The sequence below is a fragment of the Lacerta agilis genome, chromosome 12 (genome assembly GCF_009819535.1).
Source record: "Lacerta agilis isolate rLacAgi1 chromosome 12, rLacAgi1.pri, whole genome shotgun sequence".
NCBI classification, from domain to species: domain Eukaryota; kingdom Metazoa; phylum Chordata; class Lepidosauria; order Squamata; family Lacertidae; genus Lacerta; species Lacerta agilis.
The window spans coordinates 15,754,978-15,878,589 of NC_046323.1; the positions used below are offsets into that span (position 1 = coordinate 15,754,978).

General features: G+C 41.8%; 2 protein-coding genes across 17 annotated transcripts in view; both read left to right on the forward strand.

The window, feature by feature from the left end:
* The window catches only part of EOMES (eomesodermin), a 6,102-nt gene extending 311 nt beyond the window's left edge, over positions 1 to 5,791 (forward strand). The window contains exons 1-6 of the mRNA XM_033165928.1: positions 1 to 725; positions 2,140 to 2,294; positions 2,792 to 2,913; positions 3,214 to 3,372; positions 4,195 to 4,256; positions 4,836 to 5,791. The exon at positions 1 to 725 is cut by the window's left edge and continues 311 nt beyond it. Of these exons, the coding sequence (XP_033021819.1) occupies positions 1 to 725; positions 2,140 to 2,294; positions 2,792 to 2,913; positions 3,214 to 3,372; positions 4,195 to 4,256; positions 4,836 to 5,571 (1,959 nt within the window). The 3' untranslated portion in view covers positions 5,572 to 5,791. The remainder of the gene's footprint in view (positions 726 to 2,139; positions 2,295 to 2,791; positions 2,914 to 3,213; positions 3,373 to 4,194; positions 4,257 to 4,835) is intronic.
* A 51,467-nt stretch (positions 5,792 to 57,258) lies between these two features.
* On the forward strand, positions 57,259 to 121,629 carry SLC4A7 (solute carrier family 4 member 7). Of its 16 annotated transcripts, none has more exons than XM_033165207.1 (28): positions 57,260 to 57,400; positions 59,853 to 59,891; positions 80,619 to 80,700; positions 84,953 to 85,096; positions 86,610 to 86,748; positions 87,581 to 87,741; positions 89,413 to 89,601; positions 90,856 to 91,212; positions 94,678 to 94,793; positions 95,862 to 95,921; positions 96,454 to 96,611; positions 97,187 to 97,274; positions 98,341 to 98,487; positions 100,219 to 100,319; positions 102,447 to 102,621; positions 106,383 to 106,516; positions 107,074 to 107,319; positions 107,835 to 107,940; positions 108,294 to 108,455; positions 109,994 to 110,107; positions 110,915 to 111,076; positions 111,997 to 112,248; positions 112,632 to 112,700; positions 113,606 to 113,779; positions 113,959 to 114,090; positions 116,845 to 116,945; positions 118,773 to 118,880; positions 120,714 to 121,629. In XM_033165207.1, the coding sequence occupies exons 1-28, from the start codon at positions 57,353 to 57,355 to the stop codon at positions 120,793 to 120,795; spliced, it is 3,846 nt and encodes a 1,281-aa protein (XP_033021098.1). In that variant the 5' UTR covers positions 57,260 to 57,352; the 3' UTR covers positions 120,796 to 121,629. The 16 variants fall into 16 exon arrangements, with proteins under 16 accessions (XP_033021100.1, XP_033021098.1, XP_033021099.1 ...); XM_033165208.1 differs by having other exon boundaries at positions 89,413 to 89,562; XM_033165209.1 differs by lacking the exon at positions 59,853 to 59,891 and having other exon boundaries at positions 57,259 to 57,400.
* Positions 121,630 to 123,612: the final 1,983 nt, after the last annotated feature.

Genomic DNA, 123,612 nt, shown 5'->3' on the forward strand with positions numbered 1-123,612 from the left:
GCGGGCGGCCGCGGCGGCGGCAGCTCCACGCGCCACCTCAGCTCGGGGTCTCCGCCGCGCCTGGACTTGGACAAGGGCGCGAAGAAGTTTGGCGGCGCCTCGGGGCCTCCGGCGACCGGCCTGCTGGGCGAGGCCGAGGCGGCGGCCGACACGCCTCCGTTCGTCGCCGCCGCCGGCCAGGTTCCCGCCAAAGCGGCCTCGGGGGCCGACGGCGGGCGCAAAGGCTCGCCTTGCCCGGCGGAGGAAGAGCCTCTGCCGCCGGCGCCGACGCGCTACACTCTGGACGGCCTGAGCCCCGAGCGCTACTACCTGCAGTCGCCCGGCCCACAGGGCGGCGGCGGGGGCGCCGAGCTGGGCGGCCCTTGCGCCCTGTTCCCTTACGCCGGGGCGGCGGGCGGCGCACAGCCGGGCTCCATGTACCCGGCGTCGGGCGGCGCGCGCTACCCGTACGGCTCGGTCCTGTCTCCGCCGGGGGGCTTTTCGAGCGCGGCCGGCAGGACGCCCTTCGCGGCGGCCGCCGGCGCCTACCAGTACGGCCAGGGGGCGCCGCCGGGCAGCCTCTACAGCCCCTATCCGTCGGCGGCGGGCTCGTGCGGCGGACTGGGCACGCTGGCGATGCCCGGTGGGGCGGGCGCGCTCCGAGCCCAAGTCTTCCTGTGCAACCGGCCGCTCTGGCTCAAGTTCCACCGGCACCAGACCGAGATGATCATCACCAAACAGGGCAGGTATGCCGCTGCTTGTCTTTCATGGGGGGTCGGGACATGGGGCGGGCGGCTCGCTTTGGGGCAGATCGGATTTGCGAGGAAATGGCCCGGAGGGACGTTAATCCATTTGAGAGAGCGCCTCGAGGAGCTTTCGGCATGGGATCTCATCAAATTAAGAAAGCTGGGCAAACTCGGTTTAGTTTTAAGGGATCCGGAGCCGAGTTGGTTTGCATTTGCTCTCGGAAGTTTGCGTGCCTGTCATCAGGTTTGTCCCAGGTTTCCCAGGTTTGTCAACAATTGTTCTCACCCCCGCCTCAAAGTTTTTCCTGTGCACATTTACCCGAGAGTAATCGCCATTGGATACAGGGGGACTTAATTAGGAAGTTAACATGCGCAGGTTTGCGCTCTGAAACTCATTTTTTTTTCAGTTCATGTACTTAAAAGTATACGCTAATGGGGGGGGGGCAGGAATTGCCTTTAAAAGAAATTTTAAAAATGCGATTTTTATAAAAAAAATTAAAGAAGAAACTTCTTAAATCGAGCTGTGTAGTGCCGGTGTTTTTAAGCATCCAGATACCTGGACTTGCTTTTGCTTGGAAATAAAACCCGATCGTAATAAGGTTCTTTTTCGTTAGTTTAGAATAGGGACGTTAAACCGGGGGAGGAAGGCAACGCCCTGGATTTATAGCACTAGCGAGGCCAACCAAATTTCAGGATTTGAGGGATTTGGGGTTCCGGAGTGCAATTGTAACAAATGACTGGTCGATCGAAACCTTCCCCACCGAAATCACCTTTGTGCTTGATTCGAAGTAGGACAGACATACTTGTAGGGTTTCTTTCTATCTCTCTTCTTCCCCACCCCCACCCCCCACACAATTTAAGTATTTCGTTTCTTGTGTTCCCTAAACCGGCACTATCATTCCCTCAATCATAATTGTTGATTGAAATAAAAGAATTGGGGACGGGATTGGGAAACAGAATGTGCCATTAGTTTCTGTCCGAAGAGGCTGGGGATTCTGTGCGTGTGGTATATGAAACCTAAGACAAGCGAGGGTTTGAAACTATTCAAGCCTTCGGATCCGGCGGTGGGTCAGGGTCTGTTTGGGATGGGGGTGGTGGTGTCCCTCTTTCTTCGAGGTGCTGCATTTGAAAGGCTGCCCTTCCCTTTCCGATCTCTCCTCCCGAGGCCGTCGCTCTGGATGTTCGCACAAGAGCGAGACTTGGAGCCAAAGCCTCTCGTGGCGGCTCTCTCTAAATATAAACCCCGCGAGGGGAGCCGCCATCTGCCTCCCGCTCTCGGTCCAGGCGCTAGCCGAGGCCGGAGCGCGCTGCCAAAGAGCATCGGCGGGGGCTCCTGGCTCAGGGATGCATGCGGCCTCGATTCCCTTTTTCTAAATGTGCGCCTTCCCCACTTCCTTTCTCTTTCCAATATCAGGCGGATGTTCCCCTTCCTGAGCTTCAACATCACGGGCCTCAACCCCACCGCCCACTACAACGTCTTCGTGGAAGTGATTTTGGCGGATCCCAACCACTGGCGCTTCCAAGGGGGGAAATGGGTGACGTGTGGCAAAGCCGATAACAACATGCAAGGTAAGAGACCAGACTTCATTGGAGAGGTGGGGGAATGGGCAGGCAAGGAGACTTTTTCTCTCTCTTGCCTTCAACTTCCTTCCATGCCTTCATTGCTTAATCCAGAATCTAGATGCAAAATCTAGGCAAGGAAATTAATTGCCTTGTCTTACAGCCTTTTGAAATGTAACTTCTGAATGTAAAGATGAATCCTCTCCAGAAAGTGACTTTGTGCTCTTTAAAAAGGGGGGTTTGGAAGACTCCTTTACTCCAGCTTGCTATGAAATTAAAGGAAGGCTCAGCATTTTTCCTTCTTTCCCTTTCATGCTCATGGTTTTATTATGGACCCTGCCATGTGCATTATTGTGTGCAAGTGTTGCCTTTGTCGTGGCACACGAGTGTGCATTTCATCTTGGTGTTAGGTCTGATTTGGGGAAATGTCTAATTCACACAAGTACATGTAGGAGAGATGAAATGCACCTTTCCCTGACTCTCGCAGTCTTCTTTTCATCTTACAGGTAACAAGGTTTATGTTCATCCGGAATCTCCCAACACTGGAGCCCACTGGATGCGACAGGAGATCTCCTTTGGAAAACTAAAACTAACTAATAACAAAGGGGCCAATAATAATAATACTCAGGTAAAACAGCACACTTTATTTTGGTTTGCTTAGTTAAATAAGATTTGTGGTTCCTGGAACCTGAAGGAAGATGCAGTGGGTTTTTGAAACAGGTATCCAGTAAATTCTGAATTTGCTGCAGTCATCTCAACAGTACATCTTGTCCATTTTTTAAAAGTTGTAAATTGGCATGTGGACATGGGACATATAAGAGGAACTAGTGCCTCATTAAAGGCTTGCAAAATTTGAAAGTCTCCTTCCTTATGTCAGGTGGATTTTTAAAAAAGCATTGTGCACTAACTCAGTGTTCACCTTTTCCAGATGATAGTACTTCAATCTCTGCATAAATATCAGCCTCGTCTCCACATTGTGGAAGTGACAGAAGATGGCGTTGAGGACATGAATGACTCTTCTAAGACACAGACATTTAACTTCCCTGAAACGCAATTCATTGCTGTGACTGCGTATCAGAACACTGATGTAAGGATAAAATATGCTTGGTATACTAAATAGCTTTTATCTGGGGTGTGCTATGACACCATAAATTAAGAGGTAAAATAGGAACACAAAAAAGAGAGTGATAAACGGAGCTTTAAATACTTCTGTTAACTGGAAGCAAGGGGTGGTATTCAACTGAGTTTTACTCCAAGTAAACCCATTGAAATTAATGGACCTAGCTTAAAAGTAAAGGTAAAGGTACCCCTGACCATTAGGTCTAGTTGCAGACGACTCTGGGGTTGCGGCGCTCATCTCGCTCTATAGGCTGAGGGAGCCGGCGTTTGTCTGCAGACAGCTTCTGGGTCATGTGGCCAGCATGACTAAGCCGCTTCGGGCGAACCAGACGAGCTCATGGAAACGCCGTTTACCTTCCTGACGGAGCAGTACCTATTTATCTACTTATCTACCTGCACTTTGACATGCTTATGAACTGCTAGGTTGGCAGGAGCAGGTACCGAGCAACGGAAGCTCACCCTGTCGTGGGGATTCAAACCGCCAGGTCGGCAAGCCCTAGGCTCTGTGGGTTAGACTACAGCGCCACCCATGTCCCTGGACCTAGCTTAGTTGTGTTCACTTCAATGGGTATACTCAGAGTAAAATATACTTGAATACCACTCAAGCAGTTCTATATCTATCTGCTTTACCACTGCTGTAGATATAGTTGTTAGCTTTTGTGTATTTCTTTAGGAAATCGAGTTTTCAAAATAAGTACCTCTGCTTTTTGCATGTGTAAAGGAAATTATCTCCTTTTTACAAATTTTGAGGTATCTAAGTAGACACCACTATTTTGTCTTTACTTTTCAGATCACACAGCTTAAAATTGACCATAATCCTTTTGCAAAAGGCTTTCGGGACAACTATGATTCGTAAGTAGTATTCTCATCTCTATGTGGTACAAATAATTCTATTCTATAAAAGTACGGATTTTAAAGAGTTTATGAATTTAAGAGCTTTTGTATTAGTAGCTAGCAACAATCTTCAAAGTGTCTTACTTGAGAGTGATGGAACTTTCTTCTAAGCAAAAATAGTCTCCCATCTAAGTGAAAATGAATGTTAGATTGGAAACTATTTCAGCTCTTCACTTACCTAAATTGTAGCAGAAGCAGCTGACTAGGTTTGCAGAAAGTAAAAGTAGCACAAAATTTTATTCTGCAATAAGGTCTAAATTTGCACATACACCACTGCAAATATTCATTTGTGTTTTTTAAAAGTTCCTCACATAGCTAAACTTTTTTATATTGCGTTTCAAAGTGAACTTAACTGGGAGAATTAGCAGAAAATATACATTAAAATGGACTCTAATATTTGTTGACTTTAATCTTGACTATATAATGGCCAGTCCAGCATGATCCCCTTGGGACTGAGCCCTCCCTCCTTGCATGTTAATGCCAACATCCTAAATGGTAAAGAACAATATCTTAGGCGTTTTTCTCTTGTGTTTGTAGCATGTACACAGCTTCAGAAAATGACAGATTAACTCCATCTCCCACGGATTCTCCTAGATCCCACCAGATTGTCCCAGGAGCCCGGTACAGCGTGCAACCCTTCTTCCAGGAACAATTTGTCAACAACCTGCCACCGACTAGATTTTATAACGGGGAAAGAACTGTGCCTCAGACAAATGGCCTCCTCTCGCCTCAGCAGAACGAAGAGGTGGCCAATCCTCCCCAGAGATGGTTTGTCACTCCAGTCCAGCAGTCTGGGGCCAACAAACTGGACATGAACTCTTATGAAACAGACTACTCTCCTAGTACATTACTTCCTTATGGCATCAAGTCCCTCCCCCTGCAGACATCCCATGCCTTGGGCTATTACCCTGACCCTACGTTCTCTTCCATGGCTGGATGGGGGAGCAGAGGCTCTTACCAGAGGAAAATGTCTGCTGGCTTACCTTGGGCCTCCAGGACAAGCCCCCCAGGTTTCTCTGAAGACCTGCTTTCTAAGGAGAAAGTGAAAGAAGAAATGGGGTCGTCCTGGATAGAGACGCCGCCATCCATAAAATCTCTAGATTCAAACGATTCTGGGGTCTACACTGGCGCTTGCAAAAGGCGGCGACTCTCCCCGAGCACGTCCAGCAACGAAAACTCCCCGACGATGAAGTGTGAGGACATTAATGCTGAGGACTATGGCAAAGACACTTCCAAAGGCATGGGCTACTATGCTTTCTATACCAGTTCTTAAGCCCTAGTCTCTGTGTTAGAACTTGACTTGGCTATAATATTTCAGTGGTGGTGCGGAGGTCTTTTGCACAAATGTTGCCAAAGGAACTCTTTACCTTCCCACCTTTTTGAAAAAAATGTTCTTGTGCAATTCCATAGAAGGTGCCAAAGCTTTTTGACTGACTTCTGCAGGTAAAAAAGGGAAGAAACTGGGTAACACTCCAAAATGTCTTGGCCTCTTCCCCCCCCATCGCCTCCTGTTGCCCCCCCCCCCCAGCTAAGGAGACAGCGAGGGAGAGTCTCTAAGCATCATTTTGATTTTAAGTGTGGCTTTTAGAAAGGGCCAGGGAAGGAGGAGGTAATAAAGCAAATGTTGTACAATCAGGCCAGTGCGTAAGTGCTGTGCACTACCAAGCAGTTTGAGGGAAGAGTTAGGTGCTTCTTGAAAAAATTACTACCCTATTGGATCTATTGTTGTAGCTGAATAGTGGAAATATTCAAAGTGGAGGCTTTATCAATAGAATATTTCTTCATGATGTATGCAAAAACCAAACTTGGCTCAATGACGTAAGCCTTGCTTTTTCTGGGGAGATTTTAAATGACTTGGCAGAAAGTTATGGCAGTGAAGGAATCTTACAAAGGTAGCAAAAACCCAGTATTAAATGTACAGCTCTGTGTTGTCTAGATATATTGTGGACTATGACAAAACATTCTGTGTAGTTCTAGTCATGGCAGTGCAGTTGAGTGTCTGAAGCCGGTGCGTGTTGGGAGTTCTTTATTTAAAACAACTTCAAAGTGGATTCTGATGCTGAGAGTACATCAAAATATATATTTATTGGTAGGTGGTGAATGTATTTTTCAGCCGTTCTGAACTGAGTGTTGTAACTCCTTGCTCAATCTATAAATATTATGAGACAATGCCGAGGTGGCAAAAGACTTTAAAACAAAGCATTAGTTTTATTGCGGGGGTGGGGCGGGGGGTGAGTCTGAGACTTTTGTCTGTATATAATGATTTTTAATAAATGTGTTGCAATGATAGGTGCTGAATTCTGCAAAGGAGAATTGAGCATTGGGGTGCCCTCTATCCCTTGTTGGTAATAAATTTGCAGCAGGACCTTAGAAGCAAATATAATAATAATAATAATAATAATAATAATAATAATAATAATTAATAATAATTAAATGTGAAAATGTGGAAGTCTAAAGCGACTTAAAAGGCCTCCTGTGCTCCATCCCAAAGTGGCAAACAGGCAATTGTTCCACTGAGGACCCAAAGCAAAATGCAGGAATCCAGATCTTCAGTGGCTCGGTACATGCATGATGGCCTTCAATAATGCGGAAGGGGCTCTTTCAAAGTCAGCGGGGGGCAAGCTCTTTTATCAGATAAGAGATGCCCACTTTCTCCTGCTCCAGACACCAGTGCTGGGGAGCTTGGCAAGCTTAAACTTTACCTTCCAGTTACCCAGGTCCTGTGCAGATGGGTCTGTTGCCCAGTCCTGCAAGGCGGATATTTGCTGAAGCTGGTTGCCACACCCTAGCATCACTCAAAAAGAAAGACGTCTAGACTGGGATGGGAGCAAGGAAGAGCAGGGTCTAAAACTCCTGTTGCACGTCAGATTAGTAATCTAGTCCTATGCAGGCTAATGCGTCTCTGTGGGCATTTTGTCTTCTGTCGGGTAAGCCCTTTCTTTCTTCACGTGCTCTAAATTCATTATGAATGTTTTACTTGAACTTGGCGCTCCAGGTCGACGCGCCACAAACTGGGAAGCGAGGCGTATTTTTGCCTTGGCCCTCCGGGAACCTGTTGACAAGAAGCTTTCTGCACCTTCTCTTCCCCGAAAATACAGAGAGATCTCCCTCTCCTCCAGCCGCGCAAAGGAGATCACGAACCGGGGCTTGGCGCTCTGCGGTGCCAAAACGAGCCCTTCTGCCGGGGACTTTCCCTGCTAGGAAAGCGAAGCAATCGAGGGAGGAGGGAGCCCCTCCTATCCCTTTTTCTTGAGCTTTTGTTCCCATGTAAATCAAAGCGGCAGCTCTCCACCTTGCCTAGAGAGGGGCTGGTGCAACGGGAGCCCATCCTCGCGCGTTATGTATCCTCTCCTCTTCCCACTTGGAAACCCTGATGGAAACGCGCTGCTCCCGGTTTTTAAAACTGGGCTGTGCTCCTCGCATCTACAGCGGGCAACTGGGCGGGGCCTCCCTTTTAATCTTCCCAATAGCCGGGACGTTTAAATAGCAAAAACTTTTGAAGGAGCCCAGCTTTAAAATGAAACAAATGTAAACGCAACCTGATCCACAGCGCTCTTGCTACGGAGCGCATTGATTACAAGGGGACTTTAGACGGCCCCGGTGAAATGTACATCCTTGGGTCAGAGAACTAGCCGGTGGTCTTGTCCCTATGGACCGGGCACGGGGCGGGAATCCGTAAGGCAAAGCTTCCAAACGTGGTGTGGATCAAGTGCGCTGCGATTTCTAGGTCATCTGATCCTGCCCCGCCAAATGATTTGCAATCGGCGGAACAGAATATGCAGGCAAAGAGCTGATAAAACCTCCAGTCCTATTTGCCTGCCTCCTTCGATAGAAGTAGGCTTGGGAATCATCATAAAGCTGGCGTTGGTGAGGCGAGATTTTACTTGCTTGTGCCACGCGGAGCTTTGAGCGTTACAAACCTTAGCAACCCATCCTTTTTCATGGGTGGCAAACGGGAAAGTGACCATTATGGATTGGGACTCCTTGGCCAAGGCATCGAGAAGCTGCGTCGGGTCGCTGCACCAGCGCTGCTCCGATTATAGGCAGCTTTTTGAGCCAATAGAGTTCTTACCCTTTGCCCATCTCCCTCCTCATAAAGAGTTTTGTGCGTGCCGAAGGCTTGTCACTTTCCACGATCCAACTGATAGTCACCAAGCTACCCAGCACCCCCATCATTTCCCAGATCGTGGTTCTGCCCTTTTGTCAAACCAATTTTTTCCTGCCTCTCTCTCTCCCCCTCTTCTCAAGGTCCCTTTCCCTCGTTTTCCATAGCTCTGTAACTCCCTCCTTCCCTTTCCGCCGCAGTGTTTTCGCGCAGCAGCCTGTATATTTTTGCACTGCACAGTTAACAAAACAAAACAAAGGTGGTGGGTTTTTTTTGGGGGGGGGGGTTAGAGAAGTAGCGGGGGAGAGAGAGAAGGAAAAAAACAACTTGCGAAAAGTCCTCACACTGTTTAATGGAAACATAAGTGCCTGGCTGGCCCCAATTAACACCTTGTGATAAGGCATTCCTAAAATGGGGGTGCCAGACACCAAATTGCGAATAAATGTATCTAATTAATCCGCCAAGGATGACACTGACAAACAAGCCTATATTTAAACCGAGATCGCAGGGCCTGGAGGATCGCGCCTTATTTGTTTACAATAACCGCGGAGGAAAGTTAAAAGAGCCCCGGCGGCTTTCCACGAAGGTGACGCGTGCAGAGGGTTGCAGGAGCCTCGGCGCTATCTTGCAGGCTGCGCCTGGGCAGCGGGGCGCACCGATCGAGCGACAGACGCCTCGAGGGGGCAGACGGGCCTGGGCTCCCGCCGTTTCCAGGCTGCAACCTCCACTGCAGAGCTGCACTCCTTATTGACTTACATTGCACCACCACCGAACTTGGTGCATCAAGCATAGCGTAAGGGGGTTTTCTGGGGCGGGTGGGTGGCAGTACTGTTCCCTGCCCCGAGGGCGCATACATTAAGCTGAACGGTGCAGCGGGAGCCGTGCTCATTGGTTACAGAGAAAGGGAAGACCCACCTCCAGTGCATTATTTTCCTCCTTAGTTATGCTCTAAAGATTTTTGTGTATTTCTTTCGTTTTTGTGGAGACCATGAAATGAGGCAGTATATATTAACAGTGGGTAAATATTCGACGTTATACGCAGCATAGACCCATTGAAAGCAATGGATTTAAGGCAAGGCAGTCCTTTGACGACGATCGACCCGGGGCTGCCACCAAGCAAACCCGCGGGATCGGTATTGTGGGGATGCGCAAAGTACGCGCAAACAACCTCCTCCCTGCCTGTTTACTTAGGTGCAAGCCTCGCTAAAGTCTGCGCGTAAATTCTCCAGGAAGGATGAGGACAAGTGATCAGCCGATGTTTTCAGATGATGTTTTTTTCAACCTATGGACAGCGCAGTCCTAGCCGTGACTCCTCGGAGGATGGAAGTCCTATTGAGCTTAATGGGGCTTCCTCCTCCCAGGTCTGTCGGGTTAGGATTGCAGCCCGAATTAGTTTTTGTTTCTTTTGTTAGTTGCCCGATAACATAGGCTCGCTGAGCGCTGTGCAAATGAAATGCTTGGCTTTTTCGTTGAATTACTGGTTCTAATCTAAACAGTGTACGATCAAAGGCAAGAGAAAAGTGAATGCAATGCTTGACACAGAAAAGGTGCAAGAGCGATTTTGTATGGACTGACTCGCACGCAAAAGCGTCCACACACATACACAGCCTTTCGGGTGATTATTATTTTTATTCTTTGTCCTTTAATCGACCTACAGACGCATCCGGATTTTGGAGAGCGCGGAGCGCGCGAGAGTTGATTCTCAGGCGCGCGTCTCTATCAAGCGAGAGGGAAACTCGACCCCGCCATTGGGGCGTCCAGCAACTGGGCGTCTCCGGGGTCCCCATCGGAAATCGTTCTTTACAGGCTGTATATGCACCATACATTTAAAGCGTTAATTGAGGCCAGCCAAGCACACGAGTCCCCCGTCAAAAAAATAAAATAAAAAAATGCTGGGAAGCGTAGTACTTTAAGCGTGTTGGGAATTGTAGTTCGGTGAGGGAGGGGTAAACTACACTTCCCTGTATTCTTTGAGGTGGGAAGCCGAACGCTTTAAACGCGCCAACCGAAAACAACCGACGAGGACACGGTCGCACCCTCCCTCTCCAAACCGTCCAGGTTTCCAGTTGCTGGGGGGGGGGGGGAGAAAATCACGTGTTGTTTTTTTTAATCGCGTCAAGTCAAAGAGGACTATTTAATCCCCTCTTAAACCCATTTCCAGGAAAACCCTTGACCCGCCTCCCTCCCCGCCTGGTGCCCAGTCCCAGAATTTCCCCCCTGAGGAGCACGTCTAGAGACGTGCGCTTGTCTGCGCCCCTTTCCGCGCACGATCCGCTGCCTTGTACAGGGTGCCGGCCAGGCTTCAGTTCGTGAAGGGAGCAGTGGATCTCGGTTCGTCACCCCCTTGAGCCCTGGGGAAACTTTTTAAAGTTTAATGTTTTATTTTGTTTTTGTATAGGTTAGAAGCCACCCAGAGTGGCTGGAACAACCCCGTCAGAAGGGCAGGGTACAAATAATAAAATTCTTCTTCTTTGGCGATCACTCGTAGACAAGTAAGATTGTCTTCCATAAACACGGTTTTAACAGTGGGTCCTTAAGTGACTGTGGAGGCCAATTCTGGATCCACACTTCTTCCTTCCACAGTGGGAACATAGGTTTTCTGGCCTGGCGGGAGTTGATCATGGTGAGGGTTTGCCAAGCGTGCCATCCTCTTAGCGCGTTTCTCCCTTGCGTCCTGAGTTCCAGTGTCTTCAAAGTCAATGAAACCTTTGGTAAAAGCTGTTCTCCAATTGGAGCGCTGGCAGGCCAGTGTTTCCCAGTTGTTGGTGTTTATACTACTTTTTTTTTTTTTAGATTTGCCTTAAGTTGGGGGAGTCTTTAAACCTCTTTTGTTGACCACTGGCATTACGCTTTCCATTTATTAACTGGATGTGAGCAGGGGAGGCGGTTAAGAGACACCCCCCTTTATCAGGCCAGTTGGCCCTTGGTGACATCAGCCTTGGGAGGCTTCGTTTCAGAGGCCCTCCTCCTCCTCCGATCTCGTTTCAGAGGCCCTCCTCCTCCTCCGATCTCTTTCTCCGGGCCGGAAACGTGCCCTTTGGGACTCCTGCGACTTTGTGCGAAAAGTCACAAGCGCATCGTGGGTCTCCCAGGCCGAGGCGCCCACGCTGCAGCCCGAGGCAGGCCGCCGCTTCCTCTCTCCCTCTCACCTCCTTCGCAAACCGGGCGTGCCCTGGAGCGCCATCGAGCACCTGCTCCCGAGTAGACCGCGCACATAAGCATTTTCCACGGCAGCAGGAATGCCTGCTTGCCTGGAAGGGTAGGGCTACTCCAGGCCGGCGCACCAGGGACTTCTGGCAGACCTAGTTCCAGGTTTGTCTGTCTGTCTGGTTCATCCTCCTGCTCTCTCTGAAAGGTGGCTGGCTAGTTGTTTTTTACCCCTTAAATTTTCAGCTTCTTCCATCTACAGACTGTTCTCCCCAAAACCTTTAAAACAGCCCCACCCCACTGAAACCAGAGGGACTGCCAAAGGGTCCATACCTGAACTGGAGGATCAAGCTGCATTTCTTAAACTTGGGTCTACAACTGTTTTGGAGCTGCAATTCCCATCATTATCCCTAGCTAGCAGGACCAGTGGTCAGGGATGATGGGAGTTGTAGTCCAACAACAGCTGGAGACCCCAAGTTTGCAGGGTTTCTCTCTGAGACCTGCAGGTATATAAATAAAACCAATAAACAAAAAATAAATGGTATATAAAGGTAAAGGGACCCCTGGACATTAGGTCCAGTCACGGACGACTCTGGGGTTGCTGCGCTCATCTTGCTTTACTGGCCGAGGGAGCCGGCGTACAGCTTCTGGGTCATGTGGCCAGCATGACTAAGCCACTTCCGGCAAACCAGAACAGCACAAGGAAATGCCGTTTACCTTCCCGCCAGAGTGGTACCTATTTCTCTACTTGCACTTTGACATGCTTTCAAACTGCTAGGTGGGCAGGAACTGGGCCAGAGCAATAGGAGCTCACAGGGATTCGAACCACCAACCTTCTGATTGACAAGCCCTAGGCTCTGTGGTTTAACCCACAGCGCCACCCACGTCCCTTAAACGGTATATAAATGTGGTTAAATAATAAATCCTTAAATACCCTCCACTGCCCAATATATCTCAGGGTGCCTCAGACCAGGAGTATTAAAATAAAACATCCTACTTTTCCATTTATTCCTCCTTGCCCTCTTTTCATATTTAATTTTTGAGGCACCAGAGCAGAGGTGTTTTTTTTTTTTAATCATCTTTTTAATGCTGTGAGGATGAAACTCACATTCACATCCCATTGAACTCTTGTGGGCCCAAGTAAACCAGCATATGACTGAGCTGCAGGCACTTTTAACAAGCGGTAAAACCCACTGCACTCAAATAAACTGAGGCTGCAGTCCTAGACCCCCAGCCTTTGCCAATCTGGTGCCCTCCAGATGTCACTGGAATGTTAGTTTCATCAGTCCCAGCCAGCAAGGGTAGAGAGTTATAATCCAACATCATCTGGGGGTTCTTGGCTGGCAAAGCCTGCTTATGCACATTATCTAGGACTCAAGGGAACTTTCTTCTAAGTAGATACCAGTACAGGATTGGGCTGTTTCTTTTCAGTAAGTATAAGACAGTTTCCTGTATTTTACTGAAAAGTCAAACCGTTGGTCCATCTAGCCCAGTGTTGTCTACACTGTTTGGCAGCAGCTCTTCAGGGTTCCATGCACGGAATCTCCCCCAGTGCTAAATGGAGATGCCAGGGATTGAACAGGGACATCCTTTGTGCAAAGCAGACGCTCTACCACTGAGCTTGGGCCTATCCCCGTGGCAGATCAGCAGCAATCCTATGCACACTTAGCCGTGTAGACATATACAGTATAGGATTACGCCTGAAGGAGTGCCAGCCAGAGGCTAAAAATGAAGTACAATTACTTGGAGTACTTCCAGACAGGGGCTTAATAACCCAAATGGGTCATTAGCAACAGTTTCCATGTAAATCCAGGTTAAATGGGTGGTGGGGGAGGGGTATGAACTGGTACCCTGATACCCATAACTGCAAAACGAGTCAGAGCAACTTTCAGTAATGAGGAGCATGGATCCTGCAATAAACACCTGTCTGGAAATGAAAAATTTGGGCGAGTGCAATCCTCTATATGTTTCCTTAAATGTAAGACCTGTCGAGTTCTATAGAATTCATTCCCAGGTAAAGAGATACAAAGCATTGCAATTAGTTTTCCCTGAGAGCAAGAAGTTTCTATATTTGCATGGAAACAAATATGCAAATATTTAAGCGAAGAATGGGAATCTCTACTGGGGTGGGGGGGGGGTGCCTGAACATCAGGAGGGGGAGATGTGTTGTAAATCAACCCTCTGGACAGGCACTCAGGGGTAAATCCCTTCGCGTTTATTGGGGCTTCCTCCCGGTAAGTGGGCATAGCCTGTTATTTTACAGTACTTGGAGGAAGGGAGGCGGGTGGCACTGTGGGTTAAACCACAGAGTCTAGGGCTTGCCGATCAGAAGGTCGGCGGTTCGAATCCCCGTGATGGGGTGAGCTCCTGTTGCTCGGTCCCTGCTCCTGCCAACCTAGCAGTTTGAAAGCATGTCAAAGTGCAAGTAGATAAATAGGTACCACTCTGGCGGGAAGGTAAATGGTGTTTCCATGTGCTGCTCTGGTTTGCCAGAAGCGGCTTAGTCATGCTGGCCACATAACCCAGAAGCTGTACGCCGGGTCCTTCGGCTAGTAAAGCAAGATGAGCACTGCAACCCCAGACTTGTTCGTGACTGGACCTAATGGTCAGGGGTCCCTTTACCTTTACCTAACTGTCCAGGGGTCCTTTACCTTTTTACCTTTACTTGGAGGAGGAACAGACTGATTGTGGCCGAAGCTCTCTGGCCACAAATGCCACAATAAATAGCACCACCCAGTGCACATCACCTTGGAAGTAAGTACAGTTGTGTTCATTGGGACTTGCTCCCAGTATTATTTCCTTTCGCAGATTTACAGCCTTAGTGCAATCCTATGCATGTGTACTCGGCCAGATGTAAGTCCGAATCTAGCCCAGTGGAAGAGAATCGCTCACTACCGTGTTTCTCCTAAAATAAGACACCGTCTTATATTTTTTTTTTCGCTCAACAAAACACAGTATGGCTTATTTTCAGGGGATGTCTTATTTTAACCACGTCGCATCGGTACGCTGCATAGCCACGCCTCTCCAGGCTGTTTTAATGGGAGGTGCCGCATCACTATGGCTTATTTTCGGGGCATGGCTTATTTTTGGGGAACGGCTTATATTTCGCAAATGCATAGAAATCCTGCTATGGCTTATTTTATGGCCATGTCTTATTTTAGGAGAAACAGGGTAGTAACTCCTAGTTAGTTTTTGAGGTGAACTTGGTGCCCTCCCATCAGCCTCAGCCAACATTGCCAATGCTCAGAGATGATTGGGCATTGCATTCACACAGGTGTAGCGGCCTGGGGTTGTGGGTGTGTGGGTGTGAAAGATACACTAATATTTCTGCAGCAGGGTCTCTGTCTCCAGCATCCTAGAGGCCTCCAATTGGTACGAAGGAGGAGCCTTTTAGCCACGGTCTTCATATCCTTTCTGCCGATTGGAGCCAATCGGAGTGAGAGGAGGTGAGTCAGCCATTGGCTTCTGGTGGGAACTGTGGATATGGTGTGCAGGAAAGAACCCTGGGGAGTGTGTGCCCCCCCACATGCTCCAGTGCATACAAATGATGTCATGTGGGCACTGAGAAAAACTTGCATGCATGAGAAATGCCGGTCCAAGGATAAGCACCAATTTGGAAGCACCCTGATTCTAATGACCGCAAGGAACTTAGAGTGAGTCTGGGAAGAGCTCTGTGTCCAGAAGGAAGCAATGGTAGAACACAGTCATTTGTTTATTTCATACATTTTATGCATTGCTTGATTGATAAACAAACAAACAAAAAGCCAAAAAGGGCCAAATGGCATTACCAGGATTGGAGCAGATCTTATTTCCTCTGCCTTTTTGTGTGTGAAAGAAAGCAGAAATGCTGCTCTAGAGTTTATCTTTTTAGATACAGTATGAAAGCTCTGGTAACTGGGCATCGGACCTTCCCAGAACCTCCAAGAAAACAAATACGACTCCATCTGGTGCCCAAAAGCACACATAGCAAGCACAGCTTCTGCCAACCCTGATGTCTTATGTTTTACCTCCACTGCTGGAGGGTGTGTGCTTCTGAATGCTAGTCACGGGGAACAACAGGAGGGGAGAGTGTGCTTAAGCTCAGGTCCTGCTTGCAGATTTCCCATAAGCAACTGGTTGGCCACTGTGAGAACAGGATTGACCCACCAGGTTTTCCTTATGCAACCTCACCAACTAAGCTTACCTTACCCCTCCTAACAATATTGTTTCCCAACCCCGGGGTATAATAATTTATAATAATAATTTATTATTTATACCCCGCCCATCTGGCCGGGTCTCCCCAGGTAAGAAGGCTGTGAAAGCAGATGGATTCATAAGTTTGAGCAACTTCACCTTTCCTTATCCATCAAATTAAAAGCACAGAAGTTTATGACGCATTGGTGGGGAAATACGCCAGTGTGGTCTGGTTAGAGTGTCGGACTAGGACCAAGAGACCTGGATTTGACCCCACTCGGCCATGAAGTTACCTGGGTGACCTTATTAGACTATTCCCTGCCTCTCAGCCCAACATACTTCGCAGGGTTCTTATGGGGATTAAATGAAGAGGGAGGGAGAACCACGTATGCTACCGTTGAGCTCATTGGAAGAAAAGGTGAGATGTAAATGAAATAAATAAGTAGCCACACGATAGGTTAGAAGCAATAATAAACTAGTAGTGTAATGTGCACACAACTGAAAGGTAAAAGTGGGTGTATCAAGCAGGACCTTTGCTCAGTGGGTACCATTAACACATTGTTATTTGCTGCGTATTTTCTTCTTGGCTGCGTATAATGGTAAAAAAAAGATAAAGGACCCCTGGACGGTTAAGACCAGTCAAAGGAGACTATGAGGCTGCGGTGCTCATCTCGCTTTCAGGCCGAGGGAGCCGATGTTTGTCCACAGACAGCTTTCCATGTCATGTGGCCAGCATGACTAAACTGCTTCTGGTGCAACGGGACACTGTGACGGAAACCAGAGTGCACAAAAACGCTATTCACCTTCCTGCCATAGCAGTACCTATTTATCTACTTGCGCTGGCATGCTTTCGAGCTGCTAGGTTGGCAGGAGTTGGGACAGAGCAACAGGAGCTCACCCCATCACGGGGATTTGAACCGCCAACCTTCCGATTGGCAAGCCCAAGATGAAGCAATTCTAAAAATACCTAGATGTGAGTAAGCATGCCTCTCTTGTGCCAATTTTGGGCATGTGTGAAAGGCTATGGTGCAATTCTAAATCGAGTTTTATATGGATGGGAGGACATTTTCTGCAAAATTATTTAGTTTTTATCCTGCATTTGTTCCCAATAAGTTCAAAGTGGTGAACACAGTTCTCTCCCCCCTCCCCGTTTTATATCTACAACAACCCTGTGAGGCAGGTCAGGGTGAAAGAGAAAGACTATCCTAAGCTCCCCCAGTGACAATCCACTCACCAGTAAGAATTTATGAACTAAGCATGTCCTCTCTTCCACTAGCTGGTGGGGTATGATGACTTCCTTCCTGTGGCAGAAACATTACAGAGAGAATACAAGTCAGCAGAAACTATAGTTTATGCCAAAGACTGACAGCATTTAATTGAGGAGGGGGTTTGAAGGCAACAAGGATAATATAGGCCAAACTTTCACTGAGGTGTTCAACCAAGAGTGGGGAACCCGTGACCTTCCAGATATTGCTGGACTACAGTTCCCACCGTCCCTGACCATTGGTTAAGTTGACTTGGGCTGATGGGAGTTGGAGTCAAAACAACTTACAGTCGTACCTCGGGTTACGTACGCTCCGGGTTGCGTACTTTTCGGGTTACGAACTCCGCTAAGCCAGAAGCACAACCCGATGTGCACGCGATTTGCGCATGCGCAGAGCGTTTTTTTCGTGGTTTTGGGGGTTTTTTCGGTCTGCATACGCAGAACGAATTATTCGGGTTATGTCCTTTTCGGGTTACGTACTGTAACCCGGAACGGATTAAGTACGTAACCTGGGGTACCACTGTATAGATGGCCACAGGTTCCCATCCTTGTGGTAAACCTTTGTGTGGGGAGCAATACTCCTAGATTTCAGGGGGACAAATTAGATTACCAGATTCCAGGCTGATACGCTAATTTTCTATGCATTGGGATGTATTTATTTCGGTGTGAAGCGTTGCAGCCCAGACACTGGTTTTCCTCCTCTGGGAGAGCCAGGCCATGGATCAGAGAGAACATTCAGTGGATAGCACAATGGCAGAGAGTGGGAAGGACAATATCTCAAGATACGTTGGGCCTACAAGGATTTGTCCATACGCGGTTAATAACTTTCTGATTATCAGAGGATTTATATCTTGCTTTTCTGATTCCAGAAGCAAATCCACAAAGTGGTTTGCATCAGAAGAAGTTAATTAATTACCAAAAATCAATTTAAAAAATACAACAAAGACTATAATAAAAAACAGTGAAACAAATTAGTTGTTGTTGTTGTTCAGTCGTTCAGTCGTGTCCGACTCTTCGTGACCCCATGGACCAGAGCACGCCAGGCACGCCTATCTTTCACTAAAACAAATTAGTAGTGGATCAAAACACAAAAGCCCAGAGAGGAATCACTTCTTAAACCTGTGGGGAACCTCTGGCTCTCCAGGTGTTTGTTGAACTATAATTTCCATAATCTCTGACAATTGACTTTGCCACTTGGGAGCTGGAGTCCAACGTCTGTCAGGCCACAAGTTCTCCATTCTTGGCCTAAGGGAATAGGCATGTTCCTATAGGGTAGTCTTCACCAACCTCCAGATGTTTTGGACTACTAGCAGTGCGCTACTGGCTGGCGCTGGTGGGAGTTGTAGTCCGAAACATCTGGAAGGTACCAGGTTCACAAAAAACAACATGGATGAGACAGCCCTTTAATTATTGTGGGTCCAAGTCATTCAGGTCTTTAAAGATGGTGACCAACATTTTGGATTTCACCCAGAATAGGACAATAGTCATTTGGTTCCAGAGATACTGTAGAATACTAAGTATCTGTAATGATCGGGGAAAGGAGCTGGACAGGGACCATCAACTTGATGTTTTAGGATTTCATGTAACCGGAAGAAGACACATTGATAAAATCCACATTCTGTGTAGTTATTGGTTACTGAGGTAAATCTTTGTTCATGGGCAGAAGTTCATTTTTGACAAGGCGGCCTTGCACATTGCCACGTTTTCAATTCCTTTTTTCCTTTCTTCTTTTGCGCCTGATTCTTCAGAGAGATTTATGATTATGTTGATGATGACCACGCACAGCCTTTTCTTCCCCTTCTTGCCTGGTGGAATATCCCCGTATGCTAATAATATGATGATGTCGGCTAATATAAATATTAATCTCATCCCTTTTGGGAAGGATTTTAGTGCTTGCTGGATTTCATGAAATATAATCCAGGGGAGAAGAACATTATACTGCCAGTGTGGAATGCAAACTACGATTTGAATAAAATGATAGGGATGGTATCAAATAGTTCCTTGAGGGAGTATTATGCTCTGAGCTGTCACAACGGATTGCCTGAATAAACTAGACTGGAGATGTGATCCTAATCATATTGATGAAACATTCATCTGAAAGAATGAGTACAACCAGAAGGGACTCACTAGGAATACAATTAAATCCTAATCTGGGCAGGAGAAATCCTCCGAAGAGATGGTGCCAGAAAAACAATGACAACAAGAAGGGGGAAACTAGGTGAGGCGATGTTCGGCTTTCTGGTATCGTCCGTCGGACCTCCATAAAGAAGGCAGTGGCCCACAAAACCCAGTCCACTATAATGTTTAAAAGTCCACTCCATGTTTTCTACTAGGCCTAGCAGACCAGAGTATGGAGGGATTTTAGGTTTTCCTCAGGGCTCACTTTCTCATCACTCTAGACTTGGTCAGCCAGACTCAGGTAGGCCTCAGCGAACAGATCTGTTTTCACTAAAGCTGCTTAAACGAAGCTGGACTTCTGCTTTAAAGAGCAGTTTCCAGGGTCCACAAAGAAGCTTACCCAGGAATCAGTGGTGTTTTTCTAGAAAAAGAGGTGCCGGAACTCGTCACAAACACCTCCCTCGTTCTCTTGAATGACAATGGCGCCAACCTGAAAGGTGCCGGAACTGAATTCCGGCAAGTTCCGGCAGAAAAAAGCCCTGATCCTAGGTAATCCTGGCATGCACCTGAAGTTCAAGTTCTTCAGGTAGCAGGTGCTGCTGGTTTAATCCTCCGCCTCATCTCTGGTTGACGTTTCCTTCTGATCCTTCTTGGCACCTGGCCTCCTTGTCTTACTAGAATTGTGCCCGTTTACCTGGCTGATCAACCTGGTTAACTTGCCTATTTTTGCTTTCATATGGCTCGGGTGGGTGGGTGGGTGGGGGGAAGCCCTGCCTAGAATACTGTATTGCAATCCATGTGGGGCTTCCCTTGCTGCTGGTTTCAAGGCTGCAGCTGGGGCAGAACCCCACAGCCCAGATGAGGGCTGGTGCTCTTTATCAGGCACATATCCTGCCAGCGCTGAGGGTGCTGCACTGGCTGCCAATCAGACATCAAGCCATTTTTTTTTGGGGGGGGGGGGTTCTGCTACTTATATACAAAGCCCTAAAATCTGCACCAGCTTACTACCACCTTCTGCTCTAAGGGCGCTACAATCAACAAATGGCACCTTTTGAGATCCTCTCTAAAGAACAGCGAGAGAGATCTTTTTTATCTGAGCTCAGTTGGTTAGAGGTAAGGACCCGTGGACGGTTAAGTCCAGTCAAAGGCGACTATGGGGTTGCAGCGCTCAACTTGCTTTCAGGCCAAAGGAGCCGGCGTTTGTCCACAGAGAGCTTTCCGGGTCATGTGGCCTGCATGACTAAACTGCTTAGGGCGCAATGGGTCACTATGACGGAAGCCAAAGTGCACAGAAACTCTGTTTACCTTCCCACCGCAGCAGTACCTATTTATCTACTTTTACTGGTGTGCTTTTGGCCTGCTAGGTTGGCAGGAGCTGGGACAGAGCAATGGGAGCTCACCTCGTTGTGGGGATTCAAACCACCGACCTTCTGATCGGCAAGCAAGAGGCTCAGTGGTTTAGACGACAGCACCACCCATGTGTGTTATCAGCATGGTGCTGATAATGCCAAGGTTGCAGGTTCGATCCCCCATATTCCTGCATTGCGGTGGGTTGGGCTAGATAATCCTCAGGTTCCCTTCCAACTCTGCAATTCTATGATTTTAGAGATTATCTCCAATCTCAGCTCTGTGGTTCTTAGCATTGAGATCTGAGAAGCTTTCCCCACAACACAATGTGGCCCTGTGGTTGAAAAATGTTCCCTGCGCTCCTGCTATGTGCAGTTAACCTGGGACCAACTCCCATGGAACTCAGTAGAGTTTACTTCCGAGTATACCAGTGGTCCTAACCCATAGTGCTAGCCCTCTGTTTTCAGTTTCAACACTCCAGCCACGTATAATGAAATGTGTGTGTGTGGGGGGGGGGAGGTTTCTTTCTGATAAATCCCCACTTCCCTGGAGCCAATCCTCTTTTGTCCAATGTCCTTACCATGCTGTTTGCCTTGGCTGCAGACCAAGAGGTAATGTCCATTTCTTCTAGCAGAAAAAGAGGTTTTATAGGTTACATTAAAGAGTGGCAAGCCCTAAAAGATACAGATCTTTTGCCTGGGGTTAACAACTCCGGAGATTTCTGAAGCCAGTCTAGTACATTAACACCTTAGATTTAGGTACCACACGGTGACAAGCGTGCATCTTTGGAAGATGGAAGCAAATCGGACACTGCCTTTGTATGTCGCAGGGGATTACACCGTTTTAGTGTTTATGCCCTTTGGCTTTACAAATGTACCTGTAAGTGCTCCAGAGGTTAGCGAGGAGGGTGTGGGTTAAAATGGACTTACCGGAGTTGTTTTGCTTTGTGCAGATCATGTGGAAACTTCAGGAGGTTGGGAAAGGCTTGTTGTGATTCAGAAGGATTATGGAGCCTTTGGTTGTTTAATGTTGGGTTTTTATGGTGCTTTTATGCAATGCTTTTCTTCTGCATACCCAGAAAAAAACACACTGCTTTTATGGATTTGTACTGGTCTGGCTTGCTGCTCAATATGTGTGCAAGCTACCTAAACTGGAGAAATTCAGAATCTAGAGACCCATCTCCAGGGTGGCATCCGTCAGTTGAATTGTTTTATGGCTTATCTAATAATGCATGTTTAGAAACTGGAAGGATTCCGGTTTTGGTCATATAAGTGTGACCTGCAACAAAATGGTGCAGTCTGGAGTGCTCTTATTCAGGATGCCAGCCAGCCATGACCTTTTCCGGGATATTCCGTTCCATCCCCCCATAATTTTCAATTCTGCCCTGCAACAGTCAGTCAGCACTGGGCTGTTTAGGGGATTTGTTTCCCTCCTCAAAAATTCATTGTTCATCTGAAAACCTTGGTGTCCCCCTTTGTCTTCTGATATCTTCCTTTTTTGTGTGGGTTGTGCAGCTTTGGCTACTTAAGGACGGACAGTTGGAAAATGAGTGGACTCTTGGTAAACAATACTGTATAAGATTGTGTAACTTCAGAGTACCCAAGAGTACCTAAGGAGCTTACTGGGGACTCACTGTATGAAACTGAACCCTAGGGTCAAGAACACTAGGGATAACATTGACTCTTTTGAGTTACTTGTATTATTATTAATTAGTAGAAGTGTTCATATTATTATTATTATTATTAGTAGTAGTAGTAGTATTGGCAGTATTAATAGTAAAGATAAAAGTAAAGTCCAGTCAAAGGCAACTGGGGTTGCGGCGCTCATCTCGCTTTCAGGCCAAGGGAGCTGGCGTTTGTCCACAGACAGCTTTCCGGGTCATGTGGCCAGCAGGACTAAACTGCTTCTGGCACAACGGACACCGTGAGTGAAAACAGAGCGCATGGAAATGCCATTTACCTTCCCTCTGCAGCGGTACCTATTTATCTACTTGCACTGGTGTGCTTTCGAACTGCTAGGTTGGCAGGAGGTGGGACAGAGCAACGGGAGCTCACCCTGTTGCGGGGATTTGAACCACTCACCTTCTGATCGGCAAGCCCAAGAGGCTCAATGGTTTAGACCACAGCACCATCCGCGTCCCATAGTATTAGTAGTATTCATATTATTAGTAGCATTTCTTACCTGTCCTTCATCAGAAGGTCACAAGGTGTATTACACATATAAAACAACAAACCGTTTAAAAAAAAAACAGTCTATAAAATGCATTATAGGGAGGGCACCCAAATCAGTTACTCCATTTCCCAAGAGATGTGTCTTCAGCGATGGACATAAGCTGTAAAGGAGTGATGCTTAGATGCACCTCTGTGGGGAGGGAGTTCTACCAGTGGCGGACTTGTGCTTTAAATTTTCAGCGCTGCCCCGTGCGATGCCAAAATTTGGTGCCCTGTGCCTCTCGGTTTCCACTGTTTGTCATTATTGCAGCGCTGAGTGCAGGTGAACTAGCCGTGCTCCCCTAAATCCTCTGGCTCTACATTCTTTGAGCCACCGTTGAGAAGGTACTCTCACGAGATGAAAGAAGCTCCATGCGGTTTCCTCTGCTCAGCTTCCTGCTTAGAGAAGCTTATAAGGTTGGTGCTGTTGCTCAGGTAGCCGCAGGAAAGGACCCTCAGCACCCTTTTGCTGCCCACCACTCTAATAAATTACCCACCTCCTGTTTTGTAGCTGTGTGACACAGCTTACATGCTAAGCCCAGGCTCCTGCCTTACTTAGTCACACAACTGGAAGGATCTTCTCCTAAGAGTTTGGATAAATGCTTTCATCGTGTGGCTCAGATATCTTAACACTGCCTGATCATTGCTGTTTTTTTGGTGGGGTGGGTGGGTTGGTTGCTTATATAATGAAAAGCTGAAGACTCATACATTTCATTAGATGTGGTTACATACACAATTACTTTATCCTATCCATTAGAAATCATGCTGGTATAAGCAAAATTCAAAAGACATGTACAAAAATGGAAAGTTGGTAAAAAAGAGATGTATAGAAAGAAAGCTAATAATAATATGAATACTGTAAAGAGAGAGGGGGGGACACCATAGAAGAGGGGGAAAGAATGAGAAATGAAAGGGGAAAGAGGAGAGAGAGAAAAGAGAGAGCAAGAGAAATGTGTATATTTGTATGTGTACAGTATATATAAACTCTACACAATGCATTTTCAAAAGATTTCTGTTAGTATTACTGTAGTTTTACCTCCCTCGCTAGTTCCAATGCTTTGCTGCCATCTAGTGGAAAAAAGAAGTCAGTGAAAATGATTGTTTTGGAATCAATTGCTCTGCGGAATTTATAAATTACCTCACACAGACTACAGGGAAAGACATTTTCTGTTTCTGGATAGGCTCCTTCAGCAAACATACAATTGCTTCATCTTTCACACATCATCTCTGTAGTCTTAAAATGGCACAGTCCCCCCCCCCCTAACACCGCTTGACCTCTCAGGATTCCATTCTTCTTTTCTGTTCCTACTGTATCCTTTCCATTTTTTTTAAAAAAAGAGTTTTCTCCAGACTAGATTTATTTTTACTGGTTGTTTCTTCAAGATGACTTGTGCATGAGCCTTGAGGATCCCAATTGCAATTTGGAGCTAAGATGGGGGATAAATTTGTTTCAGTTCACACTTGAAGGTCAACTTAACAAATCTGCATTTTCTAAAACACAGCCATTCTTCGAAATTTGCACATATCCAAATTCTGCAGCCAAATAACACGTAACCAAAATGCATATGCTAGGGTAAAATGTGAATATGAAGGCATATGTGTGTGAAAGTAACATACAAATGCATTATATTAAGGGAAATTGCATTTGCAAAAACGTGTGCATTGGGCAAAATTGCATATAAAAATGTGTATCCTAGGAGAAATCCATACCAAAAACGATGATGAATTTTCATGAGGCCTTAAAAAAAAATCTGGAGAATTGAACTGAAGACTGTAAAAGTGAAAAACCAAAACTGACATCTTCTCCCATCCCCAAGTACTTCAATGTCTTCCTCATACACAGTTTTCCAACTGGGTGTTAGAATTTAATCAAGCCTCCTGAACCCCTGGGTCCAGCAAGGGTTAAAATTTAAGACAAGCCAGTCTCCGGATGAGGTAATTGCCTGGGAGTTGAACCATTAAGAAAACAAAAGGAAAGTGTTGTTGTTCAGTCGTTCAGTCGTGTCCGACTCTTCGTGACCCCATGGACCAGAGCACGCCAGGCACGCCTATCCTTCACTGCCTCTCGCAGTTTGGCCAAACTCATGTTAGTAGCTTCGAGAACACTGTCCAACCATCTCATCCTCTGTCGTCCCCTTCTCCTTGTGCCCTCCATCTTTCCCAACATCAGGGTCTTTTCTAGGGTCTTTTCTTACTTTTATATTCTCCCTTCATGGATCACTGCCTTGTCGTGGCGAAGGGGCTTGAATTACTCAGGAAGCTATGGACAGGTCAAGATGGACAGGTCATAGTGGAGAGTTTGGACCAAACGTGATCCACCTGGAGTAGGAACTGGCAAGCCACTCCAGGATCCCTGCCAAGAAAACTCCATGGACAAAGACAACAGGCATATAAAAGGAAAGTAATGACCCATTAAGAAAGCTATGGAGAGTGGTTCTGTGCCAAATGGCAAGTGGGTGGGGCCCCTCCTACAGCAAGTTAGCTTTGAAGACAAAGCAGAGTTTGAAGTAGACTTTTAGGGCCAATTGTGATGTGATCCAGCGGGGGGGGGGGGGGAAGGTTGCACTCTGTTAAAGGCAGCAAGCTGGAGAGAGGGTCAGAGCACGATGGCTGGTGTCTGCTTGAATCCTAAGCTGCAGCTATGGGAGAAGCAAGATCCTCTTGGAGTGCTGATGCTGCGAGCCCCTCTGTCATAGGCTCAGGTTGTATATATGTGTAAATAAGCCATATATCAGAAAGACACCACAATCCCTGCTGTGCCTCGTTCCCCAAAGGCCCTGGGCAAGTTCCTGGAACCCATGAAATCTTGTGTCACTTGGAGATTGGAGTGGCATGCAATGATACATAATAGTTGTCATTTTGAGCTGCTGTTCAGTCTCATGTTTCTGTTCCACCAGTGTTGCATGTACAACCACTTAGCTCAGTGTTCCTGAGTATTAAATCAGTACAGCACAAGGAAACTTACAGTTTCACTGGAGATAAACGAGAGCAAAATGTAGATATATGTACTTTAGTTGGCTGCAGCTGAGGTTGAAGATACGTAGCATAATTCCACGAATGTTTACTTAGAAGTAAGTCCTGCTGTATTTAATGGGGCTGTGCAGGATTGAGGTAAGCCCAAAGGATTCATGGAATATCTCCTGATCCGAATGCCTTTGCTGCCCTCTAAGCTGATCTGATAAGTGAGGTTTTAGGTAGAGAAGTGGAATGAATTCTTTCCATCTGCGTTTGCTGTGGAAGACGCAGGGCAGATCCCTGTGCAAGAACTAACTTTCTCAGAAAGGGGAAGCCGAAGAACCGATGCAAACGTTAGTGACAAGAGACAAAAGCTCCAGGCGTTAATTGACAAAGTGGACTGGAAAGTGGTCAATATAATACTAACTTTTAAAAAGGAATGGAAGGGGTGGTGGAAATTGCAGGCCAGCTAGCTTATAATGTCTGTCCTGGGGAAACTGGTGAAAAACATTGATACAATCACTCAGAATATAGTAAAACAAGTCTTCCTGAAGCAGAGCCAGCATGGCTTCTGTAAGGTAGGTCTTGACAAGTCCCTGAGTTGATGTTTTATTGTGTTCTCATATCTGTTGGAAGCCACCCAGAGTGGATGGGGCAACCCAATCAGATGGGCGGGGTGCAAATAATAAAATTGGTCCCTACCAGAGAGGAATTATCCTGTTGATTATGCTGGATTATGCTGAAATGGCAAAACTGACCGGAAAGCTCAGGAACCAAGAAGACAAAAATTTCAAGAAAGAATGGGGAATTTTTAAAATAATTTATTTAGGAGACCGCTGTAAGCAGATGAAAACATCAGCAGGATTTTAACAACACTTGCAATGTAACAAACACTATGGGCAATATGGACAGATTAAAAATACAGATTACGAAATTATATGCAGTTGAAAATGTTGACAATAGGACCCACGGAGGGGGTGGTGGGAAGTCTCGAGATTCAGAGGAATCTCTATATATGGATATGTATTTTGGTATTGTTATAACTCTATACTGTCATACCTTGGAAGTCGAATGGAATCCGTTCCGGAAGTCTGCTTGACTTCCAGAACGTTCGAAAACCAAATTGCGGCTTCCAATTGGCTGCAGGGAGCTCGGTAGCCGCGTCAGACGTTCAGGTTCCAAATAACGTTTTCAAACTAGAACACTCATGTCTGGGTTTGCGGTGTTTGGGAGCCAAAACATCCGAGTCCCAGGGATCCAAGATACGACTGTATTTGTAAAATCAAATAAAAACAATTTTAAAAAAAATCAATTAAAATTGCTGTTATTATAATTTAGCCATTGGCTCTCTGGGCACATTTCCTTTTGCCTTCCCTCAATGGCTGTTTCTGTAATGAATTTATGTCCCGCAAGCTGGCCGTGGGATGTCACCCGGAAGAAAGTTCCCTGTTGGTTCCTGCTGCATCTCCCACACAGAGGCAGCGCTTACCTTTCTAAGTATGATTTCCTTCCGCATCTATGCTGCTTTCCTGGTTCCTTCCACTTCCCCACTTTATATGATGCTGAAGGGAGAAAGTGTGTCTCGCATATCTCTGAGATTCTGTGGAGAATTGGCTGCAGCCCTTGTGGAAAAAGGTTGCAGGATTAAATGATTAAATGAGCCTTTGGTCTGATCTAGCGAGGCTCTTTTTACCTTGTGCCTTTTATATTTTGTTTCAGATTTTCTCGAAGGGATGTGTGTGTGTGTGTGTGTGTATATATATATATATGTATGTATGTATATATATCAAAAGCCATTCATTTGAATCCTCTCTTTTTTAATTTCTCTATTATTTCCAGCAGATGGCATGTCAGTTTCATCCACTTTCCAATGGCTTTGTTTAGTAAGCCTACGTTGTAACACTTGACCACAGAGAAGAGTACAGTGTATCATACTGTTAAAAATGAAAAGTGCTTTAGAGAAAAAGGCTGGATTGTCTCATTCTGCCAAGAAGGAACAGCAGTCTTCCTGGATTTGGAAGTGGTATACACATGGCGTTAGCCGAAACTCACATCTCTCCTGCATCTATCCTATAGTTTCTTAAGAAATCCTGCATTTTGATGTGTTTCTCCACAAACCAGATTCAATCCACAGTCAGAAAATGAACGGCATAGCTTCATTTAAACCAGTAATTTATACACAGCGTTAAATCGTTTCAGTATTACTTACACCACTGCACATTACAGCCACCACTTTGTTATCTCGGAATATTTTGAATTTTGGCCTAGAAAACCTAGCTATAATATATAAACTTTCAAATACATAAAACAATTAAAAAAAACCTAATATCAGAAAAGTTAGGACAGTTGAGAAATTATGAGAGGCAGGAAACAAATATTTTAAATAAATGACAAATAAAAAAAACCATTAGCACTAAATTACTAGAGCATTATTATTATTATTATTATTATTATTATTATTATTATTATTATTATTATTATTATTATTATTATTATTATTTACCCCAAAGCACTTTTAAAAGCATTATCACTATATGATATTTACTAGGGCAGAAGAATGCTTCTTGACCTTTGGGGATTTCCATTACTCCAGTGCAATCTTCCTTTGTAAAGGTCACTCTAAAAAAACGTTAAATCTCTCTCTCCCCCTCTCTTTTTGTACCTTTAAAGAAAGTGAAACTTAATAGCCTAATAAGTGTGGTGGCATTTGCACTATCGGGAATAGTGTGAAAGGTCACAAACCTTTATTCTGCATTGGTTACAATATGATCATTAGATTCTTGCCTGATGGTTACTGGGTGACATTTGCACTCGTGGAGGAAGTCATTGTGAATATCAATAGCTTATAAAATCAAGCCCTCAGGCACAACTGGGCTCTCATAGAATGGAATGAATTGTGTTTGGTGTCCTGTGCCCCCCAGTGTTAGCATCAGAGAGAGCAGGAGTCTGTCCGACTTTTCCATGCTTGTTCATGAAAAGTGAATGCTGCAGTTGGGGAGAGATGGAAATAAATAAATATCCCCCCCCGGGTGTAAAATCAGATGTCATTAAGTGGTTTCGTCATTCGCTTTTAAGAGATCTTTTAGCAACACTTTGCATAGCTGCTGTCAGACCCCAGTGCGTGAATTCTGTACCAAAATCTAGAGCCAGGATCATGTTCTCTGTGAAACTAAAGCCCGGAGTGCAGCTGACAAGTGTCAGTTCTCTGTTGACCAGACAAAGGTGGAAGGTCAGGTTTCTAGTATTATGCTTGGCCAATCCAGAGGCTAAAGGGCTTTAAACCTTTAAAGCCCATGGAAAAGTGTAAAGTTGGAAGGGACCCCAAGGGTCGTCTAGTCCAGCCCCCTGCAATGCAGGAATCTCAGCTAAAGCATCCATGACAGATGGCCATCCAACCTCTGCTTAGAAAACCTCCAAGGAAGGAGAGTCCATCACTTTCCAAGGGAGGCCATTCCAATGCCAAACAGCTCTTATTGTCATAAAGTTTTTCCTGATGGTTAGTCAAAATCTCATTTCTTGTAACTTGAAGCCATTGGTTTGAGTCCTACGCTCCAGAGCCAGAGCAAACGAGCTCGCACCATCTTCCATGTGACAGCCCTTGAGATATTTGAAGATGGTTATCATCTCTTCTCTCAGTCTCCTCTTTTCCAGGCTAAACATACCCAGCTCCTTCAACCATTCCTCATAAGGCTTGGTTTCCAAGCACAGTTTCCCCCCTCAGGTAATTCTGGGCACTGCCGTTTATTATGAGACGCTACATGAAGGCCTTGTGGCAAATTTTAAATGGTGCCCAGCTCACAGAATTCAGAGCAGCCCAAGAACTCTGTTCAAAACACTGCAGGTGTTAAATTTATATTCTCAAGTTCGAGCTGATGATGTGGAAAAAAGCTGGGCCTTTCTTTTGGAACCACATACTGCCTTGGTTCAGCTTTGTTCGTAAGCCAGCCTCCCTCCATACACCTTAAATGATTACAGGAGAAAATCTGGAGCATTACGGCAATAGATAAGCTTCCTAGAAATACACCTTAGTCATCAAAACCTTTTATTGCATTCATGATATGATAGAAGGTCCACAATTCAGAAATTAAAGCAGCAACAGCAGTTGGTGTGCTGAGGGCAAACCTATGTTTGATCAATCAACGGTGCAAAAAGTTACATTGTGTGATTAGCGATAGTGCCTGTTTGCCGTTTGCTGTGGGCAAGATTGAGACTGACCTAGGGCTGGCGAAAGAGAAGGCGTGTTATGGAGGAAAGAGGCACATTCCCTTCCTTCTGTTTGATCAGTCAGTTTTGGTAATCCAGGGACAGTAGAACTCTTACAAGGTGGATGTGTGGATTGGGCCCCTTCTAGAACCAGACCAAATTTGCATACAGTATATGACAAGGAACTCCTTTTAAATGTGCATTCTCCCATCTATCTTTTTGAAAGATAATAGAACCATAATCTTGCACTTGTGGTTTCTGTCCCAAACAAGAGTATTTATTTTGAGGCATAGGAGCCAACTCCAAGGGGCCGAGGGGTCTTCGCACCCCCCCAATAAAATATTTGAGGGTGCCAGGCCCCCCCAAAGTCGATGGGCGTTGCCATTCAAATGGTGTGCGTGCACCCCTTCATATGATCGATTATGTGTGGTGGGGCTTTTGTTGTTGTTCAGTCGTTCAGTCGTGTCCGACTCTTCGTGACCCCATGGACCAGAGCACGCCAGGCACGTCTATCCTTCACTGCCTCTCGCAGTTTGGCCAAACTCATGTTAGTAGCTTCAAGAACACTGTCCAACCATCTCATCCTCTGTCGTCCCCTTCTCCTTGTGCCCTCCATCTTTCCCAGCATCAGAGTCTTTTCTAGGGATTCTTCTCTTCTCATGAGGTGGCCAAAGTACTGGAGCCTCAACTTCAGGATCTGCCCTTCGTCATATCTTTTATATGCCTGTTGTCTTTGTCCATGGAGTTTTCTTGGCAGGGATACTGGAGCGGCTTGCAAATTCAAGTTGCATTAAAAAGAAACAGGAGGCACAGTTTGAAACTGAGAACCGTCCGCACATATCAGTGTGGGGAGTTTGAGTTTTCACTAAGTGCAAAATCTGGTGACATCCTTGTTTGATTGTTATGTGATAAACTTCCAATTCATCTGTCATGAACCATGCCGTTCCTAACCCCTGGCGTGTGTACACACATCCATAAAGTGTATTTGGTGCCTTCTGCAGATGCATTTTGGGGTTAGCGTACACACATTGTCATTTTCATATTGTTGTTATATTGTTCCTTTGGTGTTCTGAAAGTCCCTTTAGATAGAACAGTTAAAGCCACCTTACTGTTTACAAGACACACTGACCATATTTCTTGACCCTGAGACCAATTATATTCCTAAAATGCTCTTGGCGGACCAGTAACGTTACATAGTGTGATACAGACTTTATCGTATACCTAAGACTTGTTGGTGGCAATTGTTGTAACACACTTGACCTTTCTACTCCTGTTGCAGCCATGAATTGGTTACATGCATTTATTCTTACTGTCAAAAAAGGAAAGCACCCAATTCCATGAGAAGCAAAAGAAACCAGTTTTCATCTTCCACAGAAGCCTCCAGACATAGCATGATGAATTGTATCATATGACGCTCAGCAGACATATGGGGGCTTTACTGACAGACCAGAAGCTTTCAGAGTGGAAATGAGCAACTAGCGGGATTTATTTAAACAGCTGAAGAATACGATCAGAGCTGGTATGTGACAGATTTTAGTTACAGCCCCAAGAAGTCTTTTTGATGTGCTTTCATCTTCCAGCAATTACACTGCTAATATCCAATGATAATTTTCAATGTGATGCACAGCATCCTCCAGTTTTAACACAGAGTTATCACATGAGGAGTTCCAGCACCTTTGTAGCTGTATTCCCACACTGCTGTCACTGGGGTATAATGCTATCTGTGGATTGTTTTTTTTTTAATGTATACACAGATATACACAGAAACAAATGGCAGGAGCTTCACCATACAGATGCCGTCCCATTGACAAAGAAGAATTTCCTCACCTGTATCACTGCCCCAAAGTGCCCTAATGCCAAGCATCTTTCTCATGGTATTATTGCAGGGAACATCTAGTGATCTTCATGGCTTAGTAGGGATATGAACCCAGTCCAGGTCAACAAGCTATGTATCTGAAACATTGGTGTACACACGCCATATATTCAAAGCACATTCTCCAGCCCAAAGAATCTTGGAAACTGTAGTTTAAGGGTGCTGGGAATTATAGCTCTGTGAAGGGTAAACTACAGTTCCCCACGCTTTAAAAATATGCTTAAAAAATATAGTGTGTCATGTGCACAGTTATTGGGTACATGCCGAAACAGTCACATCTCTGCTGTGATCCATACGGAATCTCCTCTATAAAAATGTAATTGATTACTTGATTGATTGATTAATAATGATCTGTGCTGACAAAATGACAATGCAGCTATGTCAATTGGTTCTTACTTTCCCCCAAGTGTGCATGTGATTGTGGCCACTTTTGATCAATTATGATTCCAGTGGAAACCATTGAAGTTAATCCGTTCGCAAGGCTAACAGCGTATCCACTGAAATTAATTGGGAAATTAAATCAGGTTTGGATCAGGCCTCTGATAATAGACAATGCCACCTATTATATTGGGAAAGTGTCTTGAAAAGCTGCCAGTCCTGAGGTTCCCGGCAATATTTTTTAATATTTTGTACATGATTTTGAAAAGGATACTAAAAAACTGCGGAATGGTTTTATGTCCAAGGTGGGTTTCCCCCGCCCCCTCCTTCATTCACATACCCCAGAGATGTGATGGAAATGCTGCTGATGAGATGTGGCTCTCTGTGACACAGTGAGAGGCTTCATGAAGAATGTAGCTGCCATCAGGCAAGTTGCCCACAAAGCATTCTCCTGGAGTTGACCCAAGAATGAACAGTGAGCGTACAAGGTTTCAGAAGAAATGACGTCCCATTCCTTTATCAAAGCTGAGAAAGGAGTTCAAGCTAATGCATAGGAACCCTTACACAAAGCAGAAACAAAACCTAGGGAATTGTTTCAAGGCAGCAATTTAAAAGGGGGATAAATTCTGGCAGCGTCATTCCTCCTCTCCCCCCCTCCACCTGCCCTTCTCATATTAGGTCTGAGCGACCTTAAATGGCCTCCCACCAGTTGACTCAAAGCCCAGCGAAACTCATGAAAAGATCTGAATTGCTTTCAGTGGTGCTGCTTAACCACACAAGAACAGTCAGAACAGGCAGGTGTGTGTTCCTGTGCAGGAAGCTAAGCACTGGTGTCTAAACTGGGTAAATACAGCCTTGTTCTCTCCCACTCCTGCGTTGCTGCTTCTAGACACTTTGCCATAACACCTTGGCTCTGTTGTATTATGGTCTAGCTTTGCAGGGGGTCAAAGGCTTGTTACTATTTCTGCAGCATAGTCCCCCTGTCTCCAGCATCTTAAAGCGTGGAAGGGAAGCTTTTGAGCCACCGCAGGCACCAAAGCTAAGCATTTTGGAATGCAGAAAACACAAGGTGTTTCCGTTTCAAGGGAATGGCTTGCAAGTTCTGTTGTGTGCAATAATGGAACTTCATGGAAAACGCCACTTTGGCGACTCCAGTAGAAGATACCGCAGCGCTCCAAATCATTTCTCAAGCACGTGGGCAGAGATTGATGTGTAGAAAACACAGCTTGAAAAAAGAGACAATGCACCTACTTTTGTAAACCAAGAAAATCTTTAATAACATTAAAAAAAAAGGATGTGGGGTTCTACATGGGGATAGCTTTGAAGGTGACCCGGAAACTACAACTAATCCAGAATGTGGCAGCTAGACTGGTGACTGGGAGTGGCTGACGAGACCACATAACACTGGTCCTAAAAGACCTACATTGGCTCCCAGTACGTTTCCGAACACAATTCAAAGTGTTGGTGCTGACCCTTAAAGCCCTAAATGGACTTGGTCCAGTATACCTGAAGGAGCGTCTCCACCCCCATCGTTCAGCCCGGACACTGAGGTACAGGGCCAAGGGCCTTCTGGCTGTTCCCTCCCTGCGAGAAGTGAGGTTACAGGGAACCAGGCAGAGGGCTTTCTCGGTAGTGGCACCCTCAGTTTCTCTGTGGAACGCCCTCCCATCAGATGTCAAGGAAATAAACAACTATCTGACTTTTAGAAGACATCTGAAGGCAGCCCTGTTTAGGGAAGTTTTTAATGTTTGATGTTTTATTGTGTTTTTAATATTATGTTGAGAGCCATCAGAGTAGCTGGGGAAACCCAGACAGATGGGTGGGGTATTATTATTAATAATAATAATAATAATAATAATAATAATAATAATAATAGATCTAGATGAAAGGTAGCACATGGAGAACTGCATTGATTGTTGCAGTTGTTGGCATCCATCTGCTCTGGAGACAGTGGAGGAGCACACCTTTAGGGATGAAGTAAGACACCAGCTGTGACTGCAGAGATTAGTATGGGAGAGACATGTTTTCTTGCAGACTGGGCAGATGAAGGCATCTGGTTGTGCTGCTGCCGGTGCACCATGGCATTTCTTCCCTCTGCACTCCTCCCAATAGTCTCTGGTCACTGCTATAGATACATGACCTGTCTATCTGTCTCCAGGCACTGGGATCTTCTGCAAGGGATTCCTACCCGGCGGGGTTGATGTTGCCAGCCTTTGTTGCCAGCCTTCGTGCCTCGTTTGCAGGCAGGGCCGTCTTAGGGAGATCGGCCGCCGTGGTGCGGCGATCCCTCCGGCGCCCCCGGCGTGCCGCTTCCCCACCGCCTCCCGCGCTTGCCGCCCCTCGGGAGGGGTGGGTGGGCGAGCAGGGGATGAGAGGCGTGGCGCTGGAGCGGCGCGGGGCTCTGCGCGCCCTTCCAGTGCTCCCAGGACAGGAGTTGAGGGCGGCCAGCTCGCAGCCCGCCCGGGAGCGGCATGGGCGGCAGCGGCTGCGCTGCCGGCGCGTGAGCGCCCGCCCGCCAGCCCGCCCGTGGGGGTGGGGTCGGGTTGGGGAGGGGGGCGCCCGGTATGCCGACGGGCTCGCGGGGGCACCCCGGGGGGGCTGGCGCCCTGGCGCGCCGCGCCACTAGCCCCTATGGATGAGACGGCCCTGTTTGCAGGCATCTTTGCAATGCAGAATTGGTCTGCCAATGGACCTGGTGCCTGAAGCCAGCTCCCCCTAGACTACGTCTTTGAAGATCCTGCCATCTTCCATTCTGTGGGCATGGCCGAGTATCATTCTTATTATTCTTACAGTATTATATGATCTTAAAAGGTGTTGTGACTATCACGAAGGGACCTGTCTGTCTCAGTTAAAGAGCACAGGCTAATGGTGATGGGGATTTGATGGGAGTGGTGTGTGTCTTTTAGCCAGAATTTTACTCTATTGATGTCACTCCTTGTGTTACAGAAGCTAGAGTGCTCTGCGTCTGGTTTAGCTCATAAAGCGCTGCTCCAGCTGTGCCTGTTCTGAACTCTCCATGGAAATATGCCCTTATGCGTCAGTGGCAAAATGGAAATAATCAAAGCTGGTCCTACAAACGAATGTAACAAGATCACTAGGCATGTCTTTCCCTCCTGCATGTGATCGCAAAGCTGTGCGTTGATTGCTTCGTGGCTTTTATAGTAGCAGGGACTGATTTTTCTACCATGCTTTTTTCAGGCTGTTCTTGAGCAGTCTCAAGTTGCAGCCTTCATTCCGCCTCTGCTGTGGCTCTGTGGGATTATGCCGGAAGGAGGAAGTTTAAAGATTTTTGCTTTGGACATCAAGCAATAGCCAGGTGGCTGTTTATGGCAGCAGTGTATAGTTACTAACCGAGACGTGCTGTTCTGAATCACTATGTGCATTAAAAAAAAAAAGATCTTAGGTCACTACCTTTCGACTGTGCCATTAAATTGCTTTCTCAATCTTTATATCAGAGCAATTAGCCAATGCAAGGCAGGATATCACAGAGGTCAAAACATTTGAGCCCATTAAAGTTACAGCAAGCTAAGGAAAGCCCGGCAAGATTAGTATCTCATTCCTTTGCTTCCTTAGTATCTGAGAAGTCTCCAAGAGTACTTTGTAACTGGCTAATGGCTCTGTTGATGCTTTGATCCAGTACTGATTTATCGGGAGGGAGCTTTGTTGAATGCAATAAAAGTTACTTTTTAGTAGACATGCAGGAATTATGTAAGGAAATTAATAACGATTCATTTGGTTGAGGTTGCAAGCCTATACATGCTTACTTGGGTGTAAGATCCACTGAACTGTGTGCAGCATACTTCTGGACAAACATGCAAAGGGTTGCAGTACAAGACATTCCCTGTTACCCCCATTAATACTTGAAGATCTCTAGGATCCCACCTGCACTATGTATTTAAAGAAGTACCACACCACTTTAAACAATCATGGCTTTCCCTTCAAGATTCCTGGGAGCTGTAGTTTGTACCGGTAGTAGTAGTAGTAGTAATAATTGCAGGTGGCGCTGTGGTGTAAACCACTGAGCCTTGGGCTTGCCAATCGGAAGGTCGGCAGTTCGAATCCCCATGACGGGGTGAGCTCCTGTTGTTTGGTCCCAGCTCCTGCCAACCTAGCAGTTCGAAAGCACGTCAAAGTGCAAGTAGGTAAATAGGTACCGCTCCAGCGGGAAGGTAAACGGCGTTTCCGTGCACTGCTCTGGTTTCGCCAGAAGCGGCTTAGTCATGCTGGCCACATGACCCAGAAGCTGTCTGTGGACAAACGCCGGCTTCCTCAGCCTATAGAACGAGATGAGTACCGCAACCCTAGAGTCATTCGCAACTGGACTTAATTGTCAGGGGTCCTTTACTACTACTACTACTACTACTACTACTACTACTACTAATTTATACCCCACCCATCTGGCTGGGTTTTCCCCAGCCACTCTGGGCGGCTCCCAACAGAATTAAACCCTTACAGAGTTGCAGTACCCAGCATCCATTAAACAAACTACAGTGCCCGTCATTCTTTGAGGGGAAGAATGTCCTTCAAAGGGTGCGCACAGCCTCACTCGCTTCCAGCCTGGCCTGTAAACAACAAGAGGAAGGTGAAGACTACTCTCTGTATCTAGGCTGCAGGCACCCAAGCGTTGTTAGACTCTGAGGGTAATAGCAGATCTCTGGTGCATCGACTTTCCTACGTGGAAAAAGTCCACTGAACCATGTAACCAGTTCCATATGGTCCTCCTTTCCATCGCCGGCAGAGTGCTTTTGCTTTGAAAAGGCCAGAGGGCTTTCAGGCTTCTCTATACTAGAGCTTGTGGTTTACTTGGGCAGTTGTGGTTTGTTATCATCAAATGACTTGTTTTCCTTGGCTGCCTGAGTGCCCGTGGTTCCCTTGACAACATTTTCGGTAGCAATCTCTCCCTGCCACTTTCCACAGGACAGATAATTTTAATTGCTCTGCCCCTATGAACACAGAGGTGAGATAGGCCTGCTTTTTCCCAGGGACAACTTCTATATTAATGCATTGCCCCTGCCCAAGACCAACCGCAGAAGGCACATAAAAGGGAGCAGCAAAAGTGAAAAGAAATGTGGAGTTTTTTTGTGAGCCCAGAAAGGACTGGGGTTCAGCTGGTGGACTTGTGTGATCCAGTCATTTGACTACAACTCCCATCGTCCCCGACCACTGAAAGATGGTGCTAGCTATGTTGGCTGCCAATTTGTTTCTGGGATCGATTCAAAGTGTAGGTCATGGCCTTTAAAAGTCTAAGTGTCTTGGGCCCAGGGTACTTGAAAGATTGCCCTACCTCCATATGAGCTCCATTAGATCCTGCAGGATAGCTCAGTCATTACAGCATGAGGCTCTTAATCTCAGGGTCGTGGGTTCGAGCCCCACATTGGACAAAGAGATTCCTGCATTGCAGGGGGTTGGACTAGATGACCCCTCAGGACCCCTTCCAGCTCTGCAGTTCTATAATTGCCATCAAGACCTTCTTCAGGGGCCCTGCTTACAGTTACCCGACCTGTGGTGAGTTGGTCATTTTGAGAGCCTGTGGTCAGTCACATCTACACCATAAATCTAAAGCACTCTTTAATTTACCACTTTAATTCCCCCAAGGAGTCCCAGGCACTGTAGTGTTACGTATTTTTTGTGGCGGGGGCAGTGGCTAGATCCCCCAAAATGTGTTATGATGTAGTGAAACAAAATTAAAAAAAAAATTCCTCCCAGTAGCATCTTAGAGACCAACTAAGTTTGTTCTTGGTATGAGCTTTTGTGTGCATGCAAAGCTCATACCAAGAACAAACTTAGTTGGTCTCTAAGGTGCTACTGGAAGGATTCCCCCCCCCCCAACTACGGCAAACCACACAGCTACTTACCAGTAACTAGATGTAGTGAAAGTTAGAATTAGTCAAGGTTTGCCGATCATGGAAGCTCCTTGGATTTAGTTAAGCCAGCTGGGCAAAGCTAGCTGGATGGCCGGGTCATTAGCAGGAAACCATAAGAGGACAAGATGGCCGGGCAAGGGAGAACCCTCCTCCTTCTTTGCTGGGTGATCATGGGCAGAGGCAAAGGCCAGGTTTTGGGTTTCAGGTTTTGACTTTGAATGAGGGCAAGCTGGGGGGGATGACCTTGCAACAAAGAGACACAGAAAATGGAATTTCACACCTCATGAGATCAGGATTTCCCCCAAGGAGTCCTAGGCACTGTCGATCTTTAAGGGTGCTGGGAATTGTAGCTCTTTGACAAACTACAGTTCCCAGAATTTGCTAGTATGTGATTGAAGTAGTGTCAGTATGGAAACACCTTTTATTGTTTGGTTTTTTTAAAAGTAGGTGGGATTTTGTATTAGCTACATCATGTTTTAATTAATATGATTTATAACTTTCATAATACTGCTACCTTTCCTGAGTGGTGACAAAACACAAGTCTAAATCTGTTGCATAAAGGAGAATTCAGGAGGCTGTCACATAACAAGAGTAGGAGCCTCATAGGGAGTGGCAGTTATTATGTGGATATGCTGCAGTTTCCCCCTTCACTTTGCATTGGGCACGAAAGGTTAATACAGCACAAAAGGTTAAGTATCATTATTTTGCTAATGTAGATTGATTGATACCTGTATCACACAGTCAACTTTGAACTGAGCTTGCTGGCCCTTATCTCTGCAGCTCAACCCATGCTTTAATTAGCAGCCTTTCAGGGATGGAACCGTTTGGTCACTGTATTCATGTTTGCAAATGTGGTGTTGATGATCAGTTTCGGACTAAGTCTTCTTCTTCTTTGGCGATCACTTGTAGCCAAGTAAGATCGTCTTCCATAAACAGGGTTTCAAAAGTGAGTCTGTAAGTGCCTGGGGAGGCCAATTCTGGATCCACGCATCCTTCCACTGTGGGGACATAGGTTTCCAGGTGTGAGTTGATCATGGTTTGCCAAGCGTACCTTCCTCTTAGGAGGTTTCTCCCTTTCGTCCTGAGTTTGAGCATTTTCAAAGCCCATGACACCTTTGGTAAAGGCTGTTCTCCAACTGGAGCGCTCACAGGCCAGTGTTTCCCAGTTGTTGGTTGTTTATACTACATTTTTAAAGATTTGCCTTGAGAGAGTCTTTAAACTTCTTTTGTTGATCACCAGCATTACACTTTCCATTTTAAAATTTGGAATAGAGTAGTTGCTTTGGAAGAAGGGACACGGGTGGCGCTGTTTTTTGCAGCTTTGATAGTTGGTTTTTTTGCAGCTTTGATAGCTTTGTTCAGCGTCCTACAGTCTCTATAATTAATTTCCCTCTGAGGAAACAGACTACATCCAGTGAAACGAGAAAAGGGCCGGCATCTCATTAGGGTTTTCGTTCTGAGGGTTTTCATTTTAGTTGGATATATTTTTGTTTAATTCCATATATAGCTGTTTAGGGGCCCTCACCCCGATTTTTTGAATTTGAGTTTAGTTTGGTTTGGTTTATATCTTCACAACATCTCCATCTCGTTTCAGGGATTGTCACGGCTGAGTCTTTGCACTTTTGTTCTTTGGTTACTATATCCCGTGACTGTCTTTTTGTCTTTTCACCAACTTTAAAATGGCTTTAAAGTATCCTCAAAATGTTCAGAACATAGTTTAGAGTTACCAGGTTAAGGCCATTTTAAACTCCTGAGCTTTTTGAGGATATTTAAGCTGCTTTTATCATGTGTTTTCTGCTGATATGCATTCATACTCAAATAATGCATGCATTCATACATATCCACACAAAACACACACGCCTTTTCTCACACCTAACACATGAATGCATGCATTTGTTCATTCTCTGTCTCACATGTACACCCTACCTATTCATTCAATCTCTCGTACTTAATTCACCACCCCTACTGGTAGCTAGACTTAGGGGATGTGGGAAAAATCATTTTAGCTTCTTAAAAGCCTAATTGCTAGAGGGGCAATGTAATATTAATGGAGACTACAACTGAGGATGGCTAACCCTCCCCTCCCCAACTGCAGTTTCCATGAGGATTGCTCCTCACACAACAATTTGGATTGAAAAGAGCCTCCCGTTGGAGGCAATGGGAGCATTTCCAGCAATCCAAGCAGGGTGGATTGATGGTGGTCACACTGCATAGGGCTGGGGTCACATTGCTGCGCACACACCCCAACCGTGCAAATGGCCTCCTCCATTGGGCTGGAAAAGAGCCTTACACTGGCTCTGATGGGAGGCTGGTTTCAAAACTAATTGCAGCTCTGTTGGTAGAACACAAGACTCTTAACCTCAGGGTTGTGGGTTCGAGCCCCGTGTTGCGCAAAAGATTCCCGCATTGCAGGGGGTTAGACTAGGTGAACCAAGTGGTCCCTTCCAACTCTAGGATTCTGTCTGCCTGAAAGGGGCAAGCAGGAGAGGCTGCAACCTGAATGGGCCTATCCCTGTTTAATATTTATATTTCTGTTGTTAACCACAGGGCACACAAACACCATGGAGCCAGGAACTGGTAGCTAAAACCAGTAAGGCCCAAAGAATTTGCCTTGCCAGAGAGGCACATTGGCCAGGCCCCCAAAAAGCGTTTCACCCCCACCCCTCCCTACCCATTGTTCCACCCCCCCATTCCACCCGTTTTAGTGATGTTTTCAGGTCCCTTCTGAGTTTGGTCCTGTGCAATCGCTTGTCCCATCAGACGCGCATAAAATTGGTTGTTCCCTGCACAGCGCTTTAAGTTGGGAATTGCTTTATTAATTAAACAGGATCGCATAGAGCGGTTTCTATCAGCTTCCAGAAATGCAATGGAGGCCCTAACTGGGTGACTGGGGTTGGTGATGGACTGGAGGTTGGCTAAGAAAAATCTGGGGAATGTGTAGACACTCCTGTTGACTCTTCAACCAGTGCACTGTCCCATCACATGCACACATAATGATGGTTGCACTCCATCGCTATTCTGTCGTTTATTAGGAAATGCTGTGTTTTGATGCATCCCTGCCCCTGCAACCAGCTTTGGTCTGAATTGAGGAAAAAACTGCTTTTTAAGCCAGTAATGTGCACATAGCCTAATTAATCTGTTGACTCCTTCTACGGCTCATTGTAAAAAGAAGTATCTGTGCCGAGGCCTTTCTAAGCCTGTTTGGAGATTTGGACAATGACTTTGAACGCATAGCTGAGTAGAGCGAAGCAACTCTGTCCTAGCCAGCGAGTTATTTCTGTTATGTAGGCTGAAGAACCTGATGGCGGAGGGAAATGTTTTCTGCCATCTCCAAATTCCAAAGTGGAATTTAAAGCTTTGGACTGCTTTGTTTCTTGTGAAAACAAAGGCTCCCCCCCCCCCGCCGCAATGTAGTTTGGCACTGGTGTTTCTACAATTAAAGCTTGAGGGGAAAGCGTGATTAGACTGAGTTCAAAAGTGCCTGATAAGGATAAATGGAGCCCATGGGTCTAATTTTCAGAAGGCAGAATGTTCAGACTCTGTTTTGAAGTCAATGCCGAGGATAAGCGTAGCGATTAAATGTGCAGATGTCTCTCTCCTACGTTGTAGAGTTTGAGATTTGGACAGAAAGTAATCAAACAGACCAAATTTCCATAAACACAGCAGTGAAATGGAATTTTTTTCTATTAGATCACTTTATTCAAAATAAGTTTAGTAGTAGCTGTGCTCCTAGTGCCAGGGGTGCCAACTTGAATAAAATTTTGGGGTGTGTGTGTCAAGTAAGCCCTGTCCTGCATTATCAATCATAATGGTGCACCCCACACCATTTGAATGGCAATATGCCCATCAACTTGGGGCAGTCCCCTCAAATATTTTATTGGGGTTTGTGAAGGGACCTTGGCCCCTAGGAGTTGGCTCCTATGCCTAGTGCAGTGGTTCTCAAACTTTTTTCTCTGGACCACACTGAATAAAAACTTGCTCGTGCCACACCAAAATTTTAATTGATAAGAAATACAATTGAAAACTTGGGACATGGGTGGCGCTGTGGGTTAAACCACAGAACCTAGGGCTTGCTGATCAGAAGGTTGGCAGTTCGAATCCCCATGACGGGGTGAGCTCCCGTTGCTCGGTCCCTGCTCCTGCCAACCTAGCAGTTCGAAAGCACGACAAAGTGCAAGTAGGTAAATAGGGACCGCTCCAGCGGGAAGGTAAATGGCGTTTCCGTGCGCTGCTCTGGTTTGCCAGAAGCGGCTTAGTCATGGTGGCCACATGACCTGGAAGCTGTCTGCGAACAAACGCTGGCTCCCTCGGCCAATAATGCGAGATGAGCACCGCAACCCCAGAGTCGTCTGCGACTGGACCTAATGGTCAGGGGTCTTTTTACTTTTACCTTTACATTGGAAAACAAAAAAGAAGCAACTCCTAGCAGTGCTTGATTTATAACATAGAACACAACTACTTTATAATATGATTGCGGAACATCCAGAAAGTACAAAACAACGCAGCTACATAAGAACGCAAGTCACTCCCAAAATATAATTATAAACGAGCCTTTTGCAAATATATGTACCTTAAGTAGGTATGCAAACTCAGTGAGAGATGCAAGCTTGTTTTTGCTGGGGTAATCTCATTTATATTAGGTTTAATCAGAGACAAATAAACTATCATCTCCTCACCAACACAAAGAAGCTTCGCTCTTGCTCTCGTTTTGAAAAGATATATATCCATATTCTGCAAATAAAAAAATTGTTTTGATAATATATTATACTATGCTACACTGAAACGTTTAAATGTTTCTTGGATTATCCTTGAATCTTCCTAGCACACTTTCCAGTCTCTCCTGGTGCGCCACACCCTTTGAGTACAACCGTCCTAGTGGCATGAAGTTCAGAAAGCTGCTCCTTAGAATCTCCAGAAGTGTAGCTATTAATTGAGGGCTTGTCTACATTTGATGTTTATTTAGCTCTCAACCCACATTTCCCCCATTCAGATTAGACCGGGGTAGAGTCCACACAACTGTATGTATTTGAATCTGTATATGAGGAGCAACTCTGGTCTTTCCCATTCATACCTGTGGTCATTGCCTTTTAAGACTCAGGGGTTCAAATCCCCACTTGGCCATGAAGGTCACCTTGAGCCGGTCAGTGTCTCCCAGCCTTATCTACTACTTCACAGGGTTGTCGTGAGGATTAAAATGAGCAGAGGGAGAGCCGTGTGGCCCTCTTGAGCTCCTTGGAGAAAAAGGTGGGACATAAATGATGATGATGATGATGATGATCGTAACAATAACAATAATAATGCCTTCTCAATATGAGTTTCCCTTTTTAAAAACCTTGCTATGTTTCTGTTTTTTGTTACATTTGACATTCAATAAATAAATAAAAATTATCCATGCTAAAAACATTATCTCAAGGCACAGCTAGGATGAACATGAATCCAATTTAATTAACTGCATGATTTGTTCATTCATTTTTTGTGTACTGATCTTTATAGTTATTTCATAGTTTCTGAATGTTGCTAAGTTCAGAGTGTCACCAGTGTCTGTGGTGGCAAATCCAGTAGCATAGAAATCTCTGCGGTGTGTATTTGTGCATCCCTTTGTCAGATTGATGATTGTGTTTACAAGATGATCTCACCAAATTTCTGGATCCATCTTCCACGCACCATTTGTTCCACTCCTTGCATTACAAGCCCTCCGTTCATTTCCTCTTACAGTATCAGTCTCATCAGCCTCCCTTCGCATGGAGAGTGTGTTCTGATGGAGTTACACGTTACATCCCTGCCATTGAGTGTTCACTCTCTGTAGATACCTAAATAAATAAATCCATGCGAGGATTTAATGGTGATGCTGGTGCTCTGTAATAAAAGCTGAAGAAGTGTGCATGCACACGAAAGCTCATACCAGGAACAAACTCAGTTGGTCTCTAAGGTGCTACTAGAAAGAATTTTCGATTTTGTTTTGACTATGGCAGACCAACACGGCTACCCACCTGTAACTGTAATAAAAGCTGTGAACGAAATTAGATGTCCTGTATATCTGATGCACAAAAGGTTTCCAGCATGAGGATGCAGAATATCTAGCTGAGTAGCAGGATATCCCAACCTGTCTATGTAGGTATAAAATGCCATTTTTAAGGCGAGATCAGATACCTTGTTCTGCTTAAGCATTTGTGGGTTGGAATCATACAGAAAATTCTGATGGCATTGAATGGTATTTCCCATTTCTCATTATGACCATACTACCTAACCCTTATGAGTGAACAGCTTTATTTTCTTTCCATTAGTCGCTTAGAATGTAACAATTACCACCACACCTTTCCACTTTTACAAATAAGACTGCTTTCTTTGTGCGTGATTAAATGCTCATGTGCCTCTTTAACCAGTATCTTTTTTTCTGTTTTCTGCTTCCTTAAAAAAAAGAAAAAAGAATTCCTTCCTTCCTTTCCCCTTTCTTTTTCGTTATCCATGTGAAACTGGAACTTGAAACTATTTCCTCCAATTCAAGAGAAATATTTTAAGAGGGCTCCCATTAGCTTGGGCATGGTGGTGAATGGGTTATTGTGGGGTAGGGTAGCTACATAAAACAACACATGAAATAATCTCTGTGCTGACTTGACATCCGTAACCAAGGTTGGGAACTGTCAGGATTGTTTTTCAAATGTAATAGAAATATAAAGCTGGTATGGATCACCAGGGTGTGTGGAGTGTTAAGGGAGGGGTACTACCTCTGGTGGGGGAATATGTCATGCCCCTTCTGGGGGTAGGTTGTCCCCCTTTGGTCCCCACCATGCACTCAGCTCTTACCTGTGGCTCTTAGAAGCTGTCAGCATGTGGCAGTGGCCACACCCTGGGAGTAGCTGGCTAAACCAGGTGAGGTTATATTTAAATGTTTCTTTGATGGTCCTTGAATCTTCCTGCCACGCTTGCCATCCTCCCCTGCCACACCAGTGTGGCACACCACGCCCTTTGAGAACCACTGCCTTAGTGGGTACCCTGGTGCTGTATGTCACCTTGGGTTCAGTGGCCTTTCCTCCCAGATGAGTGAGTGTCAGGAAGCTTGCAGGTGAAATCTGCAAAACTATCCACATCTCTTCAATGAACTCATGGAGAGTTACATCCAAGCGAACATAACACATGATTTGATTATATAGTTGCGTTTCGATGAGACAATGAAAAACCCATTTGAGTGCTGCAGAACTGATATCCTCTTCATTATCTGGGCTACCAAATGTTCCGTATGCAGGTAAAGGTAAAGGTGGCGCTGTGCTCTAAACCACTGAGCCTCTTGGGCTTGCCGATCAGAAGGTCGGCGGTTTGAATCCCCGCGGCGGAGTGAGCTCCCGTTGCTCTGTCCCAGCTCCTGTCAGCCTAGCAGTTCGAAAGCACCCCAGTGCAAGTAGATAAATAGGTACCACTGTGGCGGGAAGGTTAACAGTGTTTCTGTGTGCTCTGGTTTCAGTCACAGTGCCCCGTTGCACCAGAAGCAGTTTAGTGATGCTGGCCACATGACCTGGAAAGCTGTCAGTGGACAAAAGCCAGCTCCCTCTGCCCGGAAGCGAGATGAGTGCCGTAACCCCATAGTCACCTTTCACTGGACTTAACCGTCCAGGGGTCCTTTACCTTTACCTTACCTTATTATACAATGTAAATATTCAGCTTGAAGCCTCTTTTATATTTTGTGTTCAATGAAATGTGACCTCACTTGAGTGCTGAGCGCTAGTCAGTGGCGGACCTTGGGTCTCAAATTTCAGCAGCGCCCTGTGTGATGGCAAAATCCCCCCCCCCGTCTGTCACCTTCCATTCTGCACCATCGTTGCAGCATCTCCTGTGGCACTCCCAAGACTCCACACCCAGTGCAACCAAACATTACAAGTTTTGCCCTGCATTCAAAGTAGTGACACCCAGCATGTGAGACCTGGGGTGTTCTGCTAGGCTAAGGTTCCTTCAGCAGCCCCCCAGCAGCATGTTTCTCTTATATTTGAATTTTTGCATGCACAGTACATCAGTTTCTTGGAATAGCAAGGTTAAACTTTATAGACAAGTCTGAAATCTTTATATTTGGCTTTTCTATATCCTTCATTCATAATTCATTTGTTTCTGATATATCAAATAATAGCCCAGTTGCTAACCTAGAGGCTCTTGTTTGAGAAATAGGTTTGATATGTTATCCTTCCCAGAATGCAGTAACGATGTGGCCTGGTGCATTTCTAATTTTGGATTCTGCATATAGAAAAGAAAGCACACGGTTATTTGCTGGTGTACTGCTAATTGGAGGGGTATTGCAAGAACCGAGTTCAAGCCAAATTAAGCTGGTCACACTTAATTCCCCTGAAAATCAATGGAACAGATTTGAAATTGTCTACTTATCTCAGTGATTTCAGAGACAATGTGTCTAATATTTATCTATTTCTTATTACATTTATAGCCCACCTTTCCCTCCACAGAGCTCAAGGTGGCATACACAGCTATCCCCCTCTCCATTTTATACTCGCAACAACCCTGTGAGGTAGGCTAGGCTGTGAGACAGTGACAGTCACCCAGTGGGCTCCATGGCTGAGTGGGGATTGGGACCCTGCTCTCCCAGGTCCTTTTTCAGCACTCTAACCACCACTCCACACTGTCTGCAGTGTGGATCCAGCCCACTGCCTTCCCAAAGGACAGAGATCTTCCCATCGTGGCTGCATATTATGTAATAGTCACTATTTTTCTCATGCTTGAAATGTTGACGAAGCAATATTGACATATTTGTATCTGTATTAGCACATGCTCTGTTTTACATTCTGAACTGCTTGTGGTGTGCGGGTTTTTAAAAGCATGTGTGCGCCCTCCCACCTTCTTTCTCATTAAACTCTTTCGCACTTGAGTTTCCGTGAGCTGTAGCTTGGTGGTAGCACATATGCTGCTTCAGACCCTGGTTTCTCCTACTATGGTTGGAAAAGACTCTTTGTTAGCCTCTTTTTAATACAGTCATACCTTGGTTGTCAAATGCCTTGGTACCCGGATGTTTTGGCTCCCAAACGCCGCAAACCCGGAAATGAGTGTTGCGGTTTGCAAATGTTTTTCGGAAGCCGAACGTCCGACGCGGCTTCTGCAGCTTCCGATCGAATGCTGGAAGCTGCTGCAGCCAATCGGAAGCTGTGCCTTGGTTTTCAAACTGTTCTGGGAGCCGAATGGACTCCCGGATAGGGATTAAGTTTGACAACCAATGTACAACTGTAATAATGCTTCCCCATAATCAGTTGGCTCAAGTTTCTATATTGTTTTGTGTCTAATGTCTATATAATACTATAGCAAGTCTTTCCTCTTTTTCCTGTTTAACGTACCCTCTCTCCATCTGTGTCTTAAAAATAAAAATCTAACCCTTTCTGCTGCGTTGGTTGTGTGACTTTTCGGTCTTGTTGCTCATGTATTGCCTGCGTATCATTCTGCAGATACACATTCATATTTTACATATCAGCTCCCAGTATTCTCAGGCAACCAGACTCACTGGCGCCTGCTGTGAATTGACCTATTGGACTTCTCCAAGTTCAGTTTTTACCTAATGACAGGCAGCTGCAAACCGCTCACCAGTTAAAATTCCCCTGCTATGCCCAGGAGTGACACTACGTCAGAGAATTGTGGGAAATATAAAATGATGGGTGGCTCACAGCTGGTTGCTGCAGATTGCGATCCTTCTGCCTGCCACTGCTGCTAATCCCACTAGGGGGAGCACCAATGTTGGGGTCGGGGTGCCAGATGACCCTTTGCCAGGGCACTCTCTAAAATCTGCAGCTACCCTGCATCCAATAACATCCCGAATGATACAGGCTATGGTTTAATGGGTGGACAGAGCTGAATGTGAGTGAAGCAAGACGGCTGTGCATCTGCACAATTCCCTCTGCTGGTCTGTTACACTCTAAGGGATGCGGGTGGTGCTGTGGTCTAAACCACCAAGCCTCTTGGGCTTGCCGATTGGAAGGTCAGCAGTTCGAATCCCCACAACCAGGTGAGCTCCCATTGCTCTGTCCCAGCTCCTCCCAGCCTAACAGTTTGAAAGCACACCAGTGCAAGCAGATAAATAGCTACCGCTGTGCCGGGAAGGCAAACGGCGTTTCCATGTGTTCTGGTTTCCGTCACAGTGTTCTGAAAGCGAGATGAGCGCCGCAACCCCATAGTCGCCTTTGACTGGACTTAACCATCCTTTACCTTTTTACCTAAAGCAGCCAACTTTACAGATAGGAGAGTATCTGTAATACTGTCTGCCCAGAGGCACTCAAGGTGATATACCAGTGATAAAACAGTAAATACAATTCATTTAAATAATAATAATAATAATCCAAAAGGCATAGCCACCTCAAAGTATTGCACTTCGGCTTTGAAATCCGGCTTGCTTTTATGTTTATATTGCAACAATATTGTAGAACAATGTAGCCAAAGTCCCAATGAAAGAAAGGGTTACTCAGTTATGAAATAAAAAAACATGATGAGCTACAAATATCCCATCATTACATGACAGAATAAGCTTACCTAACAATGGCAGGATATAATTGATACAAAAAGTACATGTACAAGCCTGCGGTGACAAAACGTTTATCCTTACTACTAGATTGCTCTCAGGGGTTGACAGCTTGATCCTAAGAGTTGCAGAACCAGCACAGAAAGGAGAAATGGGAATCATAGGGAACTCCCTCCCATGTCTGCTGTGAGAATGAATAAGAATTTTGCAACATTCCAGGCAGTGAGAAAAGCAGAAATAATTAACAATACCTTCTGGCAAAGAAAAGCTTATTGCATTGACATTTATGCTAGCTAGATTGTATGAATCATTGCTTAGCCAGGTCAAACCTTTTAGCGTGTGTAATCTTTCTATTGCATACACTGATTGCCCACTAAAGCTATCTAGTTACAGCTTAATTAAAGTTCTCTATCTTATCCAGTGCTGAGAATGAGTTCAGCTAAAAACTAGCACAAAGGGGATCTCAGAAAACCAGGAAAGCTGACACCGTGTTACCCAAATATCTTCAAAAATTAATTCAAGTCTAGACTGCAAACTACATAGGCAAGGTTTATGGGACTGTTTCTCCACACTTAATTATACTGCACGATCATATTACTTGACATGATTAACTCATTCTCTCATCTATAGAGAAAGAGACTGTATGCCACGTTTCCACTGCTGAACTCAAATATTGCTATATAACATTAGTGCTGTTAACTAATTCTGCTTTTTGCATACCACATCTTAGACGGTGCCTACCAGGGGATTAATGTGAATGTGGAGCAATTTTTCTATATGTGCATTTAGGGCTGGCCCACTCATGAGGCAAACTGAGGCATCCAGTAATGCATCGCCCACTGCCGCAGTTTCAGCCACGGCCTAGGGAGTCAGTTAGACCCTTGGATGACAAATGAGTTGCATGAGTAATAAAGCAGGATGAAGAGATCCCAGAGAAGCTGAATGCATTACTGTATTGGCCCGAATATAAGCTGCACCTGAATATAAGCTACACTGTTAAAATTGGAGGGGCGGAGAAAAAATAAAAAGAAAAAATACCTGAATATTAGCTGCTCTCTTCCTCGCTGCTCCTGACTGCATTTTTTTTTGGGGGGGGCACGTGCTGCGTTGCCGACAGCCTTTCCCCTTCCTCACTCTCTCCCTTCCCAGCCTTGGGGGAAAGGACTGGGAGCTACGCATAGGGCGGGCACCGCTTTGCCGCGCTCCTGGCTGCATACCGTAAGGTCGCAAATATAAACCGCACTTTAACTTTTCGCGGTTGGAATTGGGGAGGGGGAGTGCATCTTATATTCAGGCCAATATGGTATTTGTTTTTTTTATAAGAATTTATTGGCATTTTTCTATAACAACATATACCCACACCCACACCTACAATTAAACAAATGCAAAACAAATATAACAAATACAAACAATGTCAAGTATTCTTATAGCATCTTTCTAGAAAAAAAAATTTCTGTTTCCATATCTTGACCATTGACTTCCCCTGCCTTTTCACCTTCGATTTGATATCCTTAATCTATTTTATAACCATTTCTCCTGAAAAAAGAAAAAAAATTAAATTCAATTATATAATTACATTCGATTATCTCTTCGACATTTTACTAAGAATGCATCGCCATAATAATACCTCGTCATAATTCTTCTTGATTTAATCTTATCTATTTCTTATCTTAATCTATATCTTAATCTTAGTCCTCTTAATCCATAAACTTAATCCACTTAAATTCACTTTACTTATACTCCACATTCACAGATCTTCATAAATCATTCGTTTCAAGTCTGTTTCTTCTATCCTTAAGATTGCTGCTAATAACATAAAAACTCGAAATATCTCCTTTCATGTTCAAATAAAAGTATAACAAAATATTGTTGACAGTGTTCACCCTCCAATTTCAGATTACCATCTCAGGCTGCTTTAAGTTTTATTTAATGCTTCACCCCACACCCCCTCTGTCCATTATTCTTCTCCTAGTGGCATCGGCACTGAACATCCATGTAACTTCTCTCTCCCAACGTCCACAGATCCAGGCACAGTCCAAACCTCTCCTTGCCACGAGTTTAGAGGTGTCCATCTCATCATCTCTCAGCTTCTTCGGTTCTTTGTAGCATTCCTTTTCTTCTTGTAGATACCTTAATTCTCTGTCCCTGGCCTCCGAGCTCACACCTCGGGGACTGGATATAAAAAATCTTAACGTCGCCTTGGGGCTGCCACCCCCAAAAAGCGAATTTCTTCTCCGAAGTAGCTCACTCATTTCTCTCCATCTTTCCATCCACCCTCTCAGCTCATTGGCAAGGCATTCTTCCAAAGTGTCAAAAATTTTAGAAGCCTCCTCTGTGGGCAGTTGGTTCCCTTTCAGACCCCCACACAAGACTTTGACTTTTCTATAGAGCAGTTCCACCTTCAAGGCAGTGAGTCTCTGTTCATCCGTTAGTCCAGAGTTCAATACCAGTTCAAGGACGAAGCCCAGCATACTGGCAGAGGAGGAGGAAGTGGGTGTTATATTTCTACTCCTCTCTTTGTTCGTCGCCATTTTTCTGAGCTGGAGCGCAAATACCGCAACTTTAAATGGAGATATTTTCCTCTAGTTAGCTTCCCAAAAAAAAGTTTTTCAGTCTCATGTGTCAATTTTAAATACTTTGTAACCAGTTCGGTAGCAGTAATCACTCAAATTGGTTACATTCTTCAGCTCGAAGGGAGGGAGGCAGGCTGCCTTTCCCCTTCCCCCCGGATCGTTCCAAAAGCACGATTTCTAATCCAATTCTTTACTCACGACCACCGGGTTCCTTTAGCTCCATTCTTCACAGGTAGAACTTAGACGCTCACCGCGGGCTTTGTCGCCGCATTTGCATCCCGGTTGGGGCATGTCCCCGAAGCCCGGCTCCGGTTGTCCCTTCACCCCCACTCCCCCTTTACAGGGGGAGCGAGGGAAGGGTTCGGAGCCTCCGCGGGCGCTGCCGGGGAGCCCAGGGTGCGGGACGCTCTTCCCGCACCCCAATCGGAGCCGCGCGCTGCGGTAGCGCGGCTCCTAACCCCCGGGATGGACAAGGCGCTTCGGACCCGAAGCAGCCTTCGACCACCCGGCGATGGCGTCGCCGCCGGAAGTCCAGGCCAATATGGTATTTGAATCTGTTTTCACAATGGAGGATATAGGGGCAGATCCCAGTGCCTGAGCTAACCTTTGCAGGAGGTGAGTCTGGGGAATTAAGACAGGTAGTGGTGATAAGAGATGAAGTTCCAGGCCTGATAGACCTGCTGGGTCTGGATGACACCCGCCTGAGAATTTCCAAAGAACTACAGTTCCCAGAGTTCCTTTGGAAGAAGGATTCTGACAGCTATAGTTATGTGAGCAGAATAAGGTGCTCTGGTCCATGGGGTCACGAAGAGTCAGACACGACTAAATGACTAAACAACAACAACAACAACAACCCTCAGCACCCTTAACAAACTACAGTTCCCAGGGTTTGGGGGCGGGGCCAATGACAGTTTAAGGTGGTATGATGATGCTTTAAATGTATAGTGCAGATGAGAGTCTGGCTGGTCAAAGGTGGAGACAGGCAGAATATGGCAAGCAACATATGAAGCCTGGCAGAAACAAGAGCAGACTGAATTTTCAAACCCCAGAACTGGTAATCATGGTTTAACTAGATCATTACAGGGTAGATATTTCAGTTTTCTTTCCAGACTACATTTTGAGATTCATTCCGAGATGTTAGTAACTTCTGAAACATGAGCAGTCCAGGTTTGCTTTAACTTAAACCATAACCCAACGTATAATGCATGAATAAAATTTTGGAATCCTCAGACTAAGCCAGAATGTGAAATTGCCTCAGACTAAGCCAGAATGTGAAGTTGCATTCCCGAGTGTTGGTTCTATAGAAAGGAAAGTCATCTAGAATTTTGATACGTGATGCTAATAAAAACTTTTTTTGGGAGGGGAGAAGTAATGGGACATGTAGCCTCTTGTACATCAGTCATGACCTTCGTTTGCAAACAGGTTTTTCATTCTGCTTTCTGCTCTCACGAATAACATTTCTGATTTCCTCCTTATGAACTGGCCTCAAGCTGAGGAGTAGCCTTTGTTCATTAACTGGCACACTTATTTGACCATTTGTGATTTTCTAAGCTTCATGTTTCCCGTGACAGATTTAACCATGGATGAACTATTTATATTATGTAACCACAAACGACATGTAAACAGAGTGGAATCGGATTCAGAAGATTCGTTATTTGCATCAGCCACTTTGTTGTTGTTCAGTCGTTCAGTCGTGTCCGACTCTTCGTGACCCCATGGACCAGAGCACGCCAGGCACGCCTATCCTTCACTGCCTCCCGCAGTTTGGCCAAACTCATGTTAGTAGCTTCGAGAATACTGTCCAACCATCTCATCCTCTGTCGTCCCCTTCTCCTTGTGCCCTCAATCTTTCCCAACATCAGGGTCTTTTCTAAGGAGTCTTCTCTTCTCATGAGGTGGCCAAAGTACTGGAGCCTCAACTTCAGGATCTGTCCTTCTAGTGAGCACTCAGGGCCGATTTCCTTGAGAATGGATAGGTTTGATCTTCTTGCAGTCCATGGGACTCTCAAGAGTCTCCTCCAGCACCATAATTCAAAGGTTCATGGTTCTTACATTCCAGGTTCCTATGCAATACTTTTCTTTACAGCATTGGACTTTCCTTTCGCTTCCAGGCATATCCGCAACCAAGCGTCCTTTCGGCTTTGGCCCAGCCGCTTCATCAGCTCTGGATCTACTTGTACTTGTCCTCCACTCTTCCCCAGTAGCATGTTGGACGCCTTCCGACCTGAGGGGCTCATCTTCCAGCGTCATAACTTTTATATGCCTGTTGTCTTTGTCCATGGAGTTTTCTTGGCAGGGATACTGGAGTGGGTTGCCAGTTCCTCCTCCAGGTGGATCATGTTTGGTCCAAACTCTCCACTATGACCTGTCCATCTTGGGTGGCCCTGCACGGCATAGCTCATAGCTTCCCTGAGTAATTCAAGCCCCTTCGCCACGACAAGGCAGTGATCCATGAAGGGGATCAGCCACTAGCCATAGCAATAAAATAAAATACAGTGTACTGAAGATAGAGGTAAAAACTTAACTACACAAAATACATTCTGGAGGTTTGCATCAATAATCCAATAATACCCTGTAGATCTTATTCTAATTGCCTCTGCTAAAATTTTTGCTGTCACCTAGTTATCTTGATCTGCTAGAAGAAAGAACACAGTAGCAATTGTTCAGTGACCCGGCATGGACAGTAGTAGAGGGGTAATAACTTCACTCCTCAAAGAGGAGTGGATAATACAGAGTGGATAAAATTGACGATTTAAGACAATCATATATATATATATATATATATATATATATATATATATATATATATATCCCATACATATCAGTTTTATTATGCATTCCGAACAAAATACAGTACAAGCATATTAACTTTTACAGCCATGATTCTTTCTAAATCCATGTCTTCTTCTTCTTTGGCGATCACTCATAGCCAAGTAAGATTGTCTTCAATAAACACGGTTTTAACAATGAGTCCGTAAGTGACTGTGGAGGCCAATTCTGGATCCACACTTCCTTCCACAGTGGGTACATAGGTTTCCAGGCGGGTGTTGATCATGGTGAGGGTTTGCCAAGCGTGCCTTCCTCTTAGAATGTTTTCCCCTTGCGTCCTGAGTTCGAGTGTCTTCAGAGCCCAGGACACCTTTGGTAAAGGCTGTTCTCCAACTGGAGGGCTCGCTGCCCAGTGTTTCCCAGTTGTCAGTGTTTTTACTACTTTTTTTTAAAGATTTGTCTTTAAACCTCTTTTGTTGACCACCAGCATTACGCTTTCCATTTCTAAGTTCGGAATAGAGCAGTTGGTTTGGAAGACGATAATCAGGCATCCGCACAACATGACCAGTTCAACGAAGTTGATGTTGAAGAACCATTGCTTTGACACTGATGATCTTTGCTTCTTCCAGTACACTGACATTAGTTTGCCTGTCTTCCCAAGTGATGTGTTAAATGTATGTCCAACGAATCAACAAACAGCAATTCCATAGTCATATTACATCAGAGAGGAGCCACCACTATGATCGCAGAACAGCTGTTGTGTCCAACGTATGTGTTTTGCCTAAGATGGGAGGAGAAAACACACAAGTATATATATATATATATATATATATATATATATGTGTGTGTGTGTGTGTGTGTGTGTGTGTGTGTTAAAAAAAGCTTTATAATTGACAGGCATGCCCCCAGTGACCATGGCAACACTGCCACATTGCCACCGATGCCCACTAACAATGGATTCATGCCCCCATGAATAATAAAACTGATATGTATGGGATATATATATATATATATATATATATATATATATATTTGTCTTAAATCGTCAATTTTATCCACTCTGTATTATCCACTCCTCTTTGAGGTTGTCCAAACTCATTTGTAAATTGGCTGTGCAGCTGCTGAGAGTGAGGTCACTCCATGAAGCAGTGCAAGGAGTCCATGTGTGGGAAGAACATGTTCTCCCAAAACAGACTCTCGTGGGAAAGAGAATGTTATCTTGTGCAATGCTGTTCCTGTGACACCTTGAACTTGGGAAACAATGCAATACATTTTTAATTTTGATCCGAGTATTGTAATTACCGTAATTAATTATGATAATGCAGTGCTTAGGTACTGCATATATAAACCCAGCAGCACTGATGTGTACTGTTCAGATATTAGGTTTTGACCCAGAAGACTGAGGTTCAAATCTCTGTTCAACCATTTAGTTTACTGTGCTAGTCACTATTGGTTAACATACCCCGTGAAGCCCCTGTCCTCTAAAATACGCCATTAAAATTATTAAATAATACTAAATTGATACATAGTTGTTTCATTACACAGCTTTTTATTCCATCATAAGTCCTGGCTCTCACTCTGCTCCCCCTTCTCATTTCATTCAAGTCATATATTTATTAGAAAGTGCATCTTAAAGTGTGCTATTATGAATCATATTAAACTAATACATAGCTGCTTCATTAAATAGGCATTTCTCTTCCCATGCCCTATCAATCTTCCCACCCCCTTTCTCATATAATTTGTGAATATTTATTAAGAAGTGCATTTTTGGAAATGGGAACCATTGGGTGGAATGGAGAAAAACTTGCTCTACATGGATCTGTACTTAAAGGAACCTCCAATTTTTGCTGAACTACAACTCCCATTACCCCTAATCATTGGCCAGACTGGCTGGGGCTCATGGGAGTTGGAGTCCAAGTTCTAACAGCATTGGAGGGTTGCCCTTAACAAAAGGATCCCAGTTCAGCAGGCCTGGTGAAAACACCTAAAGAGGCACCATGAGATGGAGTAGCAATATTGGGGAAGACAGACAAGTAGACTGAGCCAACAAAGCACTTTCCTATAGTAGCCTACTGGGTTACCATGTTTCAAAAAGTGAAAATCAGGACACAAAAGTTGTTGAGCTTTTTGTTTTGCTTTTTGTTTTTTAAGGAGAATTGGCAAAAACAACACATGCTACAAGACGTAATGGATAGTATTACATCCGGATTTCCCCGGACAACATTATTATTATTTGTACAATTTTCATCCAGATGCTGCTTCCTACCAGTGTTCTGGGTATGTCTGGGATATTCTGGACGTCTGGCAACCGTATATCCAGTGCTCCCCCCCCCCTTAAAAATGTTTAGGGGTGCGCTCATTTCCCCACTAATATTGAAATACTGCCGCTCAATGAGGCCAAACTTAGATTCACAAAATGTTTATGTTTAGGGGTATGTGTACCCCCGCGTCCCCCCAGAAAAAAAACACCACTGCTTATATCTGCACCTTGAAATATGGCTCAGTTGAAAATAACCATATAGGGTTCTTCCTATATGGATGCACTTCACTCATGTGCATCTGATCGCTTCCCTCTGAGGCTAAGCTCTGCTGCCTGAGGCGGTCGCCTCACTTTGCCTCAAGGGTGGGCCGGCCCTGGGCTGAAAACCAAGAGGGCGGAGGACTCCGTGGCAGCTCCTTCCGAATACAAACACATATGTAGGACCACACCGTTAGGCTCCTACTCATCCGAGTTACTTCAGCTTCATTTAACGTTATGGGGGGTGGGGTGGGGGAAAACACACCTAATGATCTCATTTGCCATAGTTGTTTGTTCGCGTGCGTGGATTAGGACCGCAGGTTTTATTTATTTTTTAAATCTCCCCTCAAGGGGTCCGTTTTAAACACTGTGAAAGCAAGAGCCTGAGCGGCTTCCAAGGGCCGCGCACAGCGATTCATTCTTCCTCAGGCCACGAAGGGATGTGGTTAAAAACACCCCACATTGCCTCAAGCACCGTCGACGCCTATTCAGACAACCCCCTGAAGCAATTTATTCCCCCTCGCTCGATTTCTCTCGTGTGTGTGTGTTTGTATTCTGTGTACTCAAGAGGGACTTTTACTTCTAAGCAGCAGCGTGCATGGGGCGGGGACGGAGAGGCAGCGCCGCCCTGCACGAAGGGCTCCCCTTGAGTGAGAAGGAGGAAGGTCGCGCCGTAAATCCTCCCTCAGCCTCCGAAAATCCCCCTCTGCCTCTGAGGATAGAGAGAAAGAGAAGCGACAGAGCCGCCTCGCCTCTCCGCGTCATCCCTCCGGCCCAGAAGGAGGAGGAGGAGGAGCCGCATTCCCGCGCCGATTGGTCGGCGCTGCTGCCAGTCGCGCAGGCGGGCGAGGGGCGCGGCCAAGCGTAGAGCCGGCTAGGCTCCCGGCGAGAGCAAAAAAAGAAAAAAGAAAAAAAGCGCCCGGCCGAGTCAGGAGCCTCGTTGTGCTGCCGACGTCGTCGACGACAGAAGAAGGAACAGTGCCGGCTAGTAGTAGTAGTATTAGTACTAGCACTATTATTCCTTCCAGCGCAGCCACCCTCTCTCCTCCCGAGCCCTGCACCATGGAGGAGGAGCGGTCGGGGGAGCAGATGAGACCGCTACTCACAACGGTAACTGAAGAGCGGCGGGATGGAAGTTGGCGCGCGGCGGCGGCGGCAGTTGCGCGCGGGTGAGAGGGAGGCGTGGGGGGGGGGACGACGACGTGGAGGGAGCCGCTCGCGCCCCTTTATCTCCCGCCTTTCCCCTGGGCTGAGGGCTCGCGGGCGGCCGTTGCGGCTACTGCTGCGCCTCTTTGTGGGGGCGGAGCCCCGCCGGGCGCCTCTCTGGGCTCCCTCGCTCTGTGACGGGGAAGCGGCGCCAGTGGCGGGGGGATTAATGCCCCGAGGAGGCGACACAAAGCCGGGCGCTCTTTTCTTTCCGGTCTTGAGTCTCCCCCCTCTCACACACACACACAAACCGACAAACCGACAGGTGTCAGTCCTCTCTCTCTCTCGCTTCCCCATAGCCCTTCCTTCCACTTCGCGCTTCCTCTCCCCCTGCCCTTCATCTCCGCAGCCAAACACTACGACGAAGAACAACAACAGGAGCAATAATGTTGTGACACGTGGATGGAATTAAGACTTGACGGTGTGTGCGGGGGGCGGCGGCGGCGGCGGTTGTCTTGCTCATGGAAACATTTCTCTTCAGCATCATCATCATCATCATCATCATCTCCGCCGAATCCTCCACTTGGCGCGTGTGAGGGAGGAGAGAGAAATGGAGGGAGGCGCGTTCCTCCTTCCTTTCCACAACCAGCTCCTGCTGGTCTGGGCTCATTGCTTTTGTTCAGGCAAGAGCTCTTGATAGGGTGAGGGATGGGGGGGAACCTGGTTCTTTGTTCGAAGCTTCCCCCCCCCCACCTTCTCCCTCTTGCCCTCCTAACGTGCTCCCTTCATTCTGGATGGGAAGTGTCAAACGGGGTAAAGGAGGATAATCGGCAGGCTGCAGCGGGTCAGGGCTGGCCTCTCCTGTCCTATGGGAACAAATAACAACAATAATAAAAGGACATGTGTCCTGGGCACAGTGCAGCAAGTGAGGTAGGGGCATCTCCCATCTCTGGTGAAATGCCTTGCCTTCGGTCTTCCTGCTCCTCTTGACTCCTTTGTGAGTGCAAACACATGGCTAACCCGAACCAGCTCTTTTGTCCTCAGAGCTCAAGGAAGTGGCAGATAACTCAGCAGTGATTCACTTTACTTCCTTTCATGGCTGGGGGTGAAATGAGGCGCAGTCGTGTCTCTTCCCCACCTGCCCCGCTTTTTAAAGTGGTACTAGGAAAATAAACCATTAGTGGTTCATCACGGATTCCCCCCCTCCCCCAATGCGTTTTAGATGAGTTAGCCAGGATTTTTATGGAGTGTTTCTGTGACTTTGTCCTGCTGCTAATGTTGCGTTCATTCCCAAGGTTCCTTGGGACTGTGCCATGGCAGATAATCTAGTTTTAAATGGCACTAGGAGATGGAGAGCTCTTCTGATAGCAAACGAAGTTAGGCAAGTGAATAACCCAGTGTAAAAGCTTTCCCTCTCCATCATTTGGCTTGTTCACTGAAGAGTGATATGTATTAGTACCATGTGGCAAACAATCTAAGTATTGGATTTAACTTGATTGCTGCACATTAGGATCTACATCTACAGCAAATTGTTCGATATAATCTATTTAGAAACGTAGTGATTTATTTTTTCGTTGGTTCGGTAAAACAGTTGTGGTGTAGTATTAAACTATGTATTAATTAGAGTATGCCTATTTAAATGAAAGTAAATAAATGTCAAATTAATGTGGTTTTTGCACACTGGAGATGGCATAATAAAAACTGCTAACTTGTGCAAAAGACAGTAATAGAAAAAGAGTTATCACTGCTGATCTATGATGAGAGGAACAAAAGTAGGGCTCCTAAGACCTCTTGGACAAAGAGTCAAGAGTCTTTAGCTTCAGGTTTGCCAACAGCCACAAAGGAAAACTAAAAAAAAAGCCACAGGATTTGCTCCTTTCCTGTGGTTAGTAGATGTCCTTAAATCCAAATACAGTAATGTCTGAGCTTCCTTTTGATATTCAGCTGTCACACAGAAGTGACACTTGGAAACCATGCCAGGTTTTTTGCCTGGAGTGTATCTCTAAAAGTTACTTACCCAGTTGTTTGCCAAGGCTTCTGGTGTGGAAAGACTCCACAGTTATAGCAGTTTTCATCAGGCAGGGATTCAGGTTTCTCATCTTAGCACTGCTTTCATTTATATACCACCTCTGCCCTCCACCTTGGCTCATCTGAGTGTTGCTTGCAACTAGGGCTAAGTGTCTGACAGCAGACAAGCAGAATGTTACTCTGGGAAGGGTAGTATCTAAGAAAGGGAGCATGCATTTGATCCGATTTCTGATTCTGCAGTGGTTCCTTTGACCCTGTGGGTTCTTGCGCTGTTTGGCTATCCTCTCATTATGCTGAGTGTGAGTGATCTGTTGCAAATATATTTTGTTTTGTTTTTGGTCAGAATAGTTTTTGAGGGAATAATTTTGCATCTTTTGAATTCTTACAGATTACTGAAGGAGACGGTGGTTCCAGCTTCTTGAAGGAGGTGGGGCCCCATTAATCTTCTGAGTAGAGAAATGCTTGACTACAAAAAATGAATTGCTACATTTACTTTTAAGATATATTTCTACATAGGAGACTATGATATATTCACTGAAAGATGCTAGAGAAGATTGGATTTGGTTTTACAATCATGGACAGGGTTAATGGTCCCTGTTCTCATAAGCTTACATAGATTGTGGTCTGCCTAGTTCTCTTTTCCTGTCTAGGAAGAAAAGAGCACTCATTTATTTTAATATGAAAGTGTTTTTATAATGAAACGGATGTAGACCTGTGCGTATTTCCTTTTTGCAACAATTAGCTCTTCAGCTATGTGTAGATCTAGACTGTTCAATTGCACCTACTTTTTTGCTTTGTGGCAATGATTTTTGATCAGGCCTTTTTACCATTTACAATTTGAAGCACCATGTACTGTATAGGTTTTCTGAACCTATCTGGAGGCTTTCACAGTAGTATTACAAGTACTAATAACATTTCTCAGGTAATATGTACCATTCTTCTCTGGCAACCTTTCTATGGAATATGCCAGCATTAGGATTTAATGTTTTGCTAGAGGTTGGATCTGTGTTGATCTTCTGTTGAAGCGTCTTGCATGCTAACTTTTTGGAGGATTTCCTATCTACTTATATGAAAATTCTTTGAAAGTAAAAGGCAACATCACATTTTAATTCAGCACTTATGATAAATCATTAAGCGTGAATGCCATAGGAAGACAAGCAAATCTTACTGCACCTTATACACATGTAGGATCCTGCATATTATAATCTACACATCTATAGCATCCTGAGTGCTTCTCAGAAATCTGTTCTTGGAAATCTGGAAGAGTATTTTTGGAACAGTTGAAATGAGCCTAGTGCACAGCTTCCTACAGTGTCTGTTGAGGGTCATATAATCAATCTTAAACTAACCAATCCACTAAAATAGCTTTAATTATTTATTACTATTCTCTTCTGCACTGATGATTCATGTAGGTGCATTTGTGTCCATGGTTGCAATTAGCTGTAACAGGTGGCTATTGGATATGAGAGAAAGGGGTGACCTTCACCCCATGGCCTACTGGTAAGCACATCACTCACCTTTTGAGTTACCTGAAGTAGGTGGAACAAGGAAGGATGAACATGCTGGAAAGAGGGTCCCTCTTTTTGCTTGCATGCTAATTATTTTCTGTTCCGTTGTAGATTAAGAAGATGAAAGGAACTAAAAGTTCCTAGCATTTGGAACTCTTCAGATTCTATTGTAGAACATTTCCCTCTGGTTTGATCCAACACAGTTACCATTTAATATTTCAAAACGTCATGGCTGCCTTTATATAGCTGTCTTAAAATGCAGTACTGAAATCTAATAAATGCCAGACTATCCTAAAAGGCAAGGAACTACTGTATATGTATTTGTGCAGTGCTATTTAGCTCTTGTTTATACAACTGAATATAGCTGGAATAGTACCCCCCATATGATGAAAATACATTGGGTGAAATATTTTCTACCTGCTATTGCTCTGACTTCCCTGTGTATGCCTATTGTGCCTCGTGTTTTATTTTGTTAGCTAATAGTGGAACTGTGCATAGGATTTCACAGACGTGTGTGCCAGAAAAAATGTCTTAACTCAAAATAGCTTGTACATATGGCTTCCTGCTATAGAATTACACAAACTTGTCACCTGATGGCATTGTCCTTCATAAATCACATTCAGTCATTACTCCGTTATGAGGTTGGTTCTTCATCATTCTCTTCTAAAGTCTCACAGGAGTTAAGTATTTTGGCTTAAAACATTTGGTTGCAATGTTATCATTTTTTTGTTCTTTTTATTGGCTCTTCCAAAAGCCAGCTAAATTGAGGTTATGTACTTCATTTGCAATAACAAATCTGCTTGATTAGCCAGCTTCTAAACTAGTGAAAATAAGAAAGGGTATTAGCTGAGAACTTAATCAAGACACCTTTTGAACGAAACATTTAACATTTTGCTAAGCTGAATTTCATGGTTCCTGACAATAATTCTAACTTGATTTTGCACCTTGAGTGAGTTTTAGCTAACCTTGTAAGTAGTTGTACACACAATTCTAGATAATATGCAGCTCTATAAAATAGCCTGAAGTGTAAGAATAGGATTACAAATCCACATAGGACACTGTGTGCATTGGTTTTATCCTGCTTAAGAGTTAGCTTGCAGATACCCCACTGAAAATAATGACAAAACTTAATATTGATTTTGATGGCCTAGGTCTAGGACTACACTGAAGAGAATCCTGTGATGGAATATTTTATGGTGCACAGAAGCTCTTATCTTAATAGAAGCAGGATAGATTTAAAAAAATAAATCCTCAAATGAGATGCAGAGAAGAGAGGGGAATTAAGAAGGCTAATGCCAGGGAAGCCCTAAGAGGAGAAGCAGGGGAGAATAATAGCATCATCAATTCATTCAAATTCAGTAGATAGGTCAATGAGTTTTTTTCTAATATAAGAATCTCATATAAGCACCCACCTAGCATCTGAGACTTTCTGATGACGACCTGATCTTTATTACATCTCATGGGGATTCTAGATTAGTCCCTGTTAGGACAAGGCCTAATGCTCTGAAGTTCTCTTGATAGTGGTGTATAGCTGCTTCCTTCTGCCTTTCTGAAAATATTTATAAACTTCCTTTTTGAGAATCTTTGAGAATTATTTATTGCCTACAGAATTATTTGTTGTGTGTCTGTGATTGCCTTAATTTTGTTGATGATGCAGGGCTGGGAGGTGGGGAACTGATGGGACATGCAAAATAACAAAGAATTTTTTAGGTGAAGGACCAGGGCTTGCATAAAATGGTTAGAAACTATTTGACCTGCCTAGTAAGGTTCTGGCAAGAGGTAGCTAGGTACAGTTCAGCTGCTGAAAACATTTGAACAAAATTGCTCATTCATAAGATGTTCTGTTTGACCTCTGTCATTTCTGACTTGGGTAATTTTGAGACGTGTGCTTGTTGTCCTCCCACCCCATCTCATTTTTAAAATGAAGGCTGGGAGTGTTAGCTCAGGACTTCTAACATATTTGAATATGCTGTTTACAAACACTTCCAAATAATATATTATCTCACTTCAAGTTGAAACATAGTTTAGAGGTGCCTCTGCTTCAGTGAGATTTTTTGTTGTTTATGGTTTAGTTTGCTTTTACAAATATACCGTAGGATGTTCTGTTGCAGAGACACTAGAGGGCACTGCTCTCATATCTTGGTTAGAGAAATCCTGTGTTACACATAATACTGTATGTGGAAAGCCAGTGAGGACTTCATTTATAACATTTTAGGCTGTAATCTTATACATAATTACCTGGGAATAAGCCCCATTGAACTCAGTTGGAGGTTTTAGATGAGCTGAGATGTAAGTAGGGAATGTGTAAGAAAACATGAAGAAAGGAGAAATCATGAAGGAAGAGGTAAGACAGGCCAGAGCTCAGAATGAACTCAGGCTTGCAAGAGAGGTTAGAAAAAAAAATGGTTTTTGTGGCTATGTTCAAAGCAGGAGGAAGAACAATCAAGTTGTAGGTCCCTTGCTTGGAGAAGATGGGGAAATGCTCACTAACGGCTTTTCGTTATCTTGGAAAAACTGACAAGTTGGGTGCCTCAGGGTTCTGTCCTAGGCCTGTTGATGTTCAACTTCATTATAAACAACATGGATGAAGGAATTGAGGGGATGCTTATCAAATTTGCAGATGACACCAAACTAGGAGGGGTAGTCAAAGCCGCTGGAGACATTATCTGGATTCAAGATGACCTTAACAGACTGGAGAACTGGGCCAAAATGAATTTCAAGAGGGACAAATGTCAGGTTCTACACTTAGGCAGGAAGAACCAGCTGCAAAAATTTAAAATAGAGGTAGGTCCCTTCCAACTCTATGATTCTGTGACATCTGGTTTGCCAGTAGGACATGTGAAAAGCATCTAGGGATCTTAGTAGATCACAAGTTTAACATGAATCTACAGTATAATGCTGCAACAACAACAACAAAACTAATACTAATGTTATTTTAAGCTGCATCAACAGAAGTATAGTGTCCTCTGACCAAGGGAAATAATAGTCCTTCTCTATTCTGCCTTGGCCAAACAGACCATACCTGGAGTACAGTCTCCAGTTTTGGGCACTACAGTATAAGAAGGATATTAACAAGCTGGAATGTGTGCAGAGGAGGTTGACCAAGATAATCAAGGGTCTGGAAACCAAGCCTTATGAGGAACAGTTGAGGGAGTTGGATCTGTTTAGCTTGGTAAAGAGGAGACTGAGAACATATATGATGGCAACCTTCAAGTATCCAAAGGGCTGTCACATGGAGGATTGAGCAAGCTTGTTTTCTCCTGTTCTGGAGGCTAGGACCCGAAATAATGGATTCAAGTTACAAGAACAGGAACAGGAAGAACTTTCTGTCACTAAGAGCTGTTCGACAGTAGAACAGCCTCCCATGAGAAGTGGTGGACTCTTCATCCTTGGAGGTTTTTAAGCAGAGGCTGCATGGCCATCTGTCATGTATGATCTAGTTGAGATTCCTGCATAGGGGGTTGGACTAGATGACCCTCAAGGATCCCTTCCAGCTCTAGAGTTCTGTGATTCTCTGATTTGACTTCTGAGTACAGTCGTTGCCTCCCTTTGCGTCCAGGATCCGTTCCGGAGCCCCAAACGCTCAACGAAAGAGATGCTCAACAAAGTGCTGCTCTGCGCATGTGCGAAACACGATTTAGCGCTTCTGCACGTGCGGCAAACCCGGAAGTAACCTGTTCCGGTACTTCTGGGCTTGCTGCTGACGTTGGATGAAATGGACCCTAAACAGGGTGGACTCAAAACAAGGTACCACTGTAGATGTGTCAGATTACACTGCACACTTTGCACTCCTGAGGCTAGCATCTTGGTCATGGCAGTAGGCCATATACTCTTCATATATAAAGGCTTCAGCGTGTTGTGGGGTACTTAAAGTGTGTGTGGACAGGATACATGGATCATATACTTCAACTACAAATAAAACTTAACTAGTTTGACATCTATGGAAATTGAAGTGCACTTGTGCTAATAGCAGAAATGGCGCTGCAACAGGTTATGAACCTAGACAGTGATCTAGTTAGCACAGAAAGCCAAACCATGACTTAGCATGAATGAGAATACATGCAGGTTGTTGGAGCAAAGTTTGCAGCCACAGTGCTCCTTCTGAGCCATGATTTGTCTTAGCATTGTGTTCAAACCCAGGCTTGTAGTTTGTGCCTTCAGACAAACTCCAAGTGATAAGGCAAGAACAAACCTTTGTTACAGCTTGTGACTTGCTTGTCTCACTGCCAACATTCAGGCGCAATGCTTTACCAAACCATGGTTTTTCCCTGGGTAGCATGAGAGCAGAACGGCTGAGCGAGGAGCAGTAGAGCTTTGATCTTTGCTTGAGCAACCTGCACATTACTGCCAAACCCCGGTTTAGCTTAGTCTTAAGTGCAAGTGGGGTCATTGTGTTCTTTAAAATATCTGCTTGAGTATAAAATATGTGTTTGTAATGTGACCAGAAGCATATCACAGGCATTCAAATAGCTTTTGTATAATGATTCCAAATTATTGCTTGCTTCTTTGTTTCTGGTACATATGGATGCGTGGTGGTTCCTCTTCAGACTGTAGAGTTGTGTTGACAGCAAAAAAGGTGATTTAAAAATATTGCTTGATACTAATTCTTCATGAGCAATGGGATTCAATAGAATATATAATACAGTGATGAACAGCATATGCAGTATTCTGGATTCAAAATATACTGAAATAAAGTCTCAAGGCTTGCTTCATATGATCTTCTAATGAGAGACCATTTATATGAATGTGAAAGTGTGTGTTTGTAATCAAGAAAAGAGGAATGCCTTGCTTCCATAGGTGGTCAGAATATCAGCAGGGTAAAATATGCTTATTCTTGAGGCTAGTTGCCAGGAGATTGAGAAAAGGAGCAGCTGACATTACCTGACAGTTCTTAAGACAATAATTTATTGTTTGCTCTGGCAATAATCACTTTTGCCTAGTTGGGGGAGATTGTAGAAGCAATTAAGAATTACACTCTTGTTTTCAAATTTTGAATGTCTGGTGTATGCATTTAGTTCATATGACAATTTGTATGACATTTAGATTAGTGTGCAAAAGAACATGCTTGAAATTGAGGTCTAGAGTTGTACTCTGGTTCATAGGAAAGCTTGGGATATACTATCAGCAATACTTCAGAGGAACACAATGTGAGTTGAGTTCTCTTTATTTTTATTGAGTGTAAAGCTAAAGTGGCACAGCCCTATGCTAAACAGAGTCTATTCCAAACTCCTGAAGTAGTAGTAGCTTAGTACAGTATGTTCTGTCACAGTGATGAAAGGAGGACCAAGCTGGAAATGCCAAAAAGTGCTTCTGCTGATTGACCTAGTTCTATAAGAACAAAATCTATTTGTTTCACTCTTTGTTTAGACTTGATGCATTCATTGTATCTGCACTATCTTTCTTCAACTCACACTGCTGCTAGTGTTCACTTAAATTAGTAATCATCTGTAATGGAATCTACTTAAGCAGCGTTTTGGAAACTGCAAGCTGCTTAGTGTAGTGAAAAATAGACTCTTAAAATCAGATTATATGATATGCAATTTCTAATTACTTTTGGCTATTACTCTTGCCTATATTTGAATACCCTAGACAAGGCAGTGGCATGTTTTGAATTGAAGGACAATGGTTCTTCCTCCACTTCCCTCTCCAGTTCAAGAGACACTAAAATCAATTTAGCGGGTATATCAGACCTTTTACAAATCTAATTATATGCTGCTAAACAGCAAGGGCCCCAAAGGCCAAAATGGAAATTTTTACATATTTCACTTGCTAGAGCTTGCGTAGTTAATTATATAGCTGTTCTTGCTCACATACTTGTCAGTCTCTTATTATAGTGACCACCAACCATTTGGAATTAATTTTGTATTATTTGCCTATAGGGATGGGGCTGGTCCTGTGTCATTCTGTCTGTCAGTCTATTTACCTAGTTCCAGCCCACATACCAAAGAATGGGCCTTTGGTTTCTGGTTTCTGATTTCTGAATTTCATATTGTGAAATGTTCTTTATAATGTCCCCAAGGACATCAATAGTATATATTTATTTACACTGTTGGAAATAATTCCTGTGCATGTGCTGTTTGATTAGTACTTCTATTTGACTTCATAACTGGTAGAGTCTACCCACCCAGTATTTAAAAACTTAAATGTGTAAAATCATTTCTTTCATAAAGGAAACGCAAGCACTGGCAGTGTACAGAGATGAATTGTCAATCCCCATTCAGCCATGAAGCTCACTTGGTGACCATGGGCAAGCCACTGCCTCTCAGCCTACCCTACTTCAAAGGGTTCTGGTGGGGATTAAATGAGGTGGGGGAGGACCTTGTTTGCTACCTTGAGGTCCTTAGAGGAAAAGGTGGGACATAAATGCAACAAACAAATAATAATTTTGTTGTTCAACAAATGTACCTGCAAATGTTTAGAACAATACCTTGCAACATGAAGGTATTTCATATATTTCAAAAACTTGAGTAAAGCCAAACAAAACACAGAAATAGTGCATTAGTAGAAACCTATGTTTGAAAATAAGCGGTTCAACACATTTCATTTCATTTATAAACTATATATCACATTTATCACTCTGCTCTTGTACTGTATATAAATATTGGCATATAAAGACTGGACAAAAATGAGCAACATTTCCCAAAAGTCAATTACCCTGTATTAAATTGTGTATGTCATATTCCTTCTGTTATTGTTTTAGCACTTTTTAAATACTTGTTTTCAAGAACCTTCACTCTCTGGTTCAGACGTTCATACTGGGATAATTTTGGTATATAAGTATAAGCAGATAAGAATAAAAGTGTGCAAGACAACTTACTGAGGTTGGCAGTGGCAACAACTCAATTATTCCATTAAATGAGCACAGCAATGTCACATGGACCTAGCTTTCAAAAACAGACTTTTTCCTCAGTTTGAAAATTGTCTGAATGCCTTGTCCCTTCTGTCATTTCCTTTACTCTGTGGCATAACAAATGATCAGTGTGTCAACAGCTATGAGGACTGTACGTGGGTCGGTAGAGGACTTCAGAATCAGGCTTATTGATTCCTCCTATCATGCCTGTATTGTTTTGTGACAGTCTTAAAAGCTTTATTCTCTCTGGTTTTTTTGGAGGAGGAGATGGAGAAGTACCGTAGTTGCTGCAGTACCACATTGGTCTAGGACCGGTAGAAGTAGGAAGCAAGAGATATTTGAAAGCTTTCAACAAAAATAATTCTCACATTTGTAGGAACTTATGAAAGACTGAGCATTCACTTGACAAACACAAACCGAAGTTCAGCACTGCTGCTGAATTTTTTTGACATTGTCCAGAATGTGTGTCACCTGTGAAGGTATATGTGTGTCTCTGTGTGTTCATCCCACCCTGCTCCACTCCTTTGAAAGCTGATGATCTACCATCATTCAATTTATTAGTTGACATTATAGTATCTAATAACTCTTATTTTTAAGGGAATTCACCATTTAAGTTTGACAATAGATACCGGTATTTGCTCACATGCACACACACACACACACACACACATAGATATACTTTTGTATATCATTTTGGGATTTAAATTTTTTGAAGTGGTTTATAAGTATTATAAACAATAATTAAACAGCCCCAACTGTAAAGGTTACCTCATACTTCTCAGCCTTGCATTACTGTATATTTATGCGTGGAATAGCAATTTATGTGCAGATTTGAAATTTGGCTTTGTAAAAACTCGTTAAACAGTTATCCTTTTTCGGTGTAGCCTTTTAAGGCTGTGTTTATAAAATGTTCCATTCTATTTTAGGAATCTAGTTTAAGAACCAGGTATTAATTATATAAGAACCTGGTCCTTGGTTAACATTATGGTTGACATTATGGTTACTACTTGTTTTGCATTTGGTCCTTAAAATAAAAAATGTGGCAGAGCAGCCTTTAAACTAATAGGGTGGGGTCCATTCCATTCCAGGGATGAGGAGTAAAATGTTTATCACTGTTCAAATGGGGGATGGGTACAGTGAGGCATTGAGAAAGCAGGGGCACATGCTAACTATTAGAGAAGCAAAGGCACCATAGGGTAAAACCCACATTCCAAAGACCAAAACACACTAGATATGGGTGTTTATATATGCTACTGCTGGAAGCCTGTGAGCCAAAATGGACATTAGTTAGAATCCTTGGTTTTGAGAGAAGTGCATAGATATAATGGACATAAGGGACTTGGTGGACTGGAAAAAAACACCTGTTAGACTTTGTTATCTCTGTTAAAAAGGATATAGGAAAGACGGGGAAGGTTGTGCTGGAGGTGCTGTAATACCATACCTCAGAGGGCATAAAGTCCAGCAAAATAGAAATCCTCAAAAGGGCAGACTCCACAGAGTTGTTGTGGGTGGAAACACCAGGCCCAAAGAATAATTACTACTATTGTCCAGTGAACAAAACACCCAGGTTTATCTTGAGATGGAGAATGAAATCAAGAAGGCATGAAAAAGAGGATAAGTGACTTCAAATACTCTAACGTAGACTGGCTACATGTGTCCCAGTCATGACAAAGAAATAAAAATTTATTGATACCCTAAATGATTGTGTCCTAGAATAGTTTCTCATGGAACCAGTCAGTGACCCTGGACTTAATCTTAAGTGACACTGAGGGGCTGGTGTGGGATGTAAGTGTTGTTAAACCAATTAGGAACAGTGGCCATAGTGCTATGAAATTCAACACACACACACACACACACACACACACGTTTGTTATATAAATATTTAAAAGGCTTGGTTTTTACAGTAACATGTTTTTAATATTTTGTTGGGAGCTTCCCAAAGTAGTTGGGCCAACCCGGTCAGATGGGCAGCATATAAATAATAAAATTATTTTTTTAAAAAAATTCATTTCATTAATTACATTCATCGCCATGAAGTCCACCAAGCTGGATGCCTTTGAAACTTGATTAGGTCAAAATCATGAAGGGTAAGGCTGTGTCATTGGTTTCTAGCCATTTTGACTATATTCTGCCTTCATTGTCAGAAGCAATATGCCTCTGATTACCAGTTGCTGGGCAGAGTGCTGTTGCGCTGATGTCCTGCTTGTGGGCTTCCTATAGGCACCTGAAATGGCTGCTATAAGAATTGGATGCCAGCCTTTGGCCTCATCCATCAGGGCTCTTATGTTCTTAAACTCTAGGGTAAGAAAGTGTATTGTTAAGAAGACCAAAATTAGTTATAAACCACAATTTTGGTTTCTTACATAACGACAGGGTAGTTTTTAGCAAGGTCCTCTTCCTGTCTATGTGGGAGGAGGAAAGGGGAGGGGGAGAGCACAGAAGCCTGCTCATGTATCTATCACATGGTTTACTGTTATGTGGAAATTAGACATATGTATGTAGGAACTTGTACCTTATATTTCGTTCCTTAGAAGCTATAGTTTTAAAAATGATTCTTGGCATCTGCTCTGTAATGGAAATTGATCTTCCTTCCCCCACCCTCCCACCTGCAGTACTTTTTATAGATCCCTAAGAGAGCTTTTCAGGCTCAATGTAACTAGAAAATTGGCTTTTATGAATATATAAATGTGTACAGTGTTTGAGACCTTTTTTAGTTTGGGGATTTGAGTCAAACATAGTGACGACGAAACCTTGGGCCTTAACAGCAAAACATTCATATTGCAGGCTGTTTTTAGCTACTGCTGTAGCTAAACGTTAAGTCACAAACCACATAGTTTCAATTCCTTTTTTGGTGTTCCCTTGGTGGGAATTGAAGGCATGCCATGTTCCTCAATTCTGTTATTATGTGACCTGTGCTGGATGTAGTTACTGGCCTGGAAGACTAAGTATCTTTACAAGATAACTGGCTGCAACAGAGTGATTTATACTGCTGTACATCTGTGTTGGCTGTGCTGTTATAAAGTAGTTATGTGTGGTCTGGTTTCTTGAGGCTCAGCACTGCAAAATTACACAAGGGCATTCTCCATTTCTTCAGCATCAGCATGGAAGGAACACATATAGACAAGGACCTGGTAAATACTTCTTTCAAATAAATAACATTTTAAAGTGGCTAGAACAGAACACATGATATTCACTCTTGTTTGTCAGGTTGCGTAAATAATTGTCTTGAAAACCTTTGTAATATCAGGGTTTAATATACATACAAATTTAGCTACTGTATATAGTCTTTTTATAAGCTCCTTTAGCTTTAGAACGTGTGTGACTGAAAACTTTGAAACCCAGCCAGATGGGTGGGGTACAAATAATAAATTATTATTAAATTATTATTATTATAATAAATACAATTAATAGTACTACTTATTAACCCATCTCTTTAGAGAGGGCAGATTTTTTCAGGATTAATGTATGTTAGGAAATTGAACTAAAATGTATTAAGTGTCTTCTTGTGAAATTACAGGTCTCTTATCTAAATATACCTTCCACTGAACATTATTTGCACCCTTCTCTCCTTTATGCACCATATTATATCAATTTTTGTTAGGTCTGTAGTAAACCTTTGACTATGTAAGATTCTTGGGCAGGTCATGTGTACATAATCAGGATTAGAAGCTCATCAGCATTCTTTGTGAAACTAGTATCATAGGTCTTTTTCTCAGTATCATGTTCAGTAGAGGATAACTATTTAATTGGAAAACAGTATGGTTTAAAGTTAGTGAGAAAAAACTTCCTGAGTTCAGTATTTGATAGAATTGCAGAACATGCCTAGATAGCTTTACTTAAGTGGCTTATCAATATGGAGGTATCCAACATTTTAAACATGTCTGATCCAGTAGTCTCTTGGACTTCACTTTTCATTCCCCACTTATCATTCTGTTTTGCTATATTCTAGGAATATATCTTGCTGTAGTAAATAATGTGGCTGCTAACTTGGATATTGTTTTAATATGATTTAAGTAAGTCTAACCCTTCGTCATGTTAAAAGATTTTCCACGTGGCTGTGTGTAAAGAAAATATGTTTGAGAATCTTAGAAAGTATCTCAGTAATATTTCATCTTTTATTACATGAACAATTGTAATATAAAATAGGTAAAGTCTGTCCATATTTGTAAGGTGTTTTTTTTAAATGTTTCTGCTTGTGCACACTGGATGATAGAAAGGTGGTTTTTAAGTTTTAGGCTGCTATCCTAACCCCAACCCTGCCTGCCAGTGGAGCCTTGTGTAGTGGTAAAGCCACTGCCACATCCGTTACCCAGCCACTTGCCGGGGGGGGGGGTAGGGCTGGTAGCAGCAGCCACAGCAGCATGATTGGGCTTGATACTTGCCAGCAAAAGCCATGAAAACAGCTTGTAATCCAGTTCATTCCAGGCCACCACAACCCTGCCTCCTCCCTGCCCTTGTTTCGCACCTTTCTGTACATGGACCCGCATGTGCACAGCCAGCACTCATGTTCACTGCTGAGAGGTTTAGGATCTTTTCCTGGAGTTATAACGTATGCTTGTTGTGGATGTGTGTTAACCCTTAATCTTATGCCCACAAGAAGCTCTCACTCAACGAAATGAAGCTTAGTTTATTATATAAAACAGGAGTGACAGAATATATGAAACTGTTGCTTTAGACAGCAAAGTTACAGGCTAAGCAGGTAGCAAATTCCATTATACACACACTTTAATTAAAGCGTTAAAGATTCACTAACTATTCTAAAAGGCCTACAGAAGCTGCCATAAACCTACACTAGAAGGAGTGGGAAAACGAAAGTATATTTGTCCTTAAAGTGAAGCAGCAGTATGTTGAGACCTGGGGAGTGCTGGTTAAGTTCTATCCTGTTGGAGCTATGAGGGCCAACTAGCCTTTGAATCTAATAGGTTTTTTAAAATACCTTTTTGCCAAGGCATACTACTGGAGAGGGAAAGGGTCTGTGAAATGATTGATTCCTACCATTTCCATAATCTCTTCCAGACTTTCCTGCCTAGTTCTCACCTTGCCCATCTTTGGTCATCCTGTTCCTGTTTGCTTAACAAAAGGGTGAAAGACTTTGATACCCATCTCTGTCTGCCATCTGCCTTTAAATCACATTACCATTGTGGGGATGGATCTCACTGAGGAGTTGAGTATCATGTACTTGAAAACAAAATTTGCATGTGTTAATCTTCTGGTCAGATGTGGGTGAAGGCAGGATATGCCCAAAATGTATTTCAGCAGGGGGCTGGAGTCTGGCTTGCTCCATGGCTCATCATGTCATGTTAGAGTCAATCTTATACTTAAGTCAGGATCTGCTGAGATAAACCATATCATAAATTCAGATTAGCACACACCTCCTTACATTTCCACTGGTGAATAACCTTCCAGCATGCATTGTGGCCACCTGTTCAGCAGATTTTCTCCTGAGTCCATAACCCTTACTGCCTGGCATAATGGGATGGGGGTGGATTGCCATGCCTGAAATACAAGTGTGTAAAAGTGTGTACTTGCTGATTTCTGCTGTCATAACATATACCCTGGTGAAATCCCTGTCAAATATAAACATGTACAGGTATCTGATGAATTGGCCTTAAGTGTAATGCTACTTTTTGCCTTTAATATAGGTAGGATAGTGTGCATTTTTCACAAAGCAAAAATCTTATGGCAACTTTAGTTTTACATTACACATCTGTTAGATGAGCATTCTTTCAGCTGACAGCATTCAATTAAAAGTTGTGGTGTTTTTAAAAGAGATGGTAGAACACTTAAAGTTATTTGAGAATGCTAATCAAATTAAGGACATGATTTGATCAGAATAAACTTACAACATTTATTTTAAGGTATCTTACTTTTCTTAGAAGACTCGCTGGTTAATACTAAACAGTGCAAATTGTTGGTGAAAATGCCTACTTCAAAGTGTTTCTGCATTTTATGGATCCTCTTAGTTTCTGTCCCTATCCTGATTTAGTTTTAGTGCCTGCAGAGATTCAGATTCCAGCCTGTTTCATCTCAGTAGGAATTGCAAAGACAATGAGAAACTCCTTCCCTATTTCCCCTTATATTTGCCTCAGTGTTAAAATGTCTTGTGGTAGCCTCAGGTGGGAGCAGTGATGTCAGAAGCTTACAAACATGCAAATTAGGAGAGTCATCTGATATAACTGATGTAAGTAAGTGCAAAGCTGGTTGTAATGGCACAAAAAAATCCATAAGTTTATCTGGACTGGGACAACCAGGAAAACATTCCTGGAATTGTGGAAAAATGCCTGGAACAACAGTTTATTATGTTGAAGCATCTTCTATACAAGGGAAGGCTAATACAATTGGGGCAGTTTTTTGTTTTTTAAAAAGACAACAAATGGGGCAGGTATGCTTGAGATCGAAAACATTTTGAACAGAATGAAGAGAGAGAAAGTTGTTTCCCTTCAACAATACTAAAACTCAGGGTCATGCAATGAAGCTAATTGGCAGCAGGTTGAAGGCTTTTAACATGATTATGAAATTCACTACCAAATGATTTTGTAAGATCCAGTATCTTAAACAGCTTTAAAAAGTACTAGAGAAATTCTTGGTCACTATATATTACCTATCATGCTGCATTTTTTCAGCTCATGGGTCTGTATTTAAGTTGAAATTTTGCCTAATTCTATTGTGTCAGAACATGTAACAGCTTGTAAAGACTGCAAAGCCCCTCTTATTCAGCTTTCTGATGAGTCAATCCTTTTTCTACATGGAATTGGACTACTGGGGAAGCTAAATAGGTTCATATAAACCTCACTACCTTTCAGTTACCGGTACATACTTTTCAGACACAGAAAAGTATAGTAAGAAACGCAGAGCAGAAGGTGACTTTCATGATGTGTCCTAGAAAGCTGCAAATTCAGCAATGTGTTGAGCGAATTTTACATGCACGTTATTAAATATTGGAAACCTATGTGACTAAGTTCTGTTTATAGCAACAGATATAGTATATTGAAGACTTAAGGATTAAAGTTTTAGCAGAAAATTAGTTCCTAACTCAGAGCTTTGTTAATTTCAAGTTGCTTGACAAAAAAATATTAAGAATGGGATTAAGGTTAATATTACTTAATGGGATAATCTCAGTCTCAGTGTATTTGTATTGTAATTTTTAAAAACAGGCATGCCTTTAATGCCTTAGGAAGGTTTACAAGGGCACACATGCCTTTCAGTAATCTAATCTATAGACAGGCTGCTTTCACATGATATAATTTTGAAGGCCACTTCTTTATGAGCGAGCTGGCAAAGAACGCCTGTTTCATATTTGTCAATCAAGACTAAGGACACTAAATTACAATGTTGGTATAAACAGCATTCTAAAACACATCCCCCCCCCCCGTGGCATAGTGTAAGCAGTTTTGTTGCTTTTAATTAAAGAAACATTGCAATAATCAATCATAATGAATTAAAAATTAAATGGTAGTATTAATAACCAAATAAGAGAGGCAAATGTAAATACAAATACAAATGTAAAAAGCTTGTGGAACCATACAACTGATAAATAATTAGTCTTCAGTCCTACCTCCTGAATTAGAAAATTTTTAGTTACAGGTGGGTAGCCGTGTTGGTCTGCCATAGTCAAAACAAAATCGAAAATTCTTTCTAGTAGCACCTTAGAGACCAACTGAGTTTGTTCCTGGTATGAGCTTTCGTGTGCATGCACACTTCTTCAGATACACTGAAACAGAAGTCACCAGATCCTTAGATATAGTGGGGGAGTGGGGAGGGGTATTACTCAGAAGGTATTACTAGAAAATTTTTATGACTCCAACCTGAAATGAAAATTTATGTAGGCTGTTTCTGCCTTCTCTGAGTTAATAAGACAACTTCACCATTTGGTAATGTCTCAACATCGACTCCACTTAGTTGTGGTCATCTTTTTATTTTATTTTTAATTAAAGATTTCTTAGTTCACAAAAAATACATGCATTGTCTCTTTTTTCAAGTTGTGTTTTCTACAGATCAGTTTCATTTGTTGTGAGACTTTAGTATTGCATACAGTGTTAGGTTAGGAAGAAAAGAGAGAGAAAGGGGGGAAATGGTGAGTGGGGTGGGGTGGCAATACTTCTATTATTCTACTTAGTGTATGTGTGGGATTATGTGTCAGCTTCACATGTGGGTTCTCTTACTATTTGCTTGCTGTATTTCCTTGGTGGTGAGAGAGGTTGGGGATGGCCTAGTCCAGGGGTCAGCAACCTTTTTCAGCCGTGGGCCAGTCCACCGTCCCTCAGACCATGTGGTGGGCCGGACACACACACTCTCTCTCTCTCTCTCTCTATATATATATATATGGGGGGGGAATGAACAAATTCCTATGCCCCACAAATAACCCAGAGATGCATTTTAAATAAAAGCACATATTATACTCATGTAAAAACACGCTGATTCCTGGACCGTCCGCTGGCCGGATTTAGAAGGCGATTGGGCCAGATCTGGCCAACGGGCCTTAGGTTGCCTACCCCTGGCCTAGGGTGTGGTTGGTTGTCTTTGGTTGGCTGTAGTTGTGGCCATCTTAAATTTATTTGTGGTGCTTTATGCACCCCTCATCTAACCTTAATACACTTTAGTATTTGTCCAAAGTACAAGATCTTGTTTTTGAACATTGCACTACTTGTTTTTAAAGTTCTTAAATGCATTAGCATTGAATAGTAAGAAGCATAGAATCACAGAATTGTAGAGTTTGAAGGGACACCAAGGGTCATCTAATCCAACCCTTGGTAGTGCAGGAATCCTGTCCACAGGTATCCCTGGGTGGGCTTGAACTACCAACCTTCTGGTTAGCAGCCAGACACACTGACACATGTGCCACAGAACATTAATGATCATTAATGGTATGAGGCAAAAAGTAGTTAATTGTGTGCTGTGTTTTTTAAAGCGTAAAAAGCTGGTAGGAGTTAAAACCATTAAAACAATACTGATAATTATAATAAAAACATCATGGCACCAGCCTTTTCATTAAAAGCAATTTGTTTTCGAAGGCCTGTTAGAACAAGAAAGTCTTCATCTGCTTTTGGAAGGACAACCAGGAGGGAGCCAGTCTATTTTCTCTTAAGGAGTGAGCAGCCACCAAGAATTCTCTTGCAACCCTACCAAGCGTGCAGTCATGATTGTGAATCATGTCATAACTTTATATGTAACCTAAAAATGAACTTTTTCCTGTCATTCTCCTTTTAGGAGTATCTAGCAGTATTTGCAAGATACACTCTTATGACGGTATCTAGAAGAAAAGAATCTTATCTTTTGTAGAGAAGACTGCATTCCACTCTAAGGCAGAAATGCTGGAAATAGAGGTAGTAATTAGGGGAAGAATCAGCATTTAATGATTTTAGTTATACTTAAGGCTATTGTGTGTGTGTGTATGTGTATGTGTATATATATATATATAGAGAGAGAGAGAGAGCGGTAGTAATGAAGGCAAGAATCTCTCACTCTCTCTCTCTCTCTCTCTCTCTCTGTGTGTGTGTGGCCCCCAGCGTTTGCCCACCCTTGGCATAGCCTCTATTTCTAGTGGGGTCTCCCTTATGTTGCATTTTAGACTGTAAGCTCCTGAGAGCAAGGATTTGTTCTCTTAATACAGTGTAGAGAGTCATGCACTCACTAAATAAATGAAATATTCTGAGCATCTTAGCTGTTTCTATTGCTACATTATATGATACAAGCAGGATTTTTGCCTTAGAGTGGAATGCACTCTATATGTATGGCATGACTTGTTTTTGAGAAACCTGTGCTGAGTCTTAGTAATCACAGCATTCTTTTCTAAAAGCTCACAGACCGACTTTCTAATTATCTGTTCTAGGACCTGGTATCTATGTCACTGGTTACCTGGGTCTTCTTTCTCCCCCTTTTTGAAGATGGAAACAACGTTTGTCCACCTCCAATCCACAGGGGCCTGATCTATTATCGAAGAATACTCAAAGATTATAGACAGAGGTTCTGAGATTGCATCTGCAAGCTCTTTTAGTACCCTTGGGTGCAGCTCATCAGGCCCTATTTATCAATATTGACTATTTTTCACTCACACCAAATTTGTGATGATGGGGGTATGTGGCCACCAGGCCCATTAGTAGTATGGGAGGAGGGACAGGGATGACTTGTGCAGCCCTGCAACCTTTCAATGTGTATGGGTTGTCTTGAACCCACTTCATCTCCATAAGGCCCTGATGCAGAGAGGTAGTTATTTGCGTAAATCTGCCCAATGAGTTTTTGGCTAAGCTGTGATTGGAACTGTAGATTTTGTGCCTCTTGGCTTTCAGGTTTGCCAACTAATTCTTAGGTTTTTGGAAGAAATATCTACAGCTTAACTCTTTAAGAAATGTTGGAAGCCAGTAGTTAAATGGAAAACACTTTAATGCAGATTTAAGCTACAAAATCCATAACATGGAAATGCATTTAATGTTTAACTTGGCAGAAGTAAAAAGAGAGAGATATTTTGTGCAACATAATGCCTTTTTAGGGTCATTATAAAAATCCACCACCTTGCTGACAAAAAGACATAAAAAGACATCACCTTGCCGACAAAGGTCCGTCTAGTTAAAGCTATGGTTTTCCCAGTAGTAATGTACAGAAGTGAGAGCTGGACCATAAAGAAGGCTGATCGCTGAATAATTGATGCTTTTGAATTGTGGTGCTGGAGGAGACTCTTGAGAGTCCCATGGACAGCAAGAAGATCAAACCTATCCATTCTTAAAGAAATCAGCCCTGAGTGCTCACTAGAAGGACAGATCCTGAAGTTGAGGCTCCAGTACTTTGGCCACCTCATGAGAAGAGAAGACTCCCTAGAAAAGACCCTGATGTTGGGAAAGATGGAGGGCACAAGGAGAAGGGGGCGACCGAGGATGAGATGGTTGGACAGTGTTCTCGAAACTACTAACATGAGTTTGGCCGAACTGCGAGAGGCAGTGAAGGATAGGCGTGCCTGGCGTGCTCTGGTCCATGGGGTCACGAAGAGTCGGACATGACTGAACGACTGAACAACAACAACAACAATAAAAATGTGTTTGCTAAACGCACAGTTTGAAAAAGAGGATATATTTGTGAAGGTTGTTTTCACCCAAAAGTTCTTAATGTTTCCTTTGAATCACGGTAGTTTCCCTTTCCCTGTTATAGAAGATGCATAGTCTGTTACTCAGTAACTCTTGTTTTCACATGCTAGACAAGCTTACAGAAAACTATTAAGTTGGACTATGGCTGGCAATTGAAAATGGGGGTATAAAACTGGTTTTCATTCCACTCAGGCTTTCTGGGCAACATGATGACTTGCCATAAAACTTATACTAAAATATGCGATTCCAGAAAATAACCCTGTGTTCTCTGTTGTTCCTAACCTTCTGAAGATGGTATGACAAACAATTTTAAATTTTTTGTCATAGTCATTTATAAAATGGAAACATAAACATGTAGATGCGATTGCACAAATATTCAAACTATGTTTCTGCTAGTGATGTGGGTAGTAGTTTGGATGTTTTCAGTATAAATATATATCGGAAATTTATCCTGATTGGCTCTTGGACATATAGTTTTTTGTTTTCTGCAGTATGTGTGTGGCTATCTCTAACCTGCTTTGGCTTTCTGAATAGTTTATTTAAACAATTTCTTCCAGACAACTCTGGAATTTGGTACCTTTTAATCCTTATGCCCTTCTTATGGCATGTTAATATCAGGATTGTGAGTTAACTTCTGCAAGATTTTGCCTTAGAACAGGCTGGAGAATTTTTGAGTCACTTTCTATCCTTTATTGATGCAGATAGATTTTCCATTATTTTTCTGAAATACAGACTTAAATTTAGATTTCTCCCAACTATTTTCTTATTAAGGGGAAAAGGCCCTCACTGTATGTTTTGTGAGTAGCTGTTAGCTTGTAAGAGGGGGAACATGGTTTCTGTTAGTGAGTGAGATGTGAACTTGTAAGCATTCTGCACATATACTGGAAAGAGTATAGAATTCATAGGTTGCAGTACATTACAATTAAAATAATCAGCTTTATTTTCTTTGCCTGTCTTACTATAGGCAAATATAACTCTGAGAACAAGAGGATCTAACTGGACTTTGAGCAGTGGGAATTAAAGCTACTGTACAGTGGTATCTTGGTTTGCAACCGTTTTGGATTACAACCACGTCAAACCCTGAAGTGTGTGTCCCTTTTTTTTGGATTACAACCCTTTTCAAAACAATTTACAACCAAATTTTTTTTTTGAGGCCACATTGGCAAAAGTGCGCCTTGGGTTACAACCTGTTTTGGTTTACAATCGGACCTCCGGAATGGATTATGGTTGTAAACCAAGATAATCACTGTACTGTGGTTTTATGGTTTATATGCACTTTTTGGCTTAAGAGCCCCCAAAGTAGTAAACGTATTAATACAACAAAAGCCAAAAGTTCAATAAAATACAATTATTGGTTATCAACCAAACAATATAAGAAAGCAAAACAACAGCAAATTGAGAAAATTATAAGAAAGCCTTCCTCAGTTAAATTATGGAAGAGTGCTCTTGCTGACCCTATATCCCCCACACTGTTCAGAAACCTGAACAGACAATGAGAGATGCTACAAAAGCTTATTCCAGCTAGACAAATTAAGTATTCTGCTCTCCATGCCTCTAGCTTAAGGTATGCATATGGTAAAAAGAGTTGAATGCATAGTCAGAAGACTTGAGGAATATGTAACTTACATTAAACTGCTCATTTCAGAAAATGATTTCAGAAGTAACTGTCTAGGAGAATCTGTTTATAGTGTTAAATGGGATGTCTGCTCTGTCTTTTTTAGGGTCATGATGAAGAAGCTGTTGTGGATACAGGCAAAATCAGCTCTACTATCAACACAAACTTTGAGAAAGAAGAACTAGAAAGTAAGTATATTTTTTCAGTCTTGTTAGGATTTTTTTCCAAGTTCAAAAGTAAAACATGTTAGAATCCTAGTGCTGCATGTGTGTTATCTGGTTTGGCATGGTTGCATTGATGCTATTTGAAGTAATGCCTGGAATTTCCACCTAAGTGGTTAGTGTGCATTGCATCCAATATGCAAGATGAAGTCAGGTACAATTACCCTTTCTCCTTTCCAGCTCTATGCTTAGCCATCCTTTCTAGTGAAAGAGACAGGATTTGAGGTGCTCTGAGAACCTTGAGAGAGCCAAAAAAAACCCTCTCCTGAAATCATCTCCAGTTTGGAGTAGAATTGGGGCTCAGAGAGTATCCCTGCATTATGCTGTGCTTGGGATGTGCTTGCTGAATTGCTTAAAGCAGGCATAGGCAAACTCGGGACCACCAGATGTTTTGGGACTACAATTCCCATCATCCCTGACCACTGGTCCTGTTAGCTAGGGATCATGGGAGTTGTAGTCCCAAAACATCTGGAGGGCCGAGTTTGCCTATGCCTGGCTTAAAGGGTATTAGGATAGCTACTGATTTAAACTCTATGATTTGCTGAATATGTGGAAAATATTTGCAACTGGTTGTAGAAGAGAAACCAACTTATGCAGGTAACCACGTAAAAGAGAGTATACAATACGTGCAGGAACAAATCTAATGAAGTGACTTGCACTGTGCAACAGTGAAAGCTGTCTACAAACTCAGGCACACACTTTACTAAGAACACTTCACACAAAGAACTTGAAGATGTTAGTTGGACAGAAGACAATGATACCATTTTGTGAAGTGAGCAGTCATCTAGTATTTGCTTATGCTATGAAATTTGGCTCCTGATGCATTCTTAAAAAACGATGGCTTGTGCCATCTGCTTTTTCCATGGCATAAGTCCAAACAAAGCTCATTAAGCAGAGGGGGCTGCACTTGACTTTTACTTAGCTTCACTTAGGTTTTTCTTTGCTAGGTGTAACCGTGTTTACATTCAATAGTTCTATTATCTTGGATATGTGATACTATAAACTTAATAATAGTGGCAGACTTTTCAATCTGGATTTCTGCTCTTTGACAGCAAAATAGTCCTCCGTTTCTATGTGTATGTAGGTTTAACATGTTAGCATAATGAAGAAATCCTTGAACATGTGTAAGAAATTGCCAAAGCAGGACTGCAGTTTTAAGCAAAATCTGTTTCAAGTAGGCTCCACTGAAGCTAGTGCTATGCTTCATAGTTAATGAGTTTACAAAAGAGGTATTATATAGATCTGAATGAATAAAATCAAGAATGAAATTGTAATATTGAGTTGCCAGAGAAGGTAGAGGTTTTTAATGAGTTGATCCTTTGTTAGCATAAGAATTTTCTGGGTGTTTTTTAAAAATATAAGATTATATGTTGTATATTAGTAAGTTACAGGTATAATACAGTAATAATATAAAATTATTGGATAAAAAGCAGTGAATTGCTTTTTTAAAAGTGTATTCTGATGCTGTGCAAAAATCAGCTGATTTGGAATTGCCTTTAATGTATTTTGTTTATTTTCTATGTATCATAAGTTTTCCATGGCCTGAGTATATAGACTAAGTAGTGAGCACCTTTTAAGAAATTTTAAAGTGACACCATTAATGACCTTAACTGGTAAATACCATTTGTGGATTTTGTCAACTAAGCTTGGATAAAGTCATGTCTGATTAAACCAAACAACTGTCTCTGGAGCCATGTATACTAAATTTAGTGTCCTTCATTCTATTAATGCTGTTGAGTATTGGATTAAGCTAATTCAGTAACAAGCTTTGCTTGGGATTAGTATGGCACAGCCATTGTGGAAGTGGGTTTTCTGAAGGTCATTTAACAATTCAGCTGTATCCTTTGGACTATAAGGATTTTTTTTGGTATATGACTTGTGACCATGGAATTTAATGGAATTACTTAATATTTTTACATATGCATGATGTTCCTCTTCCCCTCCATCCCCTTCTTTTCCACATACCCAGAGACTGCATTGGGCAGCATATCTTCTTTGTAGTATGCCTCAGTGAAATGTGGAAGTAGTTTCAAGTTTTTGATGAAGGGGATACTATGATTAATTAGATGCTTCTAATTATTTCATTGTGGCCACTATGAAGGGGAGAAGAGAGAACAGGCTGAGTATACGGGCAAAAGGGTCGTTTATATCTCAGTTCCTTAAACTTGAGTTAGGATTATCTAAATTCATCTGGAAAGGGCCATTCTAGTAGACCTTTCCCCAAGTAGATCTATTTGTGAAGAATTTTTACACCCACCCATACCCACACCCACACCAGTTCCTCTACAGTGTTCCTGTGTAAATTTCTTACTTTTCAATGTCTTATTTTCTTTCTCTTTCAACTGTGGGTGTGATCAAGTTTGCTTCCTGCTTAAATTGCAGTGAAGTTGAACATCCTACGTTTGACTTAGAAGCCAGGTTTGATGTTGAACTGCTGGCAAGTTGCAGCTGGGAACAGGACTCTTTTTCTGACCTAGACTTAGTTTAAAAAAACACACCACAATTCAGTGAAATGAGGCTTACAGCAAGTTCTAATTCACTTGCTTTGAAGTTGAGAAGAATACCAATTTTGACTGTGTTTCTTTAAACCGACACCGGTTTATTAATTGTGATAGACATTGACCATAGCACACATGGTCTTGACAATTTCATTACAGGCCAGTTTAGATGTTAAGTGTTCAGTGCTGCTTTCCACCACCTTCTTTATTATTTATTTATTTATTTATTTATTAAATTTATATGCCGCCCTTCACCCGAGCACCAGAGGGCGGTTTACAACATAAAAACATAAAAACACATAAACATAGTAACAAAAACAATACCCCCCCAAGTTTCAATAGCTAAGAGCCTGTGAGAAGAGGAATGTTTTTGAAGGTGCCAGGCGAGCCTCTCTGGGGAGAGCATTCCACAAGTGGGGAGCCACTGCAGAAAATGCCCATTCCCATGTTGCTACCCTCTGGACCTCTTGTGGAGGAGGCAAACGAAGAAGGGCCTCAGACTGTGATGACAGGGTCTGGATCAGTTTATATGGGGAGAGGTGGTCCTTGATGAATTGTGCCTGAGCCAGCACTTTGAATTGGACCTGGAAACCAATTGAAAGCTAGTGCAGCCGTGCCAGGATCGGTGTAAAATGCTCAAACTATATTGTCCTGGTGAGCAAGCTGGTTGCTGAATTCTGCACCCGCTGAAGTTTCCAAACTGTCTTCAGAGGCAGCCCTACATATAACACATTGCAATAATCTAACCTAGGTGTTACTAGAGCATAGGCAATGATAAGCTATTCCTGTCCAGATAGGGGTGCAGCTGGGCTACTAGCTGAAGCTGATGGAAGGCACTCCATGCCACTAAGGCCACCTGAGCCTCAAACTGACTTGGTTTTTTTCTTTAAAAAAACTGCATGAGTTTTTTCAGATATTCAGAATAGAAGGATGGGGCAAGGAGATCCTGTTTAATATTTCTCCATGTCTTTTTGCAGCTGTGAGGCCACTTTCAGTTCAACAAAAACACTGTGGGGGAAAGGCAAAGGGAACATCTTATTGTATCTAGTTTGGGCCCAGTACTGTATTCAGATTTCAGTACTTGGAAATGTAAAAGCCTGCCTTTTCTGTCTAGAAAATGAAATTGTGGTAGCCTAAGGTAGTAAAGAGATTACCAATTATCACATGATTTTCACAGTATGTGATTTATATAATAGTGTAGTAAATGGAATAAGTAGTGAACATCTACAAAAATTCTAAAATGATACCATTAATGACATTATTACTATGTGTTGTTTGGCAAACTACTATGGATGTTGCAGCAGCAGCTTTCCTTTATCTATTGGTGGTTGGGCAAGGTGATGTTTGAAGTCCTTAACATATCTCATTATTCTGTACCAAATTCATTTTCTGAGCTGGTGCATCCTTTAAGGAGTTCAAACCTTTTCTTGAAAGGGGTCTAGATGTTCAGAAATCAGTTAAGATGTTTTTCTTTCTATCCTGATAATGAAAAAAGGAAAATACATTTGTGCCAAATTGGTACTTCTCTGTTGCCTTCAAATTCTTGTAGATAGAACATTTATTACAACGTTTCTCAAGTAGCAGGATTCGCTCTTTGTCATCTTTGATTCATGGTTACTGTATAGTGCAACAAGTGTCCCAATGCTAATTTCAAGCCAATTATGTGGTCTGTGGTTGTCTGCTTGATATGCCTAATATGTTGCATAATATTTTTGGTTAAGGTCACAGAGCTGTTTATATTGGTGTGCACGTCCCCTTTGGAAAGCAGGCTCGACGACGTCATAGGCACCGGGGACATAAGCATCATAGAAAAAGAAAAGAAAAGGAAACTGACAAAGAAGATGGGCGAGAATCTCCATCCTATGGTAATAAAAAAGATAGTTCTTTCGTTGTACTTTAAGCAGCAATATAGTAAAATCCAGTTTTTTGGTTATTTATTTTTAAGAAGAGTAGAATTGACAGCATGGTTTTATTTTGTGGGGATGTTCCAGAGAAATTACAATGGTTATTTGCCTGTGTTTATACAATGTTCACAGATCTTATTGCCTCATTATTATCCTTTATGAACTTTTTATGTTAAGAACTTGCACTCTGCTCTTGTGCTACATAATCTTAAATTATTACATCTGGTCAGTGGCTAGTCAGATTAGATTCAGAACTTTTAAATTGTTTTCTAATATACAGCCTTGAAAATGGTGGGGTTTCAGAAACGTTTATGATCCTGGAAAGACATGGAGCTAAATGTATGTACTCCCATTTAACATCCAAATGCATTTTGCTCCCTTTCATGCTCCCTTTGCCATTTTTGTTCAGTGGAAGGTTTTGCTAGAAGGTTAGTAGGTAAGAAATGAGTTAATCAAAAATGAAAATGCATCACTACTTGAGTGTTTTGAGCCTTTAAAATGACTCAAATCAGATTTGGAAATCTTGGTATGGAACAAGAGGCTTTATTTCATTCTCAAACCATGATAAGCTCCTTTATCTGTTAAGGATTTTTGTCTGTTTTTCTATGCCGGTTATGATTTCTGTTTGTAAAGAAATCTTTCTGTGGAAAGATTAAGTACCATTTCAAATGTTCCTGTGTTTACAAACATAGCAGTCATTCTTCTCTCTACAAATTCTGTATATTGCTAGTACACAAGCACAGTTTGCTCAAGACCATATACTACCTTCACAGTAGATGTGTAGAATCATAGAATCATAGAATTGTAGAGCTGGAAGGGATCCCAAGGGTCGTCTAGTCCAACCCCTTGCAATGCAAGAATCTCAGTCAAAGCATACAAAGGGAAAAGAGGGCAGTATATGAGGAGAATCATGGTTTAATTTTAGTGTGAGCCAGCTTAAAGAGCCTTGCTTATATATGGCCAAAGGAAATAGGTTATACATGTGCACCAGTGAGTCTTTGCCTCATGTATGTTTGGCAATGGTTCATAAAACCTTTGTAAATCAGGGACTAGCACATGCCTGTGCACAAAAGTAGACCCTGATCATGGGATCCATTTGTGGAAGACCGATTCCAGGAGTGTGTATTGTATGGGCACTCTTTCATAAATGCTGCAGTCCCACTGATCTCAGTGAAACCGAGCCATTGCAGAGGTTCTGCAATCAGTGCTCTGTTTTGTTTCAAATTAGCTGCTTCATGTATGTATTCATGTACATTCATTGCCCTCTAAGAACCACTGGAATATAGTGAGCTAAAATCTAAATAATAGATGGTGTTATTTTTATAGGAAGTTGGTGGTTAAAAAATAACTTCTATTCCACTTCCAGCATCAGTGGTTATCTTTTTTGTTTTTAGCAGTGTGGTGATATGGGTAAGAGTTTGACGATCTAAACCTTATACTAAGATGTGCCCTTCATAATCTTATTTCCACCAAGACACACCATCCCAGAGGGTACAATTTATCCTGGGTACCGAGGATGATGATGAAGAACACATTCCCCATGATCTATTCACTGAAATGGATGAACTTTGCTTTAGAGAAGGAGAAGAATATGAATGGAAAGAAACTGCCAGGTAACCAATTAATATTCCTCTTCAAATTCTCTCCCTGAGGATTACAGCAGAAAGAGACTTGGCCCTCCAGTTTACATTAAGACAAGTGGAAATCTATGAAATCTGTTTGAAGTGCCTGACAAGTATTCCTTTACACCTAAGTGTACTTCTCCTAGCTCAGTGGCTGTTGATACTACTGCTTATTTTTTTAAAAAAAATATTGCTCACTTTTATATAAGGGTGCTGGTGTCCACTGGCGGAGGAAGAGGAGTGCGGGGGGAGCGCCCCGCCCCCAGTAGCGCAATCCCGGGAGGGTGCCATCGCGGCTGCCCCCCTGCCTGCACTGGCCGCCCCACCCCCACAGGTGGCATGTCCCGCCCCCGCCTGCTCTCCACCCCACCCCCGAGTGCCGGAGCATGAAGCTCCGCCACTGCTGGTGTCAAGTGGTAGGGTGGTTGATATATGAGGCTATAATCCTATACTCTTTTACCTGAGAGTTCGTCCTAGTGAGTTTAGTACGGCTTACTTCTGAGTAGGAAAGAATACGATTGTACTGTAAATATTTTTAATAAGCAAACACTTAAATTATAGAATGTATGGAAAGAAGATTTTGAGAAGCAGGGCCAAATGAGACATTTTATGTATTCTTATTTAGTTCTTTTTGTTGTAAATTACCCTATGGCCTGTGCAAAGAGTGGTATATCAATCATCTAAAGAAATACATAGATTGTAAATAGCAGAGTTTTTTATAATTAAAAATAGTTTTTATTAAGGTTTTTTGTGTTTAAATAGCAGTATTTTGAAAAATAACGACTTGTTAGTGTGCATGTAGCTCAGTATATTTTTGTTTCAGATGGCTAAAATTTGAAGAAGATGTTGAAGATGGTGGTGATAGGTGGAGCAAACCTTATGTGGCTACTCTGTCTCTGCACAGTCTCTTTGAACTGAGAAGTTGTATCTTAAATGGGACAGTCATGTTGGATATGAGAGCTAGTACGCTGGATGAAATAGCAGGTTACAGCCAATTTTCATTTTAGATTTTTAAAATTTTGCTTGTGTAGATCTAGTTCTAAAACAAAACAAAACAAAACAAAGCAGTTTTTCAGTTAGTCTGTCTAAGAAAGAAACACAATAAAGGCAAAAAATACCCACCATTATACTTAAAGCTTGAAGTTCAATGTCCTGCTGATTAACTGTGTTTCATTAGCAGATAAGGGCAATGCTAAAAGTTGTACTTGCTTTAATTTTCTGTAGCATAATGTTGTAACTCAAAAAATTCATTTTATTCAGTGTGTTAGCATAAATCTTAACCAGAACCTCTCAGAGGCTGGGGTACTTTCACTGGGGGAGATAACAAGATGGTTCCAGCCTGAGGGTTTATTGCAGGGCTTCGTTGCTTATTCTGTCACTCTGCTACATATTTTGTTGTTAGCAATTTTAAGTTTTGGGATTAAATCAAAGCAAAAATGTGCCTCATTCAAAAGAAATCTGGACATTTCCAAATAAGGAGCACATTGTTATACAGTATGATTGCATCTAGTGCACAATTCACTTGCGTTATTTCAACCTTGTGTGGTTGAAAGCCAGCTGGTTGAAATTGCACAAATTAATTGCATGCATGGCGGAGAGCTTAAAAGCTCTTTTTGTGCTGGGTTTTGCTGGCATGGAAAGAGCTTTTAATGTCTCTGCCTCGTATACTGGGCAAATTCTGCTCAGCGAATGGACTCTGGGATGCTATCACGAGATCTCGCAGGAGCTTTGCATTGTTTAGCAAATGCTTGCTTTATAATCTTTAACCAGAATCACCATTTACCAAAGGAAGGTCTTACGGATTGCTCTTAATGTGGAATTTGACTTAAATCAGGAGGTGACTACCGTATTTTTTGCTCCATAAGACTCACTTTTTTCCTCCTAAAAAGTAAGGGGAAATGCCTGTGCGTCTTATGGAGCGAATGGTGGTCCCTGGAGCTGAATTGCCCAGGGGCCAAAAGAGGATCATGCTTTTTATTTTACAAAGAGAAAAGGGAGTGTTGAAAGGACCCCGCTCAGCAGCTGATCAGCAAGAGATCGGGAGAGAGATAAGAGTCCCGGCTCCCTGTCAGCCCCGCCCTCCTTTGTTGAATGTGCTGCAGAGGGAGGTTGTTTGTTTCCCCAGGACATGTGACTGGCTGATTAGATTATCTGTCTGGAAACTGTAGAAATGGCTCCCTTTCCTTAAGATTTTTCAGAAATGTGAGTTAAACCTCAAAAAAATGGGGCTTTTCCTCTTTGCTTTTCCCCCTTTGCAAATGGAGCTTTGCTTTTCCCCCTTTGCAAAAAAAGCTGCAAAACCTTTAGCTGATCCTCGGGGAAAAAAACCCCCAGGGCTTTTCCCTTTGCAAAAAAAGCTGCAAAACTTTTAGCTGATCCTAAAAAAAGCCTTTTGCCTTTGCAAAAACAGCTGCAAAACTTTTAGCTGATCCTCAAAAAAGCCAGGGCTTTTCCCTTTGCAAAAAAGCTGCAAAACTTTTAGCTGATCCTCAAAAAACAAACAAACACAAAAAAGGGCTTTTAGAGGAGGAAAACCAGAAAAATATTTTTTTCCCTTGTTTCCTCCTCTAAAAATGAGGTGCGCCCTATGGTCCGGTGCGTTCTATGGAGCGAAAAATACGGTATATTTTTGATTTAATCTTTTTCTCTCTATAGATATGGTATTGGATAACATGATAGCTTCTGGTCACCTGGATGAATCTATGAGAGACAATGTCAGAGAAGCTCTTCTGAAGAGGCACCATCATCAGAATGAAAAAAAATTCACTAATCGGATTCCCCTTGTCCGATCCTTTGCAGATATAGGCAAGAAACATTCTGACCCTCTCTTGCTTGAAAGAAATGGTGAGATAAGTCATGGCATTCAGTTTGTTTTAACTTTTAACAAATTTAATGCAGAGATGTGAGAAAAGTCAGCACACTTGAAGAAAACAAGTTCATAATTCATTCCTGATATATAAGGAATTGAGTAAACATTTGTCTGTAGAATTAGTGACTTTGTCTTCATGTCTTTTGATCTGTAAGATTTGAGAACTGTGCTTACACCACTGAATATATGGACAAATGCTTGTGAAACCAAGGCTTATGAATATTGTGTCTTGTTTCATTATATACCTCCTCTATTTTCTGGCTCTTCCTGTTTTATGCCTATGCTACTGAATTTTATAATAAGTCCATTTTTCTTTTAGGAATAATCAATAAGTGATATTTTGGTGAGGAAAACCACACTGCTTTTTATCTAAATGATTGCCTTGGTTTCTCCTGTTTGCTATTCTCTGTATGTGCATGTGTTTATATTTGCTTATAATATAGAATCATTATAGGATATTCTGATAGTGTGCTTTTTATTTACTGAGTGGCTCTCAAATTTGGTGTTTCATTTCTGTTGGTGTGGTTTCTGATGCTAAAAAAAAATAGAGTCACTGCTCAGGTAATTTCAGGTAATCAATGTGTATTTCATTTTATATTGCTATCTATACTTTTAATTAGAATTATCACATATTTGGCTTTTCATGTATATATATTTCAAGTTGCTGATTTTGATAAAAACCTGCCTCTAAAGATATTGAGTTTGATAGCTCCACAGCAAACTGTTACATATTATTAGGAGCCAGTAATCAGTATAGAGTCTTTTTAGGCCCTGATCCTAGTGTTTTTCTTCCAAAGGTTCACATACTGTTGACACCCTAGGTCAGGATAGTGACTGTGTTTTTATTTTGCATGTTGTACTTCAGGTACTGCACTTTCTGTTTTCCCCAGAACTTGTTTTGCAGAAGGTGCTTATATGTCTGCTTAAATATATATAGATTCCTTTATCATAAGCATAGCACTTAGATGTTTTGCTCAATTCTCTTGGGATCTTAAGCAGTCACCAGTAATATATTTCTTCTTCCTTCCTCCCTTACCTTGTAGATAAGTGTACATATAAGCTGACTTTTTTAACATCAAAAATTCTGCTTAGCTCTTATGTTTTGCTTAAGTCTTATCTCACCTATGACTGAGTAATGTTTTGTGTTTTTAGAGTTTTGTTATATAAAATATGAATAACTTGTCTTCCTGCTGAACATTTTTTTTATCACTTTATTTGTTTTACCTCAGGGGAAGGCCTTTCAGCCTCCCGCCACTCTTTACGAGCTGGTCTCTCTGCCTCAAATATTTCCCTGAGAGGAGAGAATCGTTTATCCCTTCTTCTCAATTACCTTCTTCCTGGATCTCCAGCTGCCTCAAGGAGCGCAACCCCTTTACCTACCCCACAAAGCACTCCACCTTCCAGTCCTAGGTGCGGTCACAAGGGAACCACAAATTTACCACCAGCTGAGCATCAGGGTGCTGAACTCCTAGTGTCTCCTTCTAGTGATGATATCCCTAAAGTAGTAATTCATCCACCTGAGGAGGATTTAGAAGCTCAGGAAAGCAAGGAGAAGACGACAGAGGATAATAGTGACATAATACCAGGCAACTATTTGAACTCAAATTGTCCATGTGTGGTGCTTTCTGCAGCTGAATCACATCCACTGCAAAGTTTTTATCACACAGCTTGAGCAATCATGAGTTGTATATCAGTCTGTCACTTGTTTGCATGCTTCATTTCTTCTTGTGTGATATTTTCTTGTGTGATACTTTAGTCAGTATTATGAACTGGAGTTGACACTGAAATATTAACACAAGTATTAACACATTGAAAGCAATGAAATATTTGAGTATTTCTCCATACTTTTTATGTTCATAACCAAAAGGAATTCATTCAGCAAGTGCTTCTGCCTTTAAAAATTAAGAAAGAAACAAGCGAGTTATACATTATAAACTTGAAACTAAGATACCAAATGGTGGCCTTTTACTACTTTTTAAACCTCGTAATTTATAGTAGGTGATGTATACTTCAGCACCAGAAGATGCCAGGTACCTTGAAATCACAGTAACATGCTGTACCCACCTTGAAATTCCTACTTCAGTGTAATAAACCAGTTCGTTCCTGTTTAATTTGAAAAGGGCCACTTTAACTGTAGCCAGCCCCCCTTTAGGAATTGTAACAAGGAGAGGCTTATGCAACAGCTAAGGGGGCATTTAATTTTTTTTTGAATTAAATGGGTAAGAACTGTCAGTTGCTAGTGTACTTTAACTCTAAACTCCATTGGTTGCAGCAACGCTTTATACGTGTAAGATTGATGTGGATGCTTTTGCAGTCCTCAGTGTTCTGGTCTTACTCACTTCCTGCATGAGACCTCTTGCATCAGTCTTCTGTTCTGCACAGTAGCTTTTTGCACAGGGGTTGAGACTAGGAAGGTTGACTACTCTAGCTAGGAGCTTAACATCTGATTATGTGTGCTGCTGTACAACAAATTGTTTTTTCAGGCTATTGTAGCAATCAGTAAGCAGCAATCAGTTGTTTTAAGACCTGTGATGTAAATGTAAAGTACGTATTTATTTAGGGTTAAACACTCTGAAAGTCTTCGAACTGCAAAGTCAAATGTACATTTTTTTACTTTTGACAGAAGTAGGTCCCCTGCAAATATGGACTAAACATCTCTCTCTTTCTCTCTGACTCACGTTTTGTTGCAGTGCTGTGTAAAGTGTGACGCAGCTTGAAGATGATTTGTAAGCCATATCCTGAAATTATTGCTTTTCTCTGAGGTTGTTTTATTCCATTGCTTTCCTTTGTTGCTCTGTTTCTTGGTTACTGTCATCTGGGGGCACTTTGATATACAGTGGTACTTCGGGTTACATATGCTTCAGGTTACATACGCTTCAGGTTACAGACTCCACTAACCCAGAAATAATGCTTCAGGTTAAGAACTTTGCTTCAGGATGAGAACAGAAATTGCGCGGCGGCGGCAGTGGGAGGCCCCATTAGCTAAAGTGGTGCTTCAGGTTAAGAACAGTTTCAGGTTAAGAACGGACCTCCAGAACGAATTAAGTTCTTAACCCGAGGTACCACTTGGAGCTTTCTGTTATCTCATGTGAGAAGATATGACCATGCTAGATTTTCTTGGAATTGTGTCTTTCAGTAAATAGATAATCTGCTCTGCAGATATTGGTACTGTCTTGGGATCAAACAAGAAACTGCATAAAACAGTCCTATGTTTTCTGAACTTGGATTCCACTAGAATAGGATGCAAGGGAAATAATGATAATTTAGTATGAAGTAGTGTAAGTAGTGTCCTAGAGTACATCTGCTTGCCTGCTCTGCTACTGCAGAGAAAGCCTTCTCTTGCATGCCCAACTTACAATGGTAGTGTCTTGCAAACCTCCCTCCACACACACACTTCAATTAAGTGGGAAGCCTTATATTGGAGAAAATGGTACTTTGAGTTTCCTGGTCTAAACTAATTAGGGTTATAAAGAAAATAACCAGCATCTGGAATTGAGCTTGGAAACAGACTTGGAGCCAGTGAAGTTGATACAACAATGCAGTAATGTGATACCATTTACAAGAAATAGATTTGGTTGTTCCCACCATCATGATGCTGCAGTGGTCCTAATCGACAACCTCCAGTGGTGTTTCTGTAGATGTTCAACATGTTGGGGACAAGTTGTAACTCTGTGTGTGGCTCACCGTAAGCTAGTGGCTATGGAATTGAGCAGTACCCCTCAGATACCACCTTCTGAGACTTGCCTGCTAGAAAGGACCAGGAATACTATTAAAGCAGTGTCACCAGCCCCAGGAACATAAAAAAGCTGTTGAGAGGTTAAGCAGAACCAACAGGATCATACTTCTCCTGTCCAGTTTCTGATATACTGGGCAATCCTGTTGAAGGGTGATAAGCACCATCACAGTTCCAAAGCAGGGTTGGAAGCAAGACTAAACCAGTTGTGGCAATGTCTTTTACATTTATTTATTTAATGTTCCTAATGTGGACTGTTTGTTTCTGCACAAAGAGGCGGGTTGTTGTTTTTTTTGCAGTGGCTTATTGCACTCTGTGTTATATACCAGCTCTGTGATTCTTTGATTTCTTGGTAGCTCCATCTGCATCTTGTCATGACTAGGCCAAAGTTCTTAAAAATGCAGTTTTAAATCATGTATTTCATAGAATGTTGCATCAGAGGTAGCATACTGTGTCTGCTGTCCAAAATGGTGAAACAACAGTTCCAAAATAGTGTACAAGACTAGATGGTAGACAAAGCAGTGAAGTAGAAAAGAAAAAAAGTTGGCATATTGTAAGAGTTTTAATTAGTAGTAGTAGTAGTAGTAATTTTAATAATAGTAAAATGTGTATACCGCCCTTCAAAACTAATGCAAATCCATTGATTTTAATAGGTCTGCTCTGAGTGTAATTTTATTGGATACCACTCTGATATTTCTTTGAAGTTTATAACAGTTCTTCTTGCTATTGTTTTTTTTCCTTAAAACTGGTTTGCCACCTTGGGAGCAGATGAAACTGCAGTGTTAACTCCAAATAAAATTGGTTCCTCTTGTTCATGTGTAAAATTAATTCTTAGGATCATGGGTCACATACTATTTAAAATATGTTGTTGTTTTAGTGTTGACTAATGGAAGATAGATGTAATCTTGAGGCCAGTCTTGTAACAAGCTAGGTGTTTTGCTAGGTATTCTAAAGTATGTTTTTGTGGTTTTTCAGACTCATAGAAAGTATGACATCCCTCTGATGCATGATCCACACACAAAGCATTGGTGGTTAGACACACATTCCTTATGTTCTCTTTTAAAAAATAACACATTTTTGTTCTGGTGCATTTTGCAAAAGGCCATCATTTAGGCAACATCTAATTTCAACTTTTTAACAAGTGTTCATTGTTTTTTTTTAGAAGAAAATAACTTGTTTGTGTGGCATTTTTGATACTAATGCACCTTTTGTTTATTAACTTCCACATTCGCTTTTAGAAAACTGCCACTGTCATTGTGTAACTAAGTCTGTTTTCTACTGATGTAATTTTGAATGGCCCTGTATATTCTGCTTGTAGGACTTCTTGCATCGCCACAATCTGCACCCGGTAATTTGGACATTGGAAAAAGTGGAGAACTTAAAAGCAGTGGAACAGGGGGAAGTAGAGAAAACAGCACTGTTGATTTCAGCAAGGTAAACTATGTCATTTAGAGAGTAGAGAGCTTTGTGAATTGTAAAGCTGTTTATTTATTCTGAGTTTAAGATCATTAATTGTATATTGTTAAAAGCAAAAATTCTAAGTTTTTGTTTGTTTGCTTATTTGAAGTTACTTGTGACAGCTTTCCAATAAATCTGTAATGACTCTTAGAAATAAATTTAGAATTATGAACATATTTCCATAATTTTCTGGACTGTAGGATTAGCAGCTGATGTCTGTACATTATTTCCTATAGAAATGACCAAGGAAATCTCCTACAGCCACAAATGATGACCATGGTTTGTTTTAGTCATGGTTTCTAGTATGTCCCCTGTCCCAAGCTGCCTCTTATGCCAATACCCAGTTAATACCTGAACACATTTTGTAGTGCTCCTGGATTGGCATGGCCTCCGCATCACCAGCTCATTTATTATTGGCCAGCTGCAGAAACAGGGTAGAGAACTCTTCCTGGAAATCTCTGGCTACATTTGGTGTGCTCAGAGATAGCAAGAGTCGTGCAGCCTTACGGATGATTTCCCCCCCAACCACTATTCCCTTATGCCTTTTGTAGCAGGGTTGTACCCTACTTGGTCACAGTCCAGTTGCAGCAGTGGAAGCCTGGTATGTGTCAGTGCTGCTAAAATTGACACTTTAGGACTGAGTTCAAGTGTGCAGGATTGAATCCTTTAGTATTGGAATGAATGTTATCCTGCAGTGGAGGTTTTAATGCAGTATATATGTCTTTTTCTGGAAACAATATATAAGCCTACATTTCTGTTGTTGCTTGAACCATTTAAGGCACTATTCCTCCTCCTAGTTTTCTGTATTTAAACCTGCAGAGGGACAAGATTGCATCTGCTTGTTTTATATAATTCAGTTGAGCAATGTAATTACTAATTTAAAAGTTGTCTGTGAATGTGCACCTTGTAAATTAAATGTAAACGAAGTTAACTTACGTTTTAGTTAATCATGGCAGATGCCACTATTCCTGCTCCTCTATCACAGTTTTTGTGTTTTTACTTGGCCTATTCTTCTCTGCACCTGCCTTGTCTCCTGTTGGGCAGGAGTCTGCCTCCTGGCACTGTAGTTGTGGCACACTTGGTGTGGGACTCAAGAGGCCAGCTGTAAGTTTTATTTCCTAGATAGCTGTGTAACTGGTGTCTTAGTTTCAGTGATCTTTGTGTATCTGTCTGTATGTGAACCAATAGTTCATGTGCTGTACAATATGGTGGTATTCTTCTGTAATTATATACACAGTTTGCAGAATTAATTTATAAAGAAACCTTATATATATATATATCAATATATACTTCTCCAAAAACTAGTTTTCCCCCCTCAGGCTGATTTTATAAAATGAAAGAACTTTGTATATAACTGCAGTGACTTTTTAGTGATATTTGTAGATGCCAATAATAAAAACTCTTTTCTTTTAAACTAGTTGTGTTTAAATATTTATACTAAAATATGCAACAATGTGTGCATATATGGTTACATTATAAATGTATTTCTGAAGCTTCTTCTGACACACATTTGTTCCTGTAGCAACACCAGAGTGTTCTGTTCACAACAGTCACATACCATTAATCCTAGTTTTAGAAACACTTTTAGCATTAATAAACTGTAAACTAAGTAGCTCTGTTTAATCCTTGTAAATAGGTAGATATGAATTTTATGAGGAAGATTCCCATAGGTGCAGAGGCATCAAATGTGTTGGTGGGAGAAGTGGATTTTTTGGAGAGACCAATTATTGCTTTTGTGAGGCTGGCCCCTGCTGTACTTCTCTCAGGCCTTACAGAAGTTCCTGTTCCTACCCGGTAAGGAAAATCTTACATATAATAAAGCTGGAATTTTGTATTTGTATAATACGGTTTTGAATCTTAAGCTTTTCAGGCAGAAATTCTTAACTGAGAAATACTTCCTTTGCTGCCACCTCCTTGTTGTTTTTTTTACTTTGTGCATTGGTGTGAAATACTGTAGATCAGTGTTTTTCAACCACTGTTCCGCGGCACACTAGTGTGCCGCGAGATGTTGCCTGGTGTGCCATGGGAAAAATTGAAAAATTACTTTATATATAGTCAATATAGGCACAGAGTTAAATTTTTTAACATTTTCTAATGGTGGTGTGCCTCGTGATTTTTTTCATGAAACAAGTGTGCCTTTGCCCAAAAAAGGTTGAAAAACACTGCTGTAGATAATTTTATTTCATTTTAAATAAATAAATGGAAATTGTAATCTGTTGCCACTAACTGAGCTAGACACTGGGCAGCCTTCCAGTTCTCCAGCTTTCTCACAGCACCTGACATGTCTTCACTGATCACTGATGCTAAAAAATTAAGCTTATCATAGTTCTGATGTCTGATTCCTTGTAGTCTGTTTCATTCTTCCACAGATTCCTTTTTCTTTTGCTGGGTCCAGCAGGCAAAGCGCCCCAATACCATGAGATTGGTCGATCAATAGCAACACTTATGACAGATGACGTGAGTACTAGGCGTCCTGTATCAGTTCAAAGTATTCACTTAAAAATCTGAATGGGATCTTCATTCAAGTAGAACTTGGCATGGCTAATGATTATATGGTGATTGAAGGAAATAACTATGGAACGAGTATGTTTACCATAAGCATGAATTTATGAATGGTGCAGTGAAATGTGTCATGTTGCATTTTTAAAGCTGTGTGTGTGCAAAATAATTACTAAATGAAAGCACCACTTTTGTGAAATCTGGCAGCTATATACATCTCACAGTAATGCTACAGTTGAAGAAAATAGGTTAATGTTCTAAATGGTATGGTCAGTCTAGGTAGCGCTAATGAAATCTGACTAAATACTACAATTAATATCTGTTCTGTTTGGGATATGTCAGGAATTTTCTCTAGTCTACCATAGAATAGGAGGGTAATAATTTTTAGACTAATAATAGACTAGTTCTGGTGTTTGTTTGAAATGACATTAATTGTGTAGTGTTGTATATTTATCTGGAATAAGATGGCCCAGCAAGAATTATTCTGCTATAATTACTAATACAATCCCAAGTATGAGTAATCACCATTTTTCCTCTTATGTTACCAGTGATACAATATAAAGCATTGGTATATTGATGAATCTGGGACTGAAGATAATAATTTGTTTAAAACTGAGTCACTGTTATGGGGAATGAGGGTCACACCCCTTCCGATGTAGTCTTGGTTCATTCTTTTTAAAAAACAACAACACTGCTCTTAGATATTTCACTGACCCTTCCTCCTTGGGTGCATGTTAGCTACAACAGGACATATTTCCATGTAAGTGTGTACAGGATTGCAGTCTTTATGTACTTTCCTTTCCTTGCTACTCTGAAACTTTGACAGATGTTTATGTCTTGAGCATGCATTTGAAAGCTGATCATAGGTATATTTGCATGTAGAACTGAGTATTTTATTTATTTATTTATTTATTTATTTATTTGAGCCTTTTAAAATATAACTGTGATGCCTTTCCAGCCTCTTAGAGAAGAGTTTCACCATGTCAGGAAATCAAATATGTAAGTGTGTATATATTTTATAAAGGTTTTCCATGATGTTGCTTATAAAGCTAAAGACCGAAATGATCTGCTCTCTGGAATCGATGAATTTTTAGATCAAGTAACAGTTCTGCCTCCAGGAGAATGGGATCCATCTATCCGAATTGAGCCACCCAAAAGTGTTCCTTCTCAGGTAAGAACTTTTCTCTAGTGAAGGGCACCTTAAAAGAGTGTAGTGGTGTGACAGGACATAGGTGGGATATGTAAACAGCTAAAAAAATGTCAAAACTGCATGAGATTCACACAGAATGAAAAAGTGCTGGTTGAAACTGAAAACCACTTCACGGAACTGCTAATCCTTTCGAGAGAGGTGGATAAATGTTGCGCTCCTAACTTTGAAGGAAAACATGCCATGTTCAATATCTGAACGCTGCAAAGTGTGTTTCATTACCCTGAGTTCATGATACAGGATGGACTAAACAGTGAATTGAATGTGTCTAGTTGCTTTGATGAAACAAATTCTGCAAATAGTATTTTTTTTTAACTAAATGGATACTGTGTACAGAATTTCTCCCTAGATAATGTCATGCTAATCAGCTGTTCTGATACAAAAATAATCCTTACTTAAAGGTAAAGGTACCCCTGACCGTTAGGTCCAGTTGCGGACGACTCTGGGGTTGCAGCGCTCATCTCGCTATATAGGCCGAGGGAGCCGGCGTTTGTCCACAGACAGCTTCTGAGTCATGTGGTCAGTATGAGTAAGCCGCTTCTGGCGAACCAGAGCAGCACACGGAAACGCCGTTTACCTTCACGCCGGAGCGGTACCTATTTATCCACTTGAACTTGATGTGCTTTTGAACTGCTAGGTGGGCAGGAGCTGGGACTGAGCAACGGGAGCTCACCCCATCGTGGGATTTGAACTGTCGACCTTCTGCAGTGCCACCCACATCTCTTTTAATCCTTATACTTAGAATGAAGCAAAAAGTTTGGTTTTTTCCCTCTTGTGAACTTAACTCCTTGCATAGTTAATGATAGCTAAAGGTTTTTAATAATCAAAAGATGTTTCAGAGCCACATTACCGTATTTTTCGCTCCATAAGATGCACCTTTTTCCTCCTAAAAAGTAAGGGGAACTATCTGCGTCTTATGGAGCGAATGGTGGTTCCTGGAGCTGAATTGCCCAGGGGCCAAAAGCAGATTGTGCTTTTTTTTTTTTTTACAAAGAGAAAAGGGGGTATTGAAAGGAACCGCTCAGCAGCTGATCAGCAAGAGATCGGGAGAGAGATAAAAGTCCCAGCTCCCTTTTGGTCCGCCCCCTTGCCCAGGCCTCCTTTGTTGAATGTGCTGCAGAGGGAGGTTGTTTGTTTCCCCAGCGACATGTGACTGGCTGATTAGATTATCTGTCTGGAAACTGTAGAAATGGCTCCCTTTCCTTAAGATTTTTCAGAAATGTGAGTTGAACCCCATAAAAATGGGGCTTTTCCTCTTTGCTTTTCCCCCTTGGCAAAAGGAGCTTTGCTTTTTCCCCTTTGCAAAAAAAGCTGCAAAACTTTTAGCTGATCCTCAAAAAACCATGGTTTTCCCCTTTGCAAAAAAGCTGAAAAACTTTTAGCTGATCCTCAATTAAACAGGGCTTTTAGAGGAGGAAAACCAGAAATTTTTTTTTCTTCTTTCCTCCTCTAAAAACGAGGTGCGCCCTATGGTCCGGTGCGCCCTATGGAGCAAAAAATACGGTAAGTGTTGCAGAATAATTTCTCAGTGAATAATGCTGCTTTTTGAAAAACACTTTTTGAGTTTGGCAGGAAAATAGCACCACATGCTCAGTGTGTAGGCCGTTCCTTAGATGCGAGGGAGAGAGCTTGAAATTGTGCTTGCTGTTGTGGTTTGACCTTAATGCAATCTTTTCATGCATTTCCTTGATACAGGAAAAAAGGAAGATACCTAAATTTCCAAATGGAGCTGCTTCTCCTGGAGAGTCTCTTGAAGAAGGCCATCATGCTGGACCTGAACTACAGAGGACTGGAAGGTGTGTGGTGTTTGCTTAAATTCTAGCAATATTAAAGAAGTAGAAATCTAAATCCTTACTGCTTTAGAAATTTGCAGAGTATATTTCATAATGTTTAGTTTCCACCTAATACATTGGCCTGTTTTAGGCGCTTAATACTATGGCAGTATTCTTCAGTACGCTTCCAGGAAGAATAGAGAATTGGTTGATGCTTTACCCAAATTTCTTTTCAAACTGAAACAGTGCTCAAAGTCTTATGTTTGCCATAGATATGGTTTAAAACCAAAAGTTGTATATAGTGGGCTAGATAGTCAAAACATTTTGTAAAGAAAAACCATAGTGATTTCCTAGACATGGAAACATTAGTGATGTCCCCTATCATCCCTCTTGGCAGAATTCACAGAAAGGAAAAACTTTCTGAGATAGAAGAAGCCATTTTAAAAGAAAATTCTCTTTGCCAATTTGAAATTTCTCTCCACTAAAAAACTACTGTTGAATATGTATCTTACTACAGATTTACAAATCAGTAAGCTTTTTCAAATACAGTTAATGGGTAGTTATGAAAAATGAAAGATTTAAGGCATTTAGATGACTTTTCACAAAAGTTGTTCATCTTAAACAATTTGAATAACATTTTTGAGGAACATTACTGAAATGCACAAAAATGATAGCATACTTTTATTTTTTAATTTAATTACACTCTGTGAGTGTAAAAATGTACATAGACACATTTGTTTTGTAATACAGTGGTGCCTCGCAAGACGAAATTAATTCGTTCTGCGAGTGCTGTCGCATAGCGAAAATTTCGTCTTGTGAAGCACCAACGGGGGAAGAGCGGTTTGAGGGGGGGGGAATCACGGAAATTTTTCTTCTTGCGAGGCAAGCCCATTGGAAAATTCGTCTTGCGAGTCAGCCTTTCGCTAGCGAATGCCTTTCGTCTAGCGAGTTTTTCGTCTAGCGAGGTACCACTGTAGTTATTTTTATGGAAATTCAAATGGCTTTCTTTCTTAGAATATTTTTCTGCAACCAAGGTTAATTATTCCCAATATATTTTGAATCCTGTGTACCAGTGCTATCAAATGTTTGAAGCTTATTTCCATTTTCCTTAAATATTTTGAGATTTCTCTTGATAGTTTCTGCTGCTTTATAGAACCCCTCCCTTTTAATTAGTTGCCCAAAGCTGTATATATTCCATAATTCAGTGCAACCTGGGTATAAGCACAGAACTTGGTACTGGCTGCAGAATTTGTCACCCTGTGAACATTCAATTTTTCATTAAAAATAAGTTTTATATCTTCAACATTTCAAAGTGGCTGAAAAGTGAATGTGTCATGCATGGTAAAATGTAACAATTCAGAGATGAGACTGAGAGTTATTTCCAACTGATGGTTTTAAAGATGTATTGGGGAAAAAACTGAAGTGCAGAATTTTGAGTTCTTGAGTGCAGTGTATGCACAGTTCTGATATTACTGTCTTCTGTATATTTTTGCATTTCTTAATATTATTGTAAGCTGCCTTGATCATTTTCATAGGACAATTTGTAAAACCTTTAAAGGAATAAATACCAAACACTTTGAACTGAGACTAACACAAATCTGAAATATTTTGTTCTGTTGTATCTACTCCCATCTGTTAACAAGAGTATTAATGACCACTTTTGTGGGAAGTACAGACCATGCACATGGAGTTTTAAAATATCTACAAAGCTGTGGGTTGCATCAAATTATGTAAAAGTATGTTTTGCTAAAAAAAATTAAGAGGGGTGGCTGGTCCATAAGAGTAAATGCAGGGAAACAGAAGTCCTACAGATTTTCAGCAGAAGTTAGATGTAAAATATCTTGATCAATATTACATTCAGGTAGGGATACTGAATATTTTCCAAGCTTTTTTCAGTGTCTAGCCCATTATACACAAATTATCTGGCAGCATTTAAAACAGATTATCAACTAAGTTTACTTTAGGTACTGAAAATGAGTAGATTAAAATGGTACATTTGCAGTTTGTAATTGTCAATAGGTTTGGAGTATATGAAATAAGGCTACTTTGTGCTAAAAAAAATCTGCACTGTCAGTCTTGTGTATCCCATAGTTTTAAGCATTCTGGAGTCCTTTAGTGTACAGTTTGACGAGTTTCATCTCACCTATTTAGGCTTTTTGGTGGTTTGATACTTGACATCAAAAGGAAAGCACCTTTTTTCTTGAGTGACTTCAAGGATGCATTAAGTCTGCAGTGCCTGGCCTCGATTCTTTTCCTATACTGTGCCTGTATGTCTCCTGTAATCACTTTTGGAGGGCTCCTTGGAGAAGCTACAGAAGGCAGAATAGTGAGTACAAAGAATGGTAGTAGCCAGGCGTTTAGATTTTCAGAGGCAAGTGACTGTGTTCATTTGTCTCCTTTATTCCTACCTTTATTTGAAGACCTTTAGCCACAGCATTTGATTAGCCTTGCCCCCTATTAAATGTTCCTCAAATATTAACTGGAAAACATGGATAAAAATGTGTGTATGAACAGGAGAAGACGCACAGTTAAGGTAAAAATTACTCTGTCTTGATGAATAGTTTCATGGATTGGAAAACAGCTTGCATTGTCTTTATTTTAAAGAGGCCTTAAACTTGCTGTGGTAAGGCTATTGGATCACCCGCCTTGATTTTCTGCTCAAGCCTGATGTTTTGGATAGCTTGGTTGTTTTATTGGGTAGTAGACCTATAAAAAGAATGCCTTTTAAAAAAAGGTTTTGGAAAGAGAAATGTAGAACTAAGTACTCTGAGCTATCCTAAATGTCGCACACATGTGTGATAAAATCTAGATGGGCACTTTTGTTAGAGAAAACTGTTTCAGGGAGGAATTGTTTGGAGCAGAAAAGTGGTGAAAAGGTGCTTAACCATATCTCTGTCCATCACTCTTCGCTGCAACTATGCCCAACCAACTTCGCCACTTTCTCCCCCCTGGGTCCAGATGCGTTTCCCTGCCTGGTGGGAGCAGGTGGGGCACTATGGGATTGCAGTGGAAAAGTAATGTAAAGGGAAAGGGTGAAACACCTTTCATCAGCCCTTCTCTACTCCAGTCGTCACTCCTGAAGCTGCTTTCCTCTATAAGAATTTGTTGATGTTTAAATACATATATTTGTGTATGTAAAATGTTTGATGTTTGGTCTTCTTGAAAATAACTGCCCCACTTTATTTGCAGTTGTACAAATTAACTAAATTCTTAATTGTTTTTGACATTGAATTTTTTGTGACCTTAACCATCATGTTTTTACTGATGCTGATTTAGAATGTATAGGCCATTACAACAGCTGATCTAATGGGGGTTAGAATTAATGGAAGACTTAAAAACTGTTTTCACGTAAATATTTCATTGTAAATCTGCCTTCACAGTATAAATGTCTGTAATTTTGAAATTTGTTTTTATATGTATTGAAAATGTCGGCATTGCTTTCCATAACAGGTATTCACATTTTCATACAGAACTAATGCTTCCCCTTTGTTAGACTTGATTTAGGGTTTTTTTTTTTTTTTTACATAACTTGAACATTTATATATATTTCTTCTAGATTACTGTGGCCTTTTCAAAAACAAAACAAAACAAAACAAAAAACTCCCTGTTATATTTGCTTGTGGACAATCCACTTTTAGTAACTTGGAATAATGAGGTGTAGTAACTGTTAGAAAAGGCTTATAGCATTGGCGCTGAAATACTCATTAAGCATGTTCTCAAGCAGCTGGTTTAAAAATATGTACCTCCTGCACTTAAATTGAAAAATGCCTTCTTTCTTTTAGCTGTCTGGAATTGTTTGCTGCCTTCAGTTGCTTGGTGTGCATCAGTGAATATATTAAATTAGCTACTGCACACATGTGTTCAAGCACAGTAACTGACTTGTAAGGTACACACTTGTGTTCACACCACTTCCCCACATCTCCAGAGGCTGTCACTTCCACAGTGCTCCCGCTGTTGCCATCATGCCTAGAGAAACCAAGGTTAATGCATTGATCAACCCAAGACTAGGTTATGGTTAACATCCGAAGGATTAGATTGATCTTGTGCTACATTAAGTGGTAAACAATGAACTTTGCTGGTTGTGGGCCTGCTTTTTAATTTTCTTCTATAACTCATTTATTCAAGATACCATTCCATATATCATTTTCAGATGGTTCAATTTTGAGCTATTTTGGCATATCTCTCCTGTTGAGTTTTAGGTTCCCATAACGTTGATGGCTTTTGGAGCACTCTGTAGCCCCCTTCAGATGTTTAAAGTGAATCTGTTTAGGAGAGATTGGGGTCACACACATTAGCTAACAGTGGCTGATGCAGCAGCGTGGGTGGGCTCCTGTTGCTCTCCCATGTTCCCAACACCATGGGCCACTGTTGCTTACCAGGAGGGGTTGGGGGAACTCTGTGATGCAGCAGATGGCAGTGGAGATAATCTGATACTCCACCACTCATTGCATCATGCTGAGCTCTCTGCACCTTGCCCCTCCCCATCTTGGTAAGTGGCAGTGACTCATGGAGTTGGAAACTCCATGAGAGCAACAGGGTCCACTCCTGTTATAGGTAGGTAGCCGTGTTGGTCTGCCATAGCCAAAACAAAATGAAAAATGAAAAAATTCTTTCCAGTAGCACCTTAGAGACCAACTAAGTTTGTTCTTGGTGTGAGCTTTCGTGTGCATGCACACTTCTTCAGATACACTGAAACAGAAGTGACTAGGCCCTTATATATAGTGAGAGAGTGGGGAGGGGTATTACTCATAAGGGTGGTGGGAATGGGTGATTGGCTGATAGGTGTGGAAAACCTGTTGACGACTGTTAACAACTTGGTCTTACAGGAAAAGGCAAGGGGTGAGATGGCTAAGGATAGCTTTGTCATGTATAATGAAATAAGAATCCAATGTCTTTGTTCCGACCAGGTCTCTCCATGGTTTTAAGTTTGGTAATTAGTTGCTATTCAGCAACTTCTCTTTCCAGTCAGTTTCTGAAATTCCTTTGTAGTAAGACAGCTACTTTGAGATCTTGTATAGACTGTCCTGGGAGACTGAAGTGTTCTCCTACTGTTTTCTCTGTCTTGTGATTCCTGATATCAGATTTATGTCCATTTATCTATTTATCCATTGGCGTAGGGTTTGGCCTGTTTGTCCAATATAGAGAGCTGAAGGGCACTGTTGGCATTTGACACATGTTAGAAGATGAGCATCACCTGCTGCCAGCCAATGTGTGTGGTCTGCGGGGGCACAAAGTGCTCTAAAACAAACAAACAACAACAATTGTTATTATTTTATTATTTCTTCCCTGTCCATCTGACTGGGTTGCCATCACCACTAAGGAAACCCTCCCCATTGGCGGCTACTGCTATTAGCCACAAAAGGCCTAGGGCTAGTGTATTGTGTTTGCCCCATAATTTCCTTAAATGGTTTTGAATACCTTGCAGTTAATTACATAAAGGAAAAATAGTGTTGCCTCCCCATGCATTTTTAGATGGTATTTTAAGGCAAACCTATCTTGTCATTTCCTGCAAATGGGTAACATCACAGAGGGTGCCATATTGAAAAACTTGTTAAGAAAATAGCCAGACAATTACAGTATGTTGTAATTGAGAAAATGCATTACCAGGTGGGATGATGACTTTCTTCTCCATTTATTTTTTGTGCCCATGTTTACCCCATTTATGTTTAATCATCATTGCTGAGTTGCATTCATTCATTGTTGTGTCATGAGAGTTTGAATATAGTACAGCACATCATATTCAATTTGGGTACAGGTTTGTTGCAACATTCTTTATACAGGAGAAGACCCTTTATTTATCCTTTTCCTCCCGAATTTGTGTGCTATATTTGTTGACATATGCCTTTCTTCCTTAGCATGCCAAATGATTAACTTATTCCCCTTGTTTTTGGATAATTTTGCTACTTTTAAGCACCTCAATTTTTGGCCATGATACTGCTAAGTGACATTCTAGTTTAAAACTGTATTACAGCCGATAAGGGTTATAATGCTTTCATTGTTCTTGCTGCTGTTTATAAATTAATGTGCATACAGCTGAAATGTTGAATCTTATGTTCTGGGAATCACATGTTTCTTTCCTCCCCTCAGAGTGCAATAGAATCTTTATTTGGAGCATCATTAACTGGGATTGCCTATTCACTATTTGCTGGGCAACCTCTGACAATATTGGGGAGCACTGGACCTGTCCTAGTATTTGAGAAAATTTTATTTAAATTCTGCAAGTAAGTGAACTTTTATTCACAAGATATAGTTGCATGCCATTGCATTTTTTCTTGAAAGATTCTTTTTTAATGTTTGAAGCTTGAAAGTGAAAGTAGGTACAAGGACACCTAGCAGTGTTTACTTCTGAAATTAGATATTTGAATGGTAGCCAGAAACCATTATGCTTTGTTCAGTGTTGCCGCATCAGAGGATTCTGAAGTTGACACTAAAGGCAGATAGAATGACCTTACTGGAATCAGATGCTAAACCCTTCTCACTAATTACAGTTTTGATTCTTTAGACATGAAGTTATAATGAATGACATTTTTATCACCAAAACCTTAAGGTACAAGAATATATCTTAAAAGAGCACACAAAATTATAATAAAAACATGATGGCACAAATACAGCAAATAGTACTAAAATAGTAAAAATAATAGAGTCTTAAAGACTAACGCATTCATTATGGCATAAGCATTAACAGATGGAGACAGATCAAATCCAGGATATTGTCAAACTTGTGTCTCATGTTGCATTATATTTAGTTTCACTGAATCCATATTTCTTCTTTCAATAGGGACTATGGACTTTCTTATCTCTCTCTACGAACCAGCATTGGTCTGTGGACAGCATTTTTATGCATATTGTTAGTGGCAACTGATGCAAGCAGCCTTGTGTGTTACATCACTCGATTTACCGAGGAGGCTTTTGCTGCTCTTATTTGCATAATATTCATATATGAAGCACTGGAAAAGCTTTTTCAATTGGGAGAAATGTATGAATTCAACAGGCACAATGACCTGAATAAATTGACATTGTATTCGTAAGTTTGGCTTTCTTAATAAAATACACTGTGCTGTACTAGATTAAACTGGTAGTTCATTTGCCTATCTGACACGAGTTATTTCCTGATGTTCTATTGTATACAGCAGAACATGGAAACAATGAAGTTTTCCATGCCCATATTCTCCCTCACTTTCCATCGGTTCTAAGGATCAAAAAGCATTTCATTTCTTAGGATATGAAATAAAATTTCTTGCTATTCTTTAGCATCCAGACCATTTCCCTTTTCGTTCTCTTTGGCTGCCTTTTAATATTTTAACCATTGAAAAGAAAATGATATTTTCAGGATCAATCTTAGGCTACTTTCTTAAACCAATTTGCTATTCTGTATTTCATACTTTTCAAGCATTCACATTATTTCATGATAAATTTTCATTTAATTTTCATTTAATTGTCATTTTTTCTGGTTTAATAATGTCAGACTAGATATTGTAAATGTTTATAGCAGCAAAATGAAACACACTGATTGAAATACCGAAATTTTAAACTTGTCAGATGTGTGTGCGCTGAGCCTCCAGACCCCACCAATGAAACAGTAGTGCAATGGATGACAGCCAACAAATCTGTGGATACTATACCATGGTCTAACCTCACAGTTAAAGTGAGTATCTTGAGAGGTGCTGTAGAACTAGTCTAAATAGTCTGAAATAACTTGGCACACATGAGTCTTAATCCTTCATTCTCTATATTGTTGTACTGACTTGAGATCAGGGCTGCCAATTTAGATTCTAAACTGTCTGGCTTTTGAACAATTAATCAGTTAAACTCTTCCCCCACTTAAGCAGATGTCCCACAAATAATTAATCATTGATAGGTGATGCCTAATTGTCTGTATTCACTCAGAGTTTGGATCTGTTGATTCCTCTGTACATTTAAAGAGGGCAGGTGCAAGTTTAATTGCAGATGCGAACAGTTCTACATTTAATTTGCATTTCTGCATGGCTTGATTTACAGCAATGTACAGATCTTCATGGCGTGTTTGTTGGATCAGCCTGCGGCCACCACGGTCCATATTTCCCAGATGTTCTTTTTTGGTCCGTCATACTGTTCTTTACAACATTTTTCCTTTCCTCTTTCCTCAAGCAGTTCAAGACCAAACGCTATTTCCCCACTAAGGTAATTGTGGTAGCATTTATTCATTTTGAGGGTTTTCTGGTGCATGCAAGTCCAGAGATGACACAGGTTCTGGGTTTAATCAAATATACAACTGAATGGCTCATTCATGCATGTTAGATGAGAAACTAACCCATTTGAGCAAGTATTCCCCAATGAGTATAGAACTGAAAAGTTCAGGATCACCCATGTCAATATGTTACAGTGCTGCCTCGCAAGACGAAATTAATTCGTTCTGCGAGTGCTGTCGTCTAGCGAAAATTTCGTCTTGCGAAGCACCAACAGGGGAAGCACGGTTTACGGGGGGGGGGGGGAAACGAAAATTTTTCGTCTTGCGAGTCGCGCCCATAGGGAAATTCGTCTTGCGAGTCACCCTTTCGTTAGCGAATGCCTTTCGTCTAGCGAGTTTTTCGTCTAGTGACAAGCTTGTCGCAGCTACTCTTGTAAGGACTGATGAGGATGCAATGTTCTTTAATTAATTGTTCCAAAGTTTTGCTTTGGAGAGGAGTTGAATTAACCATACTTATCATTGGTCAAAGCTATTTCAACCTATAGTTAATTGTTCTAGTTGAGTAAAAAACCCTACAGTTTCAACACTATCACCAGCTCTTAGATTCTTAATAGCCAAGCTTTGCATTTGTAATATGCAATACAAATGGGCAATACCATTTAAATTGGTAATTATTAAAAGATTGATCAGTGATACAAACATAAGAGGCAAAGCAACTTTTTGGCTTTGTGGCACAGTCACACACCCAATGCAGTTAGCAGGTAAATTAGATACTAATTGGATTTTTTTTGTTTAATTGTGTTTTGGGTAAGCATAAAAGATACTCAAATGCTAAAATATTCCTGATCAGGGAAAACCACAATCGTGGTGCTATCTTAATCACAGTATCTTAGAATAAACAAGAGCAAAGGCACCCAAAAAATGTAAAAGTCCCACCCTACTTAGTGTTAACTCTTCCTAAATATAGGCATGCATTAACAATAAAGTGGTTCAGTGTTTTATCTTCTGTGCTGATACAAGGAAGTTTTCACGTTATCGTTTTTGCTGCACATGTATGTCCTTTTGAAATTGGAGAGGCTGAGTATGTTTTATTATATATTGCTCATTTCTGTAGAGATCAGATTGAAATTGTTAGATGAAATGAGATTTTAAATGATCTAACTGGATATTTTGTTTCTGTAAATAATAGATATCTGAGGGTTTTTTTATGCAACAACACAGAATTATTTGCAAGGAGACTAAGATTAGGAAAATGTTGATTAAAGGTTTTAAATTTTGGTCTTGGAGCATCATAAATCTGATTGTTCATCCAGAAGAAATCTGTTCTTGAAGATAATGAGATTCCTATTTTAACTTACTTTCAACTTTTAGAGTAAGTTTAAATGCTGCTAGGTTTCAGTAAGTATACACCCCAATAATTTGTATTAAACTACTTCCGAATGATTAATTATTTGACAATCCCTGTCACTGTGGCAAATATCATTACGTAATTGCAATTTTTTTTTAAAAGCAGTATATTCTTCCTTTTTAGGTGCGGTCTACAATAAGTGATTTTGCTGTATTTTTGACAATAGTGATCATGGTTCTCATTGATTATCTTGTTGGAGTTCCTTCTCCTAAACTTCATGTGCCTGAAAAATTTGAAGTAAGTATAATAATAATAATAATTAATAGTGCTACAACTAAACTGGAATTTTTTTAATACTGCTGCCAAAGTGGCTAACTTTTCACTAGTAATCAACTCTATTTATGGTAGTTTTTTAATGAGAGGTCAACCTATTATACTAGCACTATTTAGAAGCTAGATTGAGTGAAACGTATATTGTGACAGAACTGGAATTGACAGATTTGATTTAGGTTTTAGGCTCATGCACTTGAAATTTGTATTTTCTTCCGCTGTGCTTAGATATGCACAATGATTAGTACTATAGTAATCAGTTTTGTGTTTTTGTATTTTTATCTTTAGTTCTCATCTTGTTAATTTGGGGGAACAGGTCTCATTGAATGCAGTAAGGCTCACATCTTGAGTAAATGCTCATAAGCTCACATGCTTTTTTGGTATTCTATATCCTGGTAGTGTGACTTCATGCAAAACAGTCCTACTCCCAATTTGTTACAGCACAATCCTATGCGGTTTTGTGTAGAGTAAAAATGCACAGGATTGAACTGTTACTAAACTTGGATAGTTTATTATCCTGAATACAAGGACATTAGATAGCTTCTGAAGAAAAAAGGTCCTGTCAGTGCAGGATTATGCCACAATTTAATAATTAAAACTCAAATGTTACACAGTACTACTTGTTTTTTAAAAAAATCTAACCTTTAAATTTGGAATTTTTGGGAAATGTTAGCAAATAGTATGCATACCAACTTCGGAATTAACATACTTGTCTAATAAATAAGGAAGAAGTACTTAGTCCTTTTGTTACCTCTGTTTCTCCTCCCCCTCAAGCCCACACGAAGTGATCGGGGATGGCTCATAGATCCACTAGGACCCAATCCTTGGTGGACACTTGTAATAGCTGCAGTTCCTGCTTTACTCTGCACCATTCTTATTTTTATGGACCAGCAAATTACAGCAGTTATCATAAACAGGAAAGAACATAAACTCAAGGTGAAATTTTGATTATATTTCCTCATTGTAAATACAAAAGTTAACCTAGTTTCTGAAATACTAACTTCCTCTGTATACTTTGCAAAGGTATAAAATGTTGAAGATGGAGGCAAAATCTTTTATTCAGATAGTAGGATAAAGCTATTTGTATCAGGCCCATTATATATATATATATATATATACACACACACACACACACACACATACATACATACACATACACACACACACACACACACACACATACACACACACACGCACCATTTATCCTGGGTGAAACTCTTTTAAAATCCGTAAAGTATTGTCAAAACCTGGGCTAGTAAGTAGAAGAAACACTGATGTGATAGGAATATAATGCTAAGATGAATCATGGCTTACTGGTATTGCAAGCACAGCTTCGATCACAATTATATTTTGAGCAGAACCTACTTAGGTGTTTTCACTTTTTCTCCATGATAAGAACCACAAATTTAACATTATTGGCTCCTCCCACAATAAAAACTTAGATTTGATTCTGTTGAGTGCTTTGTTATCAGGTTTCTTACTACAACGTGAGAAACCTAAACTCAGAATACAGCTCAAATATGGATCTATTCATTTCCCTGCCTCCCCTGTGGTCACAATATTTTTTTTTTTTTGTTAATTATTCTGAAGATCTTCAGTCACAGCAGTGTGTTCTGATTTTCATACCTTTTGGGTTATTTTTATACCATAGTGACTTTAAAAAGCATATGCTTTGTTACCACGCATTTTTCTTCTATAGACCACTGGATTCAGTGTGTTTTATATGCTAAACATTATCCATTATGAATATGTAGCAATTGGAATACTCCAGATGTCTGTGTCGAAATTTTTTAAAAATATTGTCGCCAGAATATGTGCATATTTGCTATGAAACATGTTTGTGTTTGACTCCACAGAAAGGTGGTGGATATCATCTTGATCTGCTCATGGTTGGCATGATGTTAGGTATATGCTCTATCATGGGCTTGCCTTGGTTTGTGGCTGCAACTGTTCTTTCTATAAGTCATGTCAACAGTTTAAAAGTAGAATCCGAGTGTTCTGCTCCTGGGGAGCAGCCAAAGTTCCTGGGAATTCGTGAACAGAGAGTGACAGGATTAATGATCTTTGTGTTGATGGGACTGTCCGTATTTATGACATCTGTATTAAAGGTAAGAAAAAAAGTTTGTTCTTTAACATTATGTAGGCTGAACATGCTAGTAAAACAGTGTTAAAAGTCCTAGTGGTATGGCTTCAATGATATGAACATGCCTCTTGCCATACCCAACCAATCTCAGTAGAAAATCATGTGTTAAACATGAAAAGTGTACCTATAGTATGTTTTGTGTATCTTTGAGAATAGAAACCATAGAATGTCCCAACAATTGCAATTTTGTATTTCTTTGGGTTTCTTCTGATTGTAGTAGGTTGACTTATTGCTAGTTGGATGCAGTGTTCGAGCCTGTGACTTTGATAAATAATGACTGTTAGCATAAAGATGGTAGAAAATGCATTCACTGATCTGTTAATGAATTTGCTGATCTTTTCCCCACAGTTTATTCCAATGCCCGTTTTATATGGTGTTTTTCTTTACATGGGAGCATCCTCACTAAAAGGCATCCAGGCAAGTTCTATTTTAATCAATATCTGAGGGGAAAAGGTGAAAAATAGATACTATAGCTTGGCATTTCTCCCCAGCCCCCAAAGTTGCCCCTAAGGGTTGTGGGGGATGCTCATAGCATGGTATTGGAACAAGGAGTTTTGCAGTAGGAGGTGGAAACAGGGTGCAATGGCAACTCTGCTGGCAGACTGAGGATTGCAAGGAAAGAGGACACTATTTTTCTTATGCTTATTTGCCTATTCCCACAAAGTATCAGAAGATGGCTTTATCAGGGTGAGAAAGGTGCATTGGCTTAATGCAGCTTAAAGCTGAAGAGGAAGCGTTCCTTACATCTCTTTCTTTGACCTGGAGTCATGTTTGTACTCCTCTCCTGAACCAGTCTCTTGAGTACTGCTCACAACCACTTAGATTTTAACAATATTAATGACAATTAATTAATTAGTTTAGAACAGGGGTACCTTCTAGATGCTGTTCAACTCCCATCATCCCACCAGCCTGCATGACCAGTAGTCAAGAATAATGTGATACGTAGTCCAGTAACGTATGGAAAGCCACAGGTTAGGCACTCCTTGTTTAGAAATTCTCATAGGATGGGTTCTGGCTAAATCATACTCAGAGCAGATCCATTGACTAAGTTTAGTTCATTGATTTTAATGGGTCTACTCAGAGTGTGACTTGGATGCTACTCAGTTTTTGTTTTTTGGGTGTTTTTTTTGCAGCTTGTGTAACTCTGTTATCGGTCTAATCAAATAATGCTTTAAGTATTTGACCAATAGTTGGACAGTCAAATTCACAACCCTGCCTAATTTTGCAATCCCTTCATTTTATATTTCTGATCATTTTTCTTTCCTAATTTTCCCTTTAGGATGAAAAAAAGTTCAATAACTTTTTCCCCCTTTTCAATTTAGTTTTTTGACCGTATCAAATTGTTTGGAATGCCGGCCAAACATCAGCCTGATTTGATCTATCTGCGTTATGTGCCACTCTGGAAGGTCCATGTATTTACGGTAGTTCAACTCACCTGTCTCGTTCTTTTGTGGGCAATTAAAGCATCTGCTGCTGCTGTTGTTTTTCCTATGATGGTAAGTAAATAATTATAGTGTATTTGAGAATATACATTTGTGTCAGCTCAATATATTAGACAAAGAATTTGCACCATACAATTTTGTCTTGTATAACTCAGTCTACATTAGTTTTATCCTTTCTATTAGTGTTCTGATCTTTGTGTGATAGCTGTTGTTTTTAAATTGTTGTTTTTAAGGTTTTAGCTCTAGTTTTCATTCGCAAACTTTTGGATTTGTGTTTCACCAAACGGGAGCTCAGTTGGCTTGATGACCTTATGCCAGAAAGTAAGAAGAAGAAGGAAGATGACAAAAAGAAAAAAGCAAAGGAAGTAAGTTTGATAGTAATTTATAACAAAAAACACAAAAAAACACAACTGAAAGCAGTGGGTTTTTTTGGGAGGGGGGGGCAAGAGCAAAACATTGTTCCTATAGTTTTTCATGGATACATCACCTGCATGGTTTTAGAATTTGTATAAATACATGAAAAATGAGCTGCAGTTTTACTCCTTGGGTATTGTTCTGAAGAGCCCCCAGACTTGCAGGCTTTTCAGGGATCCGTGACGCTGCCACTGGAAACGAGTAGAAAAGCTCCTGCGCATGAGTGGAGCAGTGTTCATGATGTTATGAATTATTATTATTATTTATTGTATGCCTTGCCTGCCCTTCACCAGTATGTCCCAATGCAGGTTGCGTGGCTATGTCACAACCCCCTGTGATGGAATAAAGACACATGAGACAATATATAAGGTTAATGGGTGGAAAAGGCCACAACTTTATTGGTTACGGATGTTGAGCGGTATTGGCTTAGGCATTGGATCTAACTGACTATATCCCATCCCAGCCCGTGTGCTGGGAGTCCGGGAAGGGTTAACCACCAGTAGGGGGAATCCTGCTGATGCACATCTAGAAACTCCCCCTGGGGTCACCGATCGGGGGCATGCCTTAGGCCCTAACATCCCTAGGCTTCGGACAGGGCCACGCCCCCCAGAATCCTTTAACGGAATACCCTTCAAATTGCGGAGCAGGAGATGGCGCAACCTCCCCTCATCACCTCTACAGAAATATTCCAATGCCTAACCGCCAAAACCAAGAGTTGTGACGAATTGCTACAAGGTAGGCGAAAAACCAAATGGCCGGTGCCAATTTGCCAGATGGAAAAAAAATTCCTAGCAGGCCCCTCAACGGTGACCAACTGAAGTCCATAGCAAGGTCCAGAAAAGAAAACCTTAAAGGGAGGGAGGGTGGGTAAACTGGAGCAGCTGGAAGTAGGAAAAGAGGGCAATCCACTGGCTGGTCCTGCATAAATAGGGCAGGCCACACACCCCGACCAGATTGGCTGGCTGGTGGGTGAGGCAGCCGGGAATCCCCCCAATCGTGCAGGGCTGGGAATCACCCTGCACGCACGTGAGGAGGTTGTGCCTGCCCGCAACTCCACCTCCTGCTCAAGTGGAAGTGGCTTTGCTGTACGTACATAAAAATACAGTCAAAACTGAAACAGTGAAAAAGCAACCCAATACATAACCCCGAAATATAATCGATACAACACAGTGCAAAATGCAAACTGGAAGATGATGTAAATAATACACGGTGCAAGTTACTGATTGAAGTCCTAACAAGATTTCATAAATGTTTCTTTTTGATATCAATAGCATAATTTGGTACTGATTTGTACCACACACCCCATTTGATGAGCCAAATGGGTTGGGTATTACCCTCTTCATGTCATGGAAGCAGGAGAGCAAAGAACTCTGGGAGGCAGGTGCCGACCCCTCAGTTTTTTTCTCTCCCTATCTTCTTGACATACCTCCCCACTCAATACTGGAACTCCACCCATTCACCTTGATTCTCACCCAAGGCCCAAACAAACTCACTATGCAATGGCAGGGCTTCCTTTTACGGGCAGGCACTGAAGTATGATAGAGCTTCCTTCAAACTGTGTCCCTTTCAGCAATTAATCAACTGCGCCTCGCAGACCCAATTTCAGGCTACAGCATACAGTGAGTTTCCTAAGGTTAGGGAGTGGCGGGGCAAGTGATGGTAAATAGAACTACCTGCTCTCATAGCTCTGTCTCTGGGCTCTGCATGCCATTGCTCTTGAAGACTTGTTTCTCCACTTCTTTAATTGAATTAAAATCTCATTTGTAAGTGCAAGAGCAGGAATATTTTCCCTTCCTAAATTCATCTGAACTAAATGCACAATTTAAAATTGTGACCCAGAACCTTCTTTAAATATGCAAGGGCATGCATGCATTGAATCAAATGCTGACTCAATATTACTGTAAATAAGAGATGAACAATGGCGACTGGGGTCTTCTGTAAGAAGATAAGAAAACCTGCTGGATCAGGCCAGTGGCTCATCTACTCAAGCATCATGTTCTTGCAGTGGCCAACCAGGGGTCTATGGCAGGCATAGGCAAACTCGGCCCTCCAGATGTTTTGGGACTACAACTCCCATAATCCCTAGCTAACAGGACCAGTGGTCAGGGATGATGGGAATTGTAGTCCCAAAACATCTGGAGGGCTGAGTTCCTATGCCTGGTCTATGAGAACACTTTCCCCACAGAAACATGCTCCTTAAACAATCTTAACCCACTCTTCCTCTAGATATCCCAAGTGATGGGAGAATGGTGGATTAGGGATCATGTCATATTTTAGGGTTTGATGGATGGATCCCTCAGACTCCCATGGATCGCAGCAGATACCCAATTTTGTTGGTACCAGTGGGTTGACAGCAGCTGCTGGTACTGCACTTGAAGGCCCCATACCCAGATATTCTGAATGGCTTATCAGATGGTGTGGGCAGTAGTTTCCAGAAAGAAAGGGACTCAAGCTTCATTACCTGTGTGAAATTCTTTAAATATCCCCTACTCTTGTGTCCCAAATATAACTTACCCTGGAGGGGTCGGTAGGTGACTGGGCCGGATGCCATGTTGTACAATTATAATGTAGCACTATCCAAAATACAGTTATGGCCGCCGCTCTATATTTAAAGTACATTGAAAATCATACAAAGCCTTGTTTGCATGCCTCATTCTTGCAGAGTAAAATAATTAAATATGTATTGGATAATGTGTAACTTTCAGGAAGCTGAACGAATGTTTCAGACAGTGGACAGTGAAACTATACACCTTCCATATGACAGAGGCGATGTGTTAGAGATTCCCGTGAAAGCTCTAAAATACAGGTGTGATATATACTTACTATTTTTGTTGTTTGCTTTTTACATAGCTTTATGTGGAAATTAATGTATTTGGACTTTTGTGAATCAGTATTGACCTATAAATCTGGGATTCAACTATCTGGGAAAGAAGAAGAAGAAGAAAAAGACCTCCTTATGTCTACAATATGGTTTTATATATCTATTTTAAATTACATTTTATTCATGTGACCCTTTTGAACAGATCAGATGACTCACTTTCAACCAGCTGTTCTCAGGGTGAAGAAGCTGTTTTGGTCAGTTCTGTCTAGTGTGCTACTGTGCATGGCTAATGATGTGAGAAGCATTGAAGATACTAAATATAATTTGAGCCATAAATTTACCAGCTGCTTAAAGCCTGGACAGTCTTTTTTAAAAAAACAAAAACAAAAAAGCTCTATATAGTAATTTCCTTTCAACGCAAAACAAGCAAACAAAAAACAAACCATGTGTACATTTTTTTAAAAAAGTTGTACTGGAGACACTTGATAATACAGTGGTACCTCTGGTTACAAACTTAATTTGTTCCGGAGGTCCGTTCTTAAGCCCAAACCACTCGTAACATGAGGTGTACTTTCGCTAATGGTGCCTCCTGCTGCAAAGCTCGCAACCGGGAGCATCTACTTCCGGGTTAGCGGAGCTCGTAACCCAAAGTGTTCGCAAGGAGGATGGTACGTAACACGAGGTTACACTGTAAACGGACTTGAATGACATAGCACTTAACTCTTTAATTTATCTACTGCTAAAACCAATCATAATTGATGATCCTTTTTTTCCAAGTTAAAACAAAGAGATGTTGTTTATTAATGTTGTTTGTTACTCACTTTTCTTACAAGGTAACTCAAAGTGACTCATATTAAAACCAATAAGAAACAACAATAAAAACCTAAAAACACAACAATTTGAATAAGGCTAAAAACACAAAAAAGGCAGGGATATGTCTCATCCCTCTAAGAAGCTAATATACTATTCAAATTAAAGGGCCAGAAGCCCAGGAAAAAATGAAGTGTCTTTGCCTTACCAGCCAGCTCATTTTCCAGAACATTTTCTATCCTTCCTCTTTAATGTGTTTGAAAGGAACATGTATACTTTTAAAATAATGTGTCTTGGCAAAATATTTGCCTCCAGTTGGAATACCAAAGCTCCTAGGGCTACAGTCATCAACCAGTTTATCCAGGAACACACCTTCTTCCATATAGAGCTAGTTGGGATTAAGTGACTTAAGAATAGCACCCCAACAAGCTTTTCAATATCAGCAAGCATCCCTAGCCATATTCTCAAGTTTGCTTTATAAAAAAGATACTTTTACTTATTTTCTTATGGTGGCCCCTAATTTGTATGAATTTGGCCAATATACATTTTTCTTTGGAACACATGAAAATAACCAAAATACGAATTTTGGGTGAGCAAGAAAATACGTGATACAGAAAATAAGTACCTGAAATTCTTACAAAGAAGTATTTTGGTTATTCTCATGTGTTCCAAATAAAAATGTTGCTAGAACAGAAGTAGTTCAGATCTGCTCTCAAAATGGACTCAGTTAGAATTGGATTCTTTCATACAAATATTTCTATTGCCATATTATGATTAAAATCACTCATTAAGCCAGTCCTGTTTTTGCTGTAATGGAATACCTTTTTTCGCCCAGGAATTCTTACATCACATGTATTGATACAGAATGTAGTATTTAACACAACACGTCACTAGTAGCTAGGTAAATAAATAACCTAAGGCTCAAATGATGTAAAGAGCATGAGACATAATTAATGCTTTTGCAAGGCACTGAGTACTAATCAAGTTGTGTTTGTCGTCTAGCATTGATCCTTCTGTTGTAAACATATCAGATGAAATGGCCAAAACTGCACAGTGGAAGGCTCTTTCCATGAACACAGAGAATGCCAAAGTAACAAGATCTAACTTGAGGTAGCTTAAAACTACTCACCTTTCTGATTATGCTTTGATTTTGTTGAGCTGTGGAAGTAATTTTGACTGGTATTTATATTTATACTCTGAATGCCCAAATAAGAGTTTATATCACTCATCTGAACTGTGAAACAATGGAAAAGTTGATGAGACCCAGGAAGGAAAAAGACTAGTTTCTAAACTTGGAAGTCCGGGATCCCAAGGACAGTGAAACTGGTGTCATGAGTTGGAGATGCCCATAGAATTTTCTTAAATAACAGCCTACCATTCTGCATTAAAAATGTGCTTTGAAAGTGAGGGTATCTTTTTTAAAAAAAAACCAGTTTGCTTACATGTTATGAGGGTCAATGGTCAAAGAAAAAAAAAATCCAATGGATTAGCATAAGGCTCTTGATTAAACTGGAGTTGGTTTTTTGGATAATGGACAGAAGATGATATCCAATACTTCCCCTCTAGTGGTAGAAGGCATCTATCAGCAAAATGAGTGAGAGAGGCAGTTTTTGGCAATTTTTCTCCCTCCACCCACAGCCCCCAATCAAAAGTTGATCCAGGAAGTCCTACTGGAAGGGAAGTGTTGGATATCACTCAAAGCACATTTTCTGTGTATTATAGTGATATAGATATGGGGTGGCTCTTTTAAAAATATTTAATGTGTAGCATAATGGACCAAGGAATGCCATGCATAGCTGTTTCATATTGTTTCTGCTTATTGTGGAACTTTAATTTGGAATAAAGAGTAGAAGACACAAAGAAGCTATGCATGATATTCTCTCCCCCCCCCCCAATTCTGCTACAGATGCACACACACACACACACACACACACACACACATTTCACAAAAGCTTGCTTGCTTGCTTGCTACTAGGAATTTCAAATATTCTTAGTCCTGTAGCTGCACACTTGAGATCATGAATGTTGAGGCTGGTTGCAAGACCACATTATTTATTTAATTTTTATACAACCTTCATCTGAAGACCTCTAGGCAGTTTACAGCATCAAAATTCAAGATAAAAACACAAAATATTTAAACCAAACAAAACAACAAAACCTTTCCCACATTATGACTCATTTCAGATGTAACATGAAACCATGGTTTGTGCTAACCATAGTTAAGAACCCACTTCATAGTCTGAGCTTCTTGACATATGCCAGGCTAACTATAGATCTGAGATGCTTGTCTACTCAGAACTCAGCTTCATGTTTCCATGGTGAAGCAGCCTCTTGCGCTGGCACAATGGCCCTGTGATTTGTCAATGTCCTGTGAATTCACATATAATAGGAACTTAGAATTATTAGGTGGGTTCAGGTTCAGGCTGCATCTGAAGCCAGACTAAATGCATGTTGCCTAGTCTGTCACTGATCTTACATGGCAGTCCTACATGTTTACCATAGCTGTCAACCTTTCCTTTTTTGCGGGAAATTCCCTTATTATAGCATTGGGAAAACAGCAGGGAGGGTTGACAGCTATGGTCTACCCAAAAATAAGCACCATCATATTAAGTGGATATAGAATTGCAATCTTAAAGTCAAATAATTAGTGGTGGTTTATTGCAATTATACACGTGCATCTATAGGAAGAAAAGCTGAAAATGGCTTAAATGTTTAGTGAAAAACAGCATTCAAGCCATAAACCCTAAGAGAATAATATTGAATCCATGTTAATTTTTTTCTGATGTGCTTCATGTGCTTGAAATGTGTTAAGTTGAGTGTGTGTATGTGCATGTTCATAATAAAAAGTAATATGTGATACATGAAATACAGGTGCTATTTGATAAAATTTGAGTGTGTTATATATTCGTTGGCTTGTCTAAACTTGTGAATTGTTCTTAACAGCTCTGAAAAAGAAGAGTGTGTGAAAATAGACATGGAAAATACTCCTGAAACAAAGTATGTAGATGCTGAAACCTCATTATAGAAGTGAACAAGGGTATATATTATTTTATAGGATATACTGTAAAAGGGTGACTTCACCTATTCTTTCAAGTACTGAAATTCAAGAGATATGGATACTGTATGCACAGCAACAAGACTTTCAGACAAGATAGAAGTGATGTCCACTCTGGAAATATTTATTTTTAGTGGAATGTTTTTCATTTTTTAAAATAGGAAAATTAAAATTCTTTTTAGTTATCAGTACATGCATTGCATGTCAAATCATCTTTAATTGTGAAGTATTGGTTGCATTGTTTATAACGTTCTAGTATGTAGTAGTTTTTATAATTTATTGCAGTACACGTCACGTTTTCAGGCAATTACTGTTTGGGTGTTTGCAAAATGTTCTAAATGTCAGTCTCCCTAGGGAAAAAAATCCCAATGCCCTTTCATAAATGATTTTATTTTCAGCCCATTCTCACTTCATGTTGCTGTTTTATGGGGATCTAAATGGATATCTGTGAGAATGATTTATTAGTCCTAAATTAGTATAACACTAAACACAGTGTTGTTGCCTTTCCCATGTTCCCGTAAGTCATGGATACCACAGTACCTCTTCATACTACATATTTTGTATACGGATTCTTTTGCCTCCATTGAAATTAATAAGGCATTGAAATTATGCAGGGCCTGTGGATTTGAATACACATGTAGGCTCCAAATTAAGGTTCCTGATTTAAAATATAAGCTTAATAGACTTTGATTAGCCAATGAGTTTGTTTCCTTTCCCTGCATGTGCATAATATTAATTGATCTCTGAAAATACATTCAGAGTGGTGAGAGCAGGGGATTCCAATGCAAACATTTTCCTGATTCAGGAGAGGGTTTGCAGTGGAATCTTGCTTAAACAAAGAGCTTTCAAACAGCCCCATGCAGACTCAAAGCGGCCAACATATAAGGTGGAGGGAGTGTGCCTCACAGAGGATGGGAGACAGGGCAAAAGGCTAGCAAGAATCTGGCCAATCCTGATTCAATCAACAGAACTCAGTATCTAAATGCTATTACTTGGAAGGCTTGGATCCAGAGATTTCTTGTGCGAGTGAAAAAAACACTTCCACTTGTGAAAGGCAACCCCACTGAATTTCTTCCATTTCCTCATCCAGCTGCTGCCCCCATACCCCATTCTACATTCTAGAGGGTCCTATTGGCCCTTAGGAGATGCTTTGGGCAACCACAGGGCCTACAGCAGGGGGAAGGAGCCAGAAGAGCCCTGTTGCATGAACAGAGTTCTGTTTGAGCGTTTCAAGATCCACTCAATATGTTTGGAACTAGAGCTTGCTTATAAGATATTAGGCCATGCATAGAAGTTGCATTGACGTCAATGGTGCTTAATTTTCAAGGCAGTGAATCTGGGTCCAAAGCTATGCATGCAGAGCTTCTGCAATGGTAAGGCCTTCTCTTATGTGGAGGATGTGCATATGAAATTATACCCTATATCAAGGAAAGATCTTGTGTGTGCTGGATCTTCATGGTACCTATCTGAAAATCCCACACATATGAAGAAGGCTTCTAAACTGGAGCCACTGTGTGTTGAGCATCAAGGTGTGAGGATTGTGTAATACATTAATCTCTATGCATTTGAAGGAATGGAACAACTTTATTTGAAGTTAAAATTAAAAGGCAAATTAAACATGTAAGGTCTTCAATTTTAAAAGCATATTGTTTTATTATTTCCTCTTACTGAAGTCAGTTGTATAAATTGCTAGCCACACCGGAACGGGGATGGGGGGACTCTGACCCTGCCTGTCATGGTTGGACTCCAATTCCCATCATCCGTGGGAAATATGGCCAGTAGTCAGGGATGATGGAAGTTGTAGTTCAAATCATCTGGAGGTCCACAGGTTCCCCATCCCTGCACCAGAATATTAATGCTCATTTCTTTCTGTGGCAGAATTAAGCACTTGTGTATATCTGTCCTGATGAAATGCACAGGACTGCTAGAACTGCAGCTGGATAGTACCTGTTTGCCAGCATGGACTTCAGTCATCTTGCCCAACCGTGAAACTCATAGTAACCAATTCTGCTTCTAAAAGTGAAATGGCAGCAACTGGTGAAGCCATTCACTGGTAGGAATCACCACCGTGGTGCCATCAAATAGGTCTTTAAAGACCACTATTGGAAGTGGTGGTTGATGTAAATGTAAAACATGTAGTTACTGGCTGGTGGTATATGGACCTCTCATGCTAGCAGAGATTCTTAGTGGAGCCCATCATCACTGCTACCTCCCAACAGTTTCCCATTAAGAATGTGCTTTCTTTTCCCTCCTTGATTGCCTGGCAGCATGCAATTCCTGTTAGCAAACTGCCTCGCCACTTGTTACTGAGAATGCTGTTCGCATGAAAACTTAAGATCCTCAAACCTTGCAAAGAAGTCTAGTTGTCGACATTGATCACAATTGTAACAGAAGCCACATAACTTAAGGTTGCGCTTATTTTCCGTCAATAATGAATATTTGCATCTCCGTGCTTTCTGTTAAAAGAAGAATTTGTGCACGTCTCCCACAGAACTTTTCACTGGGAATATGTCAAGAAGTGCATGTTGGATCTTGAAAGTAACTTGGTGCACCCAGTGGAACATTTTACTTTTCTGAAGAGCAAGTTCATGTACCATGCAGTCAACTGCTTTTGAAAAAACTGTTTTCAGGGCAGAACCAGAGGAGTGAATAAGTCCCAAAGTATAAAAGCAAATTGTGGGGCTTATCAAAAGCAACTTAGTGACCTGAAACAATTGAGAGCAAGTAATGGGGACAGAAACCTATGGAATTGACACTTAATATTTACTTGAACAGTGGCATTTCCTT

Excerpts from the sequence above, each read along its gene's own strand:
- SLC4A7 (XM_033165207.1), top strand. The coding sequence starts at position 57,353 with ATGGAGGAGGAGCGGTCGGGGGAGCAGATGAGACCGCTACTCACAACG. Across the intron at positions 87,742-89,412 it reads TACGCTGGATGAAATAGCAG|ATATGGTATTGGATAACATG; the intron begins GTTACAGCCAAT and ends TTCTCTCTATAG. Across the intron at positions 95,922-96,453 it reads TGGGACTCAAGAGGCCAGCT|GTAGATATGAATTTTATGAG; the intron begins GTAAGTTTTATT and ends CCTTGTAAATAG.